The sequence below is a fragment of the Coenobita brevimanus genome, chromosome 68, assembly GCF_032717465.1.
Source record: "Coenobita brevimanus isolate Jiangsu-jjx chromosome 68, ASM3271746v2, whole genome shotgun sequence".
Taxonomy (NCBI): domain Eukaryota; kingdom Metazoa; phylum Arthropoda; class Malacostraca; order Decapoda; family Coenobitidae; genus Coenobita; species Coenobita brevimanus.
The window spans coordinates 6907229-7051407 of NC_137021.1; the positions used below are offsets into that span (position 1 = coordinate 6907229).

Here is a 144179-nt window from a genome sequence, read left to right on the forward strand (position 1 = left end):
GGTGACGCAATACAGTTATGTGGTAAGATGCTGTAAAGTGATAACGTGGAGGGAGGCTGCGGAATGTACTGTAGTTAGGCTTGGCAATGAGATGTGATGGTGTAATGTAGCGCTGTGAGGTAGGGGTGTGGTGCTGTGCTGTGGAGTTGAGGTGTGGTGTGGAATGAGGGTATTGTATGGAGGTGCGTATCGTGTGGTGTGGAGTGGTGTGATGTGGTACTCTGGAGCGGAGATGAGATGTGGTGCTGGGGAGCTGAAATATGGTGTAGGAAGGTACTGTGAGGTGGATATATAGTGTAATGTCTATGTGTGAATCTGTTGAGAAGTGTGGAAGTCTGATGCTATGGAAAGGAAGGATGGTGTGTGTGTGTGTGTGTGTGTGTGTGTGTGTGTGTGTGTGTGTGTGTGTGTGTGTGTGTGTGTGTGTGTGTGTGTGTGTGTGTGTGTGTGTGTGTGTGAGGATAATTAGTGATAATAAGTAGGCTGGTCGTTGTTAATTGGTGTGGTACTGATTGTATGGTAGTGTGGTCGTAAAAAAAATGTGGTCGTATCATAGCTGGTAGTGGTTGTATAGTTGTGTGGTTGCTTAGTCGCCATACAGTGTGAGCGTATAACTGTATGAGTGTGTGGTAGCGTTACTGAATGGTAGTATGAATGTGCAGTAGTATGACTGTCTGGTAGTGTGACCGTGTGGAAGTATGAAAATGTGGTACTGTGATCACGTCGTAGTGTGACCACGTGATATTGTGATTACGTGGTACTGTGATTGTGTTGTAGTGTGACTGTGGGGTAGTGTGATAGTGTGGTATTGTGACTGTGTGGTAGTGTGCATTGTGTGGTAGTGTGATTGTGTGGTAGTGTGATCACGTAAGAGTGTGATCATGTTTTACGTGATTCTCTGGCAATGTAACTATGTGTCTGCTTGGTCGTGTGATGCAGCAGTAGTGTGGTGTTACGGTGGAGTGGTAGGGTATCATCATCTGTCACCATTAACTCCGGGTATGTAAGTAATGGTTGTGGCTTATTGTGTTGTGTTATCCCAGTACAAAGAAGACTGATGTATGGGGCACTGAAGCAACATGATACCAGTAGATATTTCATGTTATTACCGGAGTTGTATTCTAAATGGCTTTGGAGACACGTAACACTTTCTCTTTTGCGATATATTCAGTACAGTGCAACTCAATATCCTCTTTTGTGTAGCCAGAAAGTAAGCACGCCTGTCCCCAGAGACCTGGCGTCTCAGGACAGAGGTAGTAAAATCCATACAGGCACTGCTGTCAGTAGAATGTAACATGAAACAAATGGAGGTGGCTTTCATCATTGTTGCTGGGCCATTACTGAAAAAATACGGTTTCCGCGTGACATGAATTAGTCAATTAACCACACTGCCATTAATCCAACTAAGGCTTCTGACATCCTGCTTCCATACAACATTAACGTGACGCCCTCATATTTCACCATCAAAATCAACACCCCTAACACTGACAAGGCCGCGCTCCAAATGCCATAGCAGGCTTCGTAACACCTCCTCCATAGCAACTTACTTTGCCTTTTACATCATGTCATTCTCATGTTATGTTAATTTATACTGTTCCTATATCGACACAGTTTATGGAGGCGGTGGTGGTGATGCGTGCAGTGATGAGGATGGTGGTGTGGAGGGGCGATGGTGATGGTGTGGAGAGGTGGGGATGGTGGTATGGTGTGGAGTTGTGAGGGTGGTGGTGTGATGTGGTGTGGTGTGGTGTGGTGTGGTGTGGAGTGGTGTGGTGAGGGTGGTGGTGTGGTATAGTATGGAATGGTGAGGATGGTGGTGTGGTGTGGTATGGAGTGGTGCGGGTGATGGTGTAGTGTGTAGTAATGAGGGTGGAGGAGTGAAAGGATAACGTGTGGTGCTTGTCATCAATCAGGAGGGGCCAGAGGTACGTGAGTGCATGACTTCCCTCTTCACCCTCACACTTACACTTGTCTTCTCACCGAACTGGTACTGCACCGTAATATATTCCACTTCTTAAAAAAAAAAAAAAAAAAAAAAAAGTGCAGTATTCTCACAATGACGATGCATTTATCTATCTATCTATCAATCTATCTATATATGTATGTATATATATATATATATATATATATATATATATATATATATATATATATATATATATATATATATATAAAACTCATGCCATGTACGAACTAACGCCTAAATATTGCACAGCCTCGCTTCCCTTCAGGAACCTTCAGTAAGATGATCGAGTGCCCATTTTTTCCGTCCTTCGATCCTTTGAGCTGTGTGATCGTCTGTAACCAATCCAACTGACGGCGGTAAAGTCGCACTGGATATCCTAAGTGAATACCTTTAGAGGTCGCCCTGGCACCCATTGATATACCAGAGAGCATCCAACACACTACCCTCCCCCTCCTCTCATCTCCATATCTCTACTACTCACTCGCAATCTTTCTATCCGTGTATCAGCACATTCCATCTACTCTATCTGCTGCCAGCTTCCTTCTCAGTTCTCTTTTCATTCCCTCTGGTCCGCTCTTCCTTTTCCGTTCTTTTCCATTCCATTCTATTTTCTCCTCCTGTGGTTCACTTCTACCCCCTGCCTTTTACATGCTTCTCCACACCACTCACTCTCTCCACAAAATGATTCCCGACGCACCACTTCCTTCCATTATATTTTCCGATTTCGACCACTTTCCCCTCCGACTTTAACCTCTGTAGACACATGGACACCAATGAGTCTTTAAGCAATTTTTTCAGTCTAAATAAAGGATCCTATCTCTTTCTTTTATCCCCTTGTACAAACTGGAACCTGGATGGCCATTTGACGGTTGTAGGTCGTCTTCTAAGGCATGACTGGGACTATGTAAAAGTGTACTGCCTGCCTTGATGACGCTCGTGCACTCGATAGGTACAAATCTAACCCTTCTTTTCTCTCTCCATGCACCCTATGTATCATCTCGCCCTCCCTTTCTATTATCGAATATTTTTTCCTGCCTCATCTATCCCCTTCCTTCTTGTGCGACCTTCCCATCACCCCTCGCTTGTCCCTCCTGCCCGCCGTCCACCAGTCAGCCGCACATTAAAATAACCTTGTGTGGGATGCGTGGAGTGTGTGCGAGAGGCGTAGTGGAGTGGAGTGGGGTGGAGTGGTGGTGTGTTGTGTCGGCCTAGCGGGGAGCCTCACAACCATTTCCCATCCATCACTGCGCCCATGACAAGTGACGATCACAGCTGAGGGGGTTGCACGCTTACATCTTCTCCCTACACACTCACTCTAACCCTCACCTAATATAAAATGTATCCCTAAAAAAAGAAAAAAAAGAAAAGAAAAAAAGAAAAGAAAAGAAATCTAATTCCTGAAAAGCATGCATCCATATTCCCTCCTAAAGTCACTCCAACCCATATCTAATGTATCTTTACAAATAATAATAATAATAATAATAATAATAATAATAATAATAATAATAATAATAATCTATTGTAATTCCTGAAGAGTATGCTTACAGCTTCGTGCACGGTCACTCTAACTCTCATTTAACATAAAAGTATCCCTAGAGAAGGAAAAAAAGGAAAACAAAAACAAACTTTAATTTCTATGTAGCTAAGCATGTTTCCCATTCATCCATGGATTTCATTCATTTAGACTTTTCTTATCACAAAATAACTGCTTCACTCATTAACAGTCAAGTAACAGAGTCAAAAACACTCTTATTTATATTAATGAGGTCACAGAAGCATTAAGGTCGTGAATAACCTTACAAACCTTTCACAAATAACTTCAGTCGTCGTAGTAACCTCAACCCACATTCATTTTTTCACCTTCTTGACGTCCTTCTATGCTCTTCCATCTCTCTCCTCCCCTTCCTACACATCATCCTTTCCATCCTCTTTCTCCCAACTATCATCCTTCTCCAGTACTTCTTCCAGGTTCTCACTCTCTTTAGACTACTGCCTCCCTACTCCCCATCTGATATAACTCCTCCTCTTTCTCCTACCCCTTTGTTTCTGACATCTACCGTTATTTTCTCCCTTCAGTCCCTTACTACGAAGACGCCTTTTTAACTCATTCCTATTACCTCGTCACAGTTATTAAAGTTGTGGGGAGACGTTTCGAACTGGAGGTGTTAGAGATAGCCTTCATTAGCCATTTTTATCAAGAGAGGATCTTCATAACTCAGGTAAAGTAGCCTCGTGATAGATCCCATTAAAACAAAAACAAAAAAAGTCTCACTGAAGGGACTATCTCCTCCTACGTCCCCTACTCCGGTTTCATCTCGTCTCTCCCAACCCAGTTTGCTTGACATGTTCGCGTTTCAGCTTCTGTTTCAACCCTTCCTCCTCCTCCTCCCCCTGCTCCTTTACCTCCTTTTTCCTCCTCCCCCTCTTCTTTTTCTACCCTTCCTCCTCCTCCTCCCCCTGCTCCTTTACCTCCTTTTTCCTCCTCCCCCGCTTCTTTTTCTAGCTCCTTATCCTCTCTTCTCTCTCCCTTTTGCATCTTTTCATATACTCTCTTTTTTCCCTCATTCTCTCTCTCTCTCCCTCTCTCTCTCTCTCTCTCTCTCTCTCTCTCTCTCTCTCTCTCTCTCTCTCCCTCTCTCATTTTCCACTCTTCTCTTTCCTCCCTCCTCTCTCTTCCCCCACTGTCGCTACTTTTCCACTCTTCTCTTTCTTCCATTTTTCTCCCCCCCCCCTCCCTTTCTCTCCTTCTCCACTCTTCTTTTTCCTCCCTCTCGCCTCTTCTTTCCTCCCTCCCTCTTCCCTCCCTCTATTCTCTTTTCTTCTCCCATCTTTTCTTTCCCTCTCCTCTCTTCTCTGTCTCCTACCTCTTCCCTTCTCTCTCTCTCTCTCTCTCTCTCTCTCTCTCTCTCTCTCCTTTTTTCTCCCGTGTTCCTCGTCCTCCTTCACTCCTCCCTTCTCCCTCGGTCCTTTACTCCTCCTTCACTCCTCTCTTCTCTCTTGCTAGTTTTCCTCCTCATAATTCCTTCTTTTTTCCTTCCTCCTTTTCCTCTTCCTCCCTTTCTCCTTTTCTTCCTCCTCCACTCCCCTCTTCTCCCTCTTTCCCTTTCCTCCTCCTCCACTCTTCTCTCTTGCTCCATTTCCTTCCTTTCCACTCCTCCATTCTCCCTCGCTCCTTTCCTCCTCCTCCTCCACTCCCCTCGTTCCTTCGCTCTTTTCCTTCCTTCCTCCTCCTCCTCCACTCCCCTTGTTCTTTCGCTCTTTTCCTTCCTTCCTCCTCCTCCTCTTGCACTCTTTTCTCCCTCTCTCCTTCTCCTCCTCCCCCTCCACTTCTCCAGCTCCCTGCCCTCTGCTCTCCTCTAGCCGGGTTGGGTTCCATTAAGTCTGGACGAGGAGCGAGCGGCACCGTTGTCACCCTAACTCATTTTCAGTCCCTGATTCCTGAACCCTCCACCGCCAGCTCTCTCTCTCTCTCTCTCTCTCTCTCTCTCTCTCTCTCTCTCTCTCTCTCTCTCTCTCTCTCTCTCTCTCTCTCTCTCATTTTCTTCCACTACCTTGATATTATACTGCCTTGCTTTTACTCAAGTCTCCTCTCCATCGCTTTTTGCTGAACCCTCCACCACAGCCCCCTTCATTAGCCTCTTTCTCTATCCTTCTTATTTACTATATCAAGAATTCATTTCAATCTGTATTTCATATTGTCCTCTTGACACTTACTTTCATATTTTAGTTTCCAATTTTCCTAGCTTCATCTTTTTGCTCTCAAAATAATATTCTCATGTAAACCTGGTAAGAGGCAACAGTTATGTGCTACAGTGCTTTCTGTAATCCACCATACACAACACAATGAACTCCCAACTTGTAAACTAAAATAATTTGACAAAGTAACAACACTAAAACCTGTGTCTAATAAAACTATAATCCCAGCATTAAATCGCTTCAAAATCCGTCTGTTCATCGTCTCACTAAACGATTTTGTGGCTAAGAAACTTCATACTGCAATGATAAAATGCGTCTCATACTAGTTAAAAAAAACTCCCATTTCATTCAACACTCAGCGGTAACTTCCTATCAGCGTGCATAACTGTGGCAGAGGCAGTATGGGAGAAAAAGTTTATTTAACACAAAAACCACTGGGTTCTAGGAAAGGCTAATGGAACAGTAGAGAGGTAGCTTCAACTATAAGAGATTGGAGATGAAACTGATAAATGAGGAAGAAGTTAAAAAGGGTTGAAAGTAGGGGATATATAAAGAGAAAGGATGTCATGGAAGTAGGAGTAGTGACGTGAATATGGTGAAAATGAACTGACAAGGGGTGAAAATTCAGAGAACGAGGAAGAGGGAGAAAAGGGTGCGGGGGGTGCAATGGAAGGGGGTCGAGGAGGGTGGAGGGTCGCTCATTCTTGACCAAATAGCGAGTTAAGGGGAGGTTATGGTGGCTGGAATTGCGTTAGTTCCTGATAGTGGCTGCACTGGACGCGGAGGAGGGGAGAGAGAGGTCGAGAGATGAGAGAGATTGAGACGGAGATGTGAGGACATCGAAGGGGAGTGAAAGGAGAGACTTGCGTAAAATTAGCTTCACAGATACGCAGCTCAGACAAGTCTATTGTTCCCAGCAATATGATTAAACTTTATGTGGTCGTACTGGCTGCACACGGGATTCTATAGGAAGGAGCGCCCACCATCCACTCATTCGATGTAGTGCTGCCTTCGTGTGACTATAATGAGTGACAAGTCAAATGGTTTCCTGTAATCAAGGACACCCTTTACTATGGTAACCATTTAACCAAAAGACGTCTGGTGGTTTACTGGGTTAAGACGTTCCAACCGGATCAAGGGATGGTTGAAATTCATTGTTCACCCAGTACCACGTAGGGGCGCGTAAAACTGGTCATTCTGGCCTTAACTTCAGAGAATGAGTAACCTAACCCCGGATTAATACGTTCCTGATAGGGTAAAGAAAGGACTAGTGATCGATCGATGGAAAGATGGATGGATGGATGGATGGATAGACGGAAGGACGGACGGACGGACGGACGGACGGACGGATGGATGGATGAATGGATGGACGGATGGACGGACGGACGGATGGATGGATGGATGGATGGATGGTACTTAGAGGACCGCCCTCCCCCTACCAGCTAATATGTCCGAACTTCCAAGCTGATAACTGTGCCAGCTGGGAAGTTTGAACACAACCATGGAGTTTTAAAATAATCTCTCTCTGGGACATCAGCAGTTATTTTACTTAAAGAAATTCCATCGAATATCCAATGTATAGCCACACTGAAGAGTTTTCCCACCCCACAGGAGGCCAACTGGCTTCTATTGCCCCCCCCCACCCCCAACCGCAGAAAATAAATACTGTAATTCTGTACCGAGACATAAGATTTACAAAACCTTGGATCTTGTGTGTGTGTGTGTGTGTGTGTGTGTGTGTGTGTGTGTGTGTGTGTGTGTGTGTGTGTGTGTGTGTGTGTGTGTGAGAGAGAGAGAGAGAGTGGTGAGAGGGGGAGGGTAATGAGCAATCGAGGTGCTGGTATTGAGTTAGTTGGTCAGCCTCGCCAAGTGACCATCACGAGAAGCTGCCCAATGGGGGACTTCTAAGGAGGGTGAAGGAGAGAAGGAGGGAGTCAACGGAGGAGGAAAGAAGGAGGGAGGGGGAGGAGAAAACAGGAAAATGAGAGGGGAATGAACAGGGGAGGAGGAGGAGGAGGAGAGGAAGGAGGAGAGGAAGGAGCAGGAGGTAGGGGGAGAGGAAGGAGAAGGAGGTGGAAGGATAGGGGGATAGGAAGAGTGAGGAGGGGAAGGAAAATAGGGTAGAGGATGGGGGATAAGGAGAGAACGGGGAGGAATGGGGATAAGATGAGAAAAGAAGAGGAGGAGGAGCAGAGCAGATGGGGGAACGAAAAATGAGGAGAGAGAGAGAGGGTAATGGAAGAAGTATAAGGGGGAACGGGAAAGGGAGAAAGCGTAATATGAGGAAGAACGAGAAAACGGGAGGTGAAAGAGTGGGAAGGAGAAGTGGAAGGAAATGTGAGGAATGGGAAGGTAAAAAGCAGGGAGGGATTTCATAGCTATTACAATTTCTAATCTTGCCAGCGTAATAAACAAAGGCCATCACAACCATAAAGAAAAAAAACAAAAACAAAAATACAACCCCTTCATACTTAGCTTCACACACAAACGTCACTGACATTTACTTAACCACACACAATATCATGTTAGCTGATCAAGAATACCTGATTTTTCATCTACGGTAACGAAAAAGTGGGTCTTTCCATCATGCATTCCTCCTCATCAAGATATGAGGAGAGAAAGTATGATATATTAGCAGCGATACATGGGGATAGGGGAAGGAACGGCAAAAGGGCGGAGGGGGAAGAATGGGAAAAAAACGGGAGAAGGGGAAGGAAGAGCATAAAGGGAGGTGATGGGGATCGAGAGGCAAAAACAGCGAGAAGGGGAATGATAGATGTGGAATGTTTGTACTGCTTATATAACGCACCTTACCTAGGAAAGAGGAAGAAAGAGGGTGGCGAAGAAATGGAATTGGGGGGGAACCAGGAGAAAAAGAGAGGATGAAGAGGGGACAGGAAGAATAGGGAGGAGAGTTAGGAGTGGGGGAGGAGAAAAGTGGGAAGAAGAGATTATAGCAAGAAGAAAGTGAAAGCGGGGGAAGGCCAATACGAAAGACGGCAGGGAAAAGGATGCAGCCTGTAGGGGCGAAGTATTAGCAAGATAGCTTATAAGGAAGGAAATAAGGAACAAACCTGTTAAAAAAACATAGTAGTGAAATGTCAGAAAGAAAGAAAGGCATTAAGGAAAAAATGCAATAGAAGGAAACAATGTCATAACAGAATATGACGACAAGAGGATAATAGAAAGAAGTGAAAGAGCACAGAGGAATAAAATGCTCTGCTGAAGATAAAGATATATATATATATATATATATATATATATATATATATATATATATATATATATATATATATATATATATATATATATATATATATATGTATATATATATATATATATATATATATATATATATATATATATATATATATAGTGTGGTATTCTCGTTAAATTAGTAGGTTCTAGACACAATTTTTTTACCAGTGTGTTTCTACACATGACAAATTCAAGAGAATATTAAGATGCAGTATGCAAAGTAAATCATTATGGAGATGTCAGAAAGCCTACCAAGCCAACGAGAATATATGCCACAGCTGTAATATTACTGTGATAAGTATTCCCTTTGCCACTGGAGAGCTCGTAACACCTCTTCCTAAGCTACGGATTTTGCATATTACATTTTTACACTCTTTTGTATATTTAGATCTTTTCATCAGACATGTCTTCTGTAATATGCAAGAGGATATTAAAGTGTAGCAGGCGGAATAAAAAGTGATGCTACAAAATCTCATAAGCCGAGAAGAATAAGATCCAGTGACAGTATAAACATCGCCCTCCCTCCCCCGCGTCTTGGATGTAAGATGGTGAGGTGCTATAGACGCGATGCTGTACTCTCTAACATCCCACATTTGTACTCTGCCTTCCTTTGTACTAGGATACTGGGAAAATCAACATGCCGTGATTGCCTTCATTTCCACTTTCAAATTCCTGATGATGTTTGAGAGACCATTGGTTATGCAAACTGGAAGCCAATCCATACACCCATTTCGCAGTTTTCGCGTTAACACGAAAGAAATGCGTGGTGTACTCGGACCCAAGATTCATATCGGCACGCAGATTCGCATTTATTGACAACCACATGACTCTGTTATACTGGAAACATATCTTATACTATAAAACGTAATATACACCTATATCCCATCATACTGCATCTTCCCTCACCTCCATACTGTCATTTCGTCACAATACGCGATCTCAGAGACAAGTAAACATACCATTCTGGAGACATTTCTTACACACACACACACACACACACACACACACACACACACACACACACACACACACACACACACACACACACACACACACACAAACTGTAGCGCTGTCTAACATAATCCTGCATCCCATCTTCTTACACCCTCTCTCTCACCTTCATACTATCATTCTGCCGTAATACCTAACTTCCAAAAAAAACAAGGATCAGTAGCTTAAAGTTGTACTGTGCATTGTGTACCTACTGCTACGTCGTTCCAAGCCAGTCCATGTCATACGATAAACCTAAGTAGAAAGTTGTATGCATAAAAATCACACGCGGTCCAACTGTTACTCCATCCCAGGTCATAAGGAAGCGTCGAGAGGATATCATACCGTATACATTAGAGTCAAAACTGATGTATAAAAATCACACGTTTCAAGATTCAACCCTTTCCTTATCAGCCACAACACAGGTTATCATTTCCGGGAGGCGGTTCACACACGTCACAGGCTGCGGTAGGTGGGTCGGGGAGGCTGGAGGCTGACCGGGTTTGAGGAATGTCAGCGAATCACAGGTTTTCAACAAGTCTCCCTTAAAGATCTCGACAAGTCCTTTATGGGTCTGGACGAGTTTATAGATCGCTGCAGGTCACGGCTGTCTGACTCGGCGCAATGCTGTGAGGGGTGAGGTGGGGGAGAGTGGGGAGAGAAAGAGGAGAGAGGAGTATGGGGGAGAGGGAAATGGCGGCGAGGGGAGGGGTTAGGGAAAGTGAGAGGGGAGGATAAAGATGAGGGGAGGCGCAAGGGAGTGAGGGAAAGGGGTCAGTGAGGGAGAGGGGAGAGTGAGTGAGAGAGGGGATTGAAGGAGAGGGAGGGATTGAGGGAGAGGGATGAGTGACGGGGTGAGAAGAGGGGAGAAGTGAAAAAGACGGGGAAGTGAGGGGGGAGGAGAGAGTGAGAAAAATAGAGACGAGTGAGAGAGGAGTGTGAGGGGGGGGGAAGAGTTAGTCTGAGAAATGTAGACATGTCAGAGAGAGGAGAGTGAGGGAGAGGAGGAAAGTGAGGGAGATGGTGGAAGTGAGGGAGAGCGGGGAAAGGGAGAGGGAGAGAAAGGAATTTCAGGGAGACGAGGGAGGCAGGAAGAGAGAGGAACCGTGGAGAAAACAGGGAAGAATGAGGGTACCAAAAGCATGGATGAAAATGCTGAAAATGTAAAAAGGAAGCTGGGGAAATAAAATAATGAGTGGATGAATGAATGAATTAGAGGACGCGGAAAGCTGAAAAGGATGAAAAGGACGAGGTGGTTAGCAGGGATACAACCAAGCCGTAAACGGGCGGGTAATGGGGGTCCCTCTCGTGAGATAATGTAAACTAAGGTATAATGGAATCTATTTCCGCGGATAATGGCATTTCCAGCGCAAAGAAGAATCCTAATTTCTCGAGTCACCGATCCACCAGCCCAATTTGCATGCTAAAGTGATTTCGTCGGCTGGATCCCGTTTTCTGTGCGATGACAACAGTGGCGGGTCTGCATATGATGGATAATCCCTTGTTCTCATGGAAGGTCATGGCGCGGCCTCTCAAACCCCAGCACAGAGAGGTCATTTCCGCGAAAATCCACCCGTGTTTGCTGCCTTTGTGACGGGGTGCCGAATGATATCACAGAGTAATTGTATTAGCCGGCACTAGTCCCCCCTTGCGTCAGCTCAACTGTTTAAATTTGGCGCCTCGGGGTGAAACAAGATCAGAGATGCCAAGGTAAACAAGACCCGGCGAGCCCCCGCAGCGCTCACATCGCCGCCAAGGCCCAGGGATCTAGCTGGCCGACCCCTGACCCGTTTCTGTCCTGGTCAGGTGTGCCTCTGTCTACCAGTGCCCTAGGCCTTGACAGCACCGGGTCGCAGTACAGAGCTGCAGGCCAGAGGGTCGAGGAGCAGGCGAGCCGGCAATAAGTCGTTGGTAATGATGCAGTGTGTGTCCCCCGGGAGGTCGCGGCCTCAAAGGGGAAGCGGGTCTATTGCAACTTCCATCTCATTGTGACGCTCGCCCTCCAGGCCACCAGCTCGAAAATCAGCAAGAAAATCATTACACTCATGGCTTGCGAGGGTCGACGAGGGAGAGGCGAATAGAGTGTGTTGGTGTCTTGGCTCTCACTCAGTGATGTGAGGAGACTGAGAACAACGCACCGAAACACTGTAAAACACAGACGCCGTTTCCACTTCGCTCCGCTACCTCAAAGCAAATTTGCAACCTCGCAAAGACCAATATCCCCGGAGCCGGATCTTTCCAGAGTTCACAAACACCATTCCGAACGGGAAGCCATGTTTAAATAGGAGACAAAGGTTACCAATTTAACTTTAGACTAATCCGATACAGGCCCTCGTCGAAACAAACTCAAATACACGCATGTGGGAGCAAGAAGGGTGCGCCAGGACTGGAAGGGTGGCGCGGTAATGAACTCTATGGCAAGGGGTGGCAGGGTTCACTATACCATGCCTGGGTCACAGCAGGGGAGAGGGCCGGGGGCGCACCACCTAACAGTATTACGCCGCATTTGTTTGATACGAAAATGATTGTTAGGAGAACCCCGGTTGACTCATGTTTAGCGTAATCCTTTTTCCTGGCTGAGACAAGACCTGGACGTGAGGGGCGGGGTCAGGGTGGGTCACACCGTAAAGGTCACCAGCGAACTCAACTGACACTTCCCGGAGTCCGCCCATTTAATAATGTCACTGGAGGCCCTGTGTACACACACACACACACACACACACACACACACACACACACACACACACACACACACACACACACACACCACCTCAGCGGTCTCCTCAAAACTTTAGTTACGTATACATGTCTTTCTGATAATGTTTCTTGTTCGTGTGTATTCATAAATCAATAAGGACTACCTAAGCCGCCAAATCTATTATGAAATGCATATTGCTGACACTTCGCCCATTTAATAATGTTACTGGAGGGCCACTGTACACATACTAACCCGGCCTTACATTACACGAAATATCTTCACTTTACACACACACACACACACACACACACACATATATATATATATATATATATATATATATATATATATATATATATATATATATTTGTGTGTGTGTGTGTGTGTGTGTGTGTGTGTGTGTGTATAGAGTTAATTTTTTTATCAGTGTATATCAACCATTCAGTAAGATGATGTACTTTTTTTATACTCTTGCCAGCTACTACTTTTTTTTTTTAGGCTGAAGAGTCTTTGAACTGGAGAGATGTGATACAGCACTCATTAATCTCTTGACTACTAAATAATATTCCCCTAAGATTAATCAAACCATTAGGAGGTAGCATAAAAGTGAAGGAGTTAATGAATAAACCACCAATACATAAGATGCCAAATTCACCATGAAATACACACTACATCATGAACTTTACATTATCAGTGTGATCCCTGCAGCCCATGTGTGGTGATGTGTGGCTGGCTGGTGACGGCGAGGGTGAGGGTGATTAATGAGCACGTGTCGTCAATGCTACTAAGCGGCAGGTAGTGTTTGGGACTCACTGCAAATCCATTAACCCCTTCATTCTGAGGAACTTTAATTTTTTTTTTTATTCCTCCTACCACGAGAACCATTAACAGTCTGTGTAAGCTAACCTTCCAAAAGTTACAGTACTCGTTACAAAGTTCCATCCATTTTAGTGAAGTGTTTGCAGAGTAGGCAAAACAGAGGAACAGACGCGAATTAAACACAGTGAAGCTTGAATATGGTCCAAAATTCTGAGTACCAGCGATAATCTACACATGGTTTTTACACTTTGCTATGTGTCACAATGGACGAGCAAACAATCACCAAACACCCGTCACCACTGCACCAAGCACGTGTTCAAGGTCGTGTTTACCCCCTTGTCCCTGTGAATCCGACAGTAGGCTACATTTAGGGACCAGAAAACAACATCAGCGGTTGCAGGTCACGTTCTAGGGAAAGGATAGAACTTACCACACCCAGCCCACAAGTGGCACACCCCGAGTTCGATTCTCACGCCGGTCAGACTCTTAGGCAAGGTTTGTTTTACCACATTCTTTTCTCCTTGTCAACGAAAAGTCTATATACAACTATATACAAAATTCTATGAAGTCTGTCTTTCGAATGTAACATGTCTAGAGGTTAATGACTACATACTAATGAAATAGCAACGCCCCTTCAATTTGTTAACGCTTAAGAACGTTTATATCAAGCACTGCGCACCTGCTATAAAACTATGAATCAATCTGTTTATCTCTCCTAATAATTCCTTTCTGGCGATGTGTGTGTGTGTGTGTGTGTGTGTGTGTGTGTGTGTGTGTGTGTGTGTGTGTGTGTGTGTGTGTGTGTGTGTGTGTGTGTGTGTGTGTGTGTGTGTGTGTGCGTGCGTGCGTGCGTGCGTGCGTGCGTGCGTGCGTGCGTGTGTGTGTGTGTGTGTGTGTGTGTGTGTGTGTGTGTGTGTGTGTGTGTGTGTGTGTGTTGTGGATACTGTGTTGTTCTTGCCGAGGTAATGACGATGAATGAGGCAAAATGCAACAAGGTGTGGCAATTTCGCGTGTTGCAAACCTGGATCTTATCAGCAAGTGTCTAACAACATACAGTTAGGTGAGAAGTGAGGAAAAGAACAACTCAACCTCTTCTACGCGGTGACTTCATTTTTTAAACTGTACTCTTGCTATTACCTGACAATTTACTCAGCTTCAAACAGTAAATTCTTGGTGGAGAGATTGGTAAAGACTGTATCCACCCCGTTCATTTTTAACACACAGAAGTACCAGACGAGGGAGGTTAAGGACTCTTCAGGTATAATGCCACTGGTGTAGTGTGGCTTCGCTAAAGTCTACGGGAGTGAAGCATTTCCTGTCCGAAAATCATCAGCGAGAGGATGACGGAAAAAGCCCCTTCTAGAGATGCTCCCGCACCTTAAAAGCCTTTCCTAAGCCGAATAATATCGTCTGGGGACACCAAGAACGACGCAGAAAGGGACGCCAACTTGCTGAAGGAGTTACAGAAGATCAGACTTGAGCCTCGTCCATTAAATAAGTCAATGTTGTGATGCTACGTAAGGGAAGCTATTAAATAAACACATAAGCACACACAGAGACACAAACATACGAAAACATAAACAACCTAGAATGGCACTCAGTGGAGCGCATACCTCCGCCATCAACCTCCATGCAATATTCACTGAAAAATTTACGAAAATGTCGAAAAACGCCCTATCTCGCAATGTTAAAGTGAAAAACAAAAAACAAACAAACAAGATTCGTGGAAATCCGTCCAGTAGTTTTTGTGTAATCTTGCTCACAAACCACCCAACCAACCAACCAACAAACAAACAAATGGACAAGGATGAAAACATAACCTCCTTGGCGGAAGTAACAAGCTGAAAGCACGGATAGTGTGCAGATAAGCAGACATGAACATAACGTCAAGTACTATACATACTAATATAACACACGAATTAATATATATACTGAAATACAAATACACAGAAAGCTAACGTAAAAAAGTACCTAAACTACACTTTCTCTCTCTCTCTCTCTCTCTCTCTCTCTCTCTCTCACACACACATATACACTAAAAAAAAAATCGGTGTACATGCAGAGCAAGTAATGATAATTCAGTGTGGAATTTAAACCAAAAAATCTTTTCAGTCACCAAACCGTTCAAACCCAAAGCGGCCTTGCTATACTTAGTATGAAGTGTGTCTTTCATAGTCAATTAATTCAATGGTCTTAGTCTACCATGTTACGCAGATTCACAGAGCATATACCTCCATCAACGCCAATAAAATTTATTATTAATTTCTGCATCCGAATCTACCGCAAAATCTAATAAACTCTCCCTTGACACAGTGCCCACCTATCCACCAGATTTCACTGAAATCCGATATCAACTTTTGAGATATCTTATACACAAAACAGACACGGGTCAATACATAACCTCCGTCCAATTTCGTTGGTGGAGGTAATAATATTTACATGCGTTTGAAGGCTGCGACTCTCACTTCATAGTCTTTTTTTTTTTTTTTTTTTTTTTACCTGACGGAACTGGACCACTACTCCAACTTGAATACTAAGTAGTGGTTGCATGAAATTCAGTGAGTTTTAGTTATGAGGTAGGGAGGAGCCTCCTTGAGTGTCAGTCAAATCCACCCTCCAATCTGACAACACCTGGCCATTACCTTAACTGAAAGGGGTTTGGGATCTTTGTCAGGGTAGAACAAACACACTAGTTCGGAACCCGGATTCAAAAACGTATATACTTAAAATTAAAGCCCTAACGCAACTGTGGTTTGTTTTCGCAAGAGCACGAGAAATATTATCGTACGTTCTTTTGCACTGAAGGAAGGGTAGCAAAAGTAATGCTGCATCTTTTGTCTTTCGTTCGTCCCGCAAAAACTGATCCATGTTACGGCAAGGAATTGATCATAAATAGGTTCGAAAATCCAACGTGTAAAGGGACTATTGATTGCAAATGTACGTCGTCCCCAACGTTCTGAAAGTAATAATGTTAATATTAATAACAGTTATATGAGCAAAAAACATATGGACACTTCGCTCCAAGTTCCTGCTTCTCTTCTCAAAAGCTGTATGATGAAAAGCCCGGATATGCAAAAATGAAGACACACACACACACACACACACACACACACACACACACACACACACACACACACACACACTGAATTTCTAGGGGCTAAACTGACAGTCTTAAGCAAAAACACCTGGTCATTATCATAACCATATTTCAGCTTCTTAGGTCAAACACTTCTTAACATGCAGCCTGAACAAGCAAAAACAGGCACACCAGAAATCCCTGACAAGCTAAAAAAAATAATAATAATAATAATAATAATTAGTAAATAAATAAAGAAAGAAAAAGTCAAGGCTCCCTCATTAATCTTCAAGTCATATTAAAAAAAAAAAAAAAAGTACTCTGATGAAGGGTTCTGTCTGAATAAAAACTAAAAATACGAACACAAGGTTATTCACTTGATCGACACTGTTTTCAAATACAATCTAGCTTAAAGGATGTCTGAGGTTAATTGGGTACAGTTAAGCTACAAAAACGCAAAAAACGAAGTAAAATAGAGCTTATATATTTTTTGGTGCATGAGAGCAAAAACACTATAATAAAGACAAACACTGAAGAACAAACACATACATATATAAAAATAACTGTACATAAAACACATCAATCACTAAAGTATATCATAAACACCTCCACCCCCTTCTTCTCCCCCTCACCCACATAAGCGCGCGCACACACACACACACACACACACACACACACACACACACACACGGCTTAGGTTAAAGACTGTCGCTGTATGAATAGGCACAAGTGTGGTGCTTTCACAGTTCACTATTTTGATCTGCGTGTCGTGGTGATGTGTGTGTGTGTGTGTGTGTGTGTGTGTGTGTGTGTGTGTGTGTGTGTGTGTGTGTGTGTGTGTGTGTGTGTGTGTGTGTGTGTGTGTGTGTGTGTGTGTGTGTGTTTACATTGTTACTGTGTACAGCGGATAAATTCTATGATGGCAAGTGAGAGGATATGTCGAACTTCGTCTATTTTATGAACCTATCTCTTTGCCTGTCTATCTTAAATTTTCTGTCTATCTACTGACATACCTGGCTATCATCTAAGTCATGTATCTACCTACCTGTCTACCTACCCGTGCGTTTATCTATCTACTTTCTGACGCCGATCCTGTAATGAGCGGCCTCGACATTATTTCATGGCATTTCCATTCCTACCATATAAAAACCTTCTCCACAATACACCAACTCTTTCCCCAATTCACGTAGTCTTGCACCATATCTTTTAAACGTATTATCTTCTTTCCTTTCTAGCGCGTGTGACAAATAGTGCGAGTAACTAGTGCGAGTAGTGGTGAATCTGTATGAACTTTCTGGTGTTTGTGAGAGACAACAGTACGGTATGCCTTGGTGATCTTCGTGAGTATGATGGTGGAAGTATTTTGTGATGAGAATGAACAGGATTGTGTGTGTGTGTGTGTGTGTGTGTGTGTGTGTGTGTGTGTGTGTGTGTGTGTGTGTGTGTGTGTGTGTGTGTGTGTGTGTGTGTGTGTGTGTGTGTGTGTGTGCGCACGAGCGCGTAACGACAACATTTGTGTCAGGCAGAACGACGAATTGTGTATGTGGTATTGTGATGTAATGTCGTTGTAATATGATGGTGGTATTTTGAGAGGACGGCCGCGGTGTGAGTGTGTTGTGGTGATGAGGCTTTAGCGTGGTAATATGAGGGCCCTGGTGTGGCGATAAGAGGGCCCTGGTGTGGCGATGTGAAAATGTGGTGATATGAGGGCACCGGCGTGGTGATCCAATGGCCATGGTGTGATGATATGATAGTGTGGTGATAAGAGGGCCCTAGTGGTATGATATGAAGGTCCTGGTATGGTGCTACGAGAACCCTGGTGGTGCGATAATACAAAGGCCCTGGTATGGTGATACGAGGGCCCTGATGTGGTGATATGACCCTGGTGTACTGATATGATGGTGTGGTGATATTTGGGCCCTGGTGTGGTGATACGAGGCCCCTGGTGTGAGTGTGGCGTGGAGGGTATAATCTGCCGCCACCATCGAGCCAGTGCACTGCTCAGCTACACGTCTGATGACAGGTTCAGGCGGGGGCAGTGGATGTTTGTTACCTGATGTGGAGCCAGATAATGCCATGACTTAGGTGCCACGCTCGCCCCGCTCACACTCCCCCATTACGTCCAATCTCCACCTGATGATGGCAATTACCCCAACTTCATCCCAGATTGAAAAGATCCTCAGCACTGGCGATTAATTTTCACCTGGAGGTAGCAATATCAAGCAGAGTTATTTCAACCAAAAGTCCGGAAAGCCGTGCATCAGTCGTTATGGCCCTCAATGCACAGCTGGTAATACAGAGCTGAAACCAAGCCCTCGATCCGACACACACACACACACAAAAAAAAAAAAAAAAAAAAAAGGAAAACGGACGAGCATTAACTCTAACCCGCCCCACGATACCATCTCAAACGCCTGGGCTGATGAGTCGCTAATACCATCTTAACAGTAGGTGTGAACAGCCGGTTAGCACAGCCAGAACACAGACTTTTAGCCCGCTAATATTGTGATCTCGTCTCCTGATCCCGGGTACGCCTGCTCCTAAATTAACACCAGCCTAACATTTACATAGATCTCCTTATGCCAGAGCTTCTTATCACTGCCGGTATTTTGAGGCTTCCTTCTGGTGGGATTCAAGGTAGCTGCAGTCATTCTCGCCTGGCTGCTCCACCCAGCCCAAAGATGTAGTTATAAAAACTAAACTACAGGGCTTCCACTGCCACTTCTTTATCTAAAAACCACAACGCATCTCCCGACCCCTCTGGCTGTCCTTGATCATTAGCCCAGAGACAAAACAACTTGATAAAGAGCGGAGCCAATGACAAAAACGCGATCGGGCAAGGAAAGGAAAGGAGGTGACTTGAATGTTTAATAAGAACAGCAGGGACGGCAGATGCAGAGAATGACCAGAACCAGTGACTACACGAAAAAAAAAAAAGGGGGGGGGGTTGAGAATTAGATATATAGAGTGGAACTGACAAATCTGGAGGCTGTAGAAGCATCATAAGGGAAAAATATAGGGTCATTTTAGAGTGGGAAGCAGACTTTGCCCTCGCCATCTTCAAACCGACAGCTCATTTTTTGTTGTTGTCCACATGTAATTGATAATGATACGATCTAACTCCTAGCCTGAGGCATCTCTAGTTACTGATAGTATCTTAGAAAATCGAGAAGGGAATGGCAATTCAAGAGGTTAATACAAAATTCCAAAATGTTCTTAAAAGCCTTATCCACCTCCAGCATATGCAAAAGATGTTTAATATGTACATATAAAGAAGCAGAAATGTGACGTGAAAGGTTACAGGTTATAGATATAACAGGAAGGATGCTACTGTACACCAGAGTGAATCGAATACAGTATCACAAAACTCTTATCATCATCCTTATCATAACGATTCTATTCCTATTTCCCACGAATAAAAGGGGTAAAGAAAAAAATAAATATGCATGCGCTTGTGATAAAACACAGTCAAATGAGGAACAATAAAGTTCAGAATTTTAATAAATCTGAAGAAAGTTATTCCTGCGAAATCAAATCTACAATAAGTTACGACAGCGAATCAATCGTAAATGTGTTTCAGAATCCCGCCTCTGGCCAGTCCATCTTCACCTGACCACCTCCATCTGCCACTTTCACCTGCCCATCTCACTTGCCCATCTACCACCGTTCACCTTGCACGTCCACCTCCACTACCTCAGTTTACCTGCCCACTTCTACCTGTCTAACTGGCCTATCCATCTACGCCCGTCCGTTTACATCTGTTCACTTCCACCCTCCTATCATACCCGCTCACCTCCCCAACAACTCTGCCCATAAACCTCACGAAACTGACCTTTGACAGCATGAATATGTAAATAAATAAATAAATTTTAAATATATATATATATATATATATATATATATATATATATATATATATATAATATAATGACATGAAGCACAGCTAGCCATCCTCACACACACACACACACACACACACACACACACACACAAAACGAGTAACAGGAACAAAACGAATGCATTACAAGCCATCTCATAGCGAATGCTCTATAAGCCACCTCATAGACAACCATACCGTTACAACCAGGTAAATAAGCGAAACCTCAGCAAGCTGCTACATCATCATTCCATTAGCAGCAGGGGCAGGGAACAGTTTAAGGATTTGAATTTCATAAAAGCAGACTTTCCTGATCTACCAGATGACCCGCCGACATGTCGTAAAAGTACCCCCGCTAATACCAATACACCAGTCCTGTATGAGACAGCCCTAGCATGTACTCAATATGGACGGTGGGTGTTAGTGCCGAAGTGGTGACATGTGGAGGTGTAGGAGGACTACTGGGCCTTGGGATAGGCTTACTACCCCCAAGATATAGGCTCTGAAGCCTTTGCCCAGAGTCGGACACATGAAAAAAAAATATATATATATACAGGGTGAACATCCGATTTACAAGTAACTTCATCGCCAATCATGCAGTTATCAGTCTTAGTCTAAGCTCTATACTCACAGAAAAGTTCCCGCCCAAAAGACAACTGCGAAACCACATAAAGTCAGACAAGGTGGACCTAACCTATGGACACAACCAATTCCTAACTCTCATACCAATACAAATTAAACAACTGTAGAGACGATACTCGTACATGCTCACTATGTAATGCTGTACTCCATATCGTACAATACAAAATGTCACACTGTTTAGTACTTCACAAATGAGACAAAAACATATCTCAAGTGTGCTGAGCCTAGGCCTGCCTCAGTGAAGTCGGCTGTCTCCGTGCCGAAAGTCTGTTAACTCATGAGTGGATCACGAGGTTGCCCGACAACAACAACCTGCTTACCCACTTTCTTATCTGTCCGTCCCGCATTCTAACATATTCACCTCCACCACCAAGTCTTGCCTGTTCACCCCCACCTCTGTGCTTTATCGTGTTGACTGTACGTGTAGATCTGTATAGCCAGCCACCTTCATCCCACACTTCCACCCATCTACCACATATGTCTACATTCTCCTGTTCACTACACCCGTCTGCCCCTCTCCCTGCCTGCAAAAGTCCTGTTGGGTGTACATCTGACCATATTACATCATCTTTATCTGTTCACTCAGCATATCCATGTTACCTTTCCAAATTCAAATTATATATATATATATATATATATATATATATATATATATATATATATATATATATATATATATATATATATATATATATATATATATATATATATATATATATATTCAGACACGCAGGAAAATCCTAGTAGTCCACCAACGTACCAACAGATTCAGCTACTCATCTTCGATTGCCATCATTTAAGCACAAATACTTATACGAGTAATAAGGTGATTCTTCAAGAAAAAAAGCAATGAGCAGCTTTTTTTTTTTTTTTTTTTTCTTTTTTTTTTTTGTCACAATTCTTATCATCAAACTATATATTTCCTACACCATCCAGGGACTGAACTCGTGATTAATATGTGATTAACAGTCCACTCACCAATCCATTCTGATTTCCCCTTCCCATTTTCTTTACCTCTTAGCTTTACCTCTCTACTCTACTTGTCCCATATCACTCGTCTACCGTGCATGTTCACTTTCCCACCCAACTTCACTTACTTTTTCTCCTTCATTTCCTACCATCACCTGTCTCTGCATCCCGCCCTCCTCTCCAACCGCTTCCCTGTCCCCGTGCACCATTGTTATTGCTCCTGTCAGTGTCCAGGAGCGTCGGGCCATCTTCATTATTCTAAGGACGGACCACAGCGGCCATAACACGTCATCCTCCATCCTACCCTTTCACCACACCAGGCTACCAACACTAGCCAGTGTCACCAAGTTCACTCCATCAGGTTAACACCATCACCATATCAGCATGGCCTAGTTAGCATCATTAATTTTTCGCTACTTCACTCAATATCATCAATGTAATACAGTACTTATTGTCAGTCCATAACCACTGGATTAGAAACTAACAGGTCGGCAACACCGGAGAAAAAAGTTTAATCCTCACTTTCACATTCAAGAAAGTTATTCTTGTAGGCTACCTTTCTCCACGCTTCGGTTCTGTGTATCAGATAGTAAGGAGGGGAGGAGGAGGTATTAAATGCCTAGACATCTTATTTTCCTACTCGGTAAAGCAAAGTTACCAAAACAATGAAATTTGCACGAAAACCATATCTGGTTTAAAAAAAAAAAATAATGCTAGGGAGACAGGGAGGAGTGAAAATTATTTATTTTAACACAGAGGAGTTGAAATAGATGGACCAGAAAACTCTTCCTGCAGCCACTAAATCAGAGGTTCTTAACCTGGGGTTCATGGACCCCTTGGGGGTCCATGGATGGGCTTCAGGGGGTCCGTGAAGGTCAGAATAATTGAGAACAATTTAGCGATATTGCGTGATGCCGTTTGGCATCATTAGCTGAAAAAAAAAAAAAGTCTTGAATTCTGGTGTTTGTTGACACAAGCCTACCCTCGTCTGGCAACGCGACCTATGGATGCTCTGATTCAGTTTGCTGCTACATACCTTTATGAGTCAGGGTTTTCAGCGCATGTTTCTATCAAAACGAAAAGTCGAAATCAACTGGATGTCAACGATGACATACCGTACTGTAAGTGTTTCCTCGTCAAAGACCAATCCACAGTTTCTTCTTCTTGTTCAAGCCAAACAACAACAACCCTCTTGTTGAAACGAACTTTTGAGCAGACTTAAAGTTTTGTTTTGTTTAATTTGCATAAATTGGATGTATTTCATTTTTTCATCGAGTGGCCATTAGTTTTTGCATGAAAAACAGTAATAAAAAAATTCTTCGTAAAGACTGTTTTATACTTTGTGCATGTTGTACACTGCATGAGGTAGTTTTCAATAAAATAAAGTACATTCACTGCATGCAAAATGCTGCGTTCATGTGCTTATGTGCATATTTGTAGGGAAGGGGTTCACAGCTTTCACCAGATTCTCAAAGGGGTCCGTGACTCAAAAAAGGTTAAGAACCACTGCTCTAAATGATGGTGTGCCTCCCGTACAACAAAGTCAATGGAAGTCAAAACCCACGGCTGTTATTCATCTATCTGAGTGTCAGTGGAATTTTGTATCTCTTTACGAAAAAGATGGCAACATGGTGTTACAACACAGAAAATAGAGGTGATCATATTTAGCACTGGTGACTATTATAGGAGACTTAAAAATACAAGACTGCCGCTGCCGAAAGTTAATGACTGGCTGTTTCTATCTTCATGCATCTGTAAAGGGGATAGGTATGAGGTCACTGTTGCTCTTCTATTCGTTCCATTCCAGGTGACATAATCCTAGTGAACCTCCTGCTGCTCCAGTAAGGGAACTTATGTGGGCATGTACACCCACGGTAGATAATATAAGCTACATATGCTCTTGATCTTGAAGGAAGTCAGTATAATTTTTTTTTTTTTCCCCGAGGGAACTGTGAGTAGACACTGCTGTTCCCGCTCCTGACGGAGATAATTGGTCAAAAACACCTAAGCATACAAATGAGGCTGCAGAGTATTCCAGTATCGGCAGCGACGAAACCTAAAATTTAATATCAGAACGAGTGACAGCAGTCGGAGAGGTATACAGAAAATTAAAGTAATTAAGTGGAAACTAGACGATACAGAGAATAACTCAGCCATCTGCACAACCAACTTCTCAGTTCTTTCACCCATGGATAACTTATACACCTGAGTGTTTCCAGAGGACCCTCCATCAATTATTCATTTTAACACAAGGAACCACCTCGGCCCCAGACAAGGGTATGAGAGGGCCAATGAGCACGATGACAGTTCCTAGGCAACATTATATCATAAGAGAAACACTTGTAGTTCGACAGTTTTATACAGAGATAAAGAAGCAACAGCTGACTTCCTCATTCTACTTCTCTGAGTTGACGCCCTGCAACAGATTAACCCAGCTAGTATAAAGAAAGCTTTTCTGATTCAATATTACTACCACAAGTTGGTTCTTTTCAGATTATAGTCGTATCGCAACTTCTATGAAGAGGCATGAGGCAGTACATCTTCAAGGGAGCCGCTCAAGGCACCCTAAAGAAAGAATAACTCATCTCTACAGCTTCACCTCTCAAAGAAGAGTTAATAAACAATGCTATTAAAAGCTAAAACTACGGCTCATAAAAAAAAAATGCAGAGACATAAACTTTATAAAGTGACACTAATAATCTGCTCATATACTTGGGAGCTTTACCACAGGCTGACCATATCCATTTAAGAAAGTACAGCATTTATTCTTACTTCTTATTCAGCAGAGTCAAGGTTGTGTCACCATGCGCTCTAAGTCAAGACGGGGACACACCTCATTTGTTTCAGCTGTAGGGAGAATGTACCTGGAACAATAGCAAGAAATCAAACCACCTCTCGCTCGGAGTATTGCCACCAAACGCAGACAGAAGACCAAGGTTTAATCAATAGTTCTCCTTCTCTGCTTTTACACTCTACTCCAGTTTTCATACGTATCGCGTGCTTATATATATTTTGCGCAATGTTACTTGCTCCTTTTCGCTTAACTAATCAACACCTATAGCGATAGAAGGAAACAGAAGCCAGCATATTTTAGTAAAGATGAGGTCTGTCTATTTTTCACATCGCTTGACTACAGTTAATTTGTCCTCATCTGAGGGAACTGGGCCACTCATACAACTTGAATACTAGTCATGCGTGCGAGAAATTAGATCATCGTTAATTACAAGGTAGGAATGAGTCTCCTTGGTTACTAGCCAACTTTATCCTCCAGTCTAACTGCATTTGGCTATTAAATGAACTGAAAGTGGATACGGATTTTGTCAGATGAGTGTAAAAGGACTACAGTTTCTTGGAAGAAAGCTACGTCCACTACACCAACTAGAACAATAAGGATGTTATGCTACAAACAAGTTCTCTGCTCACACACACACACACACACACACACACCGAGACCTAAATTCGAGAGCCATGCATGAAAACCTTGTGGCGGCCGTGGAGGAGCGGGATAGAGATTAAGACATTAAATGAGTTCCCCAAGCTCTCTCCCAAACACCCAAGCACATCATTTAAATAGATCCTTATCGAGCCAGGGCGTGAGGTGCGAGCATTAGCGACGAGGAGGCAGAAAGATAAGATGCGCCTGATAACAAAGCAGAGGTGTGAAGTGGAACGTAAGAGGAGAGATATGAGGCTGGATGAGGTGATGTGCACAAGATAAGGTGTCAGAGAGAGAGAGAGAGAGAGAGAGAGAGAGAGAGAGAGAGACTGAAGTATGGAAGTACTGAAATAAGAGGTGAGAGACTGGAGTGTGAAAAGGTGTGGGAATAAACTGGGGAGACTTTAATATCCACTGAATCCGTAAACTGCAGGATAAAGAGTGTGGGAGCGAGCATGGGGGAGGGGAGGGTGTGTGGATAATAGGGTAATGGAATGACGGAGAGGGGGGCTGGGCGAGGAAGAGAGGGTGTGGGTGATAATGAGAGGGACGTGGAAGGGTGTGGGTGAGAAAGAATAGTTGTGGGTGAGATACAGGGGTTAGAGTATATGTGGGTAAGGGAGACAGGTTGTAGATGAAGGGAAGAGGGGTGGATGAGTGGAAAAGAGGGAAAAGGGATGTGGATGAGAGATGAAGGTGAAGAATGGCTGAGCAGGAGAAGGGGTGTGTGAAAGGAACTGGTGTGTGGGGAATGTATGGGAAGGATGGTTGTATGGGAGACTGGTGTGTGTGGGGTGCTTGAGGGTATGGGTACGGTATGTGAGGGGATGGATATGCGGGGGGTGGGTGGGTATGTGTGGGGAGAGGCCAGTTTTGTCGGGGGATGGATGTGTGAGAGGGATGAAAAGAGAGATGAAAGAGAGATGAGTGTGTGAGAGCACTGTGAGGGACAGCATTTGAGGAAGGAGGGTGGGATTTATGAATAGTATGCGATTCGTTGTTAGAAGGGTCGTCTACTGATGTATTAAGGTTTGAAAGGTGTGTCCGTGCTAAAAGTACGTCGTCTGGGTGTATGAGAAATGGATGTACGCGAGATATATCCTATTATGAGAGGCATATAGTAGGGTGAAGGTGTGAAAGGCGTGGGTTTGGAGGAGGGATATAACAAATAAATAAATATGCAGAAGTGGGACCTCAGGAAAAGAGATTATGTAAGACGTCTGAATGAAGGAAAGGGTGACCGTAGAGGTGGTTGTGTGAGAGAGGTGATGTAAGGAAACGGAATATGAGAAGGTCTGATGTAGGAAGAGCGTGTGAGGATTAGCCAGATGTATGGAAATTGTGCAAGAAGAATGTGCTGGAAGGGAAATATGACCGTGTGGGGTGGGATGTGGGCTATGAGGTGCAGGTGTTAGGAGAGGTGTGGGAGGATAGATGTGAGAATGAAAGTGGGAAAGATAGGTGGGGTGATTGATGTGATGGGTACGGGTGTGGTGTTATATGCCACAAGGACAGGTAAAATGGGAGGTTTGAGTTTCGTAGGACTATGAAAGAATGTCGAAACGAGAGCTGTATGGAAGAATATTAGAGACAAATCTATGGAAGAATGTGGGACAGAGAGGTGTATAAAAAAAATATGGGAGAGGTACACGCTTCTGGAAGAATTGTATGGAGAGACAGGTGTGTAAATAATGTGGAGCAGACAAGTGTATGGAAAATGTGTGAGACAGGTGCGTACAAGAATGTGGAGACAGGTGTAGGAAAGAATATATGATGGACAAGCGTATAAAAGAATACAGGAGAGCTAAAGGTGAATGAGAGAATGTGGGAAAGGGGAGATTATATGAGGAGTTTGTTAAGATGGGAGAAGAATAGATGGAAGGAGGATGCGAAAGTAGGCGAGAAGTATGTCAGAGAGATCAAAATTTCGTGAGAGAACTGTGTATGAAAGTGAGTTGAGAAGATGGAAAAATAAGGCATCAGAAATATAGGAGGGATGTGCTAAGATGTGAAGGAGGTGGCAGCGGGGAGGTGTGCACAGGAAGCGCTTCAAAAAAAATAATAAATTAAAGGAGGAAGTTAAATATGAGCGTTAGGTCTGGATATCTGAGAGTAGAATATGTGCGGATGAGCAAAGGCATCAACAAAGAGGGTGTGAGTGCGCGCGGAGAGGGGTGTGAGGAGGAACCAACATGAATAAGAGAGGAGTAAGAGAAAAATGTGCAGAGGGGAAAGAGAACAGTGTCAGAAAGAAGTGTAAACAGGCTGCGAGAGGGAGGTGAACGAGAAAAGTCTGTGTGCAGGGAAAGAGAAGTGTGAGAGAGAGGGACGAAAGAGAGAAAACTGTGCGTGCGTGCGAGTAAGAGTAAGGAGAGGGGGAGCTGGGAATGAGGGAGAGTGTAAGCACGGATTTTGTGAGCGGGGAAGTGAAAAACAAGGTAGCAACGGGATGTGCGAACGAAGAAAGTGTGTAAGGGAAGGTGAGAGAAAAGTATGAGAAGAGGATGACAGGAGGGAGCGGCAGGGTGAGGGGAAGGAGTGAGGAAAAAAAAAAAACGTGAGAGGTGAGAGGAGACGAAAGTGTGTGTGTGTGTGTGTGTGTGTGTGTGTGTGTGTGTGTGTGTGTGTGTGTGTGTGTGTGTGTGTGTGTGTGTGTGTGTGTGTGTGTGTGTGTGTGTGTGTGTGTGTGTGTGTGTGTGTGTGTGTGTGTGTGTGTGTTTTCGTGAGCAAAGGTGAAAGAGTTGTGAAAGAAGTGTGAAGGAGGTGAGACGGAAGTGTGAAGGAAGTGTGAAGGAGGTGAGAGGGATATGTGAAGGAAATATGGAGGAGGTGTGAAGAAAGTTTGAGGGTGTGAAAGAAAAGTGGAGGCGTAAATGGAGTTGAAGGGGGTGTGAAGGAGGTGTGAAGGAGGTGTGAAGGAGGTGCGAAGGAGGGGAGGAGCGCCCACACCAACTAGCGGGTCGGAGTCACTCGTTTATAACCCCAACACCTCATTAAATATAAATAATGATAAATACCATCTTTAAATGCACCAAACTACACCCTTGCAAAATTTACAATCCATGAAAAATAACTCAATTTTCTCGGTCCGATGATATCGCCTGAGCCTAAGCACACCTAATACAAGGGGTGTATATAACCGTGGGTGAGTTAGCACACCTGCCTGATATATCGTGCTGGCCCGCTGCATATATCTTGGTATAACGACGGCCGTGCTGGACCCGCTCACCAACCCTGATATAACGTCCTCAGCTCGTACGTACGCCCGCGCGCCCTCGCTATCGCTCCATATTTCTCGATAACATTGCATTAAGGAAGTTATTTTTTAATCCGGGTGTGATAACCCGGGGTTCATTATCTTATTAAAAGTCCATTCGAGGCTGTGAACGCGGCCGATCGAAGCACTCGGACGCGAAGGAAATTCCCCGCTGATCCAAATTTCCGGGTCGCGTACTGAGGTGCTGAAAAAAATCCTTGTCGCTTGATGTGGCAAACCACTAAACCAGGCGAGATGAAGCCGCTGAGTGAGGTAATTGCCTCTAATAATCTCTATATAACATCCTCTCTGAGTGGCCCTAGTTGGGAGCTCCGTATAGTAATTACTAGTGATGGCGCAGGCGATCATTATGAATAATTAATTGGGCCTTTGAGTCCGCCGTAATTATAGTACACATGGCTGAATTTACGGCCCGATGATATCTGCGTGAAATCGGCGCGAATGTTTGGCATGGAAAGGTGCGCGGCCGTGTTTATTGGCTGACCATAGGGATTAGCGGCATCTTAGTCATCTACCCGGGAATGGTCTGCTGCCAGGCACTCATGACACGGGGGCGGGGTCGCATGCTCAACGCCGCCACCTTCATCTTACCAATCTCTCGTCTCTTCTATTTTCTGCAAGCTCTTTTTCTTTTGGCCAAGTCTACTCTTCTTGTTTCTAGGTCTCCCTTTCCTTGCTTCTCTTTCACCACCTTCATCTTACCCACCTCTCGTCTCCTCTATTTTCTGACTGACCTTTCTTTTGGTCAGGTCTTACTCTTCCTTCTTACTCGCCGCTCATTCTACTTTCTGCCAGATCCTTTTCTTCTCACCAACCCCTGTTCTCCATACTTACCCACCTCTCATCCCCCCCTTTTTTTTCTGCCGGACTTTTTCCTTCTCGCCAACTCTTCTTACTTGCTTACCTCTCATCCCCTTTATTTTCTGCCAGATTTTTTTTCTTTTAGTATTGCATCTCTTACAACACCTTCATCTTAACCCACGTCCCATGGGCTGTCGTGTATTTTCTGTCAGACCTTTTTCTTGCTAAATCTTACTTTTCTTGTTTCTGTTACCTTTGTGGGTATTTAAACTTCAAGGTTTCAATACGACGACTTCTTCCCTGTTACCTTCTGTCTATTACCATTAGATTTTACTCAGTTTCGAAAAGACTTCATGTAGAAAAAGAACCGATGAATGCTGTATCTAACCCCTACAGTCTGACGAGCTTTTCGGCAGCTGAATAAAATCGTTTGCTGGTGGTGAGAACAATATAAGATGATGCCCTCGGTCTCACGGGATTAATTACTTCCTTTTACTGAATTTACTGTTACAGGTACACAGGCAGGGCACTACAATCTTCAATGTACAGAAAACAAGATTAAAAAAAACATATGTGCAACTGAACACGGCATTTGGTAGAGCTCCAACCCGTACACCCAGCCTCACCTCACCTCAGCCACAACTACCAGGATAATAACTACCACCGTTGCCCTATCTTTACCATCACCACCACCACCACCGTTATTTTATCGCCACCATCAACACTATCACCATCACCAACACTACTGACATTACCATCCACCACTATCACCTCCATCCGCAATGACCTTACAAAAACAGAGACAGTCTTTCACAGTTCAGTTGCAGCCTGCCTCGAATACACAAGGTAAATGATTGTGTTTAGTACCGGCTGTTGTTGCTGTTCACACGCTTCACAGGAATGCTCTCATTTGGTATCAAGTAACCCGTTCGCAGACCAGACACACGTGATGATTTCATGACCCTATATAACAGTCCTCTCACTGACAGTCCCCACACTCTCTTTTCATCCACAGGAGCGGATTCTCAAGTGACGTGCAAGTCATATAGGGTTTATCAAACTGTGAGCATTAAAATATTCTTGTCTTGCTTAATCTAATAAAAATGCACTAACTTTTGTTATTTTCTGCGTAGTACAAAAATATGAAATAAGCACTTTCCTGAATACAATTTTTTGCATCGTACCCAGATATATACTTAGAATATTATCAGTCATTCAGCACCATCACTGCATTAGTGTCTGGGCAGCCATACTAATGACATAATCAACATCGTGATGGCCAGACACATCACTATAGTTTGGTGTTCCCATTCTGTTGCAGGCGTCATCTCCTGCGTCACCAGTATGGGTAATGCTGCTGCACGCGGCCACATGCATCCAAGAACAAGATAATACCAGCACATAGCAGCACCAGCGCGTCTGCATTATGCAACCTGCCTTAACGCAGAACTCAAATTCTCTCAAACACTCGCATTATTCCTTAAATGTTGACACTGAATGGTATGTCATAGAAATTTCCAAGCTTTTATTAGGTTTCCATTTGACCTATGTTCATTGTAATCGTGATAAAATCTACTGACCATACTTCCGGTTGTCATAGTCAGAATGTCTTCAGGGTATGGGGTAGCGGCAGTTGAGGTGCTTACAGAATACAAATATGCAATCACAGCCTGTTTTATTTCAGAAGGGCATCGAGAATGGGCATTATTTAATATCAAGACTAGTTATTGCTTCTCCGTACTCCTAATATCCCAGCACAAACGATAAGTACAATCACTACCACGATAAGCAGATTTTTACCAGCAACATTCTCATTACTGTACACTACCATCATGACAACCAACACCACCAGCACCTTCATATTGTCCCTATGACATGATTGCAACCTCCCCTACTCTTGCCAAGCCACCATTCCAAACTTTCACTCTCTTATAACTATCATCCTCCTGTATTTTCCTCCCATAGCATCAGGAGCCATAACGACTCCACTTCCTTCCTACCTCTGCCGTCTTTCATTCAGTACACCCACCATTCCAAACTTCCTCCGTACGTCGAACATCATCCTTCCCCTCACCGACATAATCACCATGACTTCACCGACACTCCTTCCCTACCAAATCATCATTCCCCTACCGTCCCTCAGTATTCTCACTTTTCCATATTCCTCTTCCTCCACAACTACCGCCCCTACCCCTACCAACATTGTCATCACCACTCCATACTTCCTCCCTATCACGACCATCACAATCACATACCATCATCTACCATCATCACTTCGTACTTCACATTACAACCATCGCTCCTACCCCCCCCCCCCGTCATCGTTATCATCATCATCCCATACATCAAAAGTAGTGTAATCACCATTCACAACACCTATCACCGTCTGTTTTATCCCTTTTCCCTCCACCACTACTGTAACCCTTCCTCTCCCCCTCCCTCCACGACTGTCACCCCCTCACCTCACCACACTGATTATCACCTCCCTCACTTCACCACCACTGCTTTAACCCCCTCCCTCCTTTCTAACGAGGACCAACCTCCTCCCCCTCTCTCCACAACAATCAACGCCTCTTCACCCATACTCCACTGTTATAACATCTTTCCCCCCCTCTTCCCTCTACCACTGCTATAACCCCTCTCCCTTCCCCTCTTCTCTCCACCACTACTATAACCCCTCTCCCTTCCCCTCTTCTCTCCACCACTACTATAACCCCTCTCCCTTCCCCTCTTCTCTCCACCACTACTATAACCCCTCTCCCTTCCCCTCTTCTCTCCACCACTACTATAACCCCTCTCCCCCTTCCGCTCTCCACGACGATCAAGCCCCCTTCCCTCCACCACTACTATAACCTCCTCCCCCCTCTCCACGACGATCAACCCCCCTCAGCCCCTCCACCATCCGCCCCGAGGCCTCATCACGGCGGCCCAGCACCCTCATCACAGCACCATCAGCAACAGCAGCAGCAGCGGCACAGCAGCGGCGGATGAGCAGCGGGAGCGGCAGTTTCAGTAATAACAACCCGGTATCACGCCGACCTAGACGCCCCACCACACCGACAAATGGCCACGTCGCCTCCACTTCACACCCTGTAATTCAATCCATCTTCGGGTGTATCATGGAGCCCGCTAAATAACACCTATTGGAGGGAGAAAAATCACTCGGCTCTCCCCTGGGATTACTGTGAGCGCGCCCGCTTCTCTGTACACGGGGGCGGTGGGAGTGGGAGAGGGAGTGGGAGTTTAATTGGTGTGGCTGTAAGTGTGAGTGAGAGTGGGAGCAGGAGTTGGAGTGTGGGAGTGAGAGTGTGGGAATTTGACTGATCTGGCTGTGAATGTGGGTTTGGGAAAGTAAAGTGGGAATGGGAGTGGAGGTGGGAGTGGGATATTGGGAGTTTACTTGGTGTGACTTTTAGTGTGAGAGTGTGAGCGTGAGACTGACTGTACTGGGTGTGAGCTCGAGACGAAGCGTACTTGGTGTCGGGGAGGAAGTCAGAGTAGGTTACAAGAATGAGATTAACTGGCGCGACTATATATACGGGTTTGAGAGTGTGGAGTGTTCTTGGAGTGGAGTGAGAAGTAGAGGTGTGATAGACTGTAGAGTGGTAGTAAAAGGTAGAGACAGAAGGAATGGCAGTGTGTTAAAGTGGGTGTGGAGTGTGAAGGGTGTGTGTAGGGGGGAGGGTGGAATGAACTGGAAAAGAAAATTATTGACCGTGCACTATGTAACTAGTGAAGAATGGAAAGAGAGGAAAGACCAGAAAGAGAGGAAAAATGACTGGTAGGAGGGGGGGGGGGGAAAGAGGGATCCAGCTCGGTAATGTCTTTTATATTCTAGTCTTGTTTTTTTCTGGCGATTTTATTTCACTTGGAAGAGACTTTTTAAAATGGATGGGATACATAATTCTTTAATAAACCTCATCACTATGAGAGGCCTTCCCTAAGCTGAAGAAATTGTCTGCTAGAAGTATAATTAAGATAAAAAAAAAAAGTGCCACCCGGATTCACGAGGTTAAATATCTTCCTTACTGGCAAACATGACACCTATCTGTCTACATATTACTTTATCTATCTATATCTATCTATAGCCAGACGCCTTAATACCGTACGGGGTGGCCACAAACAAATCACCTCCATGTCACCCTGTCCTTCACTATCAGGCTGCCCTCTCTTCGACTCACACCCTCTTCTCTCACATCTCTTTCCACCCCATCCCTCCACCTCATTCTCGGTCTTTACCTCATTCTCATACTCTCTTCTAGCCAGTCTCTCACTCATCATTCTCTCCACTGACTAAACCATTTCATAGTATTTCTCCTAACACTTTCAGTCGCATCCACATCAACACCGCAGCCCTCCATCACTACCTCACTTTTCTGTCTATCTTTTCACGTAACCCACATGACCATCTCAAATAACTCAAGCAACACGGAAGATGACATAAAATTATCGAAACACAAGCACCTTATTTTTCACATCACTCTTACTCAATAAAATCAACATCAGGATTCAGGAAACATTCAGATGTAATGTACAGATCTTGCCTGGGACGAAATAACGGAGTCTCGGTAACCATGAGTACAACGTCTGAAAATAAATGACCGTAGTTTGTAAAGAGTATTTCGAGGGGAGAATAGCAGACGTCCCCACACCACGTCACACCACGCCACGTTGACAGATGCGCCTGTTGGATGACGTAAACCTGCTGCGTGCTATTATCCATTCTCTCTCTCTCTCTCTCTCTGTCTGTGTGTGTGTGTGTGTGTGTGTGTGTGGTTTTATCTTTACAGTCCTGTATATCTGCATGTTTACCACCCACCAGAAACCTGAAAACATATAACAAGTAAAAAAAACTAACAAAAAAGACTGCCTAACAACAAGGAAAACTGCCACCACACACCCTATTACTACCCAGAGACTGTATTCATAAAGGATCTGAACCAAGTCTTACGATAAACACGTCTCCAAGGCACTGAAAAATCACCATTAGTAATTCTGCTTCGTGGTTTTTCTCGCTTTATCACGTACCGTATTTTGGTTGTGAAGTGTTTGGCAGCTGTGTGAGTGAAGATAAAGGATACATAAGCACTCTAGACAAAACGTAAGCTTAAGGAGGTTTATATATACAGCCACAGGTCTATCTGTTTTATCATCTTAGTGCCCATCGTCTACCTGTTACTGCAGACTCACTATTCCTTACCCACTTAATCTATCAGTCCCCAAAGGAAGTCTTAGGTTCGTGTTCTCACTGTACTGGAGACTTGGTGACACCTTCTCCTTTGCGAATTATTCCGCACATTATACTTCAGTACCTTCTTTACTCTCTTCATGCAAACCATATAAATACTGAGACGATATAAATAATATATAAATGAATATTAAAGGGTATTATGCAATAAAAATCCTCAAGGAAGTGTTACCACGATGCCATCTTTGTCAGATAAGACACGGTTCTATGTCTGATCACCCTCCAGCAGTTTTGTACTCGTTGTCTATCTGTTACGTATTGTAACCTCATCCTTCCCTACCCACTTCATCAATCAAGCCCCAACGGAACGGTTACAGACGACATAGCGAGGAAAGGGCCAAGAATATGACTACTACCACCACTGTCAGTACGGGTTTGATGCAGTTTGTATATAAGTTAAAATGGCAGAAATTAGGCTGAGCTCCATGAAATCAAACAAAAGTACAGATTACAGATTAACAGGATCTATCAAGTGAACTGAGAATGGCTCCAGGTTCGCGCAGGTGTTTTGAATGGGTGTAAAAATTAAAGATAGCCTAATTTCCACAAACTGAAAGGATTAAAACGCTAAACATACGTTGAAAAATAGAAAATAATGCATAAAACCAGCAGTTCCCCCTCCCACCCAAAAATACAAAGTCATTAAACCAATTTCCATCGAATGTAACAGGGCACACAATATGATAATGTTCCCAATAGCTCACATATAGGAAGTCACAACACAGTCACCAATAAATATGCACATAAAATGGAATGAGGCTCTACAACTCTAGAACTTTGTTGAGGCAGTTATCTTTAATTTCCCTTAACTTGTCATTAATATTATTTAGTATCATTAATTTCTTCATTGCACATTTTATGATGCATAAGAAAGACCTCTTGTATATCAAATTTCCCGTAGAATACTCTTTCCTAAGAAAAATGAAAACACGAAGACACACGAATAAGACATGAAAATAAGTCCTTGGACTGTACAGATATGACAAAATCGCATTCTCTTCTAATTCAAAACAGTTTCGTCCTTTTTAATTCACATTCCCTCTCATACTATTCTCTCTTTCCTTTTCATAACGCCAGGTTCCCTCATTCCAACCTCCTTCAAGTCCTCCTCTCTGTCTTACGGTACCTTCTGATAATCTTAACAATCCACATTCCAACCTCCCTCATGCCCTCCTCTCTGCCTTACCCTTTCATAACCTCAGCATCCCACACTCCAGCCTCCTTCCCCTCTCGACGTTTCATAAACTCAGCATCCCACATTCTGACCTTCTCCTTGTCTCTCCTCTCTAAATCATTTCGGTACATAACCCCACATATCCACATTACAACTTCATTCCAGTCTCTCTTCTCTGTCCTTCCCGTCTCTCTTCTCTTATCTCCTTCCTGTCTCTCTTCCCTCCTTCCCGTCTCTCTTCCTTTATCTCCTTCCTGTCTCTCTTCCCTCCTTCCCGTCTCTCTTCCTTTATCTCCTTCCTGTCTCTCTTCCCACCTTCCCGTCTCTTTTTTCTTATCTCTTTCCCGTCTCTCTTCTCTTATCTCCTTCCTGTCTCTCTTCCCTCCCTCCCGTCTCTGCTATCTTCTTTCTGTCTCTCTTCTCTCCTTCCCGTCTCTCTTCTCCTATCCTTCCTGTCTCTCTTTTCACCTTCCTGCCCCTCCTCTTCCTGTCTATGAGCCTTCTCATAAACGGGTGTCCTCTAGACCTTTATTCCAGGTAACTCCAGACAATTTTACTGAGCTAAGAGCGAGTCAGAGGAGACCGAGAGCAATAAGACTGCCACAAATAACCCTCTCATGATCTGAACAACTCTAGCATTCTATTTACAGAGGCCTGAGAGTGTTAATAATCCCTGCAGGCACCATTCCACCCTCCTTCCCGTCCCTTCCCCCTATCCCATATATTCTTCACAACTAACCCATGCCTCCTCACTCCCTACCCCCCCCCCCTCCTCACTCTTCATTTCGCCTCACTCACCCTCCCCGGCCACCCCGTAATGTAATCTGGACTTTGATTAGGGAGATAAATTTGTGTGTGTGTGTGTGTGTGTGTGTGTGTGTGAAATACAGAGTGAACTCGAACGAATCTATATAGCAAGATTAAAACGAAGAAAAACGCCATCATAGAGTAGGGCTTTAAAACATTCCCAACTCTCAGCAACCTATACCTCCTTCCCTCCCTCCCTTTCCCTCTCTCTCCCCTTCCCTTTCCTTCCCTTCCCTTCCCCGTCTCTCAAAATCTAATCAAAGACATTAACCTATTCATTGCGCTGGCGTGTCAGTTAAGTTTACTCATCTCCATACGTATCACTTAACAAAAAGATCTCGAACTGAAGGGATTAATGAGAAACGATATCTATTCCACCTACCTCAGCAAGTCTCCCCTAAGCTTACTAAATCCGTCTGAAGATAACAAAATGATCTAAAGATAACGTACTTGAATTGGAGGGATTAATGATACTGAAACAGAACTCATCCAGTATTCCAGTAAATAAATTCTAATGAAGCCAAGATTTCACGGGGATATGCAGGTCAGCGGAAGGTCGGTCCAAAAGTTAGAAAACTGAAGTGTGTGGCCAGATATTATATCGATGATAATGTCATGGCATGGAAACCGGAAGTGCTTTCTCTCTCTCTCTCTCTCTCTCTCTCTCTCTCTCTCTCTCTCACACACACACACACACACACACACACACATCGTATCTACTAAGAAATCCTAAGGTACCGGGTATTCATTAATTTAGTTTTTGTTGTTGTTGTTGGTCTCTTAAATGACTGACAACATATCCAGTTCTTGAATGAAAGTCAGCATGATGAGAGACATAAACATAAACGGTAGTTCTCAAATCAAAATGGTAAAATTCTGACATCAGTACAGAGTAACATTTCGTCACTAAAGTTCATACGTGCGTCCTGATTACACAATACCGTGAATTGTTCAAATATTGGTATAATTCTTCCATATACATTTTATACATATTATCAACTGAGCCTGGGTGCAGTGACAATTATTTTTCTGAGCTATGAACATTCTGGCGGTGCTTCAGACTCCAGCTCCTCCATCATATATTCACCCGGGCTAATTGTGAACCGCCTCTTTCCTTTACTCTTTTTCCACGCCCAATTCAACACCTTCCCCCCCGCCCCGCCTTCCCTGCTTCCTCCCTCCTTCCTTCTCTCCCGCACACCCTCTCATCTACTCACCCATAACACCTTTTCCTCAGTGATTTCTTGTCTCCATTACACCATAACTGGTATCTTCGTGTATGTTATAAATGCAAAAAATATCGACATCAAAGACAATTACAAGCAAAAGAATATTCAAATTTAATATGCTGCTTAAATTTATATGGAAGCGCAATTACGAAGTCTTTGCAAGCGAGAAAATCGCTACTAGTGTTCTCCCGCCCCTTCGTCTCTCTTATCTCCTCATCCTCATCTCTACTCCATTCATCCCGTCTCTCCTCTCTTCCACCTACCTAGCCTTCCTAACTTCCGCCTAAACCCGTCTTCATTTCTTTCTTTCGCTTTAAATTATCTCTCCTCTTCATCTTTCCTTGCATAACCCGCCAACTCTCTCCTCAGCGGTCTCATCCTCGTTAATCCAGCCGCACTTCACCCACTCCCAAGTAATCTCGATTATTCTTACTTCGCTTTAATCCTCTCGGTTTACTGAAACTCGCCATTTCTTCTTGCGACCTCCCCTTCCACAACTCTTCACATTATTTACTTTCTTTTTGCTCACCAACTTCTGCTTTGGTTAACACTTGAGATTACTAAAGAGATATGAACAATGAACACCCAGCTTTAGGAATGGAATGAAATTTTACTTAGCTACTTATATATTAAAGTTATGCTACTGATCCAATAGTTGTCTTACATCCTAATATACCGATACTGTTCAGTTCACTCGCAAGTTATGAAGAGAAAATACGAAAATACAAGACGTGCATGGTAAGAAAGTGACAAAATTGCCACAGACACTAATGGTGAATTTCCATACCATAATTTGCTGCTATTCCTTTTTAGTACTGTGACTATATACACATACGTACAACTAAAACATAACCACTTGTCAGCAGCTATATGCAAGTGATGACATGTGAAGGTGTATGGTATGTAGGAGGACTACTGGAACTTGGGAACAGGTTGTCAAGCTTATGCCCACAGTCGAACAAAAAAAAGAAAAAAAAAATCCGCAGGCATCAGTGGAGAAAGTAGTCAAATGTGTGCTTACTCATCTGTAACAACATCGACAACAGCAACAACAGCAAAAATCTTAAAATACACTATGCTAACCTTCCATATTTATCACAAAGCGATAAAACGTACATGAATAACAGAAGACAGGAAACTCACCTTGCTGGAGGTGGAGTGACGGTGCGACCCAGTGATATGGTATAACACACTTCAGCCGCCAGTATGGTAATGTCTTCTAAGGTACACTGTATAGGCACTCGCACACACAACGTCATTTTGTGTTTGTTATGTTTTAGACATGCCATAATTCACGGTACTCAGTGTGAAATTATTATCAACAATTACACAAGTTATATTCAGTTTCATATTCTGATACAAGGAAACTGTTACTGAACATATGATCCGTTCTCCATGACACTACTGTTATTGTTCACGTTAGTCCTGAAGTGAGGGTGGGTCGTTCACTTCGTAACTCAACACCACAGCAGTACGAAAAAATACTTATTTGCGTCAGAGGACATCATGATCACTGTTCCTCCTCGTTTTGTCACCAGTACACCCACACACCAGCTGGCATCTGAGGAAAAAGTAAAATACATGTATATAAGTAACAACATAAACAAATAATGGTTTCGTCATTACGCGATATCATAATCAAACGAGTTATGCAAGTCATGTAAGTGTGTTAAGTATACAACCATTGCTAGAGTGGGTGCTGAGGGATATCTTCATGGATCGCAACAGAAAAACATTCCCTGGATTTAAGTTTTTTAATTGTCTTCAAATTATTGGAGCCCTGTGCTGGACTGCGTCTTATAATCTACAAAAACGATGAAAAGTAAGTGATAGATAAAATTATTAATACGAGAAAAGATTTACAGATATATTGACATGCAAATGGTTCGATACTAAGTACACTCTAAATTGAAGTGTCCCTGAGTGCTTGATCGCTCGTGATCACTTGACTTACGAGTGAGACTCGGTTAAGGTCAAATATCAGCCACTCTCTTACAGTATCACTCCTATCACCCTCCACCTCTGTCTGCACTCCACACCGCCCCTCCTCACACACAACTCTTCATCCATTGCCCTCTCTTGTCATTTCCTGAGACATGTTCCTCTTATGTGCATGGTCTTTCTTAACTCACTACTCTTCATCTATTTTCCTTACTTTTCATACCTGATACAACTTCCTCCCACGTCATTTCCCTACTCTCTCCCCACACACAGCTCCCTTTGCCTATTTTCCTTCCACGCCATTCCCTAATACAAGTTCCTCTCGTCAATTCCCAAGATCTCCCACGCATGACACTCTTTCCACATTACATTCCTACTATGCCATTCATCTAAACAAGCCTCCCTAATGTCACTTTCTTACATTGTTCTACTCGTGTTACTCTCCATATTAGTCCACTTAACCCCTACATTACGGTAAAGTCTTTCTGTAGTTAATTATTGTTCCTGCCAGACCATTTTCTTCAGATTTGGTGGACTCCCTAGTTCTGGAAAGAGTGAGGCCACATTTAACCCCTCCAGTTTGAAAATTCTCTCCAGATCTGAGTAATACCATCTGGAAGCAGCAATAATAAGGTAAAATATATATATATATATATATATATATATATATATATATATATATATATATATATATATATATATATATATATATATATATATATATATATATATATTGTAGCGAAGAGGTTAAGCTACTCTCGTCATTCCATGGTCCCCCGGTCCTTCCTCCCCCCCCCCACAGTCCTTCCCACAGAGACAGGCTACGATGCTGCCCCTCGTAGTGTCGCGTTACGCCCGTATTTCCCGCCTCCCGGTGTTGCATTACGCGGGACCGAGATAAACTTCGGGCTCGGTGATGGAGTGCAATTGATAAACTTCCGCCCTGTAATCAAACACCGATGAGATGAAAGTGGTTCTGTTGAGAGGGACTGCCACGCTACAAATTATCAACAAATCAGTCACGGAGTGCTAATGATTTTCCATTGACTAGTGCTTGTGGATCTGTGCAGTCTTTTTTTCGATGCACGTGGGACTCTGGTAGGACCAGATAAAAGATGCAGACTTACTGGTCGTGGTGCATCTCGTCGTCACCCTCACTCAGGTTCCAGTTCACGTCATCGCTGTGTAACGACAGTGTGAGTCAGTGCCCAGGATAACAAGCATCTTTTTTTTTTCTTTTTTTTTTATGCATGCTCGCTGTTGCCCACTCCAGAGGGGTAGGGCTCTAAAAGAAGAGAAAGCAATCTCATTCACTCACAATCAGTCTCTCAACTGCATTTAACTCCTTAAATCTGTTTTTTTTTTTTTCCTCTCCCTCGCTCCTCCAGATAATTTTATTAATCTATGACAGACTCCTGGTGGCGAAGGGTTAATGAAAGCCATACTATAAACTTTCGAGTAAAGGTCCTAACCTGACCCAGATCGTAGGATGGTAGCAAGAATAAAATGGAAAATACGTCATCGAAGTAAGGAGTTAATAGGCTTGGAGGCAATGGCCATATCCAATAAATACCAGTTACAAATATGAAAATAATTTGGTTTTATGCCCCACTCTAACCTAAAGCTGTGTCATAGGTCTTTTAAGAATATGACCTCCCTTCCGACATCCCCTTCTGCTCGATAATCCACCTCCCATCCTTCCCAGTTTTCTCTCCCTTCCTTTTTTACCTCCTCGCTCTTCTTCTCCCTTCCACCCCTTCCCTCCACCCCGTCACCTCTACTCACCCCACACCCGGATTCTTTGCTCATTCTAGATAAAAAACGATGACTTCTGCGCACACAACATCAAAAGAATCTGTAAATCTTTTTATAAATTAGTCGTGTAAACGGAGACAGTCTTAAGCCCTTATCGCCCCGGGTTTGCTTTCTATTAGCGTAACAAAGTGTCAATATTTTTCCTGGGCTAACTTTCGCGCCTTTCATCTCGCGCCTGGAACTAAAAGTGAGACGAGCCGAGATGTCCCCGAGCGCGAGAGGAGTGTGTTTGGACTTGAAGTTTCTTACTCTCGCCTCCCGTCACACCGGCACCGGGAGTCACGCTCGCTCCTCCAACATTTTGACACTCGCAGGCAACTTTCCACATTAGTAATCCTTTATCAAATCAAGCGTTCTCTACGTACTGACTCGGACAACTGCAAACACTGTATATGATTAAATTAACATGCAGAGACGAAAAAAGAAAAATTATAGATAAGTGTTTCAGGAACTTTATATTATCTTTTTGTGTGTGTCACTTCACTGCAAGAAGAATAAAGTGAGAATTATATTACATCCATGATTTTGGTGCATTATCATTTTCCTCAGGCACATCAGGTCTATCTGTATTGTACTTTTTATTATCTCTCACTACATCAAAAACTGATTATTTTACATGATGTGCTTTTGGCCTATGATCATTCTTCTCACACGCATTTCTGCGCGAAGAGAAGGGTGAAGTTAAGCTCGCCACCAAGACTACACCAACACTTGGCAAGGCGGGTGCGTAATCCACTTAGTTCTCGTGGTGGAGGCTGAGGAGCGGAAGGTCATTGGTGGTGTCGGCGGCCATTAAACTGTGTCCGCCGCACTCGTCACCGCCACGCTGCTAATTGGTCCTCTCTCCCGTCCCTTGCCACCACGGAAAGGCTGGGTTCTTACGATAAACAAGTATACATATCTGTGAAGTGCTATAAAAAAATCGGTTTGCTTAATCGTATTTCCTCGCTTTATTATTCGTTCTTGTTTTGACTTTAAATCATATCGTAGCTGTGTGAGTGAAGATGTAGGTCTACAGAAGCAATTTTATACATAACTTTAACTCAAGAAATGTTATGAATACGGTCCTGGGAGAGGCACGGGGTTACCTACTCTTAAAATCGTCTTAAATGTCGAGGTAAAAAAAAAAAAAATTACCCCACAAGACGACGGAAGTCGCTGTCTCTCGTTCCCTCCTCACTTCCCCTGCCTTTTAGTCAGTACTTCCCTAGATCAGTTTGGATACTTTAGAATGTTACTTTAAAGCTTGGAAATTAATGAGGTGATTATGCTCTTGTATACGTACCTAAAAGATAGATGGAAACAGCTGTGATTTGATGGAATTATAGAGAAACTGATTATGTAGTCCAACAGACGGACATGACTGTTTACTGGCAAAAAACTCCCAATTAACACATATCTGGGCATGTTTATTTCTCTTGCAGATGGCTAGAGTTTGTTGACATAAGAGTGTAATACAATATATTCAGACAGAAGCAAACGGCAGTAAAAATTTAATCCAGATAGCTTCCGTACGTTGCTGTCACCAAAGTCAAATTACGTGTAGTGTACTGGTGAAAAAGGACTTAATATCGATACTCAGTTCATATTCACCCAGAAAAACAATGTCAGTTATTCTTCGGTGTTCATGTGAGTGTTGCAAAGATGTATGGACGTAAGGTGTACACAGTGTCAGGTATAGTATGGGTGGTTGAGTATATGGGTATGTTACACAGAGAGAGCTTGTGGATGATGTTACAGCACCACTTGGAGGTGATGTTCTTCTTGCACTTGGACTGAATTAAGGGTACACAACTTGCTCATGTAGTTGTAAGTGAGGCTTGTTTTCAGGGGTTGAATTAGTAGTACTCAATTCTAGTGAACAGTGTGTGTGTGTGTGTGTGTGTGTGTGTGTGTGTGTGTGTGTGTGTGTGTGTGTGTGTGTGTGTGTGTGTGTGTGTGTGTGTGTGTGTGTGTGTGTGTGTGTGTGTGTGTGTGTGTGTGTGTGTGTGTGTGTGTGTGTGTGTGTGTGTGTGTGAGAGAGAGAGAGAGAAAGAGAGAGAGAGAATTGTCAACACCATGACTTCTTCAGTTGTCACGCACAGTACTTGCAGGCAATTCTATCCACCTTGGGGAGGCTTTCCGAACGAGAGGGGTTAGTGAACATCTCTGATAACTTCTTCACTAGGACCGAATCACACCATTCTTAAGAAAATAATCTGATAACCGAAAAAATATTAAAATTACCCCGTCAAGCAAAAGTGGTGATGCCAAGAATTGTGGGTAAGAATTCGGTATGTACTGTGGCTCAAATCTTCCCATCACCAACGAAGTCATAAATCACTCCAGTTCGGTGACATATGCTATCGTCTATCCTCGACACCACCAAACTATTTTATTCAACTTGGGAAGATTTTAAAACCTGAAATATAGATATAGCCTTATTACTAGAAGCCTATCCTAAACTAAGCATACAGTATATCGTCCAGAACGAAGAATACGAAAAATCATACGTCCTGTGCGTGAAGCGTTTGAAACAATATCCATTAAAGCCTGAAAAACTAGTTCGCCTTTTTAAAAATCTATTTTTGCAATTGTTAAACGCTTTTATTCAGTTCATGAAGAACCTAGTTGAGGATGAAGTTGTGATAATTCTAAAACCTGTATCCCATCATAGAAAAGTCTAATTAACTATGAGCTGCAGTCTAGGTGACACTGGAGGCTTCGTTGCACTCTCTTCTTAAATATTAACTTTGCATATTACACACTGATGCTATATTTTATTTTACAACGGACACTTGCTTCAGCAACGTACAAGAGGATCAAAAGGTGTAATATCCAAAGTAAATCACTAAGCTACGATGCTTCTTATGCCACACCTAAATTGCGGTCCATGAACTACAGGTTGGATTAGGTTAGGTTAGGTTAGTTAGGTTAGGCTAAGTTAGGCTAGGTTAGGTTAGTTAGGTTAGGTTAGGCTAAGTTAGGTTAGGTTAGGTTAGGTTACGTTAGGTGAGGGTAGGCTACGTTAGGCTAAGTTAGGATACGTTAGGTTAGGTTACGTTAGGTGAGGGTAGGCTACGTTAGGTTAGATAAGGTTTTACAGCCAACGCCATTCACTTCGCCAGCAACCATGCCTCCCATCACGCCTCATATTTTTTTTACTCTCTCTCTCTCTCTCTCTCTCTCTCTCTATCTATCTATCTATCTATTTATCTATCTGTCTATCTATCTATCTCTATCTCTCTCATTATATAACTTTTTCACCTTTCCTTCTCCCTCTTCTTCCATATCTTTCTCCTCCCCCCTTTCTGTTTTTTTTTCGTTTTATTTTTCATCACCTCATCTCTCTCCTTTCTCCAATTAATTTCACTCTCTTCCTCTCTTATTTCCTTAATTTCCATCTCCTTTCCCCCTTTCCCTCTCTTTCTTTCCCATTTCCCTCTTTTCCTCCCTCCCTCCATCTTGGCTAAAGGGAAGTATCCGATTTGGGGTTTTCGCTTCGAGTAGAATCTTGGAGACGTGAGCGAATTAGTGGTGTGAGTGCAAGAGGGGCGTGGAGGAGGGGGCTGGGAGGGAGAGGAAGGGGGAGAGGAGAGGGAGGAAGAGAGGTTGGGGAGGGAGGGAATGATAACATATTGGAGAGAGAGAGAGAGAGAGAGAGAGAGAGAGAGAGAGAGAGAGAGGTGAGGAGGAGGGGGAGGTTAGGGAGGGATAGAGAGGTGAAGGAGTTGAGAGAGAGGGAGGAAGAGAAGTTGTGGAAAGAGGACGTAGTAAAGGACTGGAGAGAGAGGGTGGAGAGAGGGGTAGAGGTGGAGAGGTTGGGGAGGTATGGAGAGGTGAAGGAGTTGAGGAGGAGGGAGAAAGGGGTGGAGAGATGGAGAGATAAGGGAGGGTAAGATGAAAGGAATGAGTGAGGAGGGATGGATGATGCGTGAAGAGTGAGGAGGAGGAGAAGGGTTGAGGAGGGAGAGGCTGGGCAACGATGGAGGAGAGAAGAAGTTGGGGAAGGATGAAGGAGTGAAAGAGAGGTTGGGGAAGGATGGAGAGGTGAAGAAGAGGTTAGGAAAGGATGGAGAAGTGAAGGAGAGGTTGGGGAAGAGTGGAGGAGTCAGGAGAAGTTGGGGAAGGATAGAGGGGTAAGGGGTTGAGGAAGGATGGAGGGGCGAAGATGAACATTTTAAGAAGGAAGAGAGGGTGGAAGGGGCGTGAAGGTGGGGCAAGGGTAGGGGAGATGAGAGGGTAAGAGGTAAGCGGAAGGAGAGTGGGGAGGAATGGAAATGGTGTGGAGAGGGAAGAGGAAAGAATGAAGGGGAGGAGGGGAATGAGTGAAGGAGAGGTTAGGGAAGGATGGAGAGGTGGAAGAGAGTCTGTAGAGGGAGGGAATAAAGAAGGAAGAGACGGAATGGAGGAGGAAGAGAGGGAGAGAAAGAATGGGGAGGGAAGGATGAGCCTTGAGGAAGGAGGGGTAATGGATAAAGATGATGAGAGAGGGAGAGAAAGGGGAGGAAAGAAGCGACCGATGATCAAGGATATGAAAGAGTGGGACTGGAAGCAAGAAGGGAGGGAGGAGTAAGGATAAGGTAGGAGGAAGAAAAAGAGGGGGAAAGAAGGGAGGGAGGGTGAGAATGAGGGGTAAGGAAAAGTAAGAGGGTGGGAAGAAGTGAAGGAAGGGAATAAGAAGAAAGGATGACGGGAGAAGGTAAAAGGAACGAAGAGTCGAGGGTGAGAGCCATGATTGCTATAGATAAAAACACATTGCTACAGTATATGAAATACAATTAACTTTCATCTTACAACTCTTGTCTCTCATCCCCCAAAAGCCTAGTGGAGGAGGAGGAGGAAGAGGAGGAGGAGGAGGAGGAGGAGGAGAAGGAGGAGGAGGAGGAGGCCTAGATTAATGTCTATGGACTGCCTGAAGATCGCTAAGGCTGACAAACAAATCTGCTATGTTCAAGGTGCATTACTCGGCGAACGTTGACAGTGGGCAAACAAAATATGTCCAAGAATCTGACCGGTCTGAGAATCAAACTCGGGTTTCCATTTGTAAACTGGATGTGGTAACTAATGCGCCATCGACTCTCCCTAAGGTAGAGGGAGAGAACAGGTAGGAATGAAGGGACGCAGAGGAGGGGGAGGGGAAAGGGATGAAAGAGAGGATGAGAAAGAGGGATGGAGGAGTAAGGATTGAGGGGCTGGGGAGAGGGATAAAAGAGAGGATGGGAAGGATTGGTGGAGAAATAAGGATTGAGTAAACCAGGGTGTGGGGTAGGATGGAAAAATACAGATTTACGTATATCGAAAACATGCCTTATTAAGTACGGTAAGACAATGTATGCTCAGTCTCCGTCTTCCCTCAAAGTACGACCCGCAACAGGCGATGTTATAGCCAAGTCCCCAACTGTACTGCTAAGTCAACAGGACCAAGGGAAAACTTTGTCCAAGGGTCTGGGCCAAGAATCTAACTCGAGTTCTAATTGCAAGATGGTCGTGCTAACCCATGCACCATCGGTTCCTCAAAGAGAGATTGATGAGGCATAGAAGGAAGGGGGGGAGGGATGTGGAGGAGGGGGAGGGATGAAAGAGAGGATGGGAAGAGGTGGGGGGCGGGACGTGCAAGGAGGCCGAAGAAGGATGGGAAGAGAGGGGGGGAGGGAGGAGTAAGGACAGAGCAATGGGAGGGAGCGAGAGAAGAGGATGGTGGGGACATGAAGGTTGGAAAGAATGGAGGGGACATGAGGGTGGCGAAGAATGGAGGGGACATGAGAATGAGGGGAGATGGCGGGGAAGGGGAGACGCCAGACAGACTGATGGACTGTGTACTCCATCCACAACACTCATACATTGGCACCAGAGCAGGGTGGTAACACTCAAACTGGTTCGTGATTCACACAGGTCTCGGTCCGAAACGCACAGTACGAAAGAACGAGACCCATAAGCGCGGCAGTGGATCATCACTACTTTTGTTAGAGTCCGCACAGTATCCTAGCTGACTAAAGTAACGATTCGCTGGCGTGCTCACGGTTTTCGTTCTGAGTCGCAACCGGACCGAGACCACAGTGAATCCCGAGCACGTGATGCCCAGTCAGCGAGCATACTGTACGGCACAGTGCTATCAATATAAGATAGGGGACAAGAGCGAGCGTGTGTGTGGGGGGGGGGGGAGATGCTACTACGGAATTACTGGTTCATTACTGTTGATGTATTACAAAAACTATAAAGCAGATAAACCCTTCCTCAGTCTCAAAATTGCTTAGGGTGGTATCAACAACAGACGAACTCAAACTTTGCTTACATTTTGTTTCAACGCATCAGGTAGACAAAAGTGTGTATTGCATACGGTACCACTTTCCCAACTGTGAATGTATCCGACATGTTTACCTTTTAATAATGCTGCGAATGAGGAAAACTTTATCACACTCACACAATCGGTCACTCACATTCTCAAACTACCTTACTCATACCCATTAGTCTTACGCTCTCACTCATTCGAACTCTCTTACACTCGTATTGACAAACACTATTTCGCTAAATCATATACTCGCTCTCTCACTTTCCCTCCTGTCAATTAGTCACAGTCACATTCTCACTCACACTTACATTCTCTCAATATCTTTCTCTGCTTAACTCACACAATTCCAACACTGATTTTCACTCTGCGTTTTACATTATCAAACTCTCTCACACTCTCATATCCAGACACTCGTTCATCACCGTAATCAAACTTTCTTACTCTTCATTTCCAAGCACTGTCATTCACACTAATTTTCTAATACTCACTCTTGCACTCTGACATTCACTCTACCATATATTCTCGCACCCTCTCACACATTCGGTTCTTTCACACTCACTCCTGCATTCACTGGCTTACTCATTCACTCACCGACTCATGTTTCCCTCATTCATCTCCACATGCTAGTTCACTCTTACACACTTCTCTCTCTCTCTCTCTCTCTCTCACACACACACACGCACACACACACACACACACTTTCTCACTTCCTGTCGCTCATTCTCACCCTTCTACACTCATAAAATCTAACATGCCCTTGCTGTCACTCTCACTCACTCTAGCACTCAAAACCACACTTACTTTCACATTCTGTCTCACTTCATTCACTTTCACAATCGTCATTCACCTTCATTTAGTACCTCCCTTACAAACTCATTTTCTCTCACACTTACTTCCACACCTTGTCACCCATTCTCAACCGCCCTTTTCTCATACAGGCCTATTTAGAGTTAATACTGCTTCTCAATTAACCAATTGTCACATTTTCAATTCCAGTCTCACATTCACTTTTTCATCCACTTTGCCATTTTTAGATCACTCAGACACTTTCTCACAAACTCTCCTACAGTCTGACTCACTTTCACACTAACCTTTCCGCTAAATAAATACCATTAACTCTTTCCCTAAGTCTTTCACTCTCGTACGTAAGTATTTTTTATCTTATTTCAGGATAATCATCTCAACTCGTTATGTAGGTGTATAATTTGTTAGCTGCTAAACTACGTCGTTACTACCTTTAATAACTTTCTACATATCTGCATTATAATGTAAGTTCTAGCTACCCTCATCTCTTCTGTAAATACAGATTGTTACCGGTGATGAACATCCTCACCGCAGCACAAAATCTATAAATGAATTTAAAAACTGGTGACTTACCTCATACTATGGTCAATCGCGGACGACCCTTACACAAAATCTAGAAAATACATCAGATGCAGTTGAGATGTGCGACTTTTAACTCTGCACCATCCCCCTTCCCTCCCTCTCACTCCACATCTCCACTGAAACTAGAGTAGCGCACTTGATGCTCTGTCACACGGCATCACTAATTTGTGATTCACAGTTATCTCGGATTGGATAAGTCTCCTCGAACAAGAGCCGTGAGCACATCAATTAATTTTCGCATGTCAACGACAGTGCTGTACCCTAGCAGTATCAATATTGTACATATTAAATAATTATTCTCCACCTTTAAGAAGTTATACGACACAACACACCAAGAAATCTGATAAAATTTATAAATCTGGGGCATCTTGGCAGCTATGACTGAAATAAACATTACAAATACTTGCACTTCGCTCCGAAGCTCAGCCCTGTGCAAAGTGAATCAGTTTCGTTTCCAACACATACAAAGCATCGTATTCACGCAGCACACCTCGTCCGGTCTAGTCTGTGCTACCCTGTGTTAAATAACATTAAATTTATAACTTTCACTTGGCTAGCAGTCATCCCCAGTCAACCTCCAGGTCTATCTGTGACAGAAATTATCATACCTCGTGCCATAACTCATTCCCTTGCACCTGCCTCTGCTTATTGTAGGCCATCCTTACTACGATAGAATTTCGCTTTTTGTTCTTTGTGGATATGGTCCTACACATTTTCCTTTATTAAATTTTAACAATGAAGGATTAAACGATTTCTTTGCATCTCTGCTATTTAATGCAAGAAATTCCTATAAGGCATCTATTTTTCTGGTTGTCAGACGTCGTAACAAGTATGCGGGTAAGATTAGTTATTCGATAATGCTATGCCGCTTAGTTCTTACTAGTTTACGTATTTCTGTTTATTATTCGTATAGGCTACTACACTTGGCAGAGAAAGCATATTACATACTGATACATAGTGTATCAACCTTACCAAATATCGCACAGATAATCACTGTTCTATCGCTGTTACTGTAATGAAAAGCAGGGCCGACGGTTTAGTAATAAGAGCCGGACCATGCTGACGGCAGGGGCCAGCCTAGTAACGCATTAGTCTCATCGTAGTCACTAGCTGTAACCAGGAGAGAACTGGGCCAGTCTGGTGTCCCCAGGGCGGCTCCAGCGACTTTCCCTGTAGCTAAATAGATGCAAAGCGATGTTTTCCAAGGACCTGGATCATAATCACAAAGATTAAGTTGAGAATTTTTATAAATGCCTTCTGATTCTTTCTGATACATTTACGATAAGACGTATATGGGGTCATCCTAGTTTTTTCTTTCCTTTTTCGGCAGAGCCTCCAAGGATCCATTAATAAACCGTGTGCAGTTGCTCTTCTAGTTTCTTAGTTGACTGCACATACCTCTGTTACCACCGCAAAGTGAAAATACACATGACCTTGTACACTGGGTTATAATAAGTTAGGATAGGACAGAATCTGAACTTAGCATGTATATACTGAATTTTAATACTGCTTCCACATGCTTTACAAAATATACCAGTAGCTACCATTTCAGCATAAAAAAATATTGCTGATATATAACAGACATGTACAGTATATATTAACGACAACTTATCTTAAACACTCGGAAAATAAATTCTGATAATGGCGTGTCATATCCTCCCTTTACGTGGTTTAAAAAGCAATAACAGTATTAACTTGCCACATGTATTACAAAACAATCTCAATTTGTATTCTGTCATGTTACTCGCCATTACCTGTGCAGTCCATGGTAAACAACAGAATCTTGATAGGTGCTGGGGAATGAACCAAGGTGCTAGACAGTCCATGCAAGGCTAATGGTTAGAACTCAGATTACATCCTTTATTTTTCAATTACAAGCGCCTAATATTAAGATCGTAAATGTGTACACCTAGCATTGCAGAAGAGGTGAAAATCACAGTACATTACTGGCAAGGGTTTAACCAATCAGTTCAAGCAGAACTTACAGTGACCTGGCGAGCATGTAGTGGTAAACGGTACAGTGTTTGGATAATGCATGGGGTAGTTGCACTGTACTGCAAACTAACGATTATCCAACGCTGCATTACCAGGAATACGACATTATCCGGTGCTGCAAGTGGATGAATTAAAATGGTATCCAGCAGTAAGCATAAAATCTTTGACATTATCCAGCATGAAGGACTCTTTCTTCTGGCTAAAAGTAGCTTGTTATTCAGCATAAGACAGTTGTCATCATCAGTAGAGTAGGAGCCTGGGGCTAGGCAAGTTGGTCCTGACATTTAAAATGAGAGTGACCAGCCTCACTCATCCCTGAGTGGAATTACATAAGCAATAAACCCCAACCACCCCTCGGATATAAACCTACAAAGGCTCAATCCAATTGGAGCCCATTAATTACCCACTAAACCACCAGGCGCCATAATTTGGTTACATAATTACCACCTACCATAATAAATGGTTTCCTGGTGTACAGGAAGCCAATTGGCTTATCACTCAGTGTAGAGTCACCCATGAGCAGAAGGAAGAGGAAAAAATGAAGGAAACAAAGAAGAGGGACTATAAAGTCACCCATAGACATAAGGAACAGGAATGAATGAAAGAAAAAAGACAGAAGGAAAGATGGAAGGAAGAGAGGAAAGGGAAGTCCCCCGAGAGCTGCACTACATCGAGTAAGTGGATGGTCAGTGCCCCCACCGACCACTAAACATCTAACTCAAATAAAATCTAAAGGTTGTGTATGCTGTAAAAATATCTCTTATATGACAGCTGTTTATGCACATGAACAAACTCATATTTAATAACTGGTAACACCTCCAAACCTCTACAGAAACTGTAACCCATACCATTCAGATCAGTACGCATCCAGCTGTATGCATGACTAGATGATCCTCTTGAAAGTGTTGGAAGGGATACTGTACAACACAAGGGGAACATTACGCTCAGCCTTCTTTTTGGAGAAAATTTTGCGTTGAATCATCTTGCATATTTCATCTAAATAGTCCTTGTGGTCAGGGAATCTGCAAGAGAAAAGATCTGTTGAGAGAATGAATATTCTTAGGTTACACTTTCTTTCATCCCTGAGTAGAAAGAAGAAATTACCACAAAAAAGCTTAAGTATGTGTACTGCTAGTACAAGAGGACTATGGCTCATATTCTCATCGGTTAAGAAGGCTCCCAAACACCTTTTCCTACATGATATAATTTGTTTATTACACCTTCCTGTCCTCTTCTGTTACATAAACCCTTCCAACATCACCATACTCTGCATAAATAATGTACAAATGGATATTACCCAGCTAAATCCAAAAATAAATCGCTAAGGAAGAGGTGTCAGGCAGTTTCCTTAACCAACAAGAATATAAGCCTATGGAGTGGAAGACCTGAATCAATCCTTCCTACCTAGTATTGATGTTTAGTTATGAAACCCTACAACCCATAATTTTTTATGCAAAAAAACTCATTGTTCTTATGACACAGGAAGGAACACCTGGAACTGGGATTTCTTTCACTTCCAATCACATTGCATATAGACTAAGTGCAAACAGCACGGACTCATGCTGTGATTCAAACCTCATGTGACAGTGGGGAAAGTGGCTATGATGATACTGACAAAACAATTCCAAATATTATTCAATCATCATCATCATCAGCCTATACAGTAATAATCCACTGCAGGACAAAGGCTTCTCCTAACCTTATATGATCACCATCTTTGATGTCTTGCTCCCTCCTGAGACATCTGTTCCTTTCATCAACAGGGAATGGCTATAGCAGAGAGATCTCTTGGTTACTTAGTCCTTATATGCATTTCTTTTTCTTTCAATGTGCGCAAGCACATGAAAGCGCACGAACGCATGCACACACAGACACACACACACACACACACACACACATACTCAAATTCCTTCTACCTTCCATGATGAGGGTAATTACAGTACAGTATTGTATTTTTGGAGATGGCACAATTCAGCCTCTTTCAAACACTGGCCTGCTCTCACTTTGGATAGGCATTAATGAAATTTTCAAAGACCTAAGGGATAAAAGAATCAAACCATGTCAGCACAGCCATACTCATTACCTTCTGTACTGTGTTACAACTACTGTCCAATATCACAAATTATTAGTTTAAAAATTTATGAACAACAATCTGTTATCCACGTGTATATTAATACAAACAATCTATCATAGTAAGGGTAAGTGCCAGACTAGGGCATTAGTCAGACATTATGCACAACTGACAATATTACTGCATTCTCTAACTAATACCTGGACTGAAATATACAAACCCGGAATCTTCGATAATTCAGCTTAGACAGTGCCAGTGATCTGAAAACTTTCAAAGCTTATACAGGCCACAATAAAACCTCCTCTCTTGTGATTTTTGGATATAGAAAAATATGCATAAAACAAAAGTCCCAGGAAGAGAAGTTGATTAATACTTTGAGGAGACATATAACTTGGAACTGAACGCTTCCAAGACTAGACATTCATACATCCTCAAAATTCCACTGCCACCCAACTTTTTCAGACAAAAGTCATATATCTGGATTCACCCATCTTAACTGCAGCCTAACTGAAAAACCAGTTTTACCCCAGATAACTGGGTCTATGATGGTTACTCTGTGGCAAGACAGATGCCCTACATACAATAGCATGAGTACTTCCATCATTGCTGGTAAACAGTTTGCAGCAGTCATTACTGTCTGCCAAACAATGCAAATATCCAATCTGATGGCACTCTTGATTTTTAACATTAGCCCTGACACCCCTGAAGATGGACTTGTTGACTCTATGGAAATGAAATGAGAAAGTTTTTTTTTTTTTTTTCCCCATTCTCTGTTTTTCATAAAATCTCTGGTTTCTTCTCATATATCAGGCACTTTCTGGTCTTCTTGGGGGTTGCACTGGGATCAGAGAAACACTATACAGTAAGAGCTCTTCCTGCCAGCCATAGTAGTAATCCAAGTACAGTAAATAAAGAAGCCAGAACTCATGGAAAGCACAACAGACACCATACATTTATATCCCACTAAAGCAGACTACCCATAATCCCTATAAGATGCACAATGACAACCTCCATATGGCACATGGTTTGAAATTTATACCTAGTGTGATTATACTTTTTAACTGAAGAGATGCATGTTAATATGAATCAGTTTTGCTAAGGTGCATAACCGTATCCACTAATGGGTGGTATTTATGTAATCCAATGACTCACTACATGGAAGCCCCAAGAAAAGACATTCACTAAACTAGTTGAGTAAATATTACTTTGGAACTATTCCATTATTAATTCTGTCCATCAACTGACAGACACCTTTCACTCATGAGCATTTAAAACCCCAATTAAATTTTTATACTATGTGTAAATACTCAAGTATCTACTAATTAACCATTAATTGCCCAATGCAGTACATACAAACTCTTAACATCAGCGACTGTTTCATTGAAGTTGCGGACACTGGAGTCAGTCTCAAGAGAGGCCAGGGACAAAACTGCTTTTTTATCCAACTCAACTGCCCATACATCCACATTCAGCCCTGTTCCACCACCCATTACTGCCCACTTAGAAGTCAGTGCTGACATTACATCACGATGGATCTGGAGAACAGAGAGTGTAAATGTTATATATACAGTCTGTTTTAGTGGACAGAGGTCATCATCATCATCATCATCATCATCATCTAATCCTGCGTTGCCCTATGAAGAACACAGAAGCCCGGGGCTAAGCAAAGTGGTCCTGCAATTTAAAATGAAAGTGACCAGCCTCAATCATCCCTGAGTGGCATTACATGAGCAATAAACCTCAACCACCTCTTGGATATAAAACTGCACAGGCTCAATCCGATTGGAGTGCCTTAATTACCCACTAAACCACCAGGCGCCATAATTTGGATACTGTATATGGTTACCACGCAGCTTTGTACAGTAAAAGTCCAATAATCCAAGGGTCTTTTGGAATTGTTTGGAAGGGCTCTGAAAAGATTAGAAATATGTACATGATAATTAAATAAACACTTAAAATGATATGGGTTGTTTTACTCACTGAAAATGCATGGAAGCGCAGATGAATAGTTGCAGGCAGGTACATCCAAGTCCAAGGGCAAGACCAAATTATATAAATCCTTACATAAAGCTCAGAAATCCCAGAAAAAGTTGAAAAAAGTCCTGAATAATTCGAAAAATTTTGCCTTGAAAAATTCGGAGTACTATGTATTGGGATTTTCAGATTACTGATGGTCGGATTGGAGGACTTTTACTGCAAATTTTTTCCTGGTGCAGAGGAAACCATTTGGCTTGTCACTCAGTGTAGAGTCACCCGTAGACAGAAGGAAGAAGAGAGAATGAAGGAAAGAAAGACAGAAGAGGAAGGAAGGAAAGAAGTAAGGGAGGAAAGGGCAGGCACCCAAGAGCAGCGATACACTGAGTGCGTGGATGGTAAGCGTCCTCACTTACCACATACAGTACAGTACAAGTATTAATTTTTTTATTAGCTATACTCCTTGGATAATATGCAATAGTTGCTGCAACAACTATATCCACATTCACATGGTAAATCCATACACAGAAATTATTCATTACAACAGCAGACATCCACATACTAAATACTACTGTGCTTCTTAAAACCTTTCCACAACTATAACATCTTCTCCACCTACGTGCAGCTACTGCCAGATGATATTAATCCATTATGAAGGACAGTTCACAATGAAAGGGTTAAACTGATAGTCAGCAAAGGAATGACCACTTATTTCCAAGGTGTTAGCCTTTTAAATAATTCAAGTTGAGTGGGCAGGAAATATTCCAAGGTCTTGCATCACCAACAGCTGTGGTTGTAGAAACACAGAATTTACACTTCAGACTCTCTGCACAGATACAATGCTGTAAATTTCTAAAAGGATCGGGCTGCATGTCAACTCTGTCTTACATAGGGCAACTATTAGCACAGCCACCAAATCTACCAGTACCAAAGATGTGAACACCCATACAGTAATCTTTCAAAGTGGCACACCAGAACAGACGATCTTTAAAAAAATGTTATGCACATGAGCTGATGGATGTAAAGTATTTCTTTTACTTGTGCAATAAGTTATCGGCTTTTAACTGCTAATACTGTGCTGTGCATATACAGTGTATATACAGTACACTCTGTTTTACCTATAAAAATTGTTATTTTATTAAGTATTGCCTCAAGGCAATTTTTCTTTGATGTACTAACCTGTTGATCAAGTTTGGGTGCATCCTTACTCTTTGACTGTTTTCTTGTAATATACTGAATGATCAGCTGATACTCCTCTTGATTACTTGCACCTGAAGGTAATCATAAATATTTTCAGAAATACCGAGTACAGTATTTACAAGAAATTTTACAATACATATGCAATTATTATTTCCTACTTACTCTTATAATCAGCATCTTACACATTTCACTTGACCTATTGTGAAAATGCTTCTACTATATTATTTGCATAAATCAATTATGAATAAATATGATCTTACCAGGTAGCCTGGAATCTGTGCGGGAACTCCCTGTGGGAACACTACTGTCAGGAACCCCAAGGTTTTTCAGGACAAATTCTGGGACTTTCTCAAGAGGTACCTTCCTCTCTAGTGTACGTCCAGTGGGATCAGTAAAGATTCTCACATCAGCCTTGTCCCCAGCTGTCAGCATCACTGCACTGCTAACACTGCCCTCCTCCAGTAGTGCTTCTGCTTCACGCTGATTCTGGTTCCACAGTTAACAATTACTCATCAAAATGACTTTAGGACTGTACACTAAATTCAAGTTGCATCTCACCAGAAGTGTATTACAAGTACTGTAATAAATATTCTATAATCCTAAATGAAATGTAACCAATTTTCCAAGAAATATTTAGCTCATTAAAAGCCTGGTTTTTTGAAGGCCAGAACTCATATTCATTCTTGGTAAGTAAATACCAAGGCACCCTTAGAAAGAGGAGTTAAGCCAATTATGTCACACCTCAACCATTAAAACTGTTGACAGGAGGAATTACCTCAACTCAAAGAGGCAGATAAGACTACATTGCTTCTGGTCCTGTTACAGTTCCTCATGAGGTATGACAACCTCTCTTCGTGGTTACTGATATTTCGTCCACTCAAACATATCAAGTACTGTATGATGCTGTTCCTGTGTTCCTATCATCAGATGTGGCACAAATGTGGTTACCTAGCTGTGCCACCATTTTTCATATGTTTGGTCTGGACTTGGTGTTATATGCTGGAACGAACTCCCTTACACTAAGCTTAATGCACTGGGTACTTCCAGATTCACTCACTTTGAGAAAAATTAGTTTCTGGACTTACAAAACCTATGTATTCACCCTATGCTTTCTCTTTGAAGGTACCCTTAGGAAGAATCCCCACGATAGAAGGAGGAATAGCGAGGGTGACGAGGAAGATCTGTATATGAAGCATATGTTGAGAGAAGTTTATAACATTTATGGCATGGTAAATTGAGCACGATGGACATCAATATACTCAGCAAGACTCAGTTTAACCACATACATATGATACCATTATTACAAGGGTATGTTGTAAGCCTTAATTTAAGAACCAAACGATGTACCCACTACAAATATACCATCATATGCCTAACCATCCCAAGTCCATTAACCACCTCTCTCTTCTAGTTAAACACAGCAAACTAGCTCCATGACTGCACACACTTACTAGAACAGTGACTTAAAGAAATAACTATATTAAAATAAAAATACAAAACTGAAGCAACTCCTTCTTTGGGGATATCAAATGCAGTATCTTAACCCCTCGGTAAGCTGTTAGTGTTGTGCTTACTGTTCTCAGAGATTTAATGCCCTTAGTCATAGAACGTAAAGGAATGATATCACAGGCTGCTCACTTAAAAGAGCATATGAGAACCTGACAACTTCAGGAAAGGTGTCCATGCCCCATGAGGCATTTTAACCGGAGACCAGAAGCTGCAGGACTAATTTTGAACTCTCTGTGTCTGGCATTCTTCCTTCCATCACCACATCTGATGCCTGGGTTGTCATACATGGCTTTATGTCTTTTCTGAGGATGTCTCTAATCAGAAGGTACTGAGTGAATGAGTTAAAAGCAGTACAGTACAGTTTGATATTAATATAAGATGAAAACATAAAATGAGTCTCACCAAGCAGTGGCAGTGATCTGCGGTAATTTTTGCTGTTCTGAATTTACAAACGATATCAACTCGATCCTTCAACTGTTTTGGTCCAATTGCACACACCATCACTGATATTACTCCAGCACCACAACCAAGTTCTGAAAAATATTTATGAATGAAAAACTTACTAACCTTGACTATTTCTATTAGAACATGGAACATGAAAGAAACTACAGCATGTACCGGGTACTTTACTTAATGACAGCTGAATTGGGACTAGGTTTTATGAACCAACACAATTAATTCAAAGAACATACAAATTATTCATTCATTACAATAACATGTAACCAATCTCTTCATCAAATTACTGAAATGTATAATGAAGGAGTAAATGACTGACCTGAGGCAATATGAGTTAAATCACTTCGTCCAGCTGCTGCCAATTCCCCCACAGTCTCCACACACCATACAAACTTTTCTAAGAAGAGACTCACACCAACTGCACTTGGTACTTCATTACTCCTCTTGCCAGACACCAACCGCCTACTGCAAATAATACACCCAAGTATGACTTCTCCATAACAAAATTATACCAAGACGGGTGTACGATCAGTACTAAGAGTAGGCCATTACAAAATACAATTATCACAGATTACATCTCTCTCTCTCTTTCTCTCATATCTGCATTAACCACCTCATTCCAACACCAAGACAATTTATTTCTTCACAGGTGCCTTGTCCAGCCACAAGTTCAAACAGTGGCTCTCAGGAGACCCTTCTTTAGAGCACCATACTGCTTAGTTATGCCCCCAATCACAGCACCTCATCTTGCCACCCCTCTAAACATCTCTACATTTAAAGCTTCCCTCACTGCCTTGTTATTCAACTTCCATACTCTTCTCCTAGGTACATAAATTATTTTTACCACTTCACATCTCAGAAACTAACCACAAACATGTAATCTACATTGCCATACACACTCCACCAAGTATGTTTTTAACATCCCCAACTAGCTTCCTATCTATCTTTCATACCAAAAATTATCCAAGCTGGCCACACATAATGTGATTCACATGCTGGCTATGAACATCCTTTGACTTGCATTGTATGCTGTCAGTTTACTCCATCTTTTCTTAAATGAAAAATTACAAACTGATGTACCATGTTCTGTGCTTCCCAAAACTCAAGTATTTTCTCCCCTGCCACATTCCTTATTTTACATCCTCTAAACTGAATACTGTACTGTATGTAATTCTGGCAGAAGCCAGTACAAAGTAAGCCTTTATCTCACAGAAAGACTTCATCCATTTATCCATCATCCAGTCCTTTATTGCCCCATCATGACCACAGGCATCTGGGACTAGACTATTCATCCCAGACATTTAAGAAAACAGTCACCATCACCCACCCACGATTGCAATTATATGAGCAAGAAACTACCACCACACCTTGGATTTAAACCCTATTGGGCCACATCAGGGGTACAGTTGTGAGGCAGACCAAAAAAGATCTGGGACAAGGTCAGACAGTGTGACCTCAAGGATCTGGGACTGAATATGAAGGCCGTCATAGATAGGGCAGCATCAACATCTGCCATTACGTGACTGAGGCTGATGCATGCAAGCATGTTGGAGCCTTTATAAACAATACAAACGATACAAATTGGCCACTTTCAGTTGACCTGCCTTTCTCCAACAGAACACCAGGCATCCACTTGCCAGTTATATGGCAGCATTACATTTAAAGAATGGATTGTGGGGGCCCCACCTACGATTTAATATATTTCCTATTCCTTAATTAACCGAAGTTTTTTCCTTAGCTAAAGAAAACTCTTCGGCAATAGTATAATGATGAAGACATCATCATAGAGAGGAGCCTGAGGGATGAAAAGTGATTACAAAATTGTCAAAATATATATATGGTCTCTACTGTAACATATTAAACAATATAAGCCAGCTTTATCTTACATACACAGGTGTTCCATAAATACTGTAACTGAAAAGTCTGGAAGCATGTCTGCAGCTTCCTCTAAGAATTTGTTGTAAGACAAAAACACACCTCTTAATTTCCTGCTTTAATCAGGCATACATGATAATTATCTACAGCCAAGAAGACTAACCGGTGTTCGAGTATTAGGTGGTGGTATGACCCACCCTGAGCCAACAGGTCTTGTGATATTCCCTTCTTCCTGTGTACATCCATCAGGAACTGCCATGTGAATCCACTATACAGGTGAGCATCAGCTACCAGAAGTGGTCGTAGTTTTATCTCACACTAAGATGAAAATGAGAGCATTAGCCTATATCATACAATGATAAAACAATAATCTTATTGTATTACATCATACCCCAAAAGGCTTGGTTCTCAGAACCTTCCAGGATACATAATGAATAATCATTCTTACAAGTGTGGCAGGTAAACCAGCCAGACCGTAACTTTGCCATTATTAGGTATCTGGGGAAAAAAATCATCCATCCATCCATCCATCATCCAAGCCTACACCCCCCATGAGGAGCATAGGAGCCCGGGGCTAGGCAGTTGGTCCCGACATTTAAGATGAGAAAAAAATAATAATAAAATAAAATAAAAAGCACATTTATTAGAAGGACACACATTAGGGTATCAGTGGCAGTCTCTATGCATGATTAAATCAAACTCTTATACTGTATTTTTATGGGGTCTCCATTCTTTACGCTAAATGGGTGGACCATCATTCAACTTTAGTTTATAATACTGACAGCAAATTTATTCATGCAATCAATAAGATTTCTACTCCTGACATTATAGGCAACTTTTAAATACAATGAGATATCAAACTTATGGTCACTATGGATGACTTTCTGTATTTTAGTCATAACATACCTTGATGCCCATTATCTGTGCATCCTCCTTAATTGCCATCAGCTCAGCTAAAACTTGTTTCATGCTTCCTGCCAGATTTTTGCGGCGGGAAATGCCCTTGTTCTGTATACTAGTTACCACCTCCTCTAGTGAACCATCCAGAAGAAGAAATCCCTTTATGGACTCAACTGAGGGCTTCCCAACCCCAAGGTCACACAGATAGTTACACACTGTTTCCAATGGCATTCGTTTTGCATTCCATTCCTGTAATGTGAGAAAATATTAGTCAGTGAGTTAATTACATACATGAAGAGACATTAGCAAAAAAAAAAAAAAAAAAAAAAACAGAGGCCTTTCCTGCTCCATTTTCCTGAAACTGCAGAAGGAGATAGCTTCAACAGTTGTTTTTTTTTTTTTTTTTTTTTTTTTTTTTTTTTTACTGGAGGCAGCAGAATACTGGACAAATGAAGTAATTTCTCTTGCAATGTCACAGTCTGTTCCCTTCAAAAGTCTGGATCAATTGTACTCAACTTCAAAGCAATGGAAGTAAGTGATATCCAATCTGTAACTCAAGTGGTACACATAGAATCTAATAATACAATTGTTAGAAAAAAAAAAAAAAAAAAAAACTTACTGCATAGGATCAAATAAAATAACAGGTTAAAATAGCATGGGAAAAAATAAAAAAGGTATTTATTAAGAAAAAACTTACTTGTAGCAAGTGAACCTGGTGGCATCCCAAAGAAAAGGCCCTCAACCACCTCACGACAGCACTCGAGCATTTTAAATGGTGAAGGTAGGAATCATCGTACACTACAGCAAGAGTTATAATCCTCTACGTATTTATGGACTATCTATTTTATAGCCTGCATGCTTTTCAAATATAACACTCAAAATATTACATACCTGTACTGCAGCTGCATATCTGACATGATACAAAGCTAAGCAAAATTAAGCAGTGTCTTGACAATTCAAGGCAAAATAATCATGCAGACATGGGGTAATCGTAATCTGTAATAGTAATCAATTGTAATCGATTACAGACTTTTGTGTAATCGTAATCGTAATCAATAACTTAGGAATATCTTTCAAAGTAATCGCAATCATAATCGACTACTCTCATATTGTAATCGTAATCATGGTTACTTTTATGATTACAAGGCCCCAGATAAGTTATTCTTCCACAAATACTCATCAAGAATAAAATATTGTAGTTCAGTGTCAAACAGTCAAATATACACCATAAAAGTTCATAAGTAATATGAAAACAAAAGTGAATTGTAGGTTATCACTTAGACGCTTCCATATAATATCCTATCTAAGCTAGAATAACATCACCTGGGAAGATTTCAGTTGGTAGAAAAGTTAATACAATGAAAGGGTCAGGGACAAAGTGAAGAAAAGTCTTGGTGCTTGAATTATTAAAACACATTTGTATTGCAAATTGACAAAAAATAAAGGAACAACTTACTGGACTCAGCACTGTACAGTATATTTTTATCCAGAGTAACAGTCACCATAGGTTCTGCAGAGCTTAACTCTATGTTCTTCCTTACGCAGGCAATTCTTATTAAAATGATTTGCATTAAGATATATATATCCCTAGAAAATATTAGTTTTATTTTACTGAACGATGTTTTTGCTTTTAAAAACTAACTACAGCTATTTACTTAATCAATGTCAAGTATAAAAGAAATGTGCTCATAATTATATACTGCATAACAGTACATGTAATCATGATTACTTTTTATGTAATCATAATCGATTACTCTTACTTTTACTGTAATCATAATCATAACCATAATCTGAAGTTTGCAAAGTATCGTAATCGTAATCGATTACAATACCCCTGTAATCACCCCATGCCTGAAATAATGTAACCACTCACATAGGATTTTTCCTATAAAAAGCATGTAATAGACTATACCTTAAGTAATGATATTACATTGGAGTGCAGCTGCCCTTCAATCCCACAGTAGTTGAGGATGACCTGAACCAAGTCCATATGCCCAAGTCGAATGTAAATATTTTGACTCCTCCTAGGAAGAATTAGCTGTATAATATCTTGGGCCACAAGTAATACTCTTGCTGCAGATTCACACAGTTCCCTCCTTGAGGAAATGATATCAAATGCACATTCATATGTTTCCTTTGGATGAATTCCTGACACCTTAGAGGAACGCTGAACTCTGTCAATGCAGTAACGTCTTATGGCCTTTATGTTGTTCCTGGCCACAAAGCGGGCAAATGGATACCTGAGGTCATATTGAGCTGACACCAGTTCCCCTCGGCGTGCCATCAATGAGACAAGATTATCCTTATCATTATAGAATGACCCTTTAGGAACATAAAAACTTGTTGGAACCCATATAGCTCCATGGGCCTTGAAGACTGCAACAATAAGTGATTGCAAATAGTCATACTTCCAATAGTACCAACAGTCTGATGATACATCATGATTGACCTCAAAAGTGGCTTCTAATTCTGGACGGGCTGAAGGCTTAAAAACTAGATTGAGGATCTCTTGATAATCTGCTGACCTTACATTTTCCAATTTTGCCTCTAATGTTGCAACAAATTTCTGCTCTTCAGCAGTTGGTGGTGGCAACAGTGGTGATTTTAATATGTCACATGTTGTTGGTCTATGCTGTGGATCCTGCTTCAACAGCCATCTTATAAGCTCAATGCAGGAGGCATTTTTTCTTTTAGGTACATCTCTTGGAAATATGATATCAGGTTTCCTAAGATCAGAGAGAACTTTGACCCTCTCCATACCAGTTGACAGAGGAGGATAAATCATTTCAAAAAATATGATTCCCAAACTATATATATCAACCTTGTTTGTATAGCTGACTTTTCCAGTAGCTTTAGTAATTTCTGGTGCAATGTACAGAGTAGTTCCTACTTGGCCAGTAAGGAATCCTTCTCTACTTTCCTCCAAATCTGTTTTCATTACAATATCAGCAGTAGTCTTGACTTTCATTGCAGCAGTAGCCAGACCAAAATCTCCAATTTTAACATGATCAGCAGAATCAAGGAAGATGTTTCCAGGCTTGAGATCACGATGGATAAGATTTTGTGCATGAATGTAGTCCAATCCATTGACTATTTCTCGTACAAGTCGCCAGATCCGGTCCTCATCCAGGTGCAAACCTTTATTGATGGCCTGTCTAGAATGAAAATATAAATATATTATTATATATTTAAACACACACACACACACACACCAATGATTATCAGTTTTTCACAACACTACAAAGAACGTCCTTTATCATGCATGTTTAAATACAATGGAACTAAGTATTAATATGTATTGTTGTCAAAAAGGACATTTAGTTATTAAGGCATTTCAAGACAGCAATCAATGTAAACTGCCTGCACATGCTTCATGTCTGCATGTAAACGAAAAATATATATAGGCAAGATACAGCAATTTGGAAAAGGAGAGCCATGATTCCTAGCAGAATTATCACTTTATGCACTGTTAAAAAAAAAAAAAAAAAAAGTGAGCTATTATTTTACTTATTTTAACCATCAGAGAAAATATAACATAGATAAATGCAAATACAGTAAGATATTTACTGCATTGCGCAGTTGACCCTTGTGCGGTGTGGTGCGGTGAGGATCTGTCTGTTCTCCCCTTTGGGGCTAAGATGCGAATGAATGTGTTTGAATGGATGAGTAAATGGAGAGTGAGTCGTCCTGTCTCAGCTACCTCCCTTTCCTTGGGGGAAGCAGCCTAGGTATATAGATAGATAGATAGATATTTCAGTAAACAACAATGTTCTTTTATTACAAGTAATCACTGGTCTGATGAGTATAGTGCAGGGGGGAGGGGAATTATGTCCCTCACATCCACCCTAACTCTGTGCCTGTACAGTACTGTATATTACTGCTGTGTCAAAATACTGTTTATTCTTCTATGCTTTTCCTCCTTGCCCTCAATCAGTGGAAATACTCATAAGGAAGAGGTTGGCTACTACTGACCTTGGGAGGAACTACCATGAGGGAAATGTGGCTACAAGTTTTTTAACTACAGTGAAATCTCAAATTTCGATGGTTTAAATTTTGACAATTCAAATTTTGATCCATTTTCGAGTGGTTCACCTATCTCAATTTTCGATGCCAAAATCGTGTTTTTCGATGCTCTCGGGGCCCGACTCCAACCAAAACAAGCCGTGTGCAAGGTGATGTTCTATTGTTGGCGGTCATCTTGTTGTTGATGTTGTTATTGCTGGCGCCTACTCCCATCCAGAAGTTCTTGAATTTAAACAAGACGGGCTTCTTTTTTCTCTGTCTCTATTGTTCACTTCTATTAATCATAATTACTTTTCGTTTCAGTATTCTGCCCACTGTATTTGCTACCACCTGTAATTAATTTTGTTTTAGTATTTCTATTATTGATTCTTTTCCTTTAATTTCTCTTGTTATATCTTCATATGCTTCACATATGAATAAATGATGTTGATTTTCATCCTCTTCTCGACACATGTCACATATTGGTTAGACTCATACATTTTCTTCTAATTTTCCTTCACTTCTAACATTTTGGTTTGCATCAAAAATATTATCTCTGCACTTTCAAACTCCAGTTTCTCAAAGTATCTGTTCTGCCCTCTACAGCCAAGCCCCACAGTTTCAGCCTGTAACTTCCAAGTGTGGACATGCATTTTGCTGCAATTTCATTGTATGTATTTTCGTTGTACTTTTGTTGCAACTTACCTGTTTCAAGATGGCAAGCAAGAGTGGCTCTTCGGGTAGCAGTGGTAATGGACGAGAGCAGCCTGGCACCTCTAAATCTTTGCAGCCAAAGGAGAAAAGGGAATACAGGAAGGGGCAGGGACAAATCAAGTATACCCTTGCTGACAAGGCGAAAATCCGTATTCTACATTACAGTATGGCAATACAATGCAGAACTACAGCTACTTAAACACAATCAGAGTTCATAAAGTTTACAGGGGGTGTGGGCAAAAAATCGTGATTTTATGTAGTAAGGTTCGGAGGCCCCGGTCCCAAACTAATTTTTCCCATATCGTAAGAAGTTCAATTTAAATTTCGATTATTTGAATTTCAATGCGATTTTTCGGTACGATGTCCATCGAAATTCAAGATTTCATTGTAGTTACATAGTCTATGTACTTAGACAGGAAATTCAATCACAGGTAGATAGAATCAATGTCCAAGCTGAAATTCTCACACTTTTCAAATCCTATTACAGTAGCTACACATCTCATATGACTTTTTTCCCACCACCTTCCACCAACTGCTGGGAAGTAATTAGTTGTTTTGTCACATGGTTAAGCTCTCAGTCCACTGAAAATATCAGATATACCAGTACCAATTTCAATATGGGAATTCCTTAAGAGGATGCATACCATCATTTGATTTGCTTTGATCTAATTTTACAAGCATCACCAATGCAAAAGCTCATGGTAAACTTGTTGCCTTGAAAACATTCTCAGAAATTACCTTCAGATGACAGAAGGAAGCAGTGTCTACAACAACAAATCCAAGCTCAAGTTCAACTCCCTTGGGATCACAGTATGGAAAAACCTTTACCATAAAATAAAGCCCTCAGAATTATGACTGGCTGTACAAAGGCAACAAATACGGACCACCTTCACCAAGAAACAAATGAAGACTATTCCTATTCAAGAACAACATGCATATGAGAGGAATATAATGCAATATATCATTTCAGCTAATTCATCATTTTGGCACATGATCTATCCCCTCCTTGTAACTCTATGCTGCACCCACCCCAACAAAGAATTAATAACAATAAACAAATTCACAACATTATGCACAATGACATAAAAAAAAGACACTGCTTCATACAGTTCATAAGTCTAACACAAACATACTGCCATCACAAACTTCAAAAATCTACACCCAAACATCATTCTTTCAGAACCTCTATCAGACATTCATCATGCAGAAATCATTCTTCCCAGAGAGACATGAGTTTACTTTGCCAAACTAAAATATAGGCATCACCTTTTTCTGATTTACTATTGATACGATATACAACTCACAAACAACCCCGTATGTCCTCAATGCAATGCAAATAACCTACACATACCATACACATCACACTCTTTTCAGTTCCTTAGTTTCATCAACTTCTATACTTTACTTTCTCACAAACTCTTTTACCTTTTTCTTGGCCTACCACAACTCCTCCCAACTTTAAAAAAAAAAAAAAAAAAAATCAGTTCTCTCTATGCCATGATGTGTTTACCTACATATTCCCCTGTGTTTGAAATATGACTGACTATTCCAGAAACTTCTTTCTTTACATAGCTAAGTCCATCAGTCATTGCCCATTACTGCTCTCCTCTAGCACTACAGAACAATCCACATCATTCACAGTAATCACAATTTCTTCCAAAAATAAACAGATTAATGCTTACACTTACCTTAGAGTGCTCTTTTCACAGAGTTGCATCTGAATATAGAGGAACTGTAGTTTCTTCTGGTTGCTAGAGGAAGCCGTGCGCTGACCCGGGACATCCATGTCACACACACAGTCTGTTTGGTCCTCCCCAGCCTCCGATTTATGAAACTCTATGTGGTCATCTACTTCATCCTCTTCCATAAGCATTGGCCTGTGATAATAATAATTATTATTATTATTATTATTATTATTATTATTATTATTATAATAATAATAACTGTCATCATTGCTGTCATCATTTTCATCTCCCCATCTTCACAACCCTTGTCCTCTCCTAAAATGAGGGGTAAACTGAAATTCAGAAACTAAGAAAAAGACTGGTAGCAAGGGTTACTACACAGATGCAAAACAAAAGGTAAACCACAAAGCACCAGTATATATATATATATATATATATATATATATATATATATATATATATATATATATATATATATATACTGTATATATATATATATATATAAGAAAAAGAAACTGGCTGAGAAAGAGATTTGGGGATAATTTTGATAATATGGATGAAATATTAAAATCACTGAGCAAAACAATAAAAACAATCCAAGACATATCAGGTTAAAATACATATTCAGACCGATGACAAGAATACTAAATCAAAATATGGAAATATGGAAAAGCCACTGTTACTTGATGCTTAACAAGGAATTTGAATGGAATAAATATGATCAAGTGCTGACCAAACCAATACAAGGGCCAGCAGTTTTGACAGAGTGGGACTGGGTCAAGCAGGGGACAACTTAAATAAAAAATGGTAAAGCAGCGGGCCCATCTGGCATTGTGGTCAAAATGTTGAGGGCCTCTGGTGAGCTAGAAAGTGAGCCTGTCACGTAAGTCATCTACCTAGTATACACGGTACTGCGCAACATGATAATTAGATGCCTAGAGACTGGAGGTCCACTTAGTCCTACTATAGTATGGATGACGCCTTAGAACAAGGAAATTATAGATGTCAGAAGCTGATGGATCATGAAAAGTGATGGAAGTACAATGGACAGATCAGTAAGGGAATGAGCAGATACTGATTCTGATTCATATACGAATGGGGATCACAGATGCCAAATTCACAGGTACAAAACTAAAAGAGAAGTATTTGGCTAAGTTTAAGAGATTGTTTTGAGTTCTGGTCAGTCGAAAAAAGCTCCGGTAAAGTACTGAGGGAGATGGTAAGCTTGGCAATATGAAACATGGAGATGAGGAATGAATTACTGGTGTGGTTATAGATATGTATGCATGTTACAAGCAGTAAAAAGTCAATGGACTTTACAGCAATGAGTATGCAGTTAAGCTTGGGTACATCATGGATAAGTCTTGGGCGCACTTATATATGTTCATGATGGAAATGGAAGCATTATCACAAGATTTCACAGAGAGGTAACCATGGGAATTCTTACATGCAGACGATCTTGTGATGATGGCAGAAAGTATAGAAGAACTGATTGAAAGGTTCCAAAAGTAAAGAGACGGCAAGGAGTCAAAAGAGCTCAGAGTAAAAGTCAAAAGCAAAACCCAAAATCTATGGGTGTGACACTAGGCCAGTTACAGATTCGGGTGCTGTATGTAGGAAGGGTGTAAGTATTAACAGCATTTTCCACATGGGATGCACACACTGGGTGCAAAAGAGATGTAATGAAAAGCGTAGCACTTGAGGTTGGCAGTGGATTTCCAGCATAGAAGATGTAGGGGTGCAACCAGACCTCCTGATGGTTGACTATTCAGAACCATGGTGACAAGAGATGAGCAAATGAGACTGTGGACAAGTTCCTCTATCAAACTGATGTCATCATTGCTGGAGGCGGTGCCAAGCACTGCATCACTGCAAGGGTGTGTAATGGTTGAAAAATATTTAGGGAACTGCAAAACCATTCTGACATCTCAAGTGTTCTTATTGTCCACAAAAGGAAAAGTGTTTGGTACCTGTGTTAGGAGTTTCATATTATATGGCAGTGAAACACAGGGTGTAGTTATGGTTGTAGTTAAAACTCCGGGCTCATCTGAACATAAACCCAGTGGACTGCAAGCTGAAATTGCCCTTTTCTTGCAGTTCAGCATCCTCCTTTCAGAGAACGTGGAAGGAACTGAGGGATGTTTGTATAAACAGGCAGCTGAGATGATCGGTGATACTGATACTACAATGAGAAGGCTTCCCTCCCCAGCACCATACATGGCGTATGAAACAGGATGATATGACAAACTCAGGCCAAGTGTGATGCCATTCCAGTCATATAGCTGACATTATAATACTGTACTGTACATTATACCACATTCACACTCCAACTTAAGAACTGTACCTTCTTATACATAATGAAGTTATTTGATAAGTGATATAAAAAGAAAAAAAAAAATTACATTCCAGTGGGAAACTGCTCAAATTAGTTGTTGTGATGTGTGAAGTGGCTGCCATGGCAGCACCCAAGTGCCTCATGCTATACCAGCTACTGTATCAGGCAACTTGTCTATGAGCCCTGCCCCCTTCCTAAAGCTGTGGCCTCAAGTCTATGGTCTCCCACTCTTTGAGTGGTTGGTGAGGGGGAAGGCTTAAGAAAGAAGTTGCTTGGTGGCAGGTAAAGCCAGGTTAAGATGATATTTGTCATCTGCTGACTCTCACAATTTGTAAAGGTACCCATGCTTATAGCCAAAATTACCATTTATCCATCACAACACAGTAGAACATTTTCAGATCAAAACGCCCTGTGGCAAAATTGAGGAGTATTCTGAATCTGGATCCAGATCTCTGGTTTTGGTTGAGTAGCTATTTGGGCCTGTCTATCTGAAAGGAAGTTGGCTAGCTATTTCTTGTAAGTTTTCCATATTTGTGCATATGTGTGTGTGTCTGCATTTACACAGAGCTATCAGGTGTCATTAGCTGCAAAGTTTTCTTCAACATTAATGGGGATATGCTGATGTGCAGTGAGAGATGGTGAATATTCAGAAATGCATGATGCAGATGGTGGTATGTAAGTTTTATGATTCATGTTTCTTTACGTATTCTGAACTTGAGATATTTCCGCAGTGTTCTAAACTGTCGTGTGCTGTTGTGTGGTGCTTCCGAAGGGAATATTTTAGTGCATAAGTGTGACGGCTCTCTCTCTCTCTCTCTCTGGGTGACTCTACATTAAGTGACAAGCCAAATGGTTTCCCATAACCCAGGAAACCATTGGCAGACTCTCGTTATACAATGAACTTGTATACAATGAATCACTTATACGGAGACAGAAAAGTTTGGACTTTTTTTTTTTTATATATGACAGAAATATCTATCTACCTATAGCCAGATGCCATAATCCCATAAGGGGTGGCCATCTGTCTTTGAGTTAGTTGTTTTACACAGAGGGGCACTAACTCTCCACCAACCTACTTGTTGACACATTGGAAACATGTATAGGTTGGCAATATGGTTACCACCTAGCACTGTAAATGGTTTCCCAGCTTACATGAAACCATCAGGTATGTCATGAAATGTAAAGCCACCTGAAAAGGTAAAATGAATCATAATAACAAGTGACAGGAAAGATGGAAGAAACAGGACAGCAGGAGGCCAGACACAGAAAAGGAATGACAAAGATGAAGAAAGAAGTAGGCAGCATTACATTAAGTGAGAGGATGATGTGCTGCCTACTTCTTCCTTCACCTTTACCATTATTTTCTGTGTCTGCTCTCCTCTCTTCCTATTTCTCCCATCTTGATTTTCACTTACTGTACACAATTATTATGATCCCATACGAAGCCTCACTGGTCAAATACAGCTGTTATTTTTGCTTATATGATCACCCTCACATAAACCTACACTCATGTGTTTGTTCCAAAATGGCATTTGCACTTGTGACTGTCTGATGGGTTCATGTCAGTGATGGAACAAAAGTATGGTGCTTGAGTTCAAGCAGCAGGTGAAGTGAAGTGAAGTGAAATAACTACCATACCAGCTTAGATGAGTTTGAAATTTGTTTTCAGACTTATTCTTGGTGGTAGGCAGCAAGTGAAGTGCTGTGAGGAGAAATAACAACCAGTTCAGGTAAGCTCGAAATTTGTTTTCAAACTCTGTTGGGTGGGTGGCCCTTGGTCGAAAACATAACCCCACTGAACCCATGCTATATCTGACTCAACATACGATAAACAGTAATGCAATGGATTTTTTCAAATGCATTCTCATATGAAAATGATAGCATGCTGTACTACACTGGGTGGTAACCATATAACCCAATGAAACCTGGTGGTCTAGTGGGCAAGGCACTCCAACCAGATAGACTTAGCAGGGGTTTCTGACTGTGGAGTAGCTAGGGTCTCTTACTTACATAATGTCACTCAAGGGTGAGTGAGGTGAGTCATCTTTGCTTTAAAGGTCAGAACTAAGCAGTTTGGACCCAGGTCCCTGCCCTCTGGTTTATATGTGACTGGACAATGAAAGAATGACTGAAGAGTGTGATGAGACTTCCTCCTTCTCTATTTGCATTGTCTTGTTTATGTGTAGTGCAGCTGATGAAATGTGGACCGTTAAATCTGTCTATAAATTTGGTACTGTACCTCAATTTAATGCTATACCAGTGTTTTGTGCATATGAAGGAAGTGCCTTAACCTTGTTGTCTCTGTGTATATAAAAATTAGGTAATCTTGGAATCACTATACAACTACTGTATTTTGGCTCCAGGAGAAAAACTATTACACTGCATGGTCTGGGGTCTCTCTTAGAAGTGATTCCAATTCATGTAACAGAAATAAATTCATGGTTCACCTCCCACAGTAACCTCCATAGTGTGCTAGACATCAATTTCCATTCTCTGTCACTGACGACTGTCTGTTATTCAAATCCTTGTCTCCCTTGTAAGAGCTCAAGTGCCTTCTGGAATTACAAAAAGTGAAAGTGTACTGTAAACTGTACCTGAGGCTTTCCATTAGCCAGTCATCATCATCTTCCTCTTCTTCATCACTCTCATCATGAGTGTCGATGTTATGGCCAGACTGTGCAGTGCAACTTGACTGGAACACAATGCTCCACTCAGAGTCTCCTTGTTTATCTGAAATATTCAAAAAGTCTTCACACAGAGAACATCCCTCAATACAGTACCTGTACAGTACTGTACTTGAAAACCACACAACATAAAACATTCATACACTGAACAAAAATACCAAAGGAACCATTGTGCAATATGCTTCCATGTCAGTGGGTTCATAAACCATGCAATTCGCTTTTTAACATCTATTCCTCTTCAAACCTTGGTGGAAAACTTGTTTATTTAACTCTGCTTGACAGGTGCTCTCTGTATGTGGTGACAACCATCATCCACTCACTTGATATACTGCTGCCTACTTCTTTCTTCACCTTTCCAGTCTTTTCTTTGTGCCTGTCCTCCACTATTCCTATTTCTCTTGTCTGTCCTTCCTATCACTTTTAATTACTCCTCTTTCCACTTCAAGTGCTCTACACAGAGTGACAAGCCTAATTGTTTCCAGCAACTCAGGAAACCATTTACAATGCTGGGTGGTGAAGAGAGAAACCTGTATTTTACACAGGAAAAATAATCTGGGTGGTAATCATACAAACAAATAATGAGGGATGAGGAGCCTACAATGGTGCCCCTGTTAACATGGTGGAGAGAAGAAAACAGGGCATCCATCGAGGAACCATGCAGCTCCACACTCTTCCCTGTGCCTCACTGTGCTATGGTGCTGTCTATCACAAGGGAACATGGGTTCACTGCACATGATAACCTTGCAGGAACAGTTGTGTGCAAAAAGCTGATAGTTCTGCTCAGCAGGACAGACCAGGATTACTCAACAACTCTGGTTAGCATCACAGGCAAAATTACTCATCCCTGGGACACAAACTCAGACTATGAGGGTTAATATCTGACAAAACTTCATGCACAGTAATAATGTAACCACAGACATAAGCCCACTCTATCATACAACACACACACTCACACACACTCACACGCAAACACACACACACACATATATATATATATATATATATATATATATATATATATACTGTATACATATATATATATATATATATATATATATATATATATATATATATATATATACATGTCTATCATCATTATCATCATCCAATCCTACGTTGCCCCACGAGGAGCCTCACTCATCCCTCAGTGGCATTACATGAGCAATAAACCCCAACCACCCCTTGGATATAAACCTTCACCAGCTCAATCCGATTGGAGTGCCTTAATTGCCCACTAAACCACCAGGTGCCATAATTTGGTTATATGGATACCACCCAGCATAGTAAATGGTTTCCTTGTGTACAGGAAACCACTTGGCTTGTCACTCAGTGTAAAGTCACCCACAGGCAGAAGGAAGAGGAAAGAATGAAGGAAAGAGAGACAGAAGAGGGAGTGTAAAGTCACCTGAAGGCAGAAGGACAAGGAAAGAATGAAGGAAAGAAAGAAGAAGCTGGAAGGAAAGAAGGATGGAGGAAAGAAAAGGGCAGACACCTGAGAGCAGCATTACATCAGGGCTCTTGCTAACTGCTGATGGTTGCGAACCATTTGCCTCATAAGGTTTCAGATTTACAAGCCAAATAAATTTTTAGTAACCAAACTGACTACGAGGTAAAATATTTTACGAGCAATAAATATATTATTTATTTACACATTGTGATGATTAGAATCATATAATGAGGTTTTAAACATTCACAATGGCAATGAGGAAAGACTTAATAACACTGGTTTACAAAAAATTTGAGGCAAGCATGAAATTAGGTGTTCTAACCTAATTTTGGGGTGCTGATTTCAGATTCGAAATCTGTTTTCACTCATCACCTCTAGTTTTTGAGATATACATGTATGTACATGTATACATATAAGCCTAGACCCAAAATATTCGCCAAAAATCCATTTACCATCCTATTTTCTTGGAACTTGGTTTAAAACGCACACCACAACAAGCTCAAACATGTCAAGCACCACACGCAGAAGGACTGGGGGTCTAGGAGCACTTTCGTGCCTGGGAAACACAGTGCCCAAGAAAATCCTCTGGTGGACATGAACAAGATGCTTTTTCCCCCTCTTCATATCAAGTTTGGCCTTATGAAGAATTCGTGAAGGCCATGGACAAGGATGGCGCTGCCTTCCAACACCTGTGCACTCTGTTCCCAGCTCTCAGTTCTCCTAAGCTCAAGGAGGGCATCTTCATCGGACCTCAGGTCTGGGAGGTGCTGAAGGATAAGGTACCATATTCGAGGGGAAGCTCACCTTGAAGGAATTGAGAGCATGGGATGCATTTAAGGTAGTCTGTCATGGCTTCCTTGGTAACACAAGGGGACTAGATTACCAAGAGCGTGTCGAGAAGTTGTTGCAGGCTTATCAGGATATGGGGTGCCGAATGTCTCTCAAGATTCACTTTCTCCACTCCCACCTCAACTTCTTCCCCCAGAACCTCGGAGCAGTAAGTGACGAACATGGGGAAAGGTTCCACCAAGATATTACTAAGATGGAGAGCAACTACCAAAGCAAGTGGAACCCCAGCATGATGGGGGACTTCTGCTGGATGCTCCTGCACAACATCCCGGAGGTAAAGTACATCAGATCGTCCAAAAAAACTCACTTCTGACTGTATGTAGTACTATGGTGTGTGTATATATGCTTATATCCAAGTAATGGTAATATTTAGTTCTGTCAGTGTTCTGTGTCTGTTTTGTTTCGTTCTGTACTATGCCATTTTAATATATGAAATAAACTCATTATATTATAAATATATGCATTATAATAAAAAAAAAAGGATATGTGAAAGCAAAAAAACTAGAGGTGATAGAGCAAAACTGTTTAGAAATCTGAATTAAGCATATCAAAATTAGTCAAAAACACCTATTCACATGCTTGCCTCAGATTTTTTTTTTTTTTTTTTTTTTTTTTTTTTTTTTGTAAACCAGTGTAATTGATCACAAGGTTCTTTTTTGTTTATTTAAGTGAGATTTACTTATTTTGTAGTTTACTGGGTTTTGAAGTGGATGTATTTTTTCCTCGCCAAAAGGCGACTTGCACATAAATTTGTTCGCTGAAGGGAAAAAATACTCGCATTTGTGAGATGGCTCGCCAAACAAGAGCCCTGTACATCGAATGAGTGGATGGGGAGCGCCCCCACCTACCACTGTTATATATATATCCATCCATCCATCCATCATCCAATCCTACACTGCCCCATGAGAAGCATAGGAGCCCAGGGCTAGGCAAGTTGGTCCTGACATTTAAGATAAGAGTGACCAGCCTCACTCATCCCTGAGTGGCATTACATGAGCAATCAACCCCAACCACCCCTTGGTTATAAACCTTCACCGGCTCAATCCGACTGGAGCACAATAATTACCCAATAAACCACCAGGCACCAAAATTTGATTATATGGTTACCACCCAGCACAGTAAATGGTTTCCTGGTGTACAGGAAACCATTTGGCTTGTCACTCAGTGTAGAGTCACCCACAGGCAGAAGGACTATTATATATATATATATATATATATACAGACAGATAGATATATACATATATAACCTGATACTGCTCACTGTAGCTCTGATCTGCTTTGTATATCATTTGTTCAGACCCCGAAATGCAGCGTTATCCTCCTCTTAGTTATATGATAAAATTCTGGGTGGTACCAGTAATAAAACCACTACTCCTTTAGACACAGCACTGTACATATATAGCCACGATGTATGTCTGAGCAAAGTGAACAATGGAAGGCACATGGCTTGCATTTACTTGTTGTATAGGTGACTAAAAAAACCTTCTTTTGATTGTTCCCAGTCTTCTAAATGTTCCATTCACTGATATTTACTAACATTCTCTTCCTTTTATTGGGCAAAATTATGAGACAATTCTTAAGGAATATCCTCTTAATCATCATCATCATCATCCCAACCTGTTTTTCCTACCTAATGATGAAGTGAGGCAAAGTCAAGAAGGTGACTGTTTCTAAGCCCTTTCACTAATGAACCTCTCCTAATCAGAATAATCTTGTCAGATGACAGCATGAACAAAGCAAAAAAGACACTACCACAGCAAAGAGATGGCAGATGCAGTATATGCAGTCATAAGTACAGTAATGTACAGTACTGGAGTCAGCTGGATAATAGAATGCACAAAATTTATGAGGTTAAAAAACAGAGCCAAGACAAGCAAAGTTAATGGTAGAATGGGGGAAGGCACATTGAGAAAAGGTGGAGAGATGGAGTAATGGAGTGCCTGAGGATGGGATGGAACAATTATATGAGGTGATATAGAACCATGGGAATTTTTTGTCTCAGCAACACTGAATAAACTTATGATTGGGTACTAAGCAACTGATACAAGTAATTTAATTTGCCAGCTGATGTTCAGTTATGAATCTGTTTCAAAATTAATGGGCCAAACACACCTGTGACTTACAAAATATTTATCCAATTTTGACTATTCTCTCTCTCTCTCTCTCTCTCTCTCTCTCTCTCTCTCTTTTTAAGTAATCTCTTGGAATTAGTATCTTGCATCCCATACTCAAAATTATGTATCCAAAGAGGAGCAAAAGGTCATGAAGACATTGCTCAAATATAAAAAATTAGATAATACAGTATTCTAATATCTAAAGGGGGAGTAATTACAGTTTTTTATAATACAGCATACAGTAAGTATGTTTCTACATCACTAACCTGTTATATGGTCTGTCTGCATGGATGGCTGTGAATCAGGACTGACAGCTGATGAGAAGGATGAGCAACCTTCATCCTTGTCATCTGTTTCATCAATGACCTTGAACAATATGGCAGGAAAAAAAATAATATATGACATTGTCCATAAGAGTGAAATAGTAAAATATGATATTGTGCATAAGAGTGAAATGGTAAACATCCAGCACTACATACATATTGAAAAGCAAGTGTTCTATGCTTGAATGGGTCAGCTTTTTTCACCTGATACACATTCCAAGTTGCACAGTCTCTCACAGCATCCCAATCAATCCCCCTGACCCTCATGTCAGTTCTAATAATGTCACCATAAATTTTCCTTGATGTACTCACAGGGCCTCAACCAATAACTAGAACAAATTTTATCCAGTTGTCTACACCCATTTCCTAAACTGCCCACAGAGAGAAAAAAAAATCCAGAAGATCCAGAAATCCACTTGTATCTGGTGATAGGTGGTGGTAACCACCATTCTCTCACTTGAGATGAAGTGTTGCCTACTTCTTCCTTCACTATGATCATTCTTTTACTGTATCTGTCTTCCTCTATTCCTATTTCTCCCATTCTTCCTGTTGCTTTTCATTACTCTTCTTTCCACATTATTTGACTCTACACTAAGTGACTAGCATGATGGCTTCTTGTAATCCAGGAAACTATTTACAATGCCGGGTGGTAACCACATAACCAAATGTGATGTTGAGCCTACTATGGTGCCCCTGTTAACAGAGTGGAGAGACACGAATATGGCATCTTGCCAGGCACCAAACCTCCACACTCTTCCCCATCCCTCGCTGTAGCAGGGTGCTGTCTGCTGTATGAGAACATCAGTTCACCGCATGGGACAGCTCTGCAGGAGTGCTTGCTTGCCTGCAGTTGAGGGGTCTGTTAAGCCAGTCAGACTGGGGTTACTCAACATCAATAACCCACTGATATCAAACTGGTCATATATTCAACATTCACACCTAATCAATATGTTCAATACCCAAGCATCAACTTAACTCTAACCTCATTTCAATATCCTAAGATTTGACGACATCACTACTATTAACTCTCTACGTTTTACCACCATACAGCATTACAATTTTCACAAATGATGTATATAATCTCCTTCATGAGGACAGTATCTTTACTGGCAACAGAGGTAATTGCTGCTAAATTTCTTCCAGTCACACTCTCACAGTTGCAACACCCCCAGTGCTAATCATATAATCCAAGTAGAAAAACTCCTCAATACTGCTCTCAAGTCACAAGAGACATCCCCTGTGGCAACTTCCTCCAGCCTTGGCTGGACCACACGATCATTTTCTGAAGATCATGCACTCAAAGAGGATCTCCACAGAGGAGATGAAGGCTTGGGAACGTGCTGTGCCCTGGAAGGTGATGCATACCACCAACATGGCCTTGCTGATGGCAAAGCACATGCTGTACTGTTGAGGCAGGGCCCTTAAAAAGTAGGCCAACTAATGATTCCCTGACACTGATATCATTTGGCACCTGCTGAACTTTAGGTAACTTTTCCTCCATAGATGTGCATGCTGTGGTTCTCCTATGGTCCTTTCACCGCAAGAAGTCCGTTCAGGGTGGGGCCCACCTGGTGAATCACCTCTAGCGATGCTGCCATATCAACCGTAGTACATGCCTCTCTCTCTCTTATTTCCTATCTATGTGCTATTTGAAATTGTTTTTTATATTCTGTATATAATAAAGGAAGCTATATAGTACATTGAGTATCACTTTTTAGAATTATAACAACAATTTGAATGAATTCTATGACACATGGCAGTGCTTTTTTCCCATGTTGCCAACGCCGTAGAGTTGCCAATTTGACCACCAATTATCGGATTATCACCTACCCCCATCCCACCTGTTTCTCTCTCCCTCTCTCTCTCTCTCCCTCTCTCTCTCTCTCTCTCTCTCTCTCTCTCGTCAATATAACAGAAAGTTCTGATGACGAAGAAAATTATGATTAAAGATCAGAGAGAGGATTAGGCCTACAGGGGAAACCTCTTAAAAATAAAATGCGCCTAGACTTTTACCTCATAAGTGGTGTGGAAAAAAAATTGTAAATAATATATATACAATAGAGAGAGAGAGAGAGAGAGAGAGAGAAACAGGTGTGATGGGGGTAGGTAGGGAGACAGAGTGATAATCCGATAATTGGTGGTCAAATTGGCAACGTCGCACTCGGGGGAATTCCAAATTCTGCCACACCCTGAATGGACTTCTTGCTGCGAAAGGACCATAGTCATCATTTTAGGTATCTGTGTACTGTACTCTGTAAAAGTGGGAGTAGCTTCATCTATGCCTTCCTGTCTCTCACTCCCACCATCAACTACCAGTAGAGGTCTTAGTTATTCTGAGAAATGGAGACTTATTTGCCATTAGGCAGTCTGTGCCTCTGATATATATGTTGATTTAAAGAAATGCGACCCCCCAAAAATACAGCAATTATCAGAGAGCAACAGTTCAAATGTGGAAAATGATATTGCTTCACATCTTAAATAAAAACAATCATGATACCCTTTCTTAACCCCTAGGCACTGGACTCAGTGCACAGTACAACCTGAGCAATTCGGCAGTGTGTGCTGGACTTAGTACATAGTGCTACTGGCTTTTCAGGGCTCATTAAGAATGCCATTGTAAGTACCAATAAAATTTTACTATCAGGCAGCACCCCTAATGGGGCCCCACAATCTCCCAGCCAAGATAGTCCCACCAGGTACGCCTCAGTGATGTGAAGGCACCTGTCAAAGAAGCTGTTTTACAAGTTACTGATGTTGTGTTGTTTCAATAACCATCCATCCATCCATCATCTAATCCAACGTTGCCCCAGGAGAAGCGTAGGAGCCCGAGGCTAGGCAAGTTGGTCCTGACATATAAGATCAGAGTGACCAGCCTAACTCATCCCGAGTGGCATTATGTGAGCAATAAACCCCAACCACCCCTTCGATATAAACCTTCACCAGCTCAATCCGACTGGCGCACCATAATTACCCAATAAACCACCAGGCACCATAATTTGGTTATATGGTTACCACCCAGCATAGTAAATAGTTTCCTGGTGTACAGGAAACCATTTGCCTTGTCACTCAGTGTAGAGTCACCCACAGGCAGAAGGAAAAGGAATGAATGAAGGAAAGAAAGACAAAAGAGGGAGTGTAAAGTCACCCGTAGGCAGAAAGACAAGGAAAGAATGAAGGAAAGAAAGACAGAAGAGGATGGAAGGAAAGAAGGATGAAGGAGAGGAATGGGCAGACACCTGAGAGCAGCACTACATGAAGTGAGTGGCAGAAAATAAAAATGAAGAAATGTACGACTCCTGGTGAAATAATAGCATTTACAAAAATTTGTCCAAATTCTGTATTTCAGTGAGACAGTCATGGTTTATTAGTACAAATATAAATAATGTGCAGAGACGACAGAACACCTTTACGCTTAGCAGTTGTTGCTGCTGCTGTTGCTTTAACCCAGATTTGCTTGGTCAAACAGACTCACCAACTACAGGTGAGTAACTGCTTCTGTGGGACCTTCTACAGGTACAGTACACTGCACACTCTGTGTATGAATGCTGTGTCCATTTGAGACAGACAGCATCTCATTTGGCGGAACCAGGGTCCTTCCTCGTGGTAAGGTGCAGCGATATTTGAGGAAGTATTGGCTCCCAGGTAGATACCACAGCTGCTCCACCCAGGGTGCACAGTGCCTCCATGTGTAGGCTCATCAGCACCAACCAGAGGTTAATTTCCTATGCACTCTTACCATACTTTAAATGCAGTAGGAAGGTAAAGAACTGTATTTTCTTACTTTACGCAGTGCACCTGACCATTTTATAAGGACAGACTTGATTTCTGAGAGAAACTATTTTCCCTCAAATAACTCCTGGCCCAGGGAGGTCGAACTGTCAAATTTAAAATCCTTGGTTCTTCAGGGTTAATTGAAAAAAAAAAAAAAAAGTTTGTTGGGCTCCAAAGGTTGCAATACTAGGTTTTGAAAATCAATGCTAAGTCTCTAATTATTTTATAGAGTAAATTTGAATTTACATCCACAACTGTACATCCACCACACACCAAAGGACTGGAGGGAATTTAAATCTATCAATGTACTGTACAATTGGCAAAAATTCCAGGAAAACTACAGTGACGTATATCTCATCTCACCTGAGTTAATTCTTCAATCCATGATGTGTAATAGCGAACAACATTCTCATGATTCAGGGATGAGAGAAGTTTAACTTCACGGATGATTTTTTTCCTCACAATCTCACTCTGTTGGTCCAACTGTATCCTCTTCAGAGCATAAATTCGATCATCCACTTTATTTCGAACCTGTTAAGTTATGAAGATTCTTAAAATTTACAATTGTGGAAAATGCTCAGAATCTAACATTCTGATACACAGGCTACAATATTATTTGTACAGCATCATCTGGGAGCTCCCAGACTAGGGTTGGCTGTGACTGTAATGTCTCCATGATAAATTATCTTCACATGTTTCTCATACTCTTCCAGACATCCATAAAAATGGCCAAGTTACTGACGTGACAATGTGACACACACAGTCTTCATCATTTACTGACTTTACAAGGCCTTTCTGTGCTACTGTATTGTCAACCACTAGAGTCTGACCTTAAAGACATGACCAAAACCTCCACGGCCAAGTGCCTCCAGAACTTCATACTCCTGATCAAGACGGGAATGTCCTTTGAGGTTGGATGGGAGGTGAAGGGAGACTTCAGAAGACACATCTTGCTCAGCATCAGCACAGCACTCATCATCCTCAACGTCTTCACGTACACATACAGTTACCTGATCAAAATAATATACATGCAGTATGATATGCAGTGTATCCAAAATGATCCACACATATAATTTTCCTCTTCCCGACTCCCTGGCCAGTATCAAAGAAACTTAGGCCCTGCAGCTCTCTGACACAAAAACAGTACGGTATGTTAAAATGTATTCTGGCTATCTCCATACAATTTTGGGGGGTTACAAGAGATTTTTCAAACTGGAGGAGTCTGATATATCAAGTTGCATCAACTTCCTAAGTATAGTATGTAGTATGTATGAATGTACTGTCATGGCCAGACTACACACACAACACACATGGGTCACTCTACTACTGGGTAGAGACATTAGTGTTCAGTCAAAAGTTGCAAGTACACTCAAACCTCGAATTAAGGGTTTAAATGGGGAATCAACTTGTCCCTTACTTGAAAATGTCTCTTACAAGAAAATGTCCACTGTTTTACCACATATAAAGACAATCTTATTATGATATGCAATGACTGTTTCACTTATCTTACTTATTTATAGGATTATGAATATCATTTTATGGGTACTGTATAAAGAAATATATTAATGTGTACAACCAAGACATTACGTATCATTTTTGAATGGTCTTGTCCGTTTGTCAGGTAGAATATGGAGTCCTTTAAATCCGAAATCCCTTAAATGGAGGTCCCTTAAATCGAGGTTTGAGTGTACTCATTATTGACCATCAAAATAAACACCCATACACATTTTGCTTGTCTGTTCATTTATAAAGGCTCCAACATGCTTGCATGTGTGTCCCTACATTAACTAATGGAGGCTCTCCACACTCCTTGATCTCTAGCAGCCTCACTATCCAGTCTCTTATCTCTGTGGTCACTTCCGATGACCTTGTCCCAAGTCCTTTTTGGTCTACCTCTCACAAGACTATTCTTAACATTCATACCTCTAACCTTCCACACCCAGTTGTCATCCTCCATACCTTCACATGCCCAAACTATCTCAATATACCACTTTTCATCATAACACTATTACATTCAAGTCCCATCTTTCCTCTATACTTCTTTTTCCCAAAGCTAAACCCCCAGGCCTGTCATTCAAGGACACACTACACACTCATTTAACAATTCTCATCTCTATACATCTGAGCCTATGAATATTCTCCTTCACTGCTGAAGTCTCATTTCTGTACAGTATTAATAGTCCAAACACATGTCGTATACAAGGACTCCTTACCAAGAAAGGAGAGCGTTCTCAGTGTCAATTTCCGATGAAAGTGTTGTTACTCAGTGAAATTAAAAACAAAAAAGCAAAACAAATGAAATTCCACATAGCTACAGTGGAATCAATGGCAATGCAATTTTAGGTACCAGAATTCACAAGCAAAACGAAATGTTTTTAGGCACAGTTACCAAAGGCATATTGATCTTCCCAAACACATCAGCTGTCAGCAAATAATCCAGTCATTTTCAAAAGATATTTCAAGTTTCAGTGATCTTCTAGATGTTGCAGTACTTTTGGGGGAGTTTTTCTGTTGATTTAGAACATTCTTGCAATTTTCAAACATAATTTCAGGAACAGCTGTGAATTTGGATCTAACAACAAAGTAGTTCACATCACATGCTTAGTGCTGTGTTTACAGTTCTCATAAAGGACTATAAAACAACCCGATCATACATTTTCATTAACACCATCAGTCCTGCAAAATCTTTATCCAGTTTATACTTGCAGCTATCTGATGATTTTATCCAGTCTAGGCAGGCACTCTAGTACTGAATGAGTTAATGATGGCTGCATCTAACTTCTCTAATTCAGAAACTCCTCTAAGTTAAGTTCCCTCAAAGCTGAATATCCTAAATTACTTCACATACTTTATCCATCACGTCAACACACCACCACAACTCAATATTTTTCCAATAATGTCTTCCCTTTTTATTGTCTTCCACAGCTTCAGCTTATAAACTGATACATGTGGTCTCTAACCACATGCCAGTATGTACCAACACTTAAATCACCACCCAAACAATTAACTATGACTTTTATCTGCAACTGCCAGATAAGATATCCATATCTTCTGTCACAATACCATACACACTACACTTTGACCCCCTCCCCTCCCCCCATGTATCTCCCCTTTAATCTAAGTACATTTTTTTTTTTAACTCAATTTTTTCTATCTTCAAATTATTTTATTTAGCTTAGGATAGACTTTTTGAGCTGGCATGGTGATATATACTGTAGTCTTAATTAATCCCTCCACAACAAGAGATCCTCCCTAGTCTGAATAAAACTATCCAGTAACTGTGAAATAAACTATACAAATATATCATCACACGGAAGGGTTAATCCTCTGGTTTCCCTCACTACCTAGCAGTATGTATGTCTGTCAATCCTATGTAGATTAATATCTTTCATACTCAACATCTGCTCTCTTCCTGGGTTCTTTTTTCAACTCTTTAATGTCCTCTTTCATGTGCATGTCTTTTCATTTCATGGCAGCCCTCCATGTGCTGCAACACTGAGCCATTTCCTTACTCTATCTCCTATCCCTCCCTCCCACTCTCTCTCACTGCTACTTGTAGCCCAACAAACAATCTACTACGCTCAGTGGTAACTAGCTATATAACCAATTGAACAACTCGTAGCCTAATGGGTTAAGGCACTCCAACTCGGTGTCCCTTCAAGAATTACATCACAAGGCTGGTTCAAGTTTACTACACAATAACCCTCAACAAAGATCCCACGTTACCTTCCTCACACCGCCCCATCACACTCCTCTGCATCCCCTCCAAAGCCACTGAATGTCTGGTATTATAATTAGTAACACCTCACATCCCCCTAGCCCCATCACAATGTGGTTTTAGGCTACTACACTCCACAAACACTCTTCTTACAGACCCTACACAAAGAGTTTTTGATGGCACCAATTCAGCTAGGCCACAACACAGAACACTCCTAGTCACACTAGACTTCAGTAGAGCTTTTCATCCTATCCCCCACCACAACCCAACATACAAAATATTCAACACAAACATGCACAATAACACAAAAAGATGGCTGGCAAACTATTTAGCAAGCAGATGTTCACAAGTAACATTTGCTGGTCAGTCATCTAACATCTGAAACTTCACAAATGGCGTCCCTAAGGGACCTGTTTTGCCCTCTACACTCTTCAGCCTATACACGCACGACATACCCACACCCCACACACCGCAAATACACATAGCTTCCCATGCAGACAACATAACACAGCTTCCTATGCAGACGACATAACACTTACATGTACACACCAAAATGCAAACACAGCTACACACATCCTCCAACCTTACCTCAACACACTACAAGAATGGTTCACCACAGACTCATAATAGCCCAGCCAAATCTACAGGGACCCTCCTCACAAACTAGACAGCAGAACATAGTCACATTCCACACCTCACCATAAACAACACTCCTCTACCACATACACACACACACAAAATCCTTGGTGTAACATTCAATATATCAGTGTAACTTAAACAAAACATTACAAACATTAAAAATAAATTAACACCAAGACTCAATGTCCTAAGGTCTCTTACTCATACAATAATCAGACACAACAAAGAAACCACCACCACAGTATACACACAATATATACATTCAGTGATGAATTATGCAAGCCCTGCTTGGGCTTCTAACCTCACTGAAACAACTACAACACCCTACAGAACATACAGAACATGGCCCTAAAAATAATCACAAGCTGCACAGCTACTACACCTACAGACCTATACCAAGGAACCAAGGTCTTCAAAGTCAAGGATCATCTAGACATAAGAGGCACACAAATTCTAGCCTCAGCCTCCTCAAACCCACAACATCCACTACACTGCCTGTCTGCACATCCACACATACCACGGAACATTAAAACAACACCCAGCACACAATATCATACACAATGTCATACACAAATACTGTCATCTCTCCCCCCTCACCCACCTCAAACCAGCTTCCTGAAGCATATTCATTCTCAAATAACTCACTACTCCATTCAGTCACTCAAAGACAACACACAGCTGCATGCACGGCCTCCTAATATCGACTCTTCCGAATCCTACCTCCCTCGTGAGTACGGGGTCAACCTGGCCAGCATGAGATGTGGGCCTCATCCAGCTCTCTTGAGTTATCAGAAGAGGCTGGATGACTCCATTGCTGTTGCCTGTCCAGGATGCAACACAGCACCCCATACTATTATGCACATTATGGAAGACTGCACTGCACACAATCGCCTGCACCAACAACACATCATACAGTCCTTGAGAGCTCTGTGGGAAAGCCCGGTCTCGGCCATGGCCTTCCTTAGGGACTCGGGGCTGTTTGGCCAGACTGCCTAGGGAATAACTACTTAATGGGCAAGCAACAGGCAACTCTCACCTTACATGTCTGTATTAAATACCCTAACCCAGGCCCCTTCACTCTTGATTGGGCAAAGAATGGATAACAAGTAAATGCAGTATATAACCTAAGCTGTATCAACCTTATTATGGTAAAATTTGACTTCTGTGCTACAAGACCACTTATCATGAAATATAAATCATGTATATAGACCACTACTATAGGTGGGCTATGATATGCAAAACTGCACCAACGCCATATTCCAGCGTGCACACAAGTGATACAACATCACATCTACCCTACATTGGATCAATGGCCTACCATGGAGGAATTAGCTAGCTATCTTCAGATCATAGACCTAATCAGCGTGAAAAGATCATGATAGTGGTCATTAAAAAAATATTAACATTGGAGAATCGTCATAACCTTAAAATCAGGAGTCAATTGCTGTATCATCCATTATGTAATCATTTTCTCACATCATACAAAATATTTGCTCTTATCCACACTCTCTATCCTCAATTGCACATGTGTGCCATAATGGCTAACCTTCTTCCCTTCAGCTCTACCAGGTGAGGCTGACTCTTTCTCTGCAGTAGCACTGACAAATGAGTGTGACAGAAGTTGTTCTGCTGTCCATCTTTCTTGCTCATTCACTTCTAGACATCGCTGGAGGAAGTCTTGCAGATCAGCAGTAAGACTTGCAGGTAATGAAGGTACTACCTGCACAATTTGAAATGTTCAGTGATTATTCACTATTTTCATAAATTCTTTAAGAACACACCACCATATATTAAAACAATATTAACAGTAATAACATCCAGTGACAATACAAAATTCAAAAATAGAGATAAAATCAATTATTGTACCTGCTGAACTCTCTCACCAAGGAAGAGTGAAAGAATAATAAGTCCAAGACGATAAATGTCACCTTTCTTTCCCCCTCGGCCAGGAGAAGGAGGATAGAGTGTTGGCATCTCCAAACCAACAAACTCCAACACCATTTCAGCTATCTTCCGTTCCACTCCATAGTCCCCTACCCTAACTATCTTTGCTTTACTATCTAAATATATACATGAGTCTCTGAGGTCCCGGTGTACAACATTATTCTGGTGCAAGTAGTTTATGGCACACAGAGTTCCCTCAGTAATATGTCTGAGAAGTGGTAGATGGCTTAAAGGGATGTGAAGATCCAAGTAATATTTGGTGGGCATGCCTCTTATATACTCCTGCAACAGGGAAACTTGAATACCATCACAAGAATGATTGCTGACCTTCATTCCTAAATAATGAATCAAATTTTTACTGGAAAGTCGTAGTAATGAGCTCATTTCTTTTTCCACATTCGAAAATTTACCAATCAATTCCTCTAGCTGAATATTTTGTCCAACTTTTACGTGATTTCCTTTTTTGCCAGTTCTCTTTGGTTTGATCTGCCACTCATAAATAACACATTTCTCAGAGGATCCTTTTTCCTGTCCTTCCATTATGTAACAATTTTGTGTCCTGCGCTCACTAATGCAACCAACCACCACCACTATCCGCTCCTGCTTTCCTGGGGATGGGAAGTGGATCACTTTACTTCCAAGGGGTTCTCCACGCATGCTGTCACTGCTTCCTTCAGAAATGGACCTCCCCTTCAGCCTGAAACCAACATAAATTTTAAATTGCTTTGTGTAATACCAAAGTCATTAACTGCAAATATAAAAGTGCATCAGGAGCTAAACCCCAGTGACTATTATGTCTCCATATGAAAATCACTAAACTCAGAAATACACCCTACTACAATGAGTGCCTGTCAAGTACTGACTGAGGAATGTCCATTCCCACCTATCTGTGGCAGCTACTACTCAGTATCCACCATGGAGGAGGTGCTACAAGCACAATACAAAAAAAAATAAAGTATAGGTATAAAATAAATGCCAATAAAATTCCAAAAGTTACACCTAATAGTGTATGTTTGAGTACATCAGCAAAGCACACAGGTGGCACAGGGTATTTAAAAAATGCCCTGTGTCAAAAAATATTTGCGAAAAATAGTAAAAATGGCCACACAATGCTCAAACTTACACACAAAGTTGCCAAATCATGGAACATTTACACTATGGTTGTAACTCATTTCACATGGATGACTGATTATTTGTTCCAAAAAGTCCCAGTTACATCCTTAAGCAAATAAGACAAGGGCATTTCAATGTCTGCGGGACAGAAGTAACATCAGGCAGCAGATGCAGCTCATATGAGGAGTACACATGGTTATTTGGGCCATAGGAGGACAATGAATTACTATGCATATAAAGATGTGTAGAGGTATATACAATGGGTGTGGTTAAGAGGAATGTACTTACTAGAGTGATTTGGATATTTAAAATATACATAATTATCATACTATATATATAAATGGTAGGTGGGGGCGCTCACCATCCACTCACTCGATGTAGTGCTGCTCTCGGGTGTCTGCCCTTTCCTCTCTTCCATCCTTCTTTCCTTCCATCCTCTTCTGTCTTTCTTTCCTTGTCCTTCTGCCTACAGGTGACTTTACACCCCATCTTCTGTCTTTCTTTCCTTCATTCTTTCCTTTTCCTTCCACCTGTGGGTGACTCTACACTGAGTGACAAGCTAAATGGTTTCCTGTACACCAGGAAACCATTTACTATGCTGGGTGGTAACCATGTAGCCAAATTTTGGCACCTGGTGGTTTAGTGGGTAATTATTGCGCTCCAGTCAGATTGAGGCGGTGAAGGTTTATATCCAAGGGGTGGTTGGGGTTGATTGCTCATGTAATGCCACTCAGGGATCAGTGAGGCTGGTCACTCTCATCTTAAATGTCGAGACCAACTGCCTAGCCCCGGGCTCCTACGCTCCTCATGGGGCAATGTAGGATTGGATGATGGATGGATGGAGGGATATATATACGGTATATATATATATATAGTGTGGTAGGTGGGGGTGCTCACCGTCCACTCACTCAGTGTAGTGCTGCTCTCGGGTTTCTGCCCTTTCCTCTCCATCCTTCTTTCCTTCCATTCTCTTCTGCCTTTCTTTCCTTCATTCTTTCCTTGTCCTTCTGCCTACAGGTGACTTTACACCCCCTCTTCTGTCTTTCTTTCCTTCATTCTTTCCTTTTCCTTCCACCTGTGGGTGACTCTACACTGAGTGACAAGCCAAATGGTTTCCTGTGCACCAGGAAACCATTTACTATGCTGGGTGGTAATCATACAGCCAAATTTTGGCACCTGGTGGTTTAGTGGGTAATTATTGCACTCGAATCGGATTGAGCCGGTGAAGGTTTATATCCAAGGGGTGGTTGGGGTTGATTGCTCATGTAATGCCACTCGGGGATGAGTGAGGCTGGTCACTCTCATCTTAAATGTCGGGACCAACTGCCTAGCCCCGGGCTCCTACGCTCCTCATGGGCAATGTAGGATTGGATGATGGATGGATGGATAAAAAAGTGAGAAAAGTGAGTTTTACGCCAGGTACCCCTTTTTTTTTGGACAAGGGCTAAGGCGTTGCCCCTGGGTAGAGGACTTTGGTTTGGAGCGTGTAGCATTTTATGACCGGATGCCCTTCCTGATGTCTACCAATGACCCTTGGGTGGATTCGATCCTCCGACCGTACGGTCAGAGCGGAGCGCTCTAACCCACTGTATATGTTGGGCATGGAAAGTCGAATACATACAAACAAACAGTACAGTAGAGAAATTAATGATGAATGAGATGGAAAGATGATCTGGAACCTGGCACTGGGCAAAAGTTAGACTAGTTGTTCAACTATTCTCTATACTGTATGAAACTTCAATCTATATTCTAATGCCACATTCCATCAAATCATAATAAGACTCTCCATACAATATGATCTTGGTAAAATTTAATTCCTCCTTTCCTTTCAACTTGGCTCTCCTGCACAGTACTTATAAGTCTTTTATCCTTCCATTCCACTCAGGTTACCACACAGCCTCTTCATGGTTTTACAGATATTAGGTATTTTTACCTCCATAAACAGATGCATACTTTCCTGTTCTCTGAGAAAATACAAAGTTTTACCTTCTCACTGACAATACCACTTGACCTACAGAGGCCATTATCATGACTGTAGTTCCCAAACTTTATTCCACCACTAACTATATCCCTAACTTACCATATACACTCCTGTTCACCAGCTTTTCCCACACACTCCTATTCCCCAGCCTATTCCACACACTCCTGTTCCCCACCCTATCCCACACACTCCTGTTCCCCACCCTATCCCACACGTTCCTTTTCCTCTTGCCTACGACACACACTCCTGTTTCCCCAAACGATTCCAAATGCTCCTTCTCTCTAGCCTACTACAACACACACACACACACACACACACACACACACACACACACACACACACACTCCTCTCTGACCTACCATACACACATATATTCCCCAGCCTATCCCACACATTTCTTTCAGTACCACAACACACAAATTCCTACTTTCCCAGCCAATGCCACAAAGTCCTGTCTCTCCAAACCACTCTTTTCTGTTCCTTGCTTCCCTTACCCCTTATCCTTACTGAAAATTTTGCCTCATTTATGGATATTAAGCAATAGGCTTGATGTGCTTCACAGTCAGCAGTATCATGTTTATCATCATGTACCTAACTCTAACTCCGCTAATATATAGGGTGAGCACGATCCACAAATAAGAAAGAGAAATAATGCAGAATGCTCAAGAGTGTCAAGCAAAATTGGCCATTCAAGTATTAATTCAGCACTGCAGCCTTTAAAATCTTGGATATACATCACATGCAAAAACCATCCAAAAATACCCTGTTCTTTTTAGATGTGGTTTATATGTATTATACCTGTGTGATGTTCATTTTGTCAATGACAAATTTTTAAAAAATCGGTGCAACCCTCCTCAAAATCATTTCCATTCCAAAAACATGCTGTTTACATTCACCATAATGATACACCACCAGTATTAAATGATGCAATAATAAAAATAAAATGCGGTAACAGATAACCGTTAACAGAACTGACAGACCAGTAGTTAGTGTTGTCGATTAACCCAGGCCTGTCTGGCCAAGCAGGTCCATCAACCACCCCTGCAGGGTCGTCCCATGCAGTGAACTGATGGTCCCTTGCTGTTGACAGTGTCCCACACCAGCAAAGCATGGGGAAAAGTGTGGAGGTTTGGTTCTTGGATGGATGCTGCATTTTTGCTTCTCCACCCAGTTAGCAGGGGCACCACAGCAGGCTCTACATCACCCAATCATCTGGTTATGGGGTTACCACCCAGCACTGTAAATGGTTTCCTGGGCTGCAGGAAACGTTAGGCTTGTCACTCAGTGTAAGCCACCAGAAGTGGAAAGAAGAAGAATATGAAGTGAGAGAAAAGAATGGCATGTGTAGGAAGTGAGAAGGACAGACACAGAAACACAATGATAGAGGTGAAAGAAGAAGTAGGCAGCACTAAATCAAGTAAGTGGATGATGGTACCCAGCACCTACCACCTGAAAGATACAGTGCTACATGGTAACCAAGATATAATGACTGTCAGACTGTGATCCATCTGTGGTGGCCAGATGGCACTGATGTCTCATACACAAGTTTTAAATTCAAAATGCACTCTTGCTCCTTCCATTTAGTAACAGAAGTCTTATTAATAAGGATAATTCTGCAACTAAAATAGATGTCTCTCCCAGGATACAGCACCGTTGTGGCAGTAGAATCATAAAAAAAAAAAAAAAATTGGCCAATGTGGTGCTTCTTGATTTTCTTCGATGCATCTCATATACAGTTATTTACCTATGACACTTACTTTTCATTCCTATTGAACAATTCCTTTACAAAACAATTTACAGTCTGTTCTGCTTCAACTGAGGAGTAAATATACAACACACTTCTGCTGTAAGAAAGCATAATGAGCATACCACTGTATAAAAATACTCATACCAATATTTTTCTGATGCTAAATCATAGCTTTTAGAATTCCTTCCAGTCATTAACTTACCTTTTGTACGACAGGGAATCAGAGGAATCAGATGACGACATTCTGTCAGAGCCCAACTCAGTGAGGAATGATGGACGATACTTTTGTACCCTCCTCTGTCGTTCTTCTTCTTCCAATGCTTTTTTCACCCTAACAGAAATTTGTGCATTTTTACATTACATTTTAGTTGATACAAAATCTGTAGCGAGAGAAAAAACTAATAACGGCACAGTGAAAGGCTTTATAATGCAGCACAATCAGATGTAATTCAAGTGTCTGGGAAAGTTTAGTATGCATTTATATCATTCAGTGGGGAAAATGGTTTCCACAAATGGGGTTACTGCAGCACCAAATGCATCTAATCTCAACAAGAAGTGAGGGAAATGCTGCTGCTGATGATGACAAAAAAGATGATGATGATGATGATGATGATGATGATGATGATGATGATGATGATGATGATGATGATGATGATGATGATAATAATAATAATAATAATAATAATAATAATAATAATAATAATAATAATAAAAATAATAATAAAAATAATAAAATAATCATAATTATAATAATCCAATCCTACGTTGCGCCACGAGAAACGTAGGAGCCCGGGGCTAGGCAAGTTGGTCCTTGCATTTAAGATGAGAATGACCAGTCTCACTCATCCATGAATGGCATTACATGAGCAATAATCCCCATCCACCCCTTAGATATAAACCTACACAGGCTTGATCCAATTGGAGTACCTTAATTACCCACTAAACCACCATGTGCCATAATATGGTTATATGGTTACCAACCAGCATAGTAAATGGTTTGCTGGTGTACAGGAAACAGTTTGGCTTGTCTCTCAGTGTAGAGTCACCCATTGGCAGAAGCAAGAGAAAAGAATGAAGGAAAAAAAGACAGAAGAGGGAGTGTAAAGTAACCTGTAAGCAGAAGGAAGAGGAAAGAATGATGGAAAGAAAGACTGTCGAGGAACAAAGGAAGAGAGGAAAGGGCAGACACCCAAAGCAGCACTACACTGAGTGAGTGGATCGTGAGTGCCTCCACCTACCACAAAATAATAATAATACTGTAATAATAATAACAATCCATCCATCCATCATCCAATCCTACATTGCCCCATGAGGAGCGTAGGAGCCCGGGGCTAGGCAGTTGGTCCCGACATTTAAGATGAGGGTGACCAGCCTCACTCATCCCTGAGTGGTATTACATGAGCAATCAACCCCAACCATCCCATGGATATAAACCTTCACTGGCTCAATCCGATTGGAGTGCAATAAGTATCCACTAAACCACCAGGAGCCAAAATTTGGTTATATGGTTACCACCCAGCGTAGTAAATGGTTTCCTTGTGCACAGGAAACCATTTGGCTTGTCATTCAGTGTAGAGTCACCAACAGGCTGAAGGAAGTGGAAAGAATGAATGAAAGAAAGAGAGAAGAGGAAGCGTAAAGACACCCGTAGGCAGAAGGACAAGGAAAGAATGAAGGAAAGAAAGACAGAAAAGAATAGAAGGAAAGAAGGATGGAGAGGAAAGGGCAGACACCCGAGAGCAGCACTACATTGAGTGAGTGGATGGTGAGTGCCCCCACCTACCACATTAATAATAGTAATAATAATAATTCGTGAGTGCCTCCACCTACCACAAAATAATAATAATAATAATTATTATTATTATTATTATTATCATTATTATTATTATAATTATAATTATTATTATTATTATTATTATTATTATCGTCATCCATCCATCCATCATCTAATCTTACATTGCTCCATGAAGAGCGTAGAAGCCCGGGGCTAGGAAAGTTGGTCCTGGCATTTAAGATGACAGTGACCAGCCTCACTCATCCCTGAGTGGTATTACATGAACAATAAACCCCAACCACCCCCTGGATATAAACCTTCACCAGCTCAATCCGATTGGAGCACCTTTATTACCCACTAAACCACCAGGAGCCAAAATTTGGTTATATGGTTACCACCCAGCATAGTTAATGGTTTCCTGGTGTACAGGAAACCATTTGGCTTGTCACTAAGTGTAGAGTCACCCACAGGCAGAAGGAAGAGGAAAGAATGAAGGAAAGAAAGACACAAGAGGGAGTGTAAAGTCACTCGCAGGCAGAAGAAAGAGGAAAGAATGAAGGAAAGAAAGACAGAAGAGGATGGATGGAAAGAAGGATGGAGGAGAGGAAAGGGCAGACACCCGAGAGCAGCACTACATCAAGTGAGTGGATGGTGAGCGTCCCCACCTACCACATTTTTATTATTATTATCATTATTATCGATGCACTGCTGCTCTTAGGTGTCTGCCCTTTCCTCTCCATCCTTCTTTCCTTCCATTCTCTTCTGTCTTCTTTCCTTCATTCTTTCCTTGTCCTTCTGCCTACAGGTGACTTTACACTCCCTCTTCTGTCTTTCTTTCCTTCATTCTTTCCATTTCCTTCAGCCTGTGGGTGACTCTACACTGAGTGACGAGCCAAATGGTTTCCTGTGCACCAGGAAACCATTAACTACGCTGGGTGGTAACCATATAACCAAATTTTGGTGCCTGGTGGTTTAGTGGGTAATTATTGCACTCCAATCGGATTGAGTCGGTGAAGGTTTATATCCAAGGGATGGTTGGGGTTTTGCTCATGTAATGCCACTCAGGGATGAGTGAGGCTGGTCACTCTCATCTTATATGTCGGGACCAACTGCCTAGCCCCGGGCTCCTTTGCTCCTCATGGGGAAATGTAGGATTGGATGATGGATGGATGGATGGATTTTTATTATTATTATTAATGTGGTAGGTGGGGGCACTCACCATCCACTCGCTTGATGTAGTGCTGCTCTCGGGTGTCTGCCCTTTCCTCTCTTCCATCTTTCTCTCCTTCCATCCTCTTCTGTCTTTCTTTCCTTCATTCTTTCCTTGTCCTTCTGCCCACGGGTGACTTTACACTCCGTCTTCTGTCTTTCTTTCCTTCATTCTTTCCTTTTCCTTCTGCCTGTGGGTGACTCTACACTGAGTGACAAGCTAAATGGTTTCCTGTACACCAGGAAACCATTTACTATGCTGGGTGGTAACCATATAGCCAAATTTTGGCACCTGGTGGTTTAGTGGGTAATTATTGCGCTCCAGTCGGACTGAGTCGGTGAAGGTTTATATCCAAGGGGTGGTTGGGGTTGATTGCTCATGTAATACCACTCAGGGATGAGTGAGGCTGGTCACTCTCATCTTAAATGTCGAGACCAACTGCCTAGCCCCAGGCTCCTACGCTCCTCATGGGGCAATGTAAGATTGGATGATGGATGGATGGATGGATGGATTATTATTATTATCTATCTATATTTTGGCAGACGCCATAATCACGTAAAGGGTGGCCATTTGACTTTGAGTTATTTGTTTTACAGGGAGGGGCACTAACCCTCCACCAACCCACTTGTTGACACGGAGGGAGCATGTATGGGTTGGTTATATGGTTACCACCCAGCACTGTAAATGGTTTCTTGGCTAACAGGAAATCATTTGGCTTGTCACTCAATGTAAAGCCACCTGTAAAGGAAAGAAAAGCAATAAGAAGATACAGGAAAGATGGGAGAAATAGGAAGAGAGGAGGGAAGGCACAGAAAAAGAATTATAAAAGCTAAGGAAGAAGTAGGCACCATTACATCATCTGAGTGGATGATAATACTGTATTATTAATAACAAAAAACATTTACTATGCAGGGTGGTAACCATATTATGGTGTCTGGTGGCTGAGTGGGTATTTTTGGCGCTACAATCAGATTGAGCCTGTGTAGGTTCATATCCATGGGGTGGATGTGGTTTATTGCCCACATAATGCCACTCAGGGATGCGTGAGGCTGGTCATCTCCTCTTAAATGTCAGGACCTACTTGCCTAGCCCTGGGCTCCTATGCTCTTCACGGGGCAACATAGGATTGGAAGATGGATGGATAATAATAACTACAACAACAACAATGATTCATTGTCCAACAACTTCAGGAAAAACATACAGGAAGGCTGAGAGAGAAGTATTTTTTTTTTTTTTTTTTTTTTTTTTTTTTTTTTTTGAGAAGGCTTTTGACAGAGTGCCCACGGATGGGGTGAAGTGGGTAACAGCAAAGAAAGTCAAAATCATCCAATTATGGAATGAAACCAACTCATCCATCACAGCCTGTTGTCAGCTCTGCCATGAATTCAAGGTCCATACATGAGATGCACCTACAGACCATACCATACTGACGATTGTCAACTACTCTGAGGGCAAGGGTACTGTCCATAGCACACACAAGGACAACAGCGTACATGCAGTATCAGTCACTAAGGTGCATTTCGTGGATGGACCTTGAAGTCACAGCAATACCATCAATGGACCATGACATGTGATTTAATCTCATACCAGAACTGGGTGGTTTTTATATTCTGCTCTGTTGTGAAAACATTTTATACTGAAAGCTTCTACTTCACTTATGTTATACTGCATAATCTCATCACCAAAACCTGAAAATGAAATGCGTGTTGCTGGAAAACAATCATAAACAAACATTTCAAATCCTTCCACTTTTTCTGAAACACCTTGTGGGAGTTTTATTGTTTGGGAGATATATGTGCTGGAAGTGAGGGTGAAGCTGGCTTGGCAGCATGGATAAGGAGTAGCTGGATAAGGGCTAGGAAGCAGCTGCCTCTCCTGACAGAGGGCTCTCTCTCTGTGCTATGGGGTACTTGTATGCAGCATGTGTTAAGAATGTAATGCTGTATGGTAATGACACTTGCGTGGTAAAGGAGGAGGATATTTCTAGGCTCACATATACAGAGATGAGAATGAGCATATCAATGTATAATGTGTCCTTGAATGACAAGCCTGGGGGTTGGGATTGTGAATGAAGAGTTGAGAAGGATGGGGACTTGAATGTTTTAGTGATGTGATGAGAAGGGGTAGACTGAGAAGATTTGGGCATGTGGAGAGGATGTAAGATGACAACTGGGAGTGGAGGGGGAGCAAGAGTTTTGTCCACATCCTCACAGACAGGAGTGAAGAGATTTAAGTTTGTGGTAGCACATCATGTTAGAGAACTAATCTGTGACTGCACGCTAATATGACTAATGAAGTGAGGAGATCTATGTTTGTGGTAGTACATCAAATTAAAGAACTAATCTGGGATTGCATGCTATATGGCTAATGAAACACTGAACATAAACTCTGGCTACAGCCAATCTGAAGTGTGTGGGCACAGGTGAGGGCAGCTGAAAACAAAAGCCTATGCACATCCACAAGAAGAGAGTTGACTATAAATTTTTCTTGTTTCAAACCACTCAAGCTGCAGTGAAAATGGACAATGAGCAGCTCATAGCTGATGTTTCATTCTTAACCTCTGCTAGGAATGCATCCCCATTCCATATTAAGCATTGTGACAGAGCATTTACTGTTCTGTGGTTGAAGAAGACATAAGGAAAATAACTCAAATATCTAATTTCCACTCCTTTCATTCTTGATTTGTGTCTTTCCAAATGAGTTCAAGCTTAACTTCCATATACCAAACTGGTGATTAAAATACAGTAATGCTATTCAACTACTCTTTACTTGTACGTTCACTTCCCTATTTGTTATTACTGCCCTCAATATGAATGCAAACAACAAACAACAAACAAACTGTACATGTATAATATGTTAAAAATGTTGTTACCTGGCCACCTCCTCCTCCATTATAGTACGCCGTTGCTCTTCTTGAATTTCCTGTTGCCGCCTAATTTCTTCTTCTGCCTTCTGATCAGCCCTTCTTCGAGATTCTTGACCAGCTACCATCTCTTCGTATATACTCTCTGTGTAGGGTCGGGCATGTTCACTAAGGTAGTGCTGAAACAAACAGACCCCAATTACCTAATTCTTTATAATCTAGAAGTGCATTTCACACTTACAGACAAACAATGAATATTTACAGCAAAGACCCAACACACAATCCAACCATTCATCATACCATCCTCAACTGTCTTATTAACAGTATAGGAGACTGAGCCTATGCTACCAAGAACAGACATTTAAAATGAGGGTGACCTGTCACAGACCCCTAAAAGACATCATATAAGCAATAAACTCGAACACTTGGACATGAACAGTTCCTAGGACACAATTTCTCACAGGCCACATCTGGTTGGAATGCCCAAACCCACTTGATCACTAGGCATTAGTTTGTTGACTGCATGGTCAGCAACACTTACCTATGAGTCATCCTCCTCATCATCATCTAATCTTGTGTTGCCCCACGAGGAACACAGGAGCCCAGGGCTAGGCAAGTTGGTCCTAGACATTTAAGATGAGACTGACCAGCCTCACTCATCTCTCAGTGGCATTACACAAGCAATGAGCCCCAACCAGCCCTTGGATACTTGCACAGGCTCAATCCGATTGGAGCACCTTAATTACCCAATAAACCACCAGGTGCCATAATTTGGTTCTATGGTTACCATCCAGCAGAGTAAATGGTTTCCTGGTGTACAGGAAACCATTTGGCTTGTCACTCAGTGTAGGGTTACCCATAGATGGAAGGAGGAGGAAAGAATGAAAGAATGACAGAAGAGGAAGGAAGGAAAAAAAGAAGAGAGGAAAGGGCAGTCACCCGAGAGCAGCACCACATCTAGTGAGTGGATGGTGAGCACCCCCACCTACCACCAATCTGAGTTTTATGCATTAGCTCCTAACACCTACTCCCAGACAGGAGTTCTTCAGCATCTTAAAATTTTTTGTTTTCATTAGAGCTTTTAGGTATTCTGACCCATGAAACTACAGTAATCACTCCAATATCCGGATCAATAGAGCCATCAGTAGGTTCGGATATTGGTTTTGTCCGGATATTGGGCCCCAGCTTATGGACTTGTACTTACGGACCCTAACACAGAGAAACACCTATACAACTCCCTCCGGACATGCATAGCACCTATTTAACACCCAAATCACACCAATAAGGCACATAAATGACTGAAATAAATGCAATAGACACATAAAATGTGGGTTTAGAAGTATGTTCATACATTAATAAACATTCTGGTACTTATGGACTCTAACCGAACCTAACCTAACCGAACCTAACCGAACTCTGAAAAACACATTCCTACTGCACATGCATGAGGTAAGTTTAGTATGGAAAGAAGTACAGTATGACACTTTCTGGTAAGTATAGTATGGGAAAAAATACAATATGAAACATTCTGGTAAATATAGTATGGAAAATAGTACAACATGAAACATTTTGGCTACTTACAGCAAGTCCCTGGCCACCTCGATGAATAACCGCCTCCTCTCGGACTCTGACAGTAAGAACGATTTCCTGAAGCACTTGCACTACACTCTTCCTGAAGTCTTGCACTGAACTTAGTCACTAACACACAGAAGTCCGTTCTTTTCACAGTGTTCACTTTAGTCCAAATAATGTTCCATTAAATTTAAGTGTTGCACATTAACTTTTCCCAAGCCATGGCGAAGAGCGTAGGTCTTGTCGCGGTGAGAGACAGGCGGGAAGTGGGGAGGATGCAGCGGCGCTCTATCGGACGTCGGAGGAATGACGAACCAAAACAATGCTCTCACGCGGCGCGCGCGGCAAGTTCAAATTACGGACGGCAAAAAATCGATTTTTTTTTCCAATTTTTTTGGATTTTCGGACCATTTTGGGAATGTTTGATCCCAGGACGATAAGGTTCGGTTAGTGGGGATGTTCGGTTATTGGGCGTCCGGATATTAGAGGGATTACTGTATATACTAAGTCTGGATAGTACCCATAATACCAATCAATGGACATCTAGTGGTCTAGTGGTTTACGTTGCTCCAAACAAATCTAGCCCATATGTGTGGCTAGCGTTTACTGCTTACATAAGACCACTCGGGGGTCCATGACTGATCACAGGGGTGAAAGACACCATGAGGTGCTTAGCTGAAGTGCTCATCTCTGTAACTTATGCCTTGTGCCTTGTCTTTAATGTCTATACCACAGTTCTAGGCCCCTGCACTCCTAATTTCACAGGCAATACAGGACTGGAATGAATATCCAAATGGTAACAAAAATAAACAAAAAACTGGGAAGCTTACATGAAGCCATGGAATTGCACTGACTTACCTATACCTTTATGCTTAAAAACTGCTGTATTATTTCAAACAACCCTTAAATTTCAATAAAACCTAAATGATAAAAAATTCTATAATGAATTCTATATACAGAATACAGTGTCCCAAGAAATTTGTGAGATATTTCAGAAGGTTAATCTCAATCTACTTCTGAGGAATAAATGTTATAATTCTAAACTGAATTCTATGTTCAAAAAACAGGGTGTTCCAAGAAATGTACAAGAAATTTCTGTAAGTTAATCTTAGTCCAATTCTGAACAATAAATACTATACCAAAATGGGTCCATTTCATAACCACAACTGGGCTACAATTTATGATGCCCTTATGTGTAAAAACAAATTCCCTAATAATTCACCCACAAAGTCATCAATACTGCACTTGTAACTTTACAACAGACAAGAACTGGGCCCAAGTTCAAACAGTACAGCTTTTTTTAACAAACTTAGCCCAAGAATAACCTACGGAAGTTTCTCACACAATTGTGGGACATCCTGTGTGTATCTGTATGTGATAAGTTAAAATTCCACTCATTGGCAAGTTAAAAATCCACTTATTGGACGCTTATTACCATTATAGTTTTGTTCATGCCCTATTTCTTATGCCTAAAGATTACTGGTATGTTTTTATGGATGTGTTTGGTGGGAGGTACATTTTTTGAGAGGGTCAAAAGGGGGAATTTAGGAAAATTCTTGGATTTTTTTAGACACATTAGCCCAAAAGGGAATGGTTTTTATGTAACAATATGCTGATTCAATTTCTTATGGCAGAGTCTCATGAAATACTGAACATTGCAAAACCAAGGTCTACTGTATAACAGTGTAGTAGAACTGTATGAAATTACCTGTGTGTGTTGACACAGTTCTAGCATTACAACCGTTCCATCAGCCGCAAATTCATGAGCTTTCTGATTCAGCTGATCAGTTAACACGTCCTTTTCTTTATCTGAGAGACCATTAACAGACTCCACTATCACTATGGCTGGCCTGAAAGGTGAGAAAAAAATAAATATATCACTTTAACTCACGAATATCATTCACTTTTTGTACACACTAAGGACATTTACATCATAATACAAATAAGAACTATCTAGCTTTGTCTTTCTACTTCTATACTGAATAGCAGATACATGACTCTTGTTTCAGACTGTATTTGTATTCAGTCCAGAGTTTGTCCTTCTACTTCTACACTGAATAGCAGATACATGACTCTTGTTTAGGACTGAATTCGTATTCAGTCCGGTCACACATAACACACTACATTTACAACACCAAACATCTAGAATGCAACCCATGAGTGACAGAATCCTAGAAATATAATACACAATTTCATTCCACACAACTTGAAGTCCAACAGTACAACCCATCATATCTAGCCTGAATGAGTACAGCATGACCCCATTCCACAAAACTACATGACCATCGATTGTAACTTGCCAGCAAGCACATGACAGATCAATTGTTGTGGTGGTGTGAGCCAGCCAGCAAGTGGCTGTATGACATGGGTGTTGTGGCAAGGAGAGGGAGGCAGCCAGGCACCTCTGGGAACAATACTCATTTGGGAAGAGAAACATTTTATCATGTTGTAGGTATGGTATGGATGCTTTAAAATTTAAGAATGATGTCTGGTAGCATTATGGTAACTGGAGAGTGGTTATAGGGAGGTAATGTTGCGGGCTGAAGGGTAAAAAGGGAGGCTCTGGGCATGAAGTTGGGACGGAATTAATTACTGCCATGATTGTAAAGAATGTGTAGTGTGTCCTTGAATACGGGGCCTGGGGGGGAGGGGGGACGGGGGAGGGTTGTAAGAGGCAGATGAAAAAAGACCTGGAAGAAGATCATAGAGTAAGCCCTCAGAGATATGGGACTGAATAGAAAGGCTGCTAGAGATCGAGCAGCATGGACAGCTGCCACTCGGTGGCCAAGGCTGACACATGCATGTATGCTGGAGCCTTTGTAAATGATATGATATGATGTTATACAGTGCTGCATTACAGTATGTAAAAAACTTAAAATGCACAAAGTGTTAGACAAAATTTGTATGTTATATGCAACTGGGCTGTATCAGGCACTTAATCCCTTCAGTGGTGATGGAGAGAAAGACCTTATTGTGGTAGCAATGATTTACTGTAACCATGTAGCTTTGCTGCCTGGTTATACAAACATCCCTAAACTCCCTTTCTATCCCTCCAAAGGAGGATGGTGGCACATAGAAGGGCAGGTGTAGCCTGCAGTCCAATAAGATTCACGTTTCACATGCGACTTGGGAAACAACATTAACACAATTCCTACAGTACAATGACACACCTATAATCCCTAGAGCTTAAAAAAATCATCTTATTTTCTTTTTGTCTTGCAAAAACCAGAAGACTTAATTTCATTTAGGTCAGACATCCTGACACTGCAAAGGTCGGAAACAATCTCAATACACCCTTTACCCAAGATACATCATTCATGTTTAACTCTATCTTATGTCAAATTACTTTAGTCAGTTTAAGTGAGACATCTCTATGTCACAGAAGTTAAGTTTATTCTACTATCATATGATTTCATTCAGATCTCTAGAGACTTCTCAAGGTCTCATAGTGAAGGATTTGAATTCACCTTCATTAACTCTTTCAATACAAAGGCTTTTTTCTTTTATTATTAGTGTACTCTGGTTACTGCCACACCTTCTATTAAGTTTATGGAAGCACTCTAAAAGTGAAGAGTGTAAGTCCTAACTTAAGCTTCTCAAGTACACAAAGCTGCACCTTGTTGACCCATTCTGCAGAGCTTCCAAAACTTACTCAAGAGGGTAATTTTCACTGGTGATGATTCTGAGAACCACCTTAATATGAGAGTGGAGTGTGCCACCCTGAGAGTGATGGGGGCCCAGGGTGATCTGCACGTCAGGTGGACGAGGAACTTTCCATGCATCTTTCTCTCGCAGGTCACAAAACTCCTCACAATAAGCACTCTGAAAGAAATTTACTTGTAAGTTTGAAAACTAAAATTTTGTCATAATAGTGAAGTTACAAATCTCTTGAACATCTAGGTGAATTGCAGATACCCCAATAAACTACAAAACATGATTTAGCTACACTCCAAAAAATTTTGTGTAAAATATAACAATCATCTTCCTTAGCCTTTATCATTCTTTTTCTGTGCCTGTCCTCCTCTCTTCCTATTTCTCCCATCTTTCCTGTATCTTCTTATTGCTTTTCTTTCCTTTACAGGTGGCTTTACATTGAGTGACAAGCCAAATGGTTTCCTCTAAGCCAAGGAACCATTTATAATGCTAGGTGGTAACCATATAACCAAATCATCGTGCTCCCTACGTCTCAGCAAGTGGGTTGGTGGAGGGTTAATGCCCCTCCCTGTAAAACAAATAACTCAAAGTCAAATGGCCACCCCTTATGGGATTATGGCGTCTGGCAATAGATAGATAGATAGATAGATAGATAGATGTTTTTGCATAGTCAGATACTCATTTCTTCTCCAAACAGAGATCGTGAAGCTGACTTGTTCAGCACAACTAAAACTGTTACCCAAGCTCACTTTGGTCAAGGTAACCATCTCACAGTTCATAAAGCAATGTACATTATATGAAATCTTGCCCAGTTCTCGATACTGAGTTTTCAAATGTCTAAGAGCTCATGGACAGCTCACCTTGTGGCTGGCCATGTACAGAAACATAGCTGCACGATCATGAAGACACAATATAATGGAATAAAAATCCAATATAATCAACAAAACGCTAGTAAGGAAGACACACACAATATAATGGAATAAAAATCCAATATAATCAACAAAACGCTAGTAAGGAAGACACTTAAACCACACTAATGAGTAAAACTGCGATCTAACAAATAATAAAAAAAATGTTGGCGTAAGCATCTTTTCCTCAGCAATTTATATGTATTCTCAGTATACCATAACAATCCTTTGCATGCTCCTTGCAACTGCAACATGAAATTGATTTGCATAAATAATATACCGTACAATCCATGAGAATGTAATAATAGTAACAGAAGTTACAAACCTAATCTCATCTGAACGTGAACCTGGTGAACTGCAAGCCAAAGCTGCCCTTCTCCCACAGTCCACCATCCTCCTTTTTAGGGACAGGGAAGGGACTGAGGAATGTTTGTATAACTAGGCAGCTCCACAACTTGGTCATTGGGGTGCCACCATATGAAGGTGTCCCTCTCCAGCACAACAAGAGAATATTACCCTCTCTGGGGCTTATTTATGTGGATTTTAGAAACTTTCCAGCATCTCTTCCATGCCAGTTTATCATTATATATAATATGTTAACATAAAATGCATAGTAAACCCTCGATATAATGGACCCCAGTAGAGCAGTTATCGGATTTAACAGATACCACGGAGCCCACCAAACATTTGTCAGCTATAATGAACAATGTTCGTTAAATGGGGTGAAATACAACCTGGACTGAAATTGGCCCTCTTCCCATTGTAACTGCTGAGTTGTAATAATAAACTATAGTAATACTGTACTACTCTTGAAGAAGTGCTACGACAAGGATGTGAAATAAGCTGCTAAAGGGCAAAATTATAGATCAAGTTAGTGTAAAATGGGTATAGATTACATTTTTAGTACTAGAATACACATTTTGTACTCATTTACTTTCAAGCATGTCTTTGAAAGCCCACCTCACGGGGAGACCCTCAGATATAATGGACTATTGGCTTTAACAGATCTGGCAATCTCCCAGTTAGTCCATTATAATGAGGGACTACTTCTAAATAATGTGTAAATGTTACAAGTAAGCAGTCTGCATTGTACAGAAAATAAATCAGATTTATTTATTATTAACTTCTGTATGTCTCTGAATGCCTTAGTTCCTTTGTTATTGTGATTAATTGAAAATTTCTTTACAATCTCATCCATGTTGGCACTTTCGGTTCTTGTTTGTTCAGTTTCCAGTACACCACGATCAGTATGTGGTAGGCTGAATTTGGGGACTTCTGGGGAATGTCAGAGATTTGTGCTGCCCCCACATTCCCCCGGGTAGCAACACTACTGGAAATGTGGGACAGACCGGTAAGCACAAGTGAGGTAAGGAGGATAAGGTAGCACTAGGTGAAAGTGGAGAGGTCGGCAGTAAGCAATGTCAAAATCAGGGAAGTCAAGCATGGGCTAGTAGACTTTGGAGGGGGGAAGAATTAGGAGAGTGAGATCAGTGGTGGAGTAGGGAACTGGTGGTTGGCAGAGGTGGTGGTGGGATTACTGTTGGGTGAGGGAAGTAGGGAAGTGTTGTTGGATGGGGACTGTAGGGCAGTGGGAGCAGGAAAGGGATATGGGGAAGCAGCAGTAAGTGAGGAGAGTAGGGAGGTGACAGCAGGTGATGATGGTGAAGTGGCAGAAGCTCTGGGAGGTGGGGTGGTAGCAACAGGGAGTGAAGGTGGGGAAGTGGCAAAGGGTGGGAGATGGGGAAGTGACAGTGATTGGTGATGGTGATGGAGGTGGGGAGGAGATGGTGGAGTGACAGTGGGTGGAGGAGGCTATCATGCTGGTGGCAGTGAATGAGGTGGCAGTGATGAAGTGTCAGCAGGTAGAGGAGGTGGCAGTGATGGAGTGTCAGCAGGTAGAGGAGGTGGCAGTGATGGAGTGTCAGCAGGTAGAGGAGGTGGCAGTCATGGTGGTGGAGGTGGTGGTCATGGTGGTCGGGATGGAGGTGGCAGTGGTGGTGGAGGAGGTGGAGGAGATGGAAAACTGATGTGTGGAGAAGGTGAAGGAGATGGAGAACTGATGGCTGGAGGAGGAGGAGTAAAAGGCAAGGGAGGTGGAGTGGTGCCAGGTGGTGGAAGAGCAATTAATTCTCGAGGCTGTGGAATGGGATGTTGATGTATGGCTGTGGAGACTGTGTGTTGGTGTGTTCAGCTAGTTGGGTCTGGGTACTGGTAGAGGGTAAATGTACTGGCTTGGTTTGTTCCTCACTTTGGCTGTTAACTGACCACATGCATGGAGAAGTACATCATCATATTTGTACCCCAAACCAATCATCGAAGTAGCGGTATGGGTTAATGGGTATAGGATTGGACTGTGAAGGCACTAAGAGCATCTGAAAACTGTCGTTCAGTTTTCTCCAGCTTGGAAAGAACCTGTGTTAAAACGGTGTTTCTGTTTGCTGGTACTGCACTGTTGTGTATGGCATTGAAATGTGTGAAACTAGTTTGCACAATACTGTTGATGGCACTGTGATCGGGTGGGAAGTTTCTTGTGCAGAGGTAGACAGGTCATGCCAGCTTCCAGGCTTGGTGCTGGCATGACCTGTGTATTTGGTGTGGACAAGGATATTGTACACGCAGTCCACTGCTTGTCCATACTGTTGAAGTGCGAAAGAATCCAGCAGCATGGTAGATGGAGCTGGTTTTCATCTGGCACTCACTGCAGATGGGTCACTGACACAGTACGGAGTCTGGCATGTACAAACCAGATGCAGTGTTGAGGGCTTGCATATGTGTAAGCAGCTCTCAAAGGTGCCTTGCATCCAACTTAATGCTCTCAGGTGGGAATGCAGAAGTTGCCACCTATCAGTCTCTGATGTTTACGGTTGTTCTGGCTCAGCCAAAATGGTGGGAGGATCAACATGTAGATATACATGGTTGACACTGCATTGCCACATCAGCCTCATGTACAACTGCAAGGTTGACACTCTACGGGTTACCCTAACCTATACACATGCAACTCATCTCTAACCAGAACACATTCTAAACTTATCTTAGATATTAGCATCACATTCCTGAAAAATACAGATCACAGTGTATGACAGTCTGTTACTCCAATAGGCCATGGTGAAACTGAGTTGCCAGACAATCAGTTGGTAACTGGCTAGAGTAAATCATATAACTCTCTATGGCCACCAACTGACTTTATTTGAAGGTGTTATATCTTCATTATTAATGATTTCCAAGGGATATGTGGAAGAAGAAAAGATATTTGTTCATGTGACGTCTAATTACAGAACACCCCCAAAATAACCAGGCTGATTAGAAGCTGAAATAAGAACAATACTGTACCCAAATCTTTACAATACAAGATAATCTATAAAACTCATTCACACTTACCCTCATTATTTCCACCTCTCCCTCCACTACTTCACGAAAGGAGTCCTCCATCCTGTTAAATCTTGGTTATCTCTTCATGGCTTGATATTTACATTTTCAGTATTATCAGAAGGCATCTATTTAATCTTGAGCGTACATACAAAACACTGTTCACCAACTGCTGCTTCTGGAAAGTGAGGGTCTGTGTTAGAACAAGGACTTAGTCATGCTGTTCTTTGTTAAAGGGAACACCCCTCACTATTCCTTTTATCAAACAATAGCTCTGTTGCACTCAGTAACTTTAAAAACAGGTTATGTGCAATCCTATGCCATCCTTGTATCATAATGTTCTAGCTAAAATTCCAGCCTTGGCATCCTTCATTCCTAACCATTCAACTAAGGGGTACAGGGAAAGATTCTGCCCTGTTAAATAAAACATGTAAAAAGACATAACATTAAAACAGGTTAGGGTTTTAAGAAGGTAGATGGAATGAGGACTGTAGATGACAGAAACAGAGGAAGATTAATGATTCTTTAGCAAAGTACAGTACAGTAGTGATAATACAGATACCTCTCGATTTACAAGAGTTTAAATTACTGTACACATTTTTTAAATAACACGACATAAAAAAAAAAATCTTTTTGCTTAAATTTTTTTTTAAATAACATGATTTATGAAAAATGAAACTTGAGCCATGAGGCATTTCATTTTGTGGCCACCAGAGGTCTCACACTGTCTTCACACACTGGAGGGTGAAAAACACAGCCAAACGCACATATACTGTTGTACCAGTTTCATGTCAACATCACTGTGCGGCCTCACCAGTGTTTTACACCATTTGTTCGTTGCCTAACGAACCTTCATCCAAATCATCATGGATTCCAAGCATCCTTCTTCCTTGGAAGTTAATGGAAGTGCAGTGAAGAGGAGCAGGAAGTCTTTAAATCTGGAGCAGAAGATTGAAGTGCTTGATTGCAATGACTGGGGTCAGAAGACATCAGTCATTGTGCACAGTATGGGTCTCAACAGAAGCTAACTCCTTGACTTAACAAGTACAGGTATTCTTATGGGAAAATTACGTTTAAATTACATGAAATTCAAATTACACGACTTCTTCTGGAACACAATACTGTACTAGTGTAAATCGAGAGGTACGTGTATTAAGGTTTCAATCATTCATCCACTCATCATCCAATCCTGTGTTGCCCCATGAGGAGTGTAGGAGCCCAGGACTATGCAAGTTGGTCCTAACATTTAAGATGAGAGTGACCAGCCTCACTCATCCCCGAGTGGCATCACGTGCACAATAAACCCCAACCATCCCTTGGATATAAACCTGCCCAGGCTCAATCCGACTGGAGCACCTTAATTACCCACTAAACCATCCAGTGCCATAATTTGGTTTTATGGCTACCACCCAGTGCAGTAAATGGTACAGGAAGCCATTTGACTTGACACTTAGTGTAGAGTCACCTGTAGACAGTGGGAGGAGGAAAGACTGAAGGAAAGAAATACAGAAGAGGAAGGAAGGAAAGAAGGAAGAAAGAGAGGAAAGGGCAGTCACACGAGAGCAGCACTACATTGAGTGACTGGATAATAAAATAAAAACTTGTAATAAAAGCATATTACCATATACAGTATATTCATGCAAACATAAGAGGACTAAAGTTTAATATTATAGTAGCTACCTGTAGAATACATGTCAGTAAATGATATGGTACAGAACATTTCAATGAAAGTAGAAACAACTAACATTATGGAGAAACTTAATGAGGATCCAGTTTTAGTCATGGGAGAATTTAATTGTCATAGGCTATTAGATTCCTGAAAGAACAATGAAAAATAACAGTAAAATAATATTATAACTGATGGTGCAGTTTAATCGAACACTGCCTATTGATACCAATAATTGTGAAGGAGTATTCATTTGGGGAAGAAGAGAACTAAAGTGTCATAGATTACATGTTTGAGCCTTTAAAAGTGAAATGATGCACGTGGTACCAGGTATGTTTAAATGCATGAGGACATGAAACACAAGAGAAAGGGGATCTTTCTGATCACAACCTAACTGATAAAAAAAATCACTGATAAGGCTTTTAATAATCTGTATATGTGGTATGAATGAATGGTTAAAAAAGGATTTAACAGATTACCAATCACTAAGTGAATTCACTTAAAATTCCTATAAAAAACAGACATCAACAGCTAACATATTTGAGTTTAATTCCGCAATTAAAGGTTGTGCTTATGTAATACCCAGTACTCAAAAACACATGCCACACAGTGGGCTAACCATGCCAGTTTTTTTGCTGCTTTTATTTTCATTCACTGTTAATGTCAAGGAAACTACAAATGTGATTTGTTTCAGTTTATTACCTCAGGTTATGGGTACACATGTATGGAAATTATAGCTACTGTGAAAACACAGCTGCTGCAGAAAATACTAACTTCAGTGATATTTGGGAAAACATGGTGGTGCTATTGTCCCATGCTCTGGAACAATTGCATTAGTCTCTATACAATTAGAGTACTGGCAATATAACTAAATACAAAGACATAAGAAAAAGGCCACAGCAATTATTTTTAATAAATACCATATATAAATAAAGAAGAAACACTGAAAAAGACCAATTTAAGATAAATTCACCAAGATCCCCTTCTTATCTAGAGTGATGTGGAGGGAGCTGAGCAATTTGGAGGTGCTGATGCATAGCCCATACCTCCAACACCAAACGTATGATTTGATAGACTAGTAATTTTCAGCCCATACAATAAAAATTAAGAATACTGTATATTAATAAATAAATGATCATGATGACAAACTGCTGGAGAGCTCTCATTAACAAATGATGAAAATTCTTTCATAGAGATTAAATTTCATAATTGTATAGGCCTAATTCATTTATGACAACCAAACTCTGCCGAAGTAAAATTTATGTTACTAAAGAGCACCAAGTGGCTGGCTGACAGCAGCAGTTGCATCCTACAGAGGGCAATGAGTCAATTCAGACCCAAAACTCACTTGTCTCCAATCCATTCCAGTTGGGTTAATTAGTGGGAATAAACAATTAGTGATGGACTGAATCTGGAGCCAAATTAGGCCTAACCTGAAAATCCAACATGGCAGGTGGCTACTACAGTCGTTCTATTTTATGAAGGCAGTTTGGGTGGGGTCTCCTAAAACCTCACACCACTAGCTCTGTTGCCACATCACCGCCGCCACACGCGTGTAATTACTCCTGCTCACCTCTCTCTCCCACTCTCTCTCCTACTTTAAGGTAGTAACTACTTATAAATGAATTTTAAATACTCTGTATTGATGTAATTTAAAAAAAAATATAGTATAGTATAAATCCGGTAAGATTTGTCAGAGTTGATTTTGCGACGTTGTCAAGTGGAGTGACACGAGAGATCCCCTTGTGTGTGCGGGTCATACTCTGTCAGTCTCCCACCATGGAAGCTTGCCCATTAAATTCAAAACAAGAGAAAAAATAAAGAAAATAAAAACAGAAGTAGTTAATATAAATATAAATATGAGACGAGAGAGAGAGAGAGAGAGAGAGAGAGAGAGAGAGAGAGAAGCACGTGTGTGGCGGCGATGTGGCAACAAAGCTAGCGGTGTGAGGTCTTAGGAGGTCCCATCCAAACTGCCTTCATAAAACAGAACAACTGTAGCCAGTCTACTGTACTTATAAAACTGATGAGGTTATGTAATTATCTTCAAAACTGCACAATTTTGGAACTTTTTAAAGTATCCCTGAAATGAATATATTATAGTTCATTAAGCAACGTTGGGTCTGGTTAGTACTTGGATGGGTGACCGCCTGGGAACACCAGATGCTGTTGGCATCCCTACGTGTTAAGTGGGGTTGGTGGAGGATTAGTGCCCCTCCCTGTAAAACAATTAACTCTAAGCCATTGGCCACCCCATTTGGGATACATGGCGTCTGGCAATGATGATGATGATGATAAAAAAATAAATTATAATTTATACACATGGAGCTCCGCTACAGTTTCACTGCTACAGATGATGCCTGAGTGCCTGACTGAATTACTGGTAGGGGGAACCTGACTTTTCCATTGCAAATACTTCATCTACAGTAACAGCCTACCACACTAAGTAACTGAATGGAGGTGAATAACCCAGCTCCTAAGCTAGTTCCATTAACTAATACCTTATGACCAAATAATGACGAAGTTACAGCCACAGAATGCCCTGGAAGGGGTATAACTGTTACAGGAGAAAAAAAGGAAAAAATGAAGTTTGAAATGGGCAAACCGTATAGTATACATCATAACGTCTTTACATTCACCCAGTAATTTTAACAACAATGCTTTTACTCCACGTCTTGTTTTGACACATGTTAAAACTACCACACGATTTTGTTAGCTTACTTGCTAGTAAAGTAATCCCAGTTGAATGTTGTTAGCAGTTGTACTACTGTATAATATTCCAAGTTACAGTTCCAACTCAGGACCAAACTCAGTGACACTACAGACTGTAATACATATTAGGTTTAGCATCACTGGAAGTGAATTATATCCCTTTCCTCTCAAAGAATGTACTAGCTACTCACTGTTACCCTAGTTTCATTCCACGCACTGCAGTAGTCGCCTCAGTGGCATGTGTATGATGTTTGTAAACAACGTGCTGCCGTCATGATTAAACCTACCTAAACTTACTCAAATTCAACCAAAAGTATTTCTGAAACAAAAGGCATTTTCATAGATATGTCCGTAATACTTCTATGGTAAATTGTGTCTGATGCACCAACTATGGCTGATGGCTGTGCTGATTCCATTATCAACAGAAAGCGCGGTACCCATGAAGTACGAGTGATAAGCCATGTGACTCTGGTAAAGAGAAAAGGTCTGAATTGACCTTTACCTCACAGAGGTGCCCATATACAGCATGTCCAAAGTATATGTGATCTGTCCTTTCCTGGTTTCCCTTTGTGAAGAAGCCAGGGCAGTGAAAAATTAGTCCAGCAAGATGCCCAGTTCCATCAAAGAAGTGCCACTGTACGGTAGGATTTCGCATAGGCATAGTAAATGTGCTGTGTAAGGCAGTCGTTGCAAAACACACATACCTCTCCCTAAACATGTACAGCTACCCCGCAGCTCAAGTGACCTTGTGAACTACTCCCCACCTTTGCATGTGGTCGGTTCTTCTTCGCTGTCCTTCCCTGCGCGCTCTTACCATTTCATAATGTCATGACCAAGCATGACATTGATTCTTCCCGATTTGTCTGAGTTATTACTCTTAGACCTCCCCCTTTTTTTAACTAGTTCAGCTGTCTCCTTCTGTGTGCAGATTCTCCAACAACTGTTGTCCCCGTGTATGGTCTTCAGAAAGCACCGTTGCACTCACATTCCTTCATCACTGTTACCTGCAGAAATTCAGTTTCATAAAGGATGGCTTACCACACTGGCGTAGATGTGTTCTACTTTCTGGGGGGATGACTTCTTAGATTTGCGTAGGTTTCTATGGATGTAGAAAGATGAGAGGGCCGCCGCCGAAGGGAATGAGCCGATACACCTGCTTCTATGTAAGGCTTATCAAAGCAGGCAAAATGCCAGTTACATAGCAAGACGACAAGAAATGTAGCTCAGTTCACTACATTAGATAAATCTGAAACATTATCGCACTGGAGCTCAAGTGAAAGGCTTAGTTTACTACATGGAATGAATTTAGCTTACATTGTTATATATTTTCCACAACGTCAGTGTTCTTATCTTTGAAATACTGTAACTGCATTTTCGGTGTGAAGACTGAAAGTGACCATGAGGGTAAATTTTTGTAGATTTAACTTTGCTTGCTTTCAAGACTGCAAGAATTGTAGCCTTGGGGGGTGATTATATAGTATATCCCCCAGTCAAACTGGAAGGGAGAATTATACCCCCCATCCCCCCAGGATCTGAGGTCATGGCTAATCATGTTTACTTAAATCAAAACATGTTACTCTCCAAAAAATAACTACAAGAGTATTCCCTAATTGTCTCACTGCATATTCTTTTCTAAATTTCCTTATTCTCTCAGGGAATAGTATATACGCTAGAGGAATAATATTTTTATAGGAACACTAATATATAAAAATGTATCCAGCCCTTCAGGCTATCCAGTGGTAGTGTTAAAAATATCCACACATAATTGAATATCTGGTGACAACAGGACCTCAGGATAGTCATCTTTCCTTTTCTTTGTGCAGTACCTAGACCTACATGCCACCGACGTTTAATTTCAGTAACAAGCCCGCTAACCTTTGATTCTTATCTGCGAGTTTAACCTCATCCACTCACTTGATGCAGTGCTGCTTACTTCTTCCTTCATCTTTATCATTCTTTTCCTGTGTATGCCCTCCTCTCTTCCTATTTCTCCCATCTTTCCCGCCACGTTTTATGGCTCTTCTTTCCTTTTCAGGTGGCATTACATTGAGCGACAAGCTTAAAGGTTTCCTGTAAGCCAGGAAGCCATTTACGATGCTGGGTGGTAACCATATAACCAACACACGCGTTCCCTTCGTGTCAACAAGTGGTTTGGCGGAGGGTTTGTGTTCCTTCCTGTAAAACAAATACTCGTAACTCAAAGACAAACTGCCACCCCTTACGGGATTATGGCGTCTAGCTATAAACGGACATAGTTTTTCCACAAGGGAGTTGTGTGAATGACGAGCACCTTGTGACAAAGTGATGTCACCACGCCCCTCAGGCTTCGGATGATTTTCCTTAGGCAGCTGCATTTTCAGCACCTACTGCTAAATGATCTCTGTACATACAAGCAACACTTAACAACCACATCGTGATTTCTGCGTTCCGCTCCCGCAATGTGGCCTGCGCGTGGCCACTGACAACCTCTGTATGCAGTGTGTCGTATCGTATCGTTTATAAAGACTCCAGCAACTACAGAGGTATAAAGCTGATCAGCCATGCAATGAAGATATGGGAAAGAGTGGTGGAAGCTAAGCTGAGAAGAGAAGTGAGGATCTGCGAGGAGCAATTTGGTTTCATGCCAGGGAGAAGCTCTATAGACGCCATACTTGCTTTGAGAATGGTGATGGAGAAGTACAGAGAAGGCCACAAGGAGTTGCACTGTGTATTTATAGACTTGGAGAAGGCTCATGATAGGGTACCGAGAAAGGAGCTGTGGTACTGTATGAGAAAGTCAGGATTGGCAGAGAAGTACATGAGGGTGGTGAAGGACATGTACGACGATAGTGTAACAGCAGTGAGATGTGCAGTAGGAATGACTGAGGATTTCAAGGTGGAGGTGGGATTGCATCAAGGATCGACTCTGAGCCCCTTCTTGTTTGCAATGGTGATGGACAGATTGACAGATGAGATTAGACAGGAGACTCCGTGGACAATGATGTTTGCGGACGACATTGTGATATGTAGTGACAGCCGGGAGGAAGCTGAGGCAGAGCTTGAGAGATGGAGATATGCACTGGAGAGAAGGGGATTGAAAGTAAGCAGAAGCAAGACTCAGTACATGTGTGTAAATGAGAGAGATGACAGGGGAACCGTAAGGCTGCAAGGTGTGGAGGTGGCAAAGGTAGATGAATTCAAATACTTGGGGTCAACTGTACAAAGAAACGGAGAGTGTGGTAGAGAGGTAAAAAAGAGAGTGCAGGCGAGATGGAGTGGGTGGAGAAAGGTGACAGGAGTGATCTGTGACAGAAGGGTCTCTGCAGAAATAAAAGGGAAAGTTTATAAGATTGTAGTGAGGCCAGCCATGTTGTACGGAATGGAGACAGTACCACTGACAAAAAGACAGGAGGCACAGTTAGAGATAGCAGAATTGAAGATGTTGCGTTTTTCACTAGGAGTGACGAGGTTGGACAAAATTATAAATGAACATATTAAAGGGACAGCGCACGTAAGTCAGTTTGGGGACAAAGCTAGAGAGGAGAGACTGAGATGGTTTGGACATGTGCGGAGGAGGGATGAGAAGTATGTCGGGAGGAGGATGCTGGAATGGAGTTACCAGGCAGGAGAAAGAGAGGAAAGCCAAAGAGACGGTTTATGGATGTAGTGAAGAAGGACATGCGGGTGGTAGGTGTAAGAGAAGAAGATGCAGAAGACAGAGTAAGATGGAGACGGGTGATCCGCTGTGGCGACCTCTAAGGGGAGAACCGAAAGGAGAAGAAGATGTTTGCATGTGTCGCCCTTGGTCACCTAATGGCGGCTACCCACGATGCTTGATCTCTGGCAGCCTCCCTGTTCAGTCTCTTTTCATTGATGTCTCGCTCTGCGACCTCGTCCCAGGTCTTATTCGATCTGCCTCCCGCAACCCTACCCCCGACGTTTACAGTTGTCGTCTTCCGCACCCAGTCGTCCGCACCACCCCTGCATACAATAGTGCGTACATTCACGATATACTCTATGTACTAAAATATCCTATACCATAGCTCAGGTTAAGGGACATAATATCCTACATAGATGATATCTATGATAGACAGAGGGACAACATGACTTCTGCGTAGAGACTGTCTCTGTCTATCAAAGGAAGTCACTATTTAATGGTAGGTCTACAGTATATGCCCAAAGACAGGGATGTGGTATAAACTGCATTGTGCATATGGTACTTTTTGCATGCACGAACTTCGTGCATGTGACCCTGTGCACAAAGTACCCGATACTATATGCCCATATTTAGGTATAAGGAACTTTCTGCATAGAGTACTTTGTGCATGTACGAATTTGGTGCAATGGTGCAGGTGACACCGGCCTCAAAACCCATCCTCCCCAAGCTGTTCTAACTAGGATAAAACAGATTAAGTTAGGTTACATTAGGTTTGGTCAGGTTAAATGAGGCTGGGTTAGATTTTGTTAGGTTAAGATAGATAAGATCGTATAGTTTAGGGCAGGAAGGGCGAAACCACTGATGACGGACCGACCTTGGGGTCTGATCGACCTGAAACCATGGTCGCCTCACATCATTCTTTTTCTCCTTTTTTAGCCTCTCACTGTTGGCTGATACGACGGGAAGAAGAGAGAAAAGGCGGTGATGATGAAGAAATGATTGTCTATCCACCCGTCTGTCAGTCCGCGTACAATCGTACATGGTGAAATTGGTGCTGGTGTAAAAGGAAGTAATGAAGTCTCTCTCTCTCTCTCTCTCCTTGTCCGCGTACACCCTGAATCAGATCGATTCAGGTTTATAGCGACAGGTTCGTCATGTCCATGAAAGCTTATTACTGAAGTGTGTCCAATACATGCACCGGTTTTCGAGAAATTATCTGCCAAGTCTTAAGTCTTGTTCAGGTTCTTTTAGGCTCATCTGATCCATTTCTATAAAAACAAATAGATTCAACACACCGCCATGAAGGCCTGTTCCAAACATTATCATCCCTATTGGCAGAGTGGTTTTCAAAATATGAATTTCTGAAAAAAATGCAACTGTTTTGTGTAATTCAGTGTGCCCGCCAGTGAAATCTAACATAAATGAGGCAGGCATCACTGAGAGTTAGTCAGGCTTTAACACCATGGGCAAAGCTGCACTACAGATGAGTCATTGATTACTGAGAAACTGAATACTCAACAGGGGTGCGAAGAGTGAGTAGGGTATGCAAAGAAGAATGGGCAGGACGGGCTGGGAAGGTGGTGGTTGGTTGGGTAGGGTAGAATAAGTATATCCATAGTGATGATGGGCATTGTATGAGGCGCGATGTTGATGGTGGGGTATAAATGAATGAATGAACAGTCTAGTGCCCGGCAACAAAAGCCATATGACACTAAGGTGGAAAAACATAATGGCAGAGGGGAAGATGGTAATACTGACCTTGCCAACGAAGGAAATGAGTGGACGTGAACTCAAACTGGAAATAACTAATATGAGGGAGTAAGAGCATAAGACGAGTGATGGAAAAAGGGATTCACAGAAAATTTCACCGATTGTAGGGGGCCTATGGAGTCGGGCCAGGTGTGGGAAGAAAGTGTGGCAAACAGCATCAAGAAAAGGACAATGCAGAACCACAATGGAGACACTGAGCCGTGACCGACAACGTGAACAAACGGGGTGGGTTTCAGTGGACATGGGTAAGTCCAGTATGGTCCAACCAGAGACAAGCAAGTTGATGGTGGCGTATATTTTTCTTTAAAATTCTATTATGGGGAGAGTGGAGAGCAGAGAATAGGTGAGGTGGGCGAAGAGAAGTAAACAGGACGGGATAGGAAGGTGACAGGTGATGAAGCTAGGGGGGTGGGGGACAGGGAGGGCGTTCTACATCCGTTGCAGGTGATTGTTCCGAGTAGGATACTATTGGTGTGCTAAATGTCAGAGTCAAGTTTCTCCAAGTATAAAAAACTAAAGTAAGCACGCCTCGTTCTCATATACCTAAGGTATCACGACACAGGTAAAATTAATAAAAAAAATGTCCTCCTGCTTAATTTAACAAAGTCCGGCTTGATTTTTTCCAGCTACGTAATTTCATCCCATACTTCAAAGGCTTGCACAGCTCGCTCGCTGCGTCTAATTATATCGCTTTACTTTCAGGCAGCATAATTTTTCCTTCTGATTTATCAGGCTAAAAGGTGCTGAAAACTGTATTTTTTACAAGTTATATTAATAGGACAAATTTAATGTCCATTAATCATTTTCATTTAATCATAACATTTTTAAGTATTAACGGACACATACTCTTTTAAAAACTAATATACTGTACTGCATATCACAATGACTGATGTTTGCGTAAAAGTAGAATTAGGAAAGTGTCCACTGCTGCTGATGAGACAGCATGAAACAGGGGTATCTGTTGTGTGAGTGGAAGCCGTCATGGTTTGCATCAATCAGAGTGAAGGATTGTCGCGTCATGGTGTGAATGACCACTCACCCTGTCCTTGGTATCCTACAGAGCATGCCCCTACCATAAACAGTTGCTTGAGCATTGGTCAGGTATATATATATATATATATATATATATATATATATATATATATATATATATATATATATATATATATATTTTTTTATTTTTTAATCGAGGCGAAGATGCACTTGACAGGATGGTGATGACTGACTGAATGCAACATGTCCGAAAAACATCGTCGTATTTCAAATAATTACCAGCAATGTGCATCAAAACTTCCTAATCAAATACAACGATGTTATTCGGACATGTTGCATTCAGCCGGTCATCAACAACTTGTCAAGTGCATCTTCGCCTCGATTTAAAAAAAAAAAATGAACTGCATCTTCGCCTCGATTTAAAAAAAAAAAAAAAAAAAAAGAGTATAGTGGTGGCTGTTGAATCCTGGTAGTTGATAATGTAAACATAACTACAGGTTTTCTATTTCGCAAATTAACACTTTGCCGATACTACTACATGGTAAAGTGACCGTTTACGTTGTAATACAAGAAAAAATCCATATTATTGTGTCTTGATCTCAGAAGCCTCTTTAAATACAACATAGACATGCCACGCCAGTAACTTCATCGAACTCAAGTTGATAGTTGTTGATTCAGTATTACATATAACATGCCACAGGCATATGATTTATCTGTTTGATTATTTGCATTATCATATGGTCGTATAATGAGGATGATTTTACATTGTCATACACTAATTTCCTCTTTTCGCCTGCTTCACAATCTTCATCTCGACGTCACCTCTTACTGTTGGGCTGTCTCATCATCAACTGAATCCATTCCCACGGTAGCGTCTCCGCCCAATTTGCTAACGTCGGCAGCCGCGATTAACCTTGACACTGGCCTCGTTGAGTTATTACCAGTCCTCCACCCCGTCCTTTCCTCTCCCATGTAGTCTTAATCAATAGGCACGAATCCACCTACGGGTCGTGCACACATGTACACCTTGTTAGAACGCCAACCTGTTACCTGAAGAACGGAGATGAAGCAATCATCCACTGTATGCTGTCAAAACAGGAAAACACACACACATAGACACACACACATAGACACACACACATAGACACACACACACATAGACACACACACACACACACACACACACACACACACACACACACACACACACACACACACACACACACACACACACACACACACACACACACACACACACACACAATCACCCTTTTCTTCTGCAGAATGTGGTAAACTGTAGGAACTATATTTCTTGCCCCATTTTTCGGGATGCATAACAAGAGTATTGATATATTTTTATTTGAAAGTGAGCTTAAAACAAGGAACGACGCACTTCATGAAACAAACAGTTTTCATTTATAACTAGAAGAATACTGCACGCGTGTTACGTCTGTCATAAGGTTTTGAAACTGATTTAACGTATATAAAAAAGTCACAATATTCTCTAACTTTTCTCCAGAGCACACCGCGCCTGACGTTGCTCAGAATCTTCAGTACTCCATCATTTGTGTACTCCAGTGCGGACCAAACTCTGCTGAAACACAAACTCGACTAGGAGGCTTTAGTTCGTCACACGTATCTTCCTCGAATCCATTTTTCTGTACTCTCCAGCAAGTGCGTACCCTACTGTACTGTACACAGAGGAGCCTGATAATTACACTGTCTGTATACAAGTTCATAAAATCTCATGAGTAACACAGGCCTCTGAATCTTTGATAACAGTTTTTCAGCAGTCACTTCCACTCACAATCAGAACACGGGGACTCTGGAGCGTCACGCAGTTATTATACATTTAATTCAATTTCAGGTGGAGGATGAGGGAGTCCGGACAACTACTGGGAGGTTAGGGCTGCAGTGTGGAAGGGATTAAGACGCAGCTGAACTGGCTGTGAGGTCACTCCCACCATACGCATGACCATATCCACTTCATTAAGGACGGTCAGGTCAGTTCGTGCTAACAGCTTCGCCAGCAGCAGGTGCAGTTGTATTTCAGCCACTCGCCGTCCGACACATGACCGAACACCCAAGCCAAAGGGGAAGATGGCATGCGAGCAGAGCTTGCTGGTGGCGGCAGGGCAACTGGTAGGAGTGGAGGTGTGCTCAGCGGCGTTCCGCACCCACCGCTCAGGGCAGAACTGGTCAGGGTGAGAGAAGTGAGCAGGGTCGCGGCCGGTCGTATACACTGACATGATTACCATTTTCTGTGGCAAGAGAGGATGAATAAATATACTGATGTGCTATTAAATAACTGAAAATCATGACACATTTCCAGCCAACTTTACTTCATCATCATTAATAGACAGAAAATACAATGAATAAGGAAAAAGCAAGGCTTATTCTGTCGGTCTTCAGATAAAGAAGAAGCTAAGCCCCATAAACTTGTCATGATCTTCAAAGGTGGCTCATATATTTAACCAATGTAAAGTGAACAAAATATTTAATCATCTACGTAGCATCCTTTTCAATCCATCTCTGACACAGTTATCACTGCTATTTTCTACTGATGACTAGAAGCAGAGAGAGAAGGCAGGACGCACCCCTGCAGGAATGTGGTGCCCCAGGAGCATGGTGTCCCGGTACAAAGCTCGGGTCTGGAAGGGAGCCACTGGATACAACCTTAGTGCTTCCTTCACCACCGCCTTCAGGTAAGGCATCTTGGCCAGGTGCTCAGGTTCCACTGCCCCTGAGCCGTCCGTCGCATTCATAACCTCCTGCCGTGCGCGCTGGGCCTCCTCCGGGTGCCGCCCCAATAGGTAAAGCGACCATATGGTGGTGTGCGACATCTGTAGAGTATTACATCGTTTTACGATGCAAGGAAATAAGCAAACTGATTAGAAACTTCATTCATTCAAAACGATATTCCAGGAAAAATTCAAGAATCACGCGTTAACTTGCTTAGTGTGGCGTATACGTCAGTGTGTGTGTGTGTGTATATATATATATATATATATATATATATATATATATATATATATATATATATATATATATATATATATGCAGTTAACTCACTTAACAATACGTGTTCACAGATATGCTAATATCCACAAGGAAAAAGAAACACGAAATATCCCGAACGCTTTCATGTATGCACATCTTCAGATGCGAATACACGAAAGCGCTCGGGATATTTCGTGTTTCCTTTTCCTTGTGGATATCAGCATATCTGTGAACCACGTGTTATATATAGGAGCCCCGGGCTCCTACGCTCCTGATAAGGCAAAATTAGGACTGGATGATATATATATATATATATATATATATATATATATATTATATACACTGTAAAATTAATATCAGGGTAAGGGCTCAAGACATTATTTCCTAATGTACTACCTATATAGTCTCAAGGACAACTATGTTACTAGGCGGCGAAACTCTCCTGGTCTGATCAGTGGAAGTGATATTTGTGGTCCTGTTCGTAAGCCTACGCGGACCTGTGATGACGCTGATACGGCGTGTATCCTGAGCTGAATGCTTATGTGCTGTGTGTTCGCCTCCAACACGTTACACTATAGATGTTTTGTTTGAATCACTACATAGGTAACGTAAGCACCACAAACCAACAAATAAATCGACGAAAACGTCTACACGTAACTGTTTCATTTTGGTTATAAATTTTATTTTTTTATTTATTTTTTTTTTTTGTAGCCTAAAAGACACTAGTGTAGTATGCAATAACACCAAATTTAACACCCGTGATCTATTTCTGTGAGTGACATAAGAGTCCTAATCTCTAATATGCCTGCAATCTAACCTTTCTAAAGAGAGTCAACTAATTGGCTTCAGCAAAAACATAATCACACTGTATATATAAAACACCTTAAGATACAGTACCAAGACACTCTAATTAATAAAAGCTTGAGCATTACATGCAAGACAGTTGCAAAAACTGGCTAGCCAACTTCTCCACAGTCATACAAGCCGAAGTAATCAACCAAAACCAGATTCAACAATACCTAATATCAGCGACTAAAGAAGTTATACAGTACATTAACTTTGGTCGATGAAAAACAATGAAAAATATTCGAGTCTGAGCAAGGTTTCTACCATACTCTTTACATGTGTCCGTACGGAACAGCTGTTAAGTGGGACAAGTATAATTACGGAAATATGTGGACTTCAGGAGTAATAAAACAGAAAAGCTTTTATTTGTCAACTGTATTCTGCCAGTGAGTAACTAAGCAAATATATTATAAACTGTAATGCAGTGTTGTAATATCGCTTTCAAATGGGCAGATTTTGGGGAAAGTGGATGGTGGGGAGCATACAGTAACATGTTGGATCCTCGTCCCATACCCTGGAAACACACTTGACTGTTGAGGTTTTGTAATTATTGAGTCTGCACTTTGACAATGTGATTGACACACACCAAACTTTGATTTACTATTAACATTTTCTTTTCTAAATAGCCAAAAGTTTAGTCAAGTCTGAATTATAAGCGACGCCTTCTTTAGCACCCCAATCATTCAGAAACACTTTTAGGAGTGCACTGATAAAGGCGGCTCTTCAGTCCATATTTTATCCTGAATGCCGCAACCACAACAGCAGCTGCACAATTTTTTCTTTTTCACAACCGCGGCCACCAACCGCAGCCGAGGGGTTATATCTGACAACAGTGACAACACTAAACGCCTTTCACTTTAAGATGGCCAAAAATTGCCACATTTCAATATTGATCGCTGAGTTCTAACAGCTGATTAACACTATAAAATGATACTAGGAACTATGAAATGCTACGGAAAAGATATAGAATTGTAACATTGTCTTTTTCTGTCACTGAACTATGTAAACCATGCCTCAAAAGAACACAGATCTAGGTCAAATAAAGGTATTGGTGACATGTAAACTTAAATGGAATCCGGTGTGAGGCCCTTGAGCGGGGTGTTGGGCCAGGGAGGGAGTAGTACATCCTGTGATGATGGGCGCTGTTGGTTGGTCCTTGAGGGGTGGGATAAGCTTTAATAAAAGTCTGCTCAAAAAAGAAGAAAGAGTAGCTAAAAAAATCCGTCACTCTCACATACGTGGCGTTTGCGACGCAGATGAAGACGCACTTAACTAAGGCTATCGTAATCATGAAAACGAAAATCCTAGTACTGTATATTGGGCAAAATAACTTCCAATAACGCAACACGACGTGTCTCAGCGACTACCCTGGGATTAAGTACGGAGTAAAGTAGTCGATACAGTATACAGAGGAATGCGTAATGGGTGAACGCAATACTGATATGTGGGAAACGAAAACAAGAGCAACATTTTTTAAAATGATTAACCACTTTCTGATTCCACGCAATCCGTTATTTACTAAACCGAAGGCTGCTTGTTAAATATTTAGGGTGGCGTGCGTGGCGGGGGGGGAGAAATGATAGTGCCCAAGGGAGAATGTTTTGTTTCTCGGTCAAGGTCAGGCCAGAGACAGGGAGTGAAGGAGGTAGGAAAGGGCGACAGGGAGAGGGAGGGAGGTAGGGGTGGATGAAAGAATGAATGAGATAGGGGAAGGGGAGAGGGAGAGTGAAGGAGGTATAGGGAGGGCGAGATAGAGATTGAAAGAAGTAAGGAAGTGTGACAGGGAGAGTGAAGTAGGTAGGGAATGGTGAAAATGAGACTGGAAGGAGTCAAATGAAAGCGAAGTGAAGGTGGAAGGAACAGGAAGTGACGGAAATGGATGGTGAACTGGAGACGACAACGAAGGAGGCAGTGAGAGTTGACGTTAATCCCTTCAGTCCGATGGCGAATTTGAAATGTTATTCTTGCCATTTCAAAATTTTAATACACTTAAAAAAAGTTCTCATAATGAGGAGGTTAATGAGGGTTACATTTAACTATGTCTCCTTAGCCGAATAAACATGAGTAGCTTAAAAATGCATCCTCGTAGTGAAGAGGTTAAGAAATGGAACACAGAAGCAGGAGGCGCAAGGCATTAAATCAGGAGAGGAAGAGGAGAGAGGGGAATATACACAAGAAAAGAAAGGTGGTGTGGAGAGTCGGGTAGGCACGACTTTGACTTATTACACGCTGATGATATATTGATTTATTTTTTTTATGATAACATTTCCTCGCTTTCATTTCGTGTTGCTTACCAATAATATGACTCTGAATGAACTATGTAGGTATGCCAGACACCATATTCTTGACCAGCTCAGCAAACAATAAATTACCAGGAACACAAGTCGTAACAAATAATAAGTAAACGTGTCAACGATACTAAATATAAAAATGGCATGCCAGGTTACTGTCGCTGATCTTAAATAATGCGGCCGGAACATGTATCCGGCTTAGGAAAAATAGACGTCCCTGTCCTGCATAGTTCTGGGTCACCCTTGCGTAAGGTGTAGTAACTGTTAGCCCACCAAAAAAGTAGTGGGTGGGTGGTTACCACTGTCCCTACTACCCTACTACCATGTGAATGACGTGGATAGTCAAGGTCTGGGCTGGCATCTCCTATACGCAGCTTATCCTCTTGAGGGTTAAGCCTCCTCCTTTTCCTCTGCACCTTGTTATGCAGAAGGACCCACTCCCTGCCCTGGCGAGACGCTGTCTGCCACAAGGGAGCGGCTGCTCGCTTGTGGTCGATGGGTCAGCTCGACCAGAAAGACCGAGAAAGAGCAACAACATTTGTCACCGATCTTGTCTTCAGCGTATGATCAGATATTCATATCTTTTTCCCAAATTATATTTTCCATCGACCGATAATTTTTCATAAATATAATCAGGAAAATATCTGGCGTATATTAACTCCCACACCTAAACCGCCATCACTTAAGGTTACAAAAATGTCACTAAGTTTGTCTTAAGTCTGTCAAAGCACGTACACACACACACACACACACACACACACACACACACACACACACACACACACACACACACACACACACACCTGATATGCTAATTTTCTCACTTGCTTCAACATTCATCATCATCACCATGCACTTATAGCTTCCCCTCCACACCTGCCAGTTATAACTCACTTCACACCTGTCACCACATGGACTACCCCACACCAGCTACACGTTCCCCACACACCTGCTACCAGACTCATCCCACATCTATCGGCACTTCAAGCCACTTATTCCCTCATAATTCTGCCTACCCTGTGGATGAAGAAAGCATAGAGGGGAGAAAGATGAATCGCATATCAAGCAGATGGAAAGAAAATAGTATCGACCGACAGTGATCCTACAGTTTCTACGTTATATAACAACAATGTCATCACTTTTAAATGGCTATATACATAATCTGTTGTTGCACTGCGACTCATACGCTCCAAAAAATGCTGCCAATATACGTGTAAGCTACCTGACAGTACTTGCATGACACTTGTGCTGACTCCACTCCTTTCTAGAGTGGATGTCGTTTACCGGTATGGCTATATTACCATAATGTCCTCAGGTGACTCCACTGTTGTTATGGCCTCAAGCTTATCTGAATGTGAACCCGGTAGACTGCAGGCCGGGGCTGTCCTTCTCCTGCAGCCCACCATCCTCATTCAGGGGATACAGGGGAGGTTGAGGAATGTTTGTAAAACTGGGCAGTGGAGCTACCCAGTTATATCGGAGCTGCCACATGAAGGCGTCCCTCTCGAACATCAGGCGACTTCGTAACATAAAATAACATGGGAGATTTAAAAAAAAAAAAAAAATGGTCGTACACAACGACTCCAATTTTTAGTCAACACACACTTAGTTCGTATCACTTACATTGTTGCAAATGAAAAAAAAAAAAAAAAAGTTCTATTGGCAGATGTATGAAGAATTCAGAATATATTCACATTATCGCAGCACCGAAAACGGCAAAATTCGTAAATATAGAAGAATTGTACCCACATATGAAGCATGGCAATTAAGAAAACACATTTTCGGTCGAGCTTCAGGTTCACTAGCTCTGAGAAAATGTCGCGTGGGAGGGAAGCAATGATATCCTCGATGACCAATACAGCTCGTGATGTCCCAGACTGAATAATCTATTATCATCTGAATATTTATATGACAAAAATAATGGCTACGAAATGTCACAAGCAAGGGTTATAATGCATCCTCAACCAACAGCAGGTTAACTAACTTGGGGTGAATTCATCAGGCGTTTTGCAACAGCTATCGCATGTGGTGTCGGACTGTCTCGCATCTAATGTGCACTGATACTTTTTTGGATTAAGTGTTCTTGAAGAGAATGCAAGTCGTGCCGTAACACGTATCTTCTCAATCAACACAGTTTCATAAGTGTTTGTAATTCATCTACTTCAGCACCAAGCCAACCTGAACTCAAGACACACTCGTAAACATCTCGTAGCCAAAAATGAGAGTGGCTGGGATTGCATAAACAGAATACCGCATATACTGCTAACGCAGTAGAGGACGAAGGTTGTAGGACTCACAGTGTCAGCCGCGGCAAGGAAGAGGTCAGTGATGAGACAGACGATCGTGTTGTGGTCGAGACGGTCGTCCCTTAACAGGTGGTCCAGCAGAGTAACCGAGGGTTGGCCTGCGTAGTGCCGCGCCAGAGACACAACCAATCCCGCCTCCACCAGCTGCCGCCCTGTGGAAGCGGGCACAGCTATCGTATTTCTAAACTCTCACACTTAAGTTGTGTACAAGACTGTTAGTACATACGTTTGTGTTTACTCATACAACAAGCAGATACCTGTACTTCAAATTCCCGTCCAATACCCAAGTCATGATAATGGAGTGGTATTGGGTGGCAACTAACCTGATTTAAGTGCCGTGTCCACACTTTTAGTGAATCGTGTCCACACGGGGAAGCGCAGGAACTTGGCCAGTGCGGGCGGCAATGTCCCCATGGCACTGGTCTCCTTGAAGATGCCATGAATGGCGTCAATGAACACCTCCATATTTCCGCTGTCCAGGGGTTTTTCTTCGTCACTCTGCAGAAACCCCAACCGCTCCCCAAACACCATGACACCCAGAGCTGCACACACCAAACCATCAGTACTTAAGCCATATGTCTTCAGGATAATAAGGGAGATTCTGCTATATTCTTTTTACTCTGACTTGGTCTAAAATTGCCATCTATTCATTTTGATTGCTCACCGGTAACAAACAGATTAGAACCAGAATATGATGCTAGTCACGAACTGCTATGGAAATTGTTTTATGGCATTCTCTTACTTTGCCATCTAGTTACAGGTAATAAACTGCAAACGGACGAAAACCTGGGCCAAATTTAGGTATATATATATATATATATATATATATATATATATATATATATATATATATATATATATATCCCTGATATGAGGGGATAACAAGGAAGGTTTAGCTAGCTTTGTGATGCAGTAATGAATAGTAAGTTCTGAGAAGAATGATTTAGAAACACTGTTATATAATCTATATAGACTACGTAACCACCCAGCATTCTGAATGGTTTATCCTGGGTTATAGGTAACAATTTTGCTTGCCCCTCAGTGCAGAGTCACCTAAAGGTTGCCTTTCACTGAGTGAAGGAATGGTGGATGCCTCCCACTACCACCTAGTAATATAATTATTAACAATACACTTCACGTTGATAACTTAGAGTACTTTTTTAATACATAAAATACAATCTTATATCTCCATGTTAATACTGAAACACTCACACTCAATGGCCCAACGGTACAACTCCCTCTCCAGCTCTGGTATGGGGGTGGCAGGGAATCGTGACAGCCAGCGGTGGAGCAGACTGTCGGCCACTCTAGAGAAGGCGCGGTGGTGTGGCGTTATGGCGGCGGGACGCAGCAGGCGACGGCTCAACACGCTGCGATTCGCTTTCCATTCCTCGCCTTCCCTGCCAATAGTATTAAGAAGAAGCAGATTAGGGGGGGAAAAATCCCTCTCGAGGTTTAAGGACCCGCAACTAGGCTACCATAGTCCAGTATATTATTTTAAGATGACTGACCTACTCATCTTGATAGCATTACAGTGCATGACTGAAAAACCTCCAGCCACCTCCAGTGGATCGAACCTATACAGGACTGTCACTCCGACTCAGGGTTTGGCGCCAGCAGATTTGGGACCGTAAGCAACATGCAATGGAAGGATTTGACAGATGATAAAAAAATAAAAAAAATAAAAAAATAAAAAGTATACAAGTGTTTGTTTTCTGGTAGATTTGGGGCAGTTAACAAAATTCATTGGAAAAATATAAGAGGGAAGGACGTACAGATGGAACTGTGATGTAAAAAAAAAAAGTTATTGAGAACAGTGCTTTTTAAATACCTGTACTAGTTTTAAAAGGGCAACGTACCCTTGGTGTCGAGGTATCTTCCTTACTACATCATCGGTCAGACGTCAGTAACAGACCTTTGTGTTAGTTTATCATTTCACAACTACGAAGATAAACCACAGTAATCAGGTTTTAGCAGAAAGCCTTTATTTGTAAGTACCAATGAAGCCACATGAAGGCGTTCCTCTTCAGTTTAGGCTATGGGTTCTCAAACTGTGGGTCGTGTGTCGTCACGAGTATTCAGGTAGGTTGCAGTATGACGAAATATTTGTTAATTTTTGTTTGAATATGCCAACAAATCTGCACCACAGAATAGGAAGCCATTCAAAAAGTGTTGCCCAGACACTGTCATCTTCATGAGGAGATGTAAGCACCTTCATCACTCTAATCTATGGATTCAGTCGAATATAAACCGTTTTCGGTAGGACTTCATTTATATATTAATTCACCGTTCAGTAAATTTAACCAAAGCAGTGGTTAGTTACGAACGACCACGCTACGTAATGGGTCGCGGATCGACAAGTTTGAGAACACCTGATTAAGGCCGTTGCGATAACCAGGTCATTGCTCTGCCATTAAACGCATATCTCAGACAACGGAAACAAGTAAATGACAATGCAAAATAATGCCCTGTGCTTGAACCTACCACTCTCGAGGACAAAGACGTAATGGAAGGACGAGTGGAGAGTGTTATGAAAAACCGTATGGAAGTACAGTAGGCCGTTCTGTACTTTCATTTCGTAAATTCACAGAAGCATATTCTTTCCTGAGCGCTTGAAATCGCCTTTTCTTTGCTTTTCAGTGAGTGCTCTGTACGTTGGATCAACTTGGTGCATGCCAAGGGATATGGGTGGAAAAATTCTAAAGATAGCTCACCCCAAGACAGGCAGTTGTCCACGTCCTGTACTGGGTCAGGTAGTTAACTGGTACGGCATGAGGCTGCAGTGATAAATCAGCGGGTCAAATCCAAGACGGTGTCAGTCTCCCCCCTCCCACACCCCTCTCTCTCTCTCTCTCTCTCTCTCTCTCTCTCTATATATAGATATATATATATATATATATATATATATATATATACATATATATATAATATATATATATATATATATATATACACATATATATATAATATATATATATATATATATATATATATATATATATATATATATATATATATATATATATATATCCGTCTATCAATCTGTCTATCTCTCCTTTTCGTATCGATTTCTGGGTTAAACTGCAGTCTTCGTCTTCGCCTCACAGATCATTCACATGAACAAGGTGAACTGAGGTAACTGTAAAAACTGGTCGCATATTACTCTTTTCGAGGTGTCCGCGGCTCAGGCTTGACCATCTAACTCCAGTACACTAACAGGTGGCATGACATGATACAAAAATTCCCAGTCACCTCTTGGGGCTCGACCTCATGCACATACCAAGGCCATCACTCCGACTCCCACGCTTTAATCAAACAAGGAAAACTATACTGCGCAACTGAAAATAATGTAAACACAGACTAGTCACTTTAAGAAATCTAAGGCATACCTTCACCTAGATTAATATGAGAAACCAAACAACAGGAAACCAGAAGCGATAATTTTGATTCTGACGAGTTTTATATTATACTATGGCACGTAAAACGAATATGTTCCGTGGATGACCAGGGCGGGAAATTTTGAAACCCACAGCAGGAGAGAGTTCTTTATAAAGGTACCATAATACTGTTACACCAAAATTGAGAGAGAAAGAGAGAGAGAGACAGAGACCAAGACAGAGACAGAGAGAGTGCGTAAGATGAAAGTGCTTGTTTTTTTTTATAGAACCTTCAACCTTGTGTGTGTGTGTGTGTGTGTGTGTGTGTGTGTGTGTGTGTGTGTAAACTACTGCAATGAAGCCTAGGTTTCTGTTCACAACGGGATGAGCAGATGATCCAACAATGCCCTGGGAATCGGTAGGGAGATTTGGAAGAGGTGAAGGTTTGAGAAATTTGACAGGGGAAAGGTCAAGGTGAATATAGGCTAAGAGACGTATTCTCACCGATAAAAGAGGCTGCCTTGTATGCTTCCTGACCATTTTATTACTGCAAATTACATTACCTTCCGTATATTATTTATGCTGCATAAGTAATAATAAAAATAAATAAGACACAAGGGAAGAGTAAGGTGGTAAATTTAATCGCTAAGGAAGAGGTGCTAAAAGACCTCTAATTTGATTGGAATATGACCCTGATGTAGGCTATCCGGTAGAGAGAAGGAGTATGAAAATGGGAGTGAGGAATGGGGATGGGGAGAAACGATGGGGGCCATTTCACAGCTGCCATATCAACTGCAATAAAAAAAAGATTGTGCAGTCAGTGGTGGGAATAAAGCAATGCAGTGTGGAAGGGATGAGGCAGTGGAACATCTTCGCTGCATTCGTATAAAGGAGTATTACTTGTCCTCCTTCGACTACCGTTAGAGATGTTTATTCTCCTTAGCAAAAACCTCACGTACTGAGGGAGTTAACGATGATGCATCTTTGTTGTTAGTGGTGGTGGTGGTAGTGGTGGTGGGTTCTCGGCTCATCTGAACATGAACCCAATGAACCTCAAGCTGAAGTTACCTTGTGTCTTTTTACTGCGTGTGTACTTCGCCCCATACGTCATATTAAGATAAAAATAATCAACATGATAAGACAACAGCATCTGTGCCCCCTCCCCCTCCATCTCAAAGCATAAAATTAGTAAGAAACGATTAAGAATAGATTAACTTGAAAGAGGACTGATAAAAAATATTCCTCTAAAAGCCTGTCGGAAAGTTAAGACGATAAGAAATATTACGAACATCATTATTTCTGAGAGCATCCACTTATGATGAGGAAGCTGTCGATAATGATGATGTGACAATAGCAAGTTTAATGTGTCGTTTACTTGATTTGAAATCATATCAAAACTACGTATGTACCGTAACACTGCAAACCTAAAGTACATGCAAATAGGAAGGTACGTACATACACACATTTCGGTCGAATATACGGTACATAAAATACACACACACACACACACACACACACACACACACACACACACACAAACACACACACACACACACACACACACAAGTACAGTGATGGAAGGTGATGCAAGAAATACTGTGGACAAATGTATGCGTTCAGCATATTAGCTTAACCATTGACAACGATTTTTTTTATCAGGTTACCAACAGACGATTTTATTCAGCTTAGCTGAGAAGGGATCAAGAAAGAAAAATTAATCTAATTCCCCCATTTCGAAAAGCCTGCCCTAACTTAAATTTTAAATGTTCTGAAATGAGCTGGAATAAAGTGAAAGTTTCGTCCTTTTCCTGAAGGGCTAACATCTTTTCATCTGTTTATGAGGACACATATAACAAACAGACAGACAGACAGACAGACAAACAGACAAACAAACAGACAGGTACACACCATGCCCGAATCCCAAAGTAGTGTATAAGGAAGAACGATCACTTAGGTATATCGCTTACCAGGTATACAGTATAAATAAACAGCCCTCTTATCAACGTCATGTGGCACTAAGCAAAAAAAAAAAAAAAGTGTAGTTAAGATACGCTAAACGATTTTTATAATTATAAGCTGTGTGAAGTATTGCTACAAGGAATAACTTATTGGGAATTGATACTATACCTTCACAGAGGATAGTCTTGGTTCCATCACATTAGGCGATGGAAAATGAAGACACCTACCTCCCTGTTCCCCCTTACATCTAAACAATAATAAAAAAGACCTTAAAAATACATCAGTAATGAATTCTCATCTACATGCCTTCAATGACATGTTCTACACCGCATATTGCCGCTGTGTGACATGATGATAATGGTTAGGCGAGAACTATTGGAAAACTAAAGCTTAATTCATTTCATTCCCAAGGCCGATAACCCTTGGAGTACAAGGCAAAAGAAACGCTATCGTGTCTTCTCTGTATTCTTGCCAGTTTTGTAGACTTTCTTATACTGCCTTTCGTCACGTATTTTGCATACTAGGCATATACATTTCTCTGTTGTGAGTTATTTATATATTATTTCATATTGTCAGACTGCATAAGTAACATGCAAGAATATAAAAACTACTAAATACAGATACTCTGGTAAGAATAAGGTGCTACCTAGCCTCGTTACTCAACAAGAATTCATACCTTGATATCACAGTGCTGTGAATTGTTTAAAATGAAAAAAAATGTGTGTGTGTGTGTGTGTGTGTGTGTGTGTGTGTGTGTGTGTGTGTGTGTGTGTGTGTGTGTGTGTGTGTGTGTGTGTGTGTGTGTGTGTGTGTGTGTGTGTGTGTGTGTGTGTGTGTGTGTGTGTGTGTGTCCAACTCTGGATATGACATTAAGTTCGTTCCCTGACGCCCATAAACCTCCACTTGGACGAAAACACCCACCGTCGATACTGTATACTGCTCTCCCACAGGACTGGTGTACTGATATTAGCAGGGGTTTTTACATGTCGGTGAGTCTTTGGTAGATCAGTTAAATTTGCTTTACTGAAATTCAAAATTGTTTAAACACTTCCCTGCCCCAGCCGGGATTCAAATCCGCGTCCACTGGGATAGTTGACCTCTCTACCGATTCGGCCACATGAGCCTGAAGCCCAAGGCTCAGCTGGACGTGAACTCAGTTGATTGCAGGCTGAAGTTATCCAACTCCCGCAATGCATCAAGCATGTTTCGGGGGATGAGGGTCGTTTGTATAACCCGGCAGCTCTACCATCCGATTAAATTATGCCACCGCATGAAGGCGTTCTATAGGTTCTACACTCTGTACTGACTCTGTTAAATACAAGTAATGAGGCAGGACACGAATTCTAGAGAACATTACATATCACCTCATTCGCAAGACCAGTAATAAAAATACAAGAAATGAAAATCTGCACTGAAAACAGACGTCCTCACTGAAGATGTGTAAAATAATAATACTTAAGGGCAATGGTGATACTTATGCAGCCTTGAGTCATGTAAATATAGCTCCAACATATCGAAGTTCACTGTAGATCAGCAAGAGACTTAAAATTACAGAGTTTGTTGCATAACGTCCAACAACTTCTCAGTTACACTTCAATTTCGTGCCAAGAATTGATGAACTTTTGAGGGATTAACTGCCGCACTTCCATAACATCTTTTATTATTATTATTATTATTATTATTATTATTATTATTATATTATCATTGTTATTATTATTATTACAACAACAACTAGGCCTACTACTACTACTACTACTGCTATTATTGTCATTATTATTATTGCTGTTATTATCATTATCCATCCATCCATCATCTAATCCTACGCTGCCCCATGAGAAGCGTAGAAGCCCGGGGCTAGGAAAGTTGGTCCTGGCATTTAAGATGACAGTGACCAGCCTCACTCATCCCTGAGTGGCATTACGTGAGCAATAAACCCCAACCATCCCACGGATATAAACCTTCACCGGCTCAATCCGATTGGAGCACCTTTATTACCCACTAAACCACCAATGCCAAAATTTGGTTATATAGTTACCACCCACCGTGGTAAATGGTTTCCTGGTGTACAGGAAACCATTTGGCTTGTCACTCAATGTAGTCACCCACAGGCAGACGGAAGAGGAAAGAATGAAGGAAAGAAAGACACAAGAGGCAGTGTAAAGTCACCCGCAGGCAGAAGAAAGAGGAAAGAATGAAGGAAAGAAAGACAGAAGAGGATGGATGGAAAGAAGGATGGAGGAGAGGAAAGGGCAGACACCCGAGAGCAGCACTACATCAAGTGAGTGGATGGTGAGCGCCCCCACCTACCACATCATTACTATTATTATTTTTAACATCAGACGACTTATTCACTTCAGAAGTGACTCTTTTGAACTGGATATTCGAGATACAGACTTTCAATGACGCCTTAAAAGCGAGAGGTCTTTCCCAAACTAAGAAAAATCGTCTGGAGAGGGAAAGAATAATATAAAAAAAAATGGCGTTACTCGGGTCAAGCATCTAAGCACTTCACTCAGATACCATTTTTGAAATGATTTTCTTCAGGCATTCACCAGACGATTTCCTTCAGTTTCGGACAGACCCTTTAAAAGGAAATGGATAATGAAGGCTATATTTTTTCCTCCATGTCGAAGAGTCTACCCTGTTGTGAAGAAAATGAAGAAAATAGTACAGTATGTCGAATAAGATAACTAAGCACGTAAATATAAATAAATAAATAAATAAATAATTAAATAAAATTGTTCTGTCACAATGTAATAATGGAGGATTGGGAAGGACGCGCAATGCCTCCCTCGTTCTGCCTTCCTTCCTTTCATGCAAGTATTACCAACGATCATGGAATGCTGATATTGATTTTCCTGCCTGTCACGTACAAATATCACACCCACACCCACCCACACACACACACATACATTTTTCTAACAAATACACACGCTCTCTCTACCCATCTGTCTATCTATCTATTAGCCTGTCTACCTACCTGCCTACCTACCTACCTATCTCTCTACCTGCCTACCTACCTGCATTCCAATCTATCTATTTATCTATCTATCTACCTCCTTCCTCTACGTACACTCTGCCTGCCAAGCATATTGATGTGAGCCAGCATCAGCATACAGTATACAATGACGCAGTGAGGCGATGCTGACATTCCAGTGAGAGGCGGGAAATGTGGGGGCCAGGCAGCATGGTGACTGAGCAACGGATTGACTAGGAACTGTATTATCTATCTGTCTATCTGTCCATCTATCTATCTACCTCTCGTCTTGGGGGCTGTGCTTTGCCCTTCAATCCTATATCGTATTTTATATTTTATCTTTCATACTTTCAGACGATTGGTTTTATGATCTCTTAGTTTGCAAGGATTAATAAAGGCTGTGTCTAACCATCCCCCAGCTGGAAATGTCTCCACTGAATAAAATCGTCTGGAGATGGAAAAAATAAAATATTAAAAACATGTCATTAGTCTGAAGGTTGTGGATTAGGAGACCTCTTTTTTACCAATTTCTGACGGTCATTAGCGGAACATTTGTTAGCATTAGATGAATTTAGCTTGCATATCAAGATTCAGAGCACGTACAGGAGAGAAAGAGGCAGTGCTCTCTTTCTCTCTCTCTCTCTCTCTCTCTCTCTCTCTCTCTCTCTCTCTCTCTCTCTCTCACAAGGTTTCGCAAATAACATCATATTCTGACACCTTATCACACCTTCGCGACCTCTGGTTTAAGAATATGGTCCCTTTCATCAGTATTTATCGACAACTTCCACCTGTATTGGTATGAAGAGGTCAGTAGTTCGTGATGGGAGTGGTAACTAGGTCGCTAGAGAGGTGATCATGTATCTAAAAGCACGGCAATTCGATTCCACGCCGGGGTATTGAACAATCTGACTATTTAAATTTCATTAAACCGGATTTTACTGCTTTTCCACCAGATCCACTGACACGTCCTAAAAACATCCCAGCTAATACCATCACACAAGTTCTGAATGAGACAGACTTAGTATTTATTTCAGTGTGGATGGTTGGGATTAGCGACGAAGTAATGACAAAATGAATGTGTGTGTTACGTATGAGGACTGCTGGGCCTCATGGAACGGACCATCAAATCTATACCAGTGTCGAAAGAAAAAGAGAAAAAGAGAAAAAAGTCTCTATATGCCTGTGACGAAGACGAAAAAACTGAGCATCGTTTTTCATGTGCTTTATATTCTAGTGGGAGGCAAGGTCGGGGCCATGCAGGAAGGAGACCAAGTAACGGGCTAACACAGATTTCTACACACCTCCCGGCCACATTGGTTTGGCGGGAGGAGCTGGGTCAGAAATTATCGAGATTTTCAACTAATCTCTAGAATATTATGTCTCCTTTCCAGTTAGCTTTTATAAGAAATTGTTTTGTTTTACGTATTTTTATTTTCTTTTGTCTCTCGTTTTTCATTCTACCTTCATATTATTCTAGTCTGGTCGTGAATCGTGTGGTTACTGTACCGGTTAAGGGCCTTATTTTACGGTAAGTGGCATGGGAGACTTCGTAGCACCTCTTCCTTAGCGACTTATTTTGCATATCACACCGTAACATTCTCTTGTATGTCATTTTTATCGTTTATATATATATATATATATATATATATATATATATATATATATATATATATATATATATATATATATATATATAAAAGTTACATTAGTAAAATAAGAAAATATATTAAGGCGTAACGTGCTAAATAAGTCGCAAAGAAACATGCGTTATGAAGCATACCGAAGTCACCTAAAATACGACCCTATGAGTGTAAACAAACAATCTTAGGCACAAATTAAGAGAAAGAAAGTTTTTAAATGTGGACCCTGGCTCTCTAGGAAGTGTTACTTGGCCCACTGCGTCATGACACGGAAGGATATACGTGCGATCTGTCTAGTTCCCCGCCTCTTTGTTGTTGCTTTTAACACTCATCCATTGTGTCGATGAAGCTGCTAATCGATCACCTTACCTCTGCATATACTAGAGGGAGCACAGTATGAATGAAGTGTGTGTGTGTGTGTGTGTGTGTGTGTGTGTGTGTGTGTGTGTGTGTGTGTGTGTGTGTGTGTGTGTGTGTGTGTGTGTGTGAGAGAGAGAGAGAGAGAGAGAGAGAGAGAGAGAGAGAGAGAGAGAGAGAGATGCTGGAACAGGATGAGACTACCAAGAAAACGCTGATGGAATAATGTGATTTTCTTTGTTCACAGACTGAGCAACAAATGAGACTGTGTGCGTTCTTCACTCACCGTTAATACAGTATAGCAATTTAAAGTATTCTTGTCGACTGTGGAGAAATTGTAACACCTCTTCCTCAGTTATTTATTCTGTAGGTTACACTGTTCTATCTCCTTGTGTGCTATTGATGCAGCTTTGTCGACATTAACAGACATCAATAACACAGCAGAGTATGTTGAGGCGTATATGCAAAATACATCACCAAGGAAGAGGAGTTATAAAGCTACATATTCTCTTTTATGCAACTCATGAGATTTTAATATCGACAAAGTCTGAACAAGTATTATACAAGAGAATATTAATGCGCCGTAATGTGGGAATAAAGTGGTAAAATGAGGGGCTAGAAAACCACTTGAGGCCCACGAGAACGGGCATAACACCCCTTGATTAATTCTCCCTCAGCAACACACACATGACTGAGTAACGGGAGGGGTGGCTGAAGGTCCTCCCTCGTACCTCCTTTCATGGTATCCCGTGCCTCCGCTAGGCCTTCCTCCTACGTCCCTCCACTATCATTCCTTATCATTTCTCATCTTAAACACCGGCACTGTCACTATGCACCCCCTCTACCTCACTTTTTTTTTTTTTTACCTCGGTGTGTGTGTGTGTGTGTGTGTGTGTGTGTGTGTGTGTGTGTGTGTGTGTGTAAATGTATATGTATATGAGTATGTATACATGCGGTATTATATATATATATATATATATATATATATATATATATATATATATATATATATATATATATATATATATATATATATTCCATTGGATCCCAGAGCCGCTGGGCTAGACACCGCACTGGAAGGGTGCTAAGCGTACCGCCCTCCGCCTATAGGCTCATAGTCGCGAAGCTCATAAGTCCCTACCCGGGGGTTCTCTACTTTATCAAGATTTGAAAATTCTTCAGTTCTGTCCAGTACTATGGACACTGGGCTCCAATGATATATATATATATATATATATATATATATATATATATATATATATATATATATATATATATATATATATATATATATATATCATCTCTCATCTCATCAGCCGTTTGAGTGTCCACTGTAGGACCGGCCTATCCCGACCGAAGTGGGGACGATACAGCTAATGTATCTCCATCAAGTGGCTTAGGCTGTCTAGTAGAGATTGTATGTAGGGTGAGAAGTGCTTGTAAGTGTAATTGTAGTGTTGTAGTGGCTTTGGATGTGTGTGTGTAGTCTGTGAACCAAGTGTAACTGGCCCGCGCAAGCCGACTGGGTGCAAGCATACTTCATAGTATGCGACACTGGTTCAACCACAGCACCCCTGACGTCCGCCAATGCAGTACGTGGCCAGAAGAACGCTCCCAAAGTTTATTACCGTGGCGGGGCGCGAACCCTCGTTCATCAGTGTACGAAAACTCACACTTTACCACTGTACCACAGAGGCTCCATATATATATATATATATATATATATATATATATATATATATATATATATATATATATATATATAGAGAGAGAGAGAGAGAGAGAGAGAGAGAGAGAGAGAGAGAGAGAACTCAGCCGTCACCACAGTAAATTTCACCAGCACTGGTACTTGTCATTCGCTCCTGCCTGCCACCACACCTCTCACCAAATATGCCTCAGTGATAAGTGAAGGACCACACAGACAACCTCCCCTGATCGCTCCGAGTAAGGCTTATATTCTTACCCCTTATTTGGTTCCCCTTCTTCGGGCGTGTGTGAACCGAATCAAAATGAGGTTGTTAGGATTCTCTCACCTTCATTTTCCTTGCACCATCTGCAATGCCATACTGCTCTCTCTCTCTCTCTCTCTCTTAATAATAATAATAATATCCGTCTTTTCGTACAGTCTCTACCCTTATATATATTTTTTTCAACTTCACTGATGAAAAGGCTGTTAAAACTCGCATCGAAACCTTCCATTCTCACCCATGTCCTAATAATCTCCCCATTCGGTACCTCCTACACCCTTAGATTTTCTTAACCCTTCTGAAACGTATGGTGGACTGAAGTGAGGATGGAACCACGGATTCGCTGCATTATCTTTACTCATTGCGGGGAGTGAAAAAAAAAAAAAAAGTAGAAATGGTGAAGGGTGAGTTACTGATGGATAGGAAAGATTACTGGCGACAAAGCTGACCACCAGGAAAGCCTTCACCATTAATCATAACAGTTACGATGATATATTGAATGCATAAGTGGTGAAAAAGAAAACTAATGTGCTTACGTTTCAGCGGGCACGAAACAAACATAAAATTACACTTGAGCAGCATATTCCCTGTACCTTAAATTAAATCTATTCAAACACTGGACGCGCTTAAGAACCATATTTGGGCAACCAGAGAACGAATTTCTCCATTAAAAAAAAAAAAAACTGACAAAGCATTGGCTGCAATCTCCTTAAAAGCATCGAAGAACGAGACAGAGCATCATGACGGACAGTGTGTTTTTCTCTCATCTTTTTTCCTTGAAGAAACATTGACCTTAACGTTATAACTTAGATCAGTGCATACAAATTAAGAGATGTGTTCCATGAAAATATGGAACGTATATATTGTTCTCTTTGTACAGGAGTCGGATTTTTAAACAAATTTACTATTGATTCTATGTCGTAACTTAAATCATTTTTGCAGGCAGAACTAAAACACTAAAACATGAGGAGATTCTGCTCTCTCTCTCCCTCCCTCCCCCCCTCCCCCCCTCTCTCTCTCTCTCTGTCTCTCTCTGTAAACTTTTTTTTGTTTTAAGTGAAACAAAAATTAGGGGAGCACTTCCTCTCCTCGGCCTTCCTTGGAAAACAAGCCACAGCTGCACCACAAAACTGGTCGTAAGCATGTTTATGAATATGCAGCACAAAACTGGTCGTAAGCATGTTTATGAATATGCAGCACAAAACTGGTCGTAAGCATGTTTATGAATATGCAGCACAAAACTGGTCGTAAGCATGTTTATGAATATGCAGCACAAAACTGGTCGTAAGCATGTTTATGAATTTGGATCCAGCTTGTTTGATGCTGCATGTCTCATCTCGGTGGATCCCACAGGCCGAGTCACTGACCTACCCACACACCCTCACACTTGGTTGGAGAGTTCGGCGGGGATGCTCAAGTGTTCATAAGTGTGAGTCATCTAATACATGCAGCTGCACACGTACAAATATTTCCACACCAACCCGCACGAACCTCATATACAGTACATATCACGCGTACAGGCGCAGCAACAAGTAGAAAAAAATAATGACTGATTTTTTGTTATTGTTTACAGCTGCGTGGAGTGTTGAGGACTGACGGCTGATCTTTTTCGACGACAGTTTATAGTTTATCGTAAACTGTCTACTGAAATCGACAACACTCAAGTGAAAAATAAAAATAAAATCACTATCATCATCATCGTTAGTAGTAGTAGTAGTAGTAGGAGTAGGAGTACGGTAGTAGTAATAGGAGGAGGAGGAGGAGGAGGAGCAGTAGTAGTAGTAGTCGTTGTAATAACAGGATAATCCATCCATGGGGGATAGTCAAACTGAGTGGCGGTACTATGACTTTCCATAAGTTAACATATGTCGGCGCTTGCTGGTAACGCGTATAAACTTACACACACACACACACACACACACACACACACACACACACACACACACACACACACACACACACACGTACGTTTGTTTTGTTGACATGGAGCTGCAACTTTCTCGACGCTCGTGTAACTCAAACACGTTGACGGTAAATCATCAGTGACACAGAAAAAGCTTTTGCAGGTCCGTCTGTCTCCCATTCATAGGACTCAACATACCAACTTAACCACTTCAGTAACAGCTATTCCCATCTATCTATCTACTGTATCTACCTGTCTATCTATCAATCGACCGACAAATGCCTCTCTTCCCAAAATCTCTCCTTTTTCCACACCTCCCTAAAAGTCTTATTCCCTTCAGCCACGTACTCGTCTCCTGCATGCAAAACGTGAGTTGTAACTGCTATGAAAGGGTTAACGGTACGTATTTATAAATGGAGCCTAATTTCTGGCCAAGCTTCATGAATTCAGAGTTACGTGAATTTTGCATATACTTAGACATACGAGTTTTAACGCCACTCCCTCACACACACACACACACACACACATATACCCACTAAAATACACAAAATACACAGAAACACACCAGCTTACCATTCTCTCTCTCTCTCTCTCTCTCTCTCTCTCTCTCTCTCTCTCCCTCTCTCTCTCTCTCTATTTCTTGGCCTATATACAAACTCACATTTTCCCCTGTATGTCCACCTGGCAGTTCTCTCCCACAATGACAACTGTATATCCCATGTGTGTGTGTGTGTGTGTGTGTGTGTGTGTGTGTGTGTGTGTGTGTGTGTGTGTGTGTGTGTGTGTGTGTGTGTGTGTGTGTGTGTCTGAGTTTTGCCATAGCTGCCTCAATGTATATTGTTCATTATATAGCTTTGTATCGATTTTTTCATAATTACAAATCAAAAAATAAAAAATAATCGAATAAGGTAACTGAAAAAATACCCATTATAATTATCGAAGTTGCATCAAGGTAACATATACATCATTTTTTTTTTTTTAATGGAACCATAGACAAATTTTCACTAACTGCTTTTGTGTATGCCTTTTGTGTGTTTTTATTGCAGTTTTATTGTTCTTTATTTATGTCTTTCACAATCGCTTCCTTTCTCTCACTTTTTGCTCACACTTTCTTTCACTCTTTGGTGCGCTGCCTCTATTGATTTTAATTGGAGAGTGAGTGACGGAAAGGGGGACGCGAGGTAAGGGCTGAAGGACGAATGGGAGATACAAGGAGAGAGAAGGCAGGAAAACTGATGTGCAAGGGAAACGAGGAAAGTACAGGGAAAATCAGAAAGGAAAGAATTGAGAGGGGCATGGAAAGGATGTCATTAGGGTGGGATTTAAGAAGAGAATTTAGAAGTCAGAAAGGTGAGGGTTAAGATGGGGAATGAAGGGGGAGTAAAAAAAAAAAACAAAACAATGTTAAGAAGTGAATGAAAAAGAATCCAGAAATTTGGAGGTTAAAAGAGGAATGTGGGGCAAATCAGAGGAGGTAGGGGTTAAGAGGGGTTTGGAAGGGAAGTCAGTAGAGTCAGTCAAGTGAGGATTAAGAGAGAAATATAAGGGGAGTCAGAAAGGTGAGAGTAAAGAGGTGACTGCAGAGGAAGACAGATAGGGGTGAAACGTGAAGGCAGAAGAGGAAATGGAAGCCATACTAATGGAAGAAGCTAAGAAATGGAAGAAACATACATGGAACGAGGGAAAACTTTAAAGAGGAAAAGATAGCTGGAGAATGAAGATGGGAAGGAAATGAAAGTGGAAATAGGTAATGCTATACAGTAAAATACAATGCGTGGAAAGACAGCATCAAAGACGAAAGAGAAAAAGTATGACAATAGAGAAAGGAAACCAAATAAGAAGAGATGAGAGATGAAAGGGACACTGAGAAGTCTGACATCATAAGAGAAAGAATAGTACTGTACCTGATACTCCATGCGTGTTGTAAAATGTTGCAGGTAGGAACATGGGCACTTTAAAAGGAAAAGTATGCTAAGATATAAGAGTTCTGATGCTATACTTGGCCACACCTGAAAATCTTGACGGGAATTACTGTAGACTCGTAGGAGACATAGACACATGTGCACTAGTTGACAGTATTGCTGGAGAAATATAACAATCTTAACAATCCCCGTTCTGTTGACTGAAATGGGAATTCTAATTGATGTTTCATCATGCGGACACACCAGTGAGAAGCGACTACTATGTCGGCGAGACTTGGCTAAGCCTGGTGATGTCACGAATAAAAGGAGCCGAAAGAGCAGTGGTGAACACTTCGAGAAGGCCCAAAATCCCTCATCAAAAGAGCACAACTCTGCTTCTCGAGGCCAGGAGGCCCCTCCAGCATTCCAGCCAAGGTCAGCTCTCTTCTGAGTGACTAAATGAGCACTGAGACCATCAACCCCATCGCACCTTCTCAAGAAACCCATCCGCCACTGAAAAGTCTCACTGTAATGTCCACCATAAGGAGTGCCCATGAGCCCAGTGAATTTGAGTTCTTCCATGTACTCCATATCTCCTGCAGGAAATGCTGAAGGAGAGGAACAACTACTCGCTGCTGAAGTCTTCAGCATGCTCCATCGCTGGACGAATAGTTCGACAGAGTAGACATCCAAGCCAGCTTGGAGTCGTACTTTTATATGTCCATAGGTATTGAGGGGCAACCTCGTATCATCCTCCAGCATCAGCATAAACACAAAGATAAAAGCAGAGTAAGCTCTCTTTACCCGTTATAACGACATCCTATAATGAACTGTCAGTATCTGGGAAGTGTTTCTGTGTCTACCAGTACCAGTGCACAAATCCCTACCTTATGCATTCATACAGTTCATACCTAGTACCATTATAATATTATTGTAACTATAATTATAGGCTTATTTCATTGTCATCTTGTGATTTCAGAAAGCCTTGCTGCTTGTTCTTTCAGTAATGATAATCATAATGATGCCAACGATCACGATGAATATGAGGAGGGGATGTGTGTGTGTGTGGGGGGGGGGAGGAATTTAGAGATATATAGAGGAAAATAAG

At 41.6% G+C, this 144179-nt stretch overlaps 2 protein-coding genes across 2 annotated transcripts in view; both read right to left on the reverse strand.

Annotated features, from left to right (window-relative positions):
* Positions 1–52254: 52254 nt before the first annotated feature.
* On the reverse strand, positions 52255–107856 carry Gcn2 (eukaryotic translation initiation factor 2 alpha kinase Gcn2). Its single transcript, XM_080277055.1, has 21 exons — positions 107782–107856; positions 103494–103663; positions 101550–101691; positions 98279–98448; positions 92625–92753; positions 87504–88278; positions 87142–87357; positions 82111–82251; positions 81644–81811; positions 77453–77552; positions 72687–72840; positions 67761–67949; positions 63269–64511; positions 61363–61605; positions 60620–60774; positions 58901–59046; positions 58528–58658; positions 56877–57102; positions 56596–56687; positions 54796–54977; positions 52255–52393 (listed from the first exon to the last, which is right to left on the reverse strand). Exons 1-21 carry the CDS (start codon positions 107830–107832, stop codon positions 52255–52257), a joined length of 4962 nt encoding a protein of 1653 aa, XP_080133181.1. The 5' UTR covers positions 107833–107856.
* Positions 107857–120439: 12583 nt separating this feature from the next.
* LOC145405817 (cytochrome P450 315a1, mitochondrial-like) overlaps positions 120440–144179 on the reverse strand; it is a 37303-nt gene continuing 13563 nt past the window's right edge. Inside the window, exons 2-6 of the mRNA XM_080277056.1 lie at positions 128203–128390; positions 127314–127532; positions 126982–127142; positions 121145–121390; positions 120440–120808 (exon numbers count right to left, since the gene is read on the reverse strand). Of these exons, the coding sequence (XP_080133182.1) occupies positions 120440–120808; positions 121145–121390; positions 126982–127142; positions 127314–127532; positions 128203–128390 (1183 nt within the window). The remainder of the gene's footprint in view (positions 120809–121144; positions 121391–126981; positions 127143–127313; positions 127533–128202; positions 128391–144179) is intronic.

Bases quoted from the DNA above. Each gene is read 5' to 3' on its own strand.
- Gcn2 (XM_080277055.1), bottom strand. From the start codon at position 107,832: ATGGAGGACTCCTTTCGTGAAGTAGTGGAGGGAGAGGTGGAAATAATG. The intron at 103,664-107,781 runs GTAAGTGTGAAT...AATTTCTTTCAG, and splicing joins GAGAGGTGGAAATAATGAGG to AGTGCTTATTGTGAGGAGTT. The intron at 101,692-103,493 runs GTAAGTTTTGGA...CTCACCTTTCAG, and splicing joins AGTGAAAATTACCCTCTTGA to GCCAGCCATAGTGATAGTGG.